Below are 138,756 nucleotides of genomic sequence, written 5' to 3' on the forward strand. Positions count from 1 at the left end.
ATCATTGTAAATTGTTAATGCTAAATTTTAATTTTAGAGACTACATGATATATATTTTACATTGTTCTTATTTTAAAAGATTTATCTCCTTTATCTAATTTGGATTATTATCTTATAAGTAATCATTCTCTCTTCCTCTCCCACCAATATCAAATGTTGTTATATCTCATATGTGTTGTAAGAGTTTGATTCTATATTTTAATTTAGAAAGTATTATATATATATATAGATATTACATTGTTCTATTTTTTAAAGATTCATCTCCATTATCTAATTTGGATTACCATCTTATAGTAAACATTCTCTCCTCTTCTCCTACCAATATCAAATGTTGTTATATCTCATATGTGTTGTAACTTGTAAGAGTTTGATTCTATATTTTAATGTAGAAAGTATTATATATATTTAACATTGGTTTCAATTTTTATTTTATTTATATAAAAAATATTTCTTTTATATTTCTTGCCTTTCTAATCTATTCATATTTATTTTTTAAATTTGCATAGTTAAATTTAAATTCACATATGTTGGTTTTAATAAAACAATCAACTTTATTTGAAAATTAGATGTTCCTATTCATTATTAAACGATCAATGTGTAACATATAAGCATTTTGTCTTGCAATCACAAGTTCCATTTCCATTGCTTAACTCCATGGTTAAACTATAATATATGTTGTCCTATTTGTAGGAATAACAGCATACTTATTTAATTTATTTAAAAGAGCAGATGATTAAACGAAATAAACATTTCTCCAAATTTTATAATTCAATCAGTGAGTGTACTTATTACTTTGAAAAACTTTTACATTGAAGTTCATAAAATCATATAAAAAAACTAAAATACTATATCACTTCAAATTTGGAAGGAAACACTTGGTATTCCTTTTTAAAAAAGTCAAGACACATATAAAAGTTTATTAATATTTAACTCACTTTAAAGACATTAAAGGTCATTTAACTCAAAAATAACTTCTATCCAATAATTTCATACATTACTCCCACAAATAAAAATATATATATATATATATATGTTCAAGATTGTATTTAAATATTACATAATTTTTTAGTTAGCTAAATTTATAGTCACATATATACAATATATATACATAAGAATTTATATTAATTATTAACACCGTAATTCGACCCATTATTTGCTTAACTCAATATTGGTTTCAAAGCCAACTAAAGAAAAACATAAACGATATTATTGATATTAGACCAAAACATGGACATACAAACATAATCACTTACACGGAATATATTTTTTTAAAATAACTTATTATTGCAATATCAACGTATGAAGGGTTTACATAAGCAGTTAATTAGAAAATCTATAATACAATAAATGTATTGGAAACAATATCAGTCAATGATAAGATTGGATCCTCAAAAGCAAGAAACAACATCTTCATAATTCATAAAAAGTAAACGCCACAATTATACACATCTAAACGAAATGGTATAAACATATAGTGTATAAATAAAAGTGACGGCAAAGCCCGTATATACCTAATTAAAACGAAATAATACAAAAGAGAAAACGAAAAAGACCAAAAAAAACAAGAAAGTGCCAACTACACCACAATCCACGCGTTGCGTGGGGAAGCACCTAGTTATGAAAATTTTAGAGTTTATTAGAAATGTCCCCTAATATCTCGAACCTTCAAGAGTTGTGAAATTTTAGTATTTTTGGAATTAAATTGAAGGGTTTGAAATTGATCTAGATTTTATCCTGAATTGTGAGTTTCTAAGATTTTATCAAGATTTCTATAGATTTTATCAAGAATAGTTTCTATCATTTGGTGAATGGTTATGTGGTCATTAGAAGATATTAATTAAGCCCTAAGCTAAGGTTGCATATGATTTTAGGTATATTGTAAAGAAAATGCGTCTTTCTCGACCCCGACAATCTGTGTGATACTTTTTTGACATGTATAGTTTAGTGTCAAATTTTATCCAAATGTTAAAAATTTGAAATTACATACCCCAACTCTCTATTTTGTACGTAATTCTGAGTCGTTGTCAACAACGTTATTGCATCACTCGTTGGTCCGCTTTCTATAGTGAGAGAGCTTACCATTAAAGAAACTCAAAAGGGGACCTCAAGTGAGTCGTCCCATGCTTCAGCACTTCCATTAGAAGCATCTTCTACATCTTCTTCCATTGATAGCCTAATATATTCTCTATGAGCAAAACGATCCCACTCCGTCCATGTTGGATTTGCCCGCTCCTTAGTATATCCAGTTATAAACCATATCACAATGAATAACTCTATAAGTATATATAGGCTAACTAGATTTTATTTGATATATATAGCGTGATACCTGGCGGATGAGGAAGGGATCGCGAGTTTCAAACGCCATAAACTTGTTGAGGTTGAAAAGTATGTTGAACACATTTCCAGAGAGCTTAGAACCCTTCAAGTCATTCAGACAAATGTACCCTTCGTCCTCTGGTTTGACCATGTCGAATAATTGGCACAAAATATCCTCAAACAGCACCGCCTCTTGCGCCATGCACTCCATTCTATGCAGCTGTTCCTCGTAAAAGAATTGCAGCTCGTTCCGCGTCAAAACTCCATTTGCATCCAAATCTATGCACCTGAACCTATATCACCAAACATTAATATAACAAAAACAGAGCTCTTACCAAGTAACACCTACACAAAGACATGTCTATATAGATATGAATACATTCTTACCAATACTCAAGACTAGGCTCTGATGACTTGTCTTCTTCGGCCAATATGAAGTAAACAAAATCCTCATATCCCATTTTTCCTTCGGTTTTACTAGTAAACTTCCTGGGTACCTATATAAAGTACACAGTGACAATGACATTCCAACGGCTAGTAAATAAAAAAAAAAACTAAAAAAAAAAAATATGGAAGACATGCAATGCAAATGCAGAGTAGCTAACCTGAGAGAAGATTCGGTCGACAATTCTGTAGGTGAGTGCATGGTTACTATATCGGATGAGATTCTCTTTGTCGATCAAGAAATCATGGTCTGTATCCAGCTCCCAGAACTTGCAGTATATGACATAGAAATGTTCATACGAGAAGTACCTGATGAACGGTAGCGAGAGTCAGATTAGAAGCCGTTTAATTTCAATATTACTACTGATTATATTTGAGCCACCTACCTCAAAACCTTATTGATGTCCTCTTCTTCATCGGCATGCTGCATTGCATCAACTAGATTTCCTCGCTTAAGCTCTCTCAAGGTAAGATGCCCATTCCCACTTCTGTTTATGTAGTAATATATTCTGTATATTACAGTTTCAGCTGTTGCCAAAATGTTTTCACAAACATTACAAGGAATCATATATTCAGATAGTCATTACTTTTTCAAATATACTTGGCAAAGGAATAAAAACGAACTAAAAAGAAATTAGATAACGTCATAGTGTTGGACTAACCATATCTATCTTGAAACTCAGGTGTGCCTTGTAAGAATTCAAGACCAGGGTGTGTTGCTAATAGTTCTTGGAGCACAGGCTTGAAATCATCCTGTCATAAAATTCATCTCAAGAAGTTAATACATTTCAATTAAGAAAAGTTTCTACATACAAAAGAAGGATAATGTGACCAAAATAGAAAAAGTGACAATTTTACTGCAGCTCAGAAAACCCACCTGGACAAGGTACTTGTGATCTGGTTGCTTCAGTATTGTAAATATCTGACTTGTTATCTCCTTTGTCAACATATTTCCCTTAACCCAATAATCAATGAAGGCTTCTCTATAAAGAAGTTGGTAAAAAACCACATGTGATGAGCAGTCCACAAGCCAAAACATAACCAAAATCAATGGTTTTGATATATTATGATCTACTGGACTTACAGACTTTCTTATCAACTTGGTTTTAATAATCAAACATTGTAGCTAGGCATAGAATTCTGCAAACCTTTTCACAAAACCAGTGTTATTGGTATCAACTTTCTTGAAAATGGAGGTGGAAAAAAATGATGGGACCTTGCAGACCTCAGTAGTGACTAATTTAAATTCTGAGAAACGAAAGAACGACACTGTTAGAGTCAGGAGATATTAGATATGTAGATATCTAAAAGAGAAACTAACCTTGGATTTGCAAACCGTCCTCATGGCCATAAAAAAGACTATTGATCTTAGCTATACACTGCTCTTTCAGATCATTTGGTGGTGGGCGACCATCTTCAAAGTAAAACTATACATTTGCATACACAATAGAAAAACTTTAGCACAAAATAATACAGAGAACAGACTTTATGATAATAAATTCAAAGGTGGTCCAAATGTAGACCTGAGGAATGAGCTCTTTGACATGATCAGAAACAACTTTGAGAGGAGAGCTAAGATTAGAAAGACCAGTCCTTTGTCTAGTGATCCGAGGCGAACCAGTTGAGTTCCTTGGAGAAAGAGGAGGCCTGTTACGTGCCGGAAACATTGAAGCCAATGGACTATTAGACCCTGAATTCGAGCCCAAAGAGCCTCCTCCACACATAACATTCAAAGCCACTCCTGCCTTTGCATCATTTACCAAAGATGTAACCTGTAATCATCATACAAATGTTCCTTAGTTCCATATCCAATAACAAAAATATTATCCTAGTAGTTTATACTAGTGTCGTGTCGTTATGTCACCATCCGGATTCAAAACTCGCATACAGAAAAATCACATATCAAGGGCCTGTCACTATTCAAATTCAAAACTACATTTTCCAAAAACATATATTTTAGTTACAAATGATTTGTACTAGTGCTGTCGTCGTGTCACCACCATCCAGATTCAAAACCAGCAAATGAAAAAGTCACATGAAAATCATATTATCCAAGAAAAAGAAAAAAAAAAAAAAAAAAAAAAAGTCAGAAAGAAACATTTATTTACCAAGCGATTGGTTTCAGGAAGGGCAAGCCATTGATCAAAGAGCTTCTTAACAAAATCTTGATTAGATTTCATTGACACTGGTGATGTCTCAGGTAACTGCAACAGCTCTATATCAAGCGTTATAGACTCCATCGTTTTGATCTTTCTTCCTTCAAATTGTGTGTGATCAAAATTTCTCAAATACTATTTATCCAAAGAAAATGGCTTTGATTGAAGAAAGTGAGATAGTATTTATTATACATGTGTATAATAAATATAAGGAAATATTATGATACAATTGAGAATGAAAAAAGAAAAAGAAAGAAAAAGTATAATAGATCCGTGCGATGCTGGAGGAGGATTAGCTCCGAAACTTGCAGAAATTTAAGGGTTGATGGAGAGAGAAGAGAAGAGGGTAACACACTCATTTAATTAACTTTTTTTTCTTCAGTCAAAAAGTCAAAACTATAATTAGTAAAATGTTGGAAAAAAAATACTAACCAACAAATAAGTAAATAACTTTCCTAAAAATTTTAGTATTGTACTTTTGACTTAGTAATTAACATTATTAGTGTGAGCTACTACTAATTAACGTTTTGGCACGTTGAGTAAGAAGTACACATCAGAAACTTCTAACATTTGCAATTTAAAATTTCCAGTGGCTTAGTCTTGTTCGCAATCAATCATTCGAGTTTCATTATATATAATGGGAATGTATTGTTCTGCTTCCAGTCCAAATAATTTCGATAATGGCTCTCTCCTTTGCGTTTTGTCCCTCTTTTCAGATTTTATTTCCTAATTATTCCTAACGATTGTGTATTTGTACTAATTATTTCGAAAATGGCTCTCTGCCGACACTAATTATTTCACGTATTCTGTTCCTAATTAAGGTTTTTTTTTTTTTTTTTTATCTTGAACTTTCAAATTTTCCAAATTGTATATTCTTTAAAATACCTCCATAAAAATAGATAAGTTGCAAAGATTGTCACAACCAGGGCTATCAATAAAGAGACGTAAAAGATGATGAACAAATGAAACAAAAGAAGTCAAGTCCCTAACAGTGGAACCAAATGACCTAGACTTTCTCCAGATCTACATGACTCCTTGATTCGAGACTATGTTTCCCAAAAAACAATTACTCCTTGGTAAAAACAAAAAACTACACTTGCTTAGTTGCTTAAATAACATCAAGTCCGAAGAAACAAAACATACTAACACAATGAAATTATATATAGATGTGTCTCAGCCAACCATTAATCTAGTTATAATAATTTAAGTTGGGATATATCGGATCCATATAACAACCTTAATATACATTTCACATTAACTGTCAAACAGATAAGAAAAGATCAAACGAAAATAGAACCAGCTGATTTAGCAATCAAATTTAGAACAAACAAATCTTAGATAACATTAGACAACGCCACAAATAACAAGAAACTTTAAACTTGTTCCTTCACTCTAAAACCTGTTCTCCTTGCAGTCGCTTCTCAGTCTTTTTCTTGTTTTCTCATTCATCAAGTTAGTCAAAACGAAACTACAACTACGCGGGCGCTTCACTCCACAACCCCAGCCCCAGCCCCAGCCCCATTCTCATCTGTCTCTCCATCATAGCTACTTTTGCTCTTTCCCACAAACTTTCCATGCACTTCTTCAGACTTTGGTGTTTCCTTTGTGGACTTTCTTATATGGTCTTTGCTACTGCTATTTGGTGTCCTCGGGATATTGTTTGCTTTGGGTTCTTCCTTGTAAACGCCTACACTGTGACGATGTCGAGCACAATGCTTCCCCTTCACCTCCTGATATGATGAGTTAACTGTGTCGCTGCAGCTCTTTCTGCGGTTAAGGTTTGGTGACTTGGGCCGAGTCAGAGGAAACTGCAAAACAAAAACGATCATAGAAAAGTTTTTCTTTTATATTGTGAGGATGAAGTTCATCTAAGTTCATATATCCATGTATCGCAAAGATGAAGAGGATGACACGAAGTGATGGCCAGGAATCAAAGCTTACGTACACTCACTGAGGTCGTATAACCAAAATCCAATATCTGAATATGGAAATTGTTTTAACTAACGTTACCATGCATAATGTATGCTTTAGGACAAACTGCCAAAATCACAATCAAACAAAGCTAAAGTGACTGTAAAGTGAAACTAAATGTTGGTGAGGAGGATAACACCATCTTACCCGATCACAAGAAAAGGAAACTGAATGTTCATTCTTGGACAATCAATAAAATGATATAAAGCGGAGGCGACGAAAAAGAAAGTGAAGGCAGCGCGGTTTTGCTCCATACCTTTTTCAATGGCTGTTTCGGTGGAGGACCCTCTTGGTAGAAACTTGGTACAGGATTAGCTTTGTAAGCCATGTTCTTCCTGAGTTGCTTAGTGACTGCTTCTTGCTCTTCCTAAATAAAATACATATATTCAATTATTCTGGAGATTGCTCAAGAATGAAAGATATACATTATATTGAATCTACCGTGTAGGATTATATCGTTTCAAGAATTGTTATTCATAATGAAAATGCACAACATTTTCTGTTGTCATATAACTAACATGGAAACTATCTAAAAAAAGATTCCTAGCTACATTATCTACTGACCAATGCACGTGTGTATGCTTGAGGATATTAATAACGATTACCTTGAGCCTTTTCTCGTTCTCTCTTTTCTCTGCCTCAAGTGCTTTCTGTTTCTCCTCTAATTTCTGGTAAAACTGAAACAATAATATGCTGACACTTTAGCAGAGTAACACAAACATAGAAAAGGAAACAATACGTGTGAGATCTCTAAGCTTCCTAAAAAAACTTTTCCTTATTGTTACAAATGAAATTTACCTCTCTCCGTCTCTCCAGCCTCGCTGTGCTAGTAAATGTTGGAGCAACTCCAACTGTAATCTTGGGTTTAAAACTTCTTATGGATGTAGCAGATCTATATATGGCTAAGGATCATAAAAATCTTGTATTGGTTAGATATTAATAATAATAACAAAAGTTTCCTTTTACGTTAAACTTCTTCATATAAAGGATACGAGGAAGCAACAGAAAAACTATCTTCATCATCATGATGGTGCTTCTTGTGATCTGTTGTCCTCCTAGCTGGTAGAGGAGAATTTAGCTGAACATATAAAAAAAAAAAAAAAAAAAAAAAGGAGGAAAATTATATAAGTTTCAGTTCTTAGACACTTCACAATGCAAGAAAACGAACACGTTATACAACACCTTTCGCGGTTGTTTTACCTGCGAAACTCTCGATGCTGAAGAAGAGTTGTGGCTAGCACCATTGCCTAACGAATGATTATCGAATCCTGCTCTTCTAGGCTTTTCAGCCGACAGAGAAAACGGCTTTGGAACAGTCGTTTTCGTGGTAGCACGAGTTTTAGCTGAAGATGAGTTTAGTTTCTTCTTATGGTCATCATCAGGTGTATCAGTCATCCTTCCTTGCCTAGAATGAACATCATCATCACCTTCAACCAGGTTCTGGTCTGTGCATTCCTTCACCTCCGCAGCTTCGATTGTCGTCGACGGACTTTGGACTTTATAATCATCAGAAGATCCGGTTGAGCTAGCTGTCAAACTATTTGTCTTCTTATCCATGTGTTTGTCTACAGGTTCTCTCCCCATTACACACTACACCAACAAAATTTGTATACATATATAAATGCTCAGTTCCTTCTACATATATATATATATATATATATACCCACCAAAAAAAATTCGTCTTTAATTGCAGATTTAAAAAAACTATCATGAAACATCAAAAGGGAGAATCTACCGAAACAATCTATGAATAAAAATGTTGCATTTAAGACATCAACTACGGATATAAAATTGAATTTTATCAGAATCAACCAAACAAGAACAAGAACAAAGATATGTCTGCAAGAGAAACAGGCGAAACCTAATTTATTTTAATCGAGCAAGCACAGATCGAAAAATTGGACAACGTTGTACAGATCGAACCCACATTTGTCTGAGATTTCGTGAAAATAAAAGAGATAGGAAGATTCCGAATTTCTTACGATTTCTAGCTCCGGTTCTTCCTCAAATACATTCTCTCTCTCTCTCTCTCTGTCTTCCGCTCAGGGCAAAATGCAATAATCCCCTCTTTTCACTTCTATCTCTCCCGAGAGATTTATTTTTGTTTTTCCTTTCTTTTTTTTTGGGGTCAACATCGATTTACTTTACTGACGTTATACAAATACGTTACGTTTTTTTCGACGAATAGAATGTCAAATATGCTCGCCTTTTTATTGGGCGTGTCGCTTTATTTAGCTTCTTTTGACTTTTTTTTTTTGATAAGAAGGAAGAAGAAAAACTAAACATTGTGAAAATGATATGAAATCACTAAGGAGTGTATCCACCTTAATATCTATCTATACATTTTTGGAGTACAAATTTGTGTCCTTCTTTTTGTCATCCGGGTCGGGTTTTTTTACTGCTTTTAAACCGATTCAAAAAATCGGATCTTTCCTTTACTTATCACACGGGTCGGATTTTTATAAACATTTAATCCGCTTTTGAAAATCGGATCTTCCCTAAAAATATAACTAATTACAGTTTGCAACATCCCTAAAATATCGAGAGTACACAAACAATTTGGTAAGTAGTTATACGTATATTAATCAGAATCGATCCGTATATTCCTAATTATTGGGTTACATAAATCAAATCCTAATTAAACAAAATCGCATGGATATTCTCTAAACAAAATCGTATAGATCTATCTTAACATTTTTGGAGTTCAAATTTGTACCACTTTTTTCCTTTACTCGGGTCGGGTTTTTTTTTTAAAAAATCTAACATGATTACACTAATCGGATCCTCTCTAAACATTCTCCATGGATCGGGTCAAAATCAGAATGTATAACCCAAATTATATTTCCGGATCTTTCTTAATCTTCTCTTTTGATACCATATTCTTTTTTTGTAAAACAATGCAATGAAAAATTCACATTAAATGAGAACTTTAAACTCGGCCTACAAATAAGGAAAACTGTTAATAGTAATCTTTGGTTTTTAATGGGGTTTTAATCTCGGGAGCTCTCTACTCTCCAACAAAAATTCCCAAATGCTCCTCTTCTATAACTTAATTTATTTTTGATTTAAAACAATTCCAAAAAAAAGGTGAGTACCTTTAGACCCTCAATAGTTAGAGATTATTACTGACCCAACCAACCAAAATAGATATAACACTCAAACCTTTTATACTCGGGTCAAACTTTTTTTTTTTTAACTTTAAAAATCCTTAAAATCAATTTTTCTTTTCTTCGTTTGATCCTAATTAAAGAAACCCAACATCTCAATTCATCTTTTTTTTCTTGTACGAGTGCAGATAGAGACAACTTGTAATGGTGGAAACAACATTATGCAATTGAAATCGATTTTTTTTATTTTTGACTTTGTGTAGAATTTGATTAAAAGAAGGGAGATTGTGTGAAAATTTTGATTGAAATTAGGGAATTTATGTATAGAATTGGTGTCAAATTTGTTCATCAGGTTTCCGAATTGATTAGAAGTGCTAATAATCTAATCAATTTTGTTTGAAGGTTTGTGGAAGAAAGGGTGAAAAGTCGAATCAAACCCAGTATATTCCTCTAGAACCAGAGAAAATCATAGAGGATGGAGATGGAGAAGAAGAAGAAGACAGTGGCGGCGAAAGTTTATTCTGATAAAGTTATTGAGCCAACATCTTTAAAACGTGAACAACTAAGTAGTTATAAAATTCAAAAACAAAAGGTACAACTTGGTACAAATTGGTATAGCTTGATCTAGGAACACCATGCTCCAGTAACGACTAACGACCGTGATTGCATAACTCCAATCACTTTAGAAATGTTTCACTCGAGTTCAAACCTTTAAGACGTGAGTAATATTTTCATGTTAATTTGATTTTCATAGTCATAAACATGTTGAACAGTTGTACCAGTTTGTACAAGTTGTACAAACTAGTGAGGAATTGAATCTTAAAATCTGGGATTGAATATTAAACCTAAATTTTAGGAATCCTTATATTTACAACAAATCTTGTCTCTCTTTAATAGGGAATGATTTTGTTTGTCAAAACAAAAAAAAATAGGGAATGACTTTAAAAAAAAAAAAAATTGAAATTTCAAAACTCTGAATAACGTGGGGGAGGGGAGGTCAAACCGCACATGGTCAAATTGTGCCATCATAAAATCCACGTGGCGCCGCAAAGTAAGTACAATTGCCAGGTGGCGCCGCAAAAACAAACATAGTTATTCCAAGTTTTTAAGTTGTACTACCTTATACATAGTTGTACTTTTTAAGATTTTTGTGTATAATCAGTTATACTTGTATTTAAACTAAACTTTTTTAGTTGGACCAAAGATTTTACTTATTTGTATAACATTCTCAATGTGTTCATGCAAAAATATGTGTCAAAACTTTATTTTTGTGTGTTTTGCAATGTAATTGAGTTAACAATAAGAAAATCATCTTAAAACTATAAGATCTTTCTTGGACACAAATGAATTTAGTGATGACTTTTTTCATTTTATAATGTTACTTTAGAAGATGTGTCACACAAATTTAAGTTTATAAAGTGAATATGAAGATTTTTAATATTGTCTAACAAAATTTTAATTTATAAAGCACATATAATTTTTTAAAATTGGTGGTAGTTGTACTGTTAGGTTGTACCAAGTTTTACTACAAACGGAATAAGAGTAAAGACATACATAATTGTACCATTATAAAACCAAGTTGTAGAAAATCATAAAGTACAAATACATTGAAAATTTCACTAATCTTTTGTCTTATGTTGGCTTCCTCATTCGCTCTGAAACCAGCTATCCAAATTTCTCCATAGCTTTTATTTATGATTTCGGAAGGTTGGTCATTGTGTTGTCCTAAAAAATTAGTAATAAAACTATATTAGTACACAATAAAATACCAGTTCTACTTTTAGGAATATCAGTTGTACCAGTTATACTAATTTTTTTGTTATAAATGTTATACCAATTATGATAGTTATACTCAGTTTTCTAGTTATACTATGATTGCAACCCAATGGATTTTCGAACCAAAAAAGCTAATCTACATATGTTTTACTACGATTCAGCCACTATAGTCCATTCATATTTCTTAATTGACCCATAATAGTTGGTTATCAACCCAATATCCATTAATTATCAACACAAAATTCAAATCTAATTGAAATCTCTAAATTTAAATACAATAACCCATAATCGATTGAATACTCTATAGATTTAAGAGAGTTTAAGCTGAAAGTAGTAGAAAAGATAAAGAAATCTGATTCGGAAATTAAAGCTTGAGCTTCATCAATGGTGGAAAATGGATGAACCCGAGAATGGAGAAGAAGAAGCGATAGAACAGATCTGATTTTTTTTTTTAATTATTATTAATCAATTTAATTAAAAACTGGTTCAATGTATTGGTTTGAATCGGTTTGGTAAGGGCAAGTTTGGAGATTACAATTTTCATTAAGAGTATGAGAGTAGAGGAGATTAATAGAGAGTACTGAGAATTTTTGTTGGAGAGTAGAGAGCTTTCCAGATTTTAACCCTTTTTAATGTGCCTTTTATAAATAAGGGAAGATATGAATTCAAGATTTGCAGGGTATTCAATCGGAATCTACAAAACCATATAACAATTATATCTTTTCTGAACTATAAATCCGGTTATGGTATGGTTTATATAAATAAGGAAGAAAAAAATGACGATTTAGTGCTAATATAATGGCATAATGCCACTAAATCAAAATAATATCTATCTATTCTCTATTGAATATTCATAAAATTGCTAAAATACAGTAATATAAATTAATTAGTACACCTACACCACACTTTAATGGAATATTCTTTATCTACATACTAAATATTCAATTCGATATCACATCAAATTCTATCATCACCAAAAAAATCTATAAATAACATGTGAATAGAGAGACCCAAAATGCCCAATGGTAAGATTTGTGTACACTAATTATACTGGCATCTACAATGGTAATATACATATAGATTATTATTTTTGCTATACTATAAACTAAATAATTTTGTTTCTTTTCTGTAGATGTGCTTGGCCAAATCATTAAGTTAATAATAGGAGATGCAAATGCTAAAGTTCAACAACAATCCAACAAGCTTTAATATTAAGAGATTAAAAGTGAGTTTGATAGACTGTATTTTTTTTTTGAACAAATTGGCGCTTTAATAAACTTTAATACTTTTTGGTATAGTGATGAGAGATATAGATTGTCGTGTACCTTGTGGGAGATATTTATTGAATAGATCTTTGATATTTTCATGTTGCTAACGGAATTATGAATAAATTTTGTATAAATTCTATTTCTTTTATTTATTTTATTTTAACATTTACTACCTATTGTCTTCTTCGTTTTTTTAGTCAGTTTTTCTCAGTAATAAAATCGAATATATATACAGCATATACATATAGAAAGTTTAAACTATCATAAAACGAAGTTATCTGATTTAACGGGTTAATATCATAAAGCACTGGTTAAATTGTCATTATTTATTTTGTTAATACCATCAATATTTACAATAAATTTAACTAACATAATTTGGGTAATGAGTTGTATTATGTCTTACAAATATAAATATATTTACATATTTATTATGTATTTTACTCATACATTATTTTAGTAAATCTAAATTTTATTATACTAAAAATACACATATAGTACTTATAGTTCTTTCAAAGAACAAAGAAATCAATCATTTTATAACACAAAATCATAAAATTTATAAATAAAAAGTAAAAAGATATTTGTCCCGTGGTGTACTACGGGGTAAATCCTAGTTTTAGAAGATTTTGGGTATTCTTAAATTCACTGTTATTTAATCAATGATTTTAAAATGTCTCTTTGAAATCTTGTGTTATTGAATTTAGAATTTATAGAAATCATCTTAAATCATTCACAATCTCTTGTTATTGAATCAATAATTTGTAAATCCCACTACAAATACACTGTTATTCAAAATATCACAACTTTTTTAAAAATGAGATTCTAAGTGATTTTGGGAGACTTTTTAAAACATTTTTAGTTGAAATACATGAGTAACAAAATCACACCTTTAAAGGTGAAACTTTGAAGGATTTCAAAAACCAAAAAAAAAAAATTCTGAAACCAATTGCAGAAACTTCCTTCATCTCTACAACTTACGTTCTCCTATACTCTCTCTTTCTTTCTCCTTTAAAGGTGAAAGCTTGGCCTGAGAAGATGAGTGATTATGATATTGAGATCGTTGTTGATGTTAGATATCGACAATATAGATAATACGAATCTTAATGGGAGTAAATCGGATCTGGTCCTTTTATTTAACGTAGAATTCGATAGAATGGTTTACAGAAAATGACAATCAAGGAGCTAAACGCAGTTAATACGAAAATAATTGATCTTCTTTCTCTAATTGCCCAAAAACTGGATCCCAGCTCTGACAATGACATCTGGTATATATAGTGGGCCAGTGACCTAGGTCTTCTTCTGTCTCTCTGCAAAATGATAATTTTGCCCCTGCGGCCAGATGGGCCAGATGCAAGACTTCAGACCCAAAACTGCCTAAGACCTTCTGTTTGGGCTTCTGTAAATGTTGGGGGCAAAGCCCATATCCAACAATGGTCCCCTCCCAGTCCGATGTGCGATGGCTTGCTTGAGCCCGTCGGATCCAACTATGCGTCTACAGGTCCGCCTTGCGGTAAGAACAGAAGATTTCAGGAGTTCTGCCACCTTCCAGATGGTTCCGGGATGAATAGTGTGTTGCACTCGTTTTTCAAGATATCCGGGAGATTCTGGGATGAATAGTGCGTTGTGCACGTTTTTCGAGGTACCCGGGAGATTCTGGGATGAATAGTGCATTGTGCACGTTTTTCGAGGTCCGTTGGGCTTTAAATGGGAGTTTTGCGTGTTCGGCACGTTTCCCAATGCGCGGGAAGTAGAGATGGCTTCAAAACTAGGGTTTTCACCTTGGTCAACGAACTGGTCCCCTATATATATGTTTCCTTGACCTAGTTTTTACTTCTAACCTCCTTCTTCTCTCAAAAAGGTAAATTTCTTCTCTCTTTCCCTTATCTCTTCCCCTTAGATTTTTTTTTTTGATTTTGGCTTGTAAGGGCCATGGTTTCTCACTGCCGACCACGCCACGCCGTGCTGCCGTCTTGCCGCCAACCACGCCATGCCGCGCTGCCGTCTCACCGTCTCGCCGCCGCCTGAACCGGCCAGTTTGTTCCGCCGCTGCCACGTTCTTTCCGTCGGGTGAATTCGTGCCGTACTGCCGGATCTGGCCAGGACCGTGAGGCGTCCCGGCGTTGCCTTTTCTCGCCGCCAACCATGCCATGCCGCGCTGCTGTCTCGCCATCTCGCCGCCGCCTAAGCCGGCCAGTTTGTTCTGCCGGTGCCACCTTCTTTCCGCCCCACTGCCGGATCTGGCCGGGACCGTGAGGTGTCCCGGCCTTGCCTTCCCTACTGATCTGCTCTATGCCGCCGCTTCTCCATTCCAGGCCGAGTTCTATGTCGTATCACCGTGACTGCCTGATTCGGCCGAGATCCGGCCGAACTGAACTGGTGCTTGCTGGAACAGCGGAGTGCTTGCTGGGCAGGGCGCGTGCGTGCTGGTACGTTGTGGTGATGCGGGGTCACGAGACCTTCTTTAGCAAGTGGAGTGCGAGTTCTAATACGGGAACATGTTGACGACATGGCGAGATCGAGACTCCTGGTGGCGAGCTTGTTTGTGTTTCCGCGAGATATGCGTAGTTATGATTCCACCAAATGGCGAGATGGAAGTTGCACGGGGCGAGATGGTGAGTGTGGGGAAGAGTTTGGCGAGGTCGCGTGTGCAAGACCGAGCGAGATCGTGTGTGAGCGAGATCGCGTATACGAGACTTGGCGAGGTGGATCGTTCTTTGCGGTGTGGTAGCGGACGATGATCTCTGGCGAGATCAAGACTTTGCGTACGAGACTTATGACGAGATCAGGGGCTTGCGTAGGAGACTATGGCGTGCTTGACTTGGCGAGATCGAGGTCATGCTTTGAGAATTGGCGTGTTTCCAAGGTTGAGGTGATGAACTCAGAGCTCGGTGAGATCAAAATTCTTAGCAGCAAAGTGGTTGTGTTGTCGAGATCGTAAGGCGTTCGGCGTAGTTGCAGATCTCGCAAGCCAGTACGGTGTAGCTCTTGATGTTGGTGTCGATACGGAACTATGCTAGCATGACGTACTCGGGGCTTGATCCAGCGCACTCAAGGACCTTGAGATAGTGGCGAGGTTGACGGTGTTCCTGCGATATACGCGTATTGGAGATGTGTTAGCGAGATGCGAAATCAAGATGGCGCGCTCGTCAATGTATTCGCGGGATGCTGCAAGATTGGAGAATTGCGCAAACTGTTGCGAAAGAGTTGTCGTGATGGGTTCCGTACGGTGGTGTATTTGAGCCGTCGTCCTCACTGTCGTGAGATTGAGAGTGGGTGTTGTAGGAATTCCGCGGGATGGCACAGGACAGTACGCAATATGGTGCACGGTACACCGTACGTTGGAATATGTAATTCAGGTGTGATTGATCTGTCTTGAATAATGTTGCATTTTTGACGTTGTTTATCGCTTCAATACTGACCGGTTGCTTGGTTGACTTTGCAAGGTCTCGCGCAATGACTTCGGGAGATGATGTCTTCAGTGATGTTCCGGACGAGTTTGGAGATGACCAGTATCGTGCATTAGAGAGAAGTCTCGACAATACTGGAGCGGGTCATTCTTTCTGGTGGAATCCGTCGGAGGGAGGAGGCATCTTGACAGATCTCACTGAAGAGGATGTCCGGGACCTTGAAATCATGTTCCCTACAGGTGCTGACGACCTTAGCCTTTTCCACATCCTTCAAGTCAGCGTCACGGGAAGGTGCTCGAGGACGAAGAACAAACTGACCCGGAGTGTGCCCCCAGGTCTCTGGTCGCTGGCTTAGCTGTAGGGAATGGAGTTCCGAGACGTCGCAAAGATCGTATGGGAGACGAGGAATGCATCCCTCGCGATGTAGGGAGGACCCTATGCGATGACAAATCCATAGCCCGTATGTTTGACGACTACGACATGCCACACAATCTGCAGCTTGCGCTGCCTAGTATCAACGAACGTTCGTGGGACTGCCCAGCAGGTCACCTCTGTGTCTACGTGGATTTTTTTTACCGAGTGCGGGATTTGGTTCCCGATTCCGGAAACTGCTAAGACGTTGCTCGGGCTTGCTGATGTCTGTGCTGAGGGCACTGCTTCAAGAAATGTAGCTGGAGCGGCAGGCAACAAGCTGAAGTCGATGCTTGGTTGATCAATGCTCTCTACAGGTATTACTCGACGAAGATCAGGGTCTGATGTAGAAGCGAGAGTCGCGAGTGCATCGGCCAGAGCATTGTCGCTTCGTGGAATCTTGACGAGCTCAAAAAACTCGAACTTTTGGGACAAGTCACGAACAACTTTGAGGTAGGCATCCATGCGCGCATGTCTTGTTGCATAATCTCCACTGAACTGGTGTGTTACCAGCTGGGAATCATAGTAGGCTTGGATATTCTTGACTCCGATTTCGTGTGCGAGATGCAATCCAGCGATTAGTGCTTTATACTCAGCGTCGTTGTTAGAAGCAGAGAAAGAAAGGCGGAATGACTGCTCCAAGATTTCACCTGTTGGCGATGTTAGGCGTACGCCTGCTCCTGAGCCCATCTTTGATGAAGCGCCGTCTACGTGAAGTGACCATATCTCGGGTGGAGGGGTGTCAGCTTCGAGTTTGGGAGAGAGTTCAACGAGAAAATATGCGAGAACTTGTGACTTAGCGCAGGTGCGGTTCTTGTACTCAATGTCGTATTCGCTTAACTCTACTGCCCACTTCGCCAGGCGACCTGATTGACTTGGGCTGTGAAGGATTGTGCGCAAAGGCTGATTCATAAGGAACTTCAACAGTGTGGGATTGGAAGTAGGGGCGAAGCTTGCAAGCTGAGATTACGACCGCGTAGGCGAACTTCTCAAGAGTCGGATATCGGAGTTCAGCCCCATCGAGAGTCTTGCTTACATAGAAGATAGGATGTTGCTCTCCTCAATCTTCTCTGACGAGTACGCCATTTACAGCCGAACAAGAGATGGCGATGTAGAGATACAAAGTTTCTCCTTGCTCAGGTTTGGCTAGGACTGGCGGAGATGATAGGTAGTCTTTGAGTTGCTTGAATGCCAGTTCGCACTTCTCATCCCACTCAAAACGTTTATTTCCACGAAGGAGCTGGTAAAATGGCAAGCACTTGTCCGTTGAGCGAGAGATGAAGTGATTCAGTGTGGCAATGCGCCCAGTAAGTTGCTGTACTTCGCGTGTGTTCCTTGGAGATGGGAGGTTGATGATTGTCAAGATCTGCTTCTGATTTGCTTCTATACCGCGCTTCGTAACAAGGTATCCCAAGAATTTGCCGGAAATAACGCCAAACGTGCACTTTGCCGGGTTCAGTTTCATGATGTACTTGTTGAGTATCTCGAAACACTGCTTTAGGTGTGCGACATGATCTGCGGCCTGAGCTGACTTGACGAGCCTATCATCAATGTATACTTCCATTGTTCTTCCAAGTTGACTTGCGAACATGCGGTTCACTAGTCGTTGATAAGTTGCTCCCGCGTTTTTTAACCCAAAGGGCATGACCCTGTAACAGAAAGTGCCTTGTTCGGTAATAAACGCAGTCTTCTCATGGTCATCCTTATGCATCATTCTCTGGTTGTAGCCCGAGACCGCATCCATGAAAGATAACAATTCGTTTCCAGCTGTGGCTTCGATGAGCTGATCAATGCGCGGAAGAGAAAAACTTTTCGGACAAGCTTTGTTGAGATCTGTGAAGTCGACGCACACTCTCCACGTACCATTCTTCTTTTTAACCACGACCGGGTTACTCAGCCAATCTGGATAGCGAACTTCAGTGATTGATCACGCATCGAGTAGCTTCTGTACCTCGTCATTTACCGCGGTTGTGCGTTCTGCACCGAGCTTTCAACGCTTTTGCTTGACGAGCTTGTAAGTTGGATCGACTTTGAGCTCGTGGCTGGTGATGCTAGGGTTGATTCCAGTCATATGGTCTATCGTCCAAGCGAATGTGGTTGCATTTTTGCGCAAAAATTAAACGAGCTCATCTCTCAGAGCGATTGGTAGCTCGGCGCCAATTCCGATGCAACGCTTGGGATTGGACAAATCGATGTTGACTTGGACAACGGACTCTATCTGAGGCGGTGTTGTGGGTCTCGCGGTGGAGATGATTCAGCAATAAGAAAGCCCTTGCATTCCGCATCCTTTTCTCAATGATGAAACAAGTCCGTGCCATCAAAGGGTCTCCGTGCAGCGTGTAGATACCATACGCGTTTGGAAACTTGACGCACTGGTGGTAAGTTGAAGAAACAGTGCGCATCTTGTGAAGCCACGATGTTCCTAGAATGACATTGTAGACGATGGGTTTGTCCACAATTGCGAAGCTGAAGCATTGCATCGTGCCTCCAACGTAGATTGGAAGTGTGATGGTTCCAAGAGTCATTATAGTGTCTCCATCGAATCCCGTCAGAGGCTGTGTTTCATGTGTCGTATTACGCATATCAATCTCCATCTCGATCAGTATATCCTTGAATATCACGTTGACCGAGCTCTCGGTGTCAATAAGGATTCTTGTTACTGAGCTTTCTCCAATCACCATTTCTATGACAAGTGGATCGTTGTTTGGACTTACGTTGCGCGCGTCCTCTTCAGTAAACGTAATAGGATCGGAGGATGTTTTCAACATGTTGCTGTGGGAGGGCAGGTTGCACTTTGTTTCTGTTTCGCGGCAGTGAGCTTGGATCGACCTAACAGAGTCGCGACATGTTGACAAGCCGCCCATGATCATGTTGATCCTTCGGCGAGGAGCTGGTGGTTCATCGTGCTCTTCCGCGTCGTGATTTCGTTTGGGGGGAGGGGGTAAGCGAGCGATTTCTCGTACTCGGTCATTTTGTGCTGCAGCTTCCTCTTCACGATGTCTGTCATGCTGCTGCTCGTCTCCCAGGCAGTACTGGTTATCTTTGTGTGTGTTAACTTTTCTCCGCTCTCGTTCCACATCGACGTCACCTCTCTTGTACTTATTCAAAAGCAGCATTTGAAGTGTTTTGCACTCTTCGGTTTAGTGTCCATTGAATATGTGGAATTCACAATATGGGCGCTTGCCTTTGAAGCCTGGATTGTCGGACTCGCAATAGTATTTGTTCCAAGGCTTACTTTGCTGCTGTTCTTTTCCATCGATAGCGAACATCGTCGCTTTCCTTCCTTTCTCGCCACGGGCGTAGTCTCGGTTGTAATGCTGGTGTGGCTCATAGTACTCGTCTACAGCTTTGCCTTTCGAGCTCAGAACTTTTTCAGGCACTTTTTCAGGCACTTTTTCCACCACATTCGGTTGATCGGGGTTCTTTTTGTCCTTTTCCTCATTGACTTGGATGTATCGGTTTGAACGTGAAAGCACCTTGCCTAAACTTGTGACAGGCAGGATTGTGAGGTCGTCTTTGAATTTGGTGCCACGGGCGAGCGCATTTCTAAACGCTCTGATTGCAGACTCATCACTTATAGCGAGTTGGGATACGACACCTTTAAACCTGTCCATGAAAGTTCATAATGATTCGTTAGGCTTCTGATACATTCTCCACAAGTCAGCACTTGACGCAGGTGTGCGCATGAAGAAGTGGTGATGTTGAAGGAATGCGCTTGTTAATGCTTCGTATCCATCGATCGAGTTGGCCTCGAGTCTGGAGAACCAATTGAGCGCCTCACCGGAAAGACTCTCGACAAACAATTGACAGCTTCCCGCGTCTTCTTCCTCAGGTGAGAAATACGACCGACTGATGTGGATAGACATTGATTTCAGAAAGACGGTGGGGTCTCCCTTTCCGTCGTATAGAGTTGGCCTGTTCTTGCTGTTGTCTGGATTGTGCCTGACTCTAACTCCTGAGACTCTTGTAGTGAATGGTGAGCGTCTTGCTTCCGCCAGCACAGTTTCTAGCTCTGGAGCTGCACTTGTTGCCCGGTGCATCTGAGTCGTAATCGTCTTCAGCTAAGCTTGCATCTGCTGAAGTTCTTGCCGTAGTGCGCGATTTTCAGCATTCTTGGAATAGTTTGGCCCAGCACGTTGATCTGCGAGCATCTGGTTGGTCTGGAAATGTACCCTTGGCTGCTCCCCATTAGGTCCAACGATGATAGCCGAGAGACGGGGCCTTCCATTGGCGTTGTGCTCAACTCGCGGTATGTTAGCGGCGTTGTGGTCAGCTCGCGGGGCGTTGTGGTCAGTTCGTGGAGCATTGTGGTCAGCTCGCGGAGCATTGTGGTCAGCTCGTGGAGCGGTGTTGTCAGCTCGCGGAGTGTTGTGCTCAGCTCGCGGAGTAGGTGGTGCCAATGCGTCTTCATTCTGTTTGTGTCGAGGCTCAGATTGTCGCCTATGATGACTTGCATGGTCACTTCGCCCTTGAGACTCTATCTACGCCACTTGACCGCTCATCCGATCCAGGGTTCTTCGTACCGCTTCGTCGAGCGATGCTTGATTGATGGTTGAAACACACTTTGTTAGTGGAATGGATTGATGGATGTATGCAATGGTGAGATATGAAATGAATGGATGGCAGAGTGTTTCAATTCCCCTTATGCAATTGTAGTACAAGAGGTGTCAATCCAATCTGAGGGTTGTGAACAATCAAGATGTGTATATGAGCCTAAATTAAGCCAAATATGCAAAGGATGTTTGTCACTAACAATCCTATTAATGAAATGTAAAGAGCAGAAAGTAAAACTACTAGAACTAGAGGCTGAATGTAAATAGAACAGAATGATTATCACTAAAATGAAGCTAGAACATAAATAGAAACTATACTAATGAACTAATGCAAGACAATAATGAACAGGAAAATAAGTAAATGCAACAGTAATGCAAATTGAATGAGACTAGAGATAAGACAGGACAACTACAAATCATAAACAAGAGTTCTGGGGATGAACTCGAGCAAGCACTCGATCGAGTGTAGATCGAGTGCAGGGTCGAGCTAGATAAATCCGTGAAACAGAGCAATGTAAGAAAAACAGAGCAACACAAGAACGAATCAAACAACAATCAAACAGCAAGATTAAGACTTAAAAATCAATAAACAAGGAAGGCCTTGAGGAGAGATTCATGGGCTGGACTAATGAATGAGGTCATCTAACTTGGTCAACAAATCTCAAGCAAACTTTGAGCTAATCTCTAGACATATAAATCTAAGACAAGTTTAATCCACTCTCATGGCAAAAAACAATCAAACCTATGCATCTCTAGACTTGTTCTCACATAGTAAAGAGTCTACACAAGCAGGCATTAAGCAATACATCTAATACCAAACAAGACCTCTAATCTCTTAGCAAGCCTAATGGTAAGCTCTAGATCTAGCCTTATCTATGCTCCTTAAACATTGGTGTGATGCTAAGATGCTTGAAATCAAACCCTAACCTCTCAGTTCAGGATTAGCATTAAAAACATCTAGCCTAGAAGAGATTCTACCACAATCAAGCTTGACCAAAGCAAACAAACCTCAAACACAGCCCAGCCTAACCCATCCTCAAGATCCGAAGCTACTACTCACAAGAACACATGATGAACATCAAAGTCATAAACCCAAAAAATACTGAAACATGCATCAAATGAAAGATAAAACAAAGATCTATAACATTCAAGAAGGAATCAAACACGAATTCTTAATATCTTGAAAGTTATGAAACCAACAAAATCCAAGAATCTTATGTTTTCTCTCTTAAAAGAGTACAAGATCTAAGGAAAATAAAAGTGCAAAAAGAATAATTCCCAAAAGGGTAAAAACTAGGTTTCTGACTATTCTAAAAAGCTGGACTCTTTGGTGGCTGCAGGTACAAGGCTTTATATAGGAGAGGAGGTGGAAGCCCTATAAATGCTAAAAGACAAAATAGTCAACGGCTCGGTCAACTCGACCCTGTACTCGGTCGAGTGGCTGGTCGAGTTGGCTTTTCTTCTGCTTCCTCCACTCGGTCGAGTCCTCCTCTGCACACGGTCGAGTGTCTGGTCGAGTGTGGGGTCGAGTTGGACTCTGGACCTTGGTTCTTCAGCCTTAACTCTCTTGCTTTTCCTTCATGATTGCCTCACTTCTCCTCAGCATTGCTTCCATGCTCCTTAAGCTCCAAAATCACCTGATTATGGATGAAAAGATGCAAATGCAATGCAACTAAACTCTAATGCATGATTAGTCCTAAAGCTATGCAATAATGGTAAAAATGGATAGCAAAAGATGCAAAAGATGTGAATAAACTAAGGGAAAACATGGTAAAATATATGAACATCAACACCCCCAAACTTAGTCTTTGCTTGCCCTCAAGCAAATAAACAAGACATAAGAAGGTAGGTGAGGTTTGAAAGTGGGATCTCAGCTCCTAAAACTTGCAAATAGACCATCTAGAATCAATGTCCAAGTTACTAGTACTATGATGCAAGTTGAATGAGCTGTACTTAAAGATTTTAGACAAGCATATCACAACCTTTACTGATTTGAGCCTTAGATATCCTTTAACATTCATTAATCAAGAACATGAATCAATTCTATGCAATGCTTAAACTCATTTGGCTTGGAGATAAAGGTTTAATGACAATGATGGTCTCTTTTTAGAGTGGGGCTTATTAATATAGAGGTTCTCTCATAAAATGGATTGAGCTTTAGAAGAATGCTAAAGGTAAGAACACTTAGACACATACAAGAACAAAACCTTGTCTACCCAAAGACACCCAAAGTGTTTATCCTATCAATCTAAACCCAAATGATCCTAGTGCTACCCTTTAACTTCTTCTTTTCTCTTTCACCCTTTTCTCTTTTGGTTTTAAAGTCTTAGGAGAGGTTTCTTATTTGATCTTTCTAGTGGGATGGGGGATTCTTACTTATTGCTATGGTTCTCTTTTCTTCTTATTCTTAAGACATACAAGCTTTTTGCTAGACTTTTCTTTTCTTTAACTAGAACCATCGTCAACAATTTTTACTTCCCATCCTTTCACTAGACTTTGCTTAAACACATTCTCCTCTTACAGACTCTACCCTTTTTCTTTCTCTTTTGCCTCTTTTCTTTTCAAAACAGCCAAGTCCCAAACCCAACAAGTGAACCACCTAGTCCTATCTAGTTTGAAAAATGCAAACTAGAACTACACAAGGTTTTACTCTTGTCAGTTCAAACCTAACACTTTCTACCAAGCTCAACCCCAAAATAGGCCTCACACACACAAGAATAAACATGGCTTGAAAGAAGGGTTGGTTAAGGGGTAGGGGAACTGATTCTTAATGAGGAAATCAGCTACTTGGATCAACAAGAGTGGTAAAAAGGAGAAAGATGATCCAAATATGTATATGGTATCCATGAGTTTAAAGCAATGCACACATTGATAATTGAAATTCAATATTAGGTTCTTATAGATAGGAAATGGTGTCAAATCACAACATGCTTCAATTTAGACCAAATGCAATGCAGGAATTCAAGGCTTGGTTCAATCTTATGCTTCTAGCTACTCGACTAGCGTCAAAGTACTATTAACTTGGGCATTGATCCTAGTCTAGTGAATAAGCAAGCTAACAAGGAAATACTCATCATAGGTCCCTAAGGCAAATATTATACAATCCTAAATGAAACATGCTAAACAAGATCCTAATATGCAATGCAAACTACAAGAACACTCTTTTTTTTTATAAAGATTTTTGCAAAAAATTTTCAAATTTTTAGAGTTTTTATATGCCTTAGATGCTATGCAAATGCTAATATGAGGATGCTAAAAATTTGAAATAAGAACACAAAACACAATGTCAAATGCTATCTCAAACCCTCCCCCAAACTTAAATCACACAGTCCTCCTCAAAGGGCTTGATGGTGTAGGTGAAAAATTCTCACTCTTCAACTCAGCAATCTCCTTCTTTAAGCCCTTGATAGACTTAGCCATGTTGGTCACCTTCTTCTTCAGCTTATCAAACCTCTTCCCATGCCACTTGCTCCACTTTTGCAAAAGTGTCAACCTCTTGCTATTCTCCCTAACTCCTCTACTATCCCTTGGGTTGGGCTCATAATCCTCAAAGTAGAATTGCTCCTCCCCATCAGCCATTTGTGCATTCCCAGCTTCTTCAACTCTAGGTTGAACTATCCCATCAAACAAGTGCTTCTCAGCTGGCCAAAAGTCAATGTTGGCTCCTTCTTGAATGTTGGTGAGCTCTTGGTTGGGCAAGATGAGTTGCTTCTTTCCAACTGTTGGGAGCTCAAAGTTGAAGATATGATTCCCTTGATGCATCTCCTTGGCTAGGATGAGAGTAGAGGTGAGGTACCTTGAGTCAATCCATCTTGGTGAGACCCTTTCTCCTCTAAGTGGGACCTTGGCAGCTTGTAGAATTGGAGTAATGATGCCTCCAATGGTTAGTGCTCCTCTTGAGCATTTGTTCTCCAACTTGCCTACCCAACTTCTCAAGTATACCATGTGGTCTATGAGCACCATTGCAAGTTCAGTCTCCACAATGCTCCCAAGGATAATGGTTCCATCTCTTGCCTTGAGGATGATCCCATTTAGAGCCATGTCAGTCATCTTAAGCTCTCCCTCATTGATATTCCCAGTTTCCTTCATTGCAAAGAAGGTGTTGGCAAGAGCTTTGTGGAAGTATCTTAGGACTGGGCTCCTCATCCTTGAACACTTGGAATTGGAGGATGAGTAGAGTTTGTTGTCCCCAATGGTTTCCCAAACTGAATAGAGCTCCTCTCTTGGTATCATCAAGCTTCTATTACTCCCAACTTCAAAACCAAACACATTGGCTATCTTCTTCATTGAAAGCTCATGCTTCTTCCCTTTGATTGTGAAGGAAATGTGACCAGCTCCAACCTCAGCATCCTTCCTTGCATATGTATGCAGCTTGACAGTGGCTAGAAACTCACAACTTTCCTCTTTGTAGCCCTTCATGCAAAGCCCCATGAACTTGGTTAAGTTACTCTTCTCAAAAAGAAACTCCACATCTTCATCAATGGCAAGCTTCTCCATGGTTTCCTTGTGAGGATATCTAGTCCCCAAGAACTCCATTCTCATGAAGGCTTCATACAGCTGCCTCTTTGTCAATCCACAAGATTCTGCTTCTCCATCATCCTCTAGCTCTTCTACCTCATCTTCTTCCTCACTTTCACTTTCAATCTCCTCTTGTTCAACCTCAACTGCTGGCCTCTTCCTTTTGGCCTTGTGTCTCCTCATGAACTCATTAAGAGTTGGCTCCCTTTCTTCCTCACTTTCAGTCCTCTCAGGAACTTCCTCAACTGAATCACTCCTTGGATACGGCATCTGGCTCGATCGGTCAGCTCGACCAACACTCGGTCGAGTGCTAGCTCGAGTGGTGCGTCGAGTGGTTCTCTTAGATTTTCCTCTTGATTCAAGGCCATCATCACGACGTTCCATGGAGGTTGCAGCCGCTTGTTGAGATTTCCTGGTCATTCTTGAAGACATTTTTGAACAGAACTGAAGGGAATAAACTCAAAGCTCAAAGTTAATAGGTTAGTGACCCAAAAACTTGAAAGAACTAAGCTTGAGCAAAAGATGAACTTTGAGAGAGATTTTAAAACTTGAATTTAGTTGTTTTGAGCAAATGAGAGAGTGTGAGAGGCATAGGATCGTGCAAGTCCTATTTAAAGAAGCTAAGGGGACAAGGGGACAAGGGTGGAGCGTCCATACCATTCAAATTTGAAATGGGAATCTTTGACCTGCTTTTTGCTACCACTCGACCCCACACTTGACTGTACACGGTCGAGCTCATTGACCAAATTTTGAAAATTCAGAATTTTCTTCTTGTTCTTCCCTCCACTCGATCATTCTAGAGAAATGAGGATCAAATGGGCCTTGCTTCTTTGCCAACTCGGTCGAGTACCTCTCTTGGGCTGGTCGAGTGGGCTTGCGTTTCTCCTTCTCCAAGTCCAAATCTCTCCTTACATATCTACACTTTTGTTTAAAGGCCTGTTCAACACAAATATAAAAGAAAACACATCAAAACTACAAGGAAATTAAACCATATTTACAAAGGATACCTTAGGGACTTCCTCCCTAGTGAGCTTGTTTAAAGTCACTAAGCTTGACTTTGGTTTCCTTCTTAGACTTGGTCTAGATACCAAGGAGGTGATGAAATCCTCCTTGGAACCTCTTGATCACTGTGAAGTTGATCCTTGATCACCTCACCCTTAACATACAAACCATACGTCTTCTTGATTTTGAGCCTTGGTCTTGCTTTCCTCAAAGACCTCTTGTTTAGCTTGACTTGGAGATCCTCAACCATGTCAGTCAACTCTTGAACTGACCTCTTAAGCTTTTCCACAGAATCTTCTTGAAGAGAGGGCTCAGCTTTTGAAGTAGCCTTGTCACTTAAACCTTCTTGACCACCTTTGTCCTCTATAGTAAATGGTTGATCATCAATGGTAGGAAGGTTGGTTGGGTTATAGATGTTGAACTTCATAGCTATACCCTCAGCAATGTTCAAGGTCACAAGACCTTCATTGACATCAATGACTGCTCCAACAATGGCTAAGAATGGCCTTCCAAGAATGATAGGATCTTCAGGCTCCTTGTCCATCTCTAGAACCACAAAATCAGTGTGAACCCTTGCTCTCCCTATCTACACTGGAATGTTCTCCAACTTGCCAACCACATCTCTATTTGACCCATCAGCTAGGCATACATGAAGGTTGGTGGACTTGAAATCAGTGTGCCCAAGCTTTTGTGCTATGGAGTATGGCATCACACTGATTGATGCTCCCAAGTCACATAGGCATTGCTTGTAGTGGAGATAGCTAAGTGTGCAAGGCAGATAGAATGGCCCTGGATCCTTAAGCTTAATTGGGATGATCACTCCTCCAAGGTCCTTAAGTTCCTTCTTATCTTGAGCTTGAGCCTTCTTCTTTGACAAATCAAACAAAAAATCTCTATAGAGAGGATATGGTTCATACTGTTCCAAAGCAGGTCCTCTCTCCTCTTCTTGGTAAGCAATGATGATCTCTTGTATGGCCATCACTTCCTCTTGTTTCTCAACCACAACTTCTTCCTTCAAAGCTTTCTCATCCTTTTGTTGCTTAGCCAACATCTCCTTTTTCTCAATTATTTCCCTTAATTCCTTGATCCTCTGTGCTTTGAAACGTCCTAGGAATGGTAGAGGTGGTTTGTAAGCAGGAGGAATGTACTTAGCAGGTTTAACAGCTCCTAATCCTTCAGCTCGATCGACCACTCGATCAGGCACTCGGTCGAGTGCTGGCTCGAGTACCTGGTCGAGTGCAATGGCGGATTCAGATTTCTCTGCACAAACTTCACTCAAAGCTTCAATAACTGACCGGTCCTCTCCATCTTGAACATCACTGTCCTCAGTGACTTCCTCATCAGAGATATGGATGGCTTTTGCAGTGAACTCCCTTGGATTTCGAACAGCTTTTCCAGGGAGTTGGTTTGGTTTAGGAGCAGAAGTAGAGGCAATGTTGCTCTCCATATACTTCATTCTAGAATTGAGACCTTCAAACTTCATGTTCAGGTCATTATACTGGGATGTGAGCCTTTGATTCAACTCAGCAAACTGTTTGGCTTCCTCAATCTTTCCTTGTGTTTGCCCAATCAACAACTGTTGCATCATAGCTCTTAACTCTCGTTCTTGGCCTTGGTTAGTCTGAAACCCTGGTGGGGGACACAACTGAGGCTGAAACACTTGATGTTGTTGTTTGGGGACATAGTTTTGTTGTTGTTGAGGCTGTTGAGGTGGATACACTTGGTCTTGTGGATTGGCCACATTGGTGCTTCTATAGGAGAGGTTGTTGTTCTTGAACCCTCCTTGGTTGTAGCCTTTGAATCCACCTTGGTTTTGCACATAACAGAGCTCAACATACTCATTCTCCCCTTCTTGAACTTGAACCTCTTCTTCACCAATGAAGTGAATGGACTTTTGTTGGCTAAGGAGGATCTTATCAAGCTTCTCATTGACCATCTTCAAATCCTTCTTGTATTTGTCCTCTTGGTCAGTGGAGGTGGACCTTATGGTTCTGTCATAGTCCTCATTATAGTTGCCATCTGACTGAGCAAGGTTCTCAACTAATTCTCATCCTTCTTCCACATTCTTGTTGAGGAAGTTGCCATTAGAGGATGTGTTAAGAAGCATCCTGATCTTGGGAAGCACTCCTCTATACAATATGCTAAGTAGTGACTCATTGCTGAAGCCATGGTGAGGACACTGAGTCTTAAATCCTTTGAACCTCTCCCAAGCTTCACAAAAGCTCTCATTGTTTCTTTGAGCAAACCCAGAAATTTCATTCCTCAATCTAGCAGTCCTTGCATTTGAGAAGAATTTTGCCAAGAAAGCCTTCTTGCAAGCATCCCATGTGGTTATTGCTCCAGTAGGAAGAGTCTTCTCCCAAAGGTGAGCCTTATCTCCAAGTGAAAATGGGAAGAGCCTCAACTTGAATCCATCCTCACTCACTCCATTAATCTTGGTAAGACCATAGATTCTATCAAATTCATCAAGGTGGTCTAGAGGATCCTCCATTGGCAATCCATGGAACTTGTTGGCTTGAATCATGGAGATCAATCCACTCTTGATCTCAAAGTTGTTGTTTGGCACTGTGGGAGGCACAATACCAGCTCTCTGGTTATGTGTGTTGGGTGCATCTCCAGCACCAATGTTCCTTGGTCTTGGAACTGGATCTTGTTGCTCCATTATGATTGAAACTGCTAGCTGTTGTGGAACTACTCTTCTTCTCTGATTTCCCAAACCCTTTTGCAGTCTGTGGATGTTGTCAATAGGCCTTTGATGATTGTCTTTCCCCTTGGACCTTGTGTGCATCAACAGACTGAGATACTGACTCGAACAGGTGCACGGTCGAGCGCAGGCTCGAGTGAGTGGTTGAGTCGACTGGGAACTGGTGTCTAAATCGATATGCTGTCTGACTCGATCAAGTGCTCGATCACTACTCGGTCGAGTGGTGCTCGAGTGGGTGGTCGAGTGGTACCTGAAACTCAAGACAGCCAAGCAAAAGAAGATTCGAGTTCAGCAACTTCACAAGTGTATAAACAAACGTAATCTTAGACTAATAATGATCCTAAATGTCACAAAACACTCTCAAATGGGCAACGGCACCAAATTGAAACACACTTTGTTAGTGGTATTGATTGATGGATGTATGCAATGGTGAGATATGAAATGAATGGATGGCAGGGTGTTTCAATTCCCCTTATGCAATTGTAGTACAAGAGGTGTCAATCCAATCTTAGGGTTGTGAACAATCAAGATGTGTATATGAGCCTAAGTTAAGCCAAATATGCAAAGGATGTTTGTCACTAACAATCCTATTAATGAAATGTAAAGAGCAGAAAGTAAAACTACTAGAACTAGATGCTGAATGTAAATGGAACAGAATGATTATCACTAAAATGAAGCTAGAACAGAAATAGAAACTATACTAATGAACTAATGCAAGACAATAATAAACAGGAAAATAAATAAATGCAACAGTAATGCAAATAGAATGAGACTAGAGATAAGACAGGACAATTACAAATCATAAACAAGAGTTCTGGGGATGAACTCGAGCAAGCACTCAATCGAGTGTAGATCGAGTGCAGGGTCGAGCTGGATAAATCCGTGAAACAGAGCAATGCAAGAAAAACAGAGCAACACAAGAACGAATCAAACAACAATCAAACAGCAAGATTAAGACTTAAAAATCAATAAACAAGGAAGGCCTTGAGGAGGGATTCATGGGCTGGACTAATGAATGAGGTCATCTAACTTGGTCAACAAATCTCAAGCAAACTTTGAGCTAATCTCTAGACATATAAATCTAAGACAAGTTTAATCCACTCTCATGGCAAGAAACAATCAAACCTATGCATCTCTAGACTTGTTCTCATGATGTAGTAACTTTCAGTATCAATTATTATCAATCCACAATTTGCATTAACCAACACACCAAGAATACACAAAGATGCTTAATCTATTCTTAATCAAGGAAAAGTTCTTTTATCACAATCTTAGCTAACAAAATGACTCAAACAAATGAAAACAAGACAAATGCAAACTCAAGGCAATAGAACACAACTAGCGACAATACTGAAAATCAAGAATTAACAAGAGAACCTTGGGCAAGGTAATTGACTTGGGAGATAGCTAATCAATCCTAGATGTCTAAGTAACAATCAAGAACAATCCTATGGCTAGAACACTTATGCAAATCAATTCATTTCCATGATAGAGATCCTATGCTAATCAAGTGATAATCAACAATTTCCAAAGGTAATCACAAGACAAACATGCATTAAGAACAAGTTCAAATACCACTAAGAACCTTAATCATCAATTTCCATTGGCTAGGAATGCAAAGCTCTTGAGAAGATTGGTTCAGGAATTTCATCAAACACCTTGTGAGCATGGAAATCCTAAAGTCTAGATTTAAGCTTGATCAAGGCTATCTAGCAATATTATCACAAATCAAGATAGGAAATGCATAAAATAAGCCCTAGACATCAAAGATCAACCATCTATCTCCCAAATCTACCAAGCCCAAAGTTCTTAAAAGATCTACTCACTAATCATCATGATCACACAAAGGAAAGAGGTTTGTCTTTGTGAAATCATAACAAAAGCTTGTAGATTAAGAGATTTGAAAGACAAACTGATATTAAAACTGGAAAATCCACCAAAGATTAACCAAAACCAAGTATGGAAAAGCTTAAGAACCTAAGAGGCTGCTAAACAAGAGATAATAGATAAGATAAGAGATAAGTCTCCACAATTAGGGTTTGAGTATTTATAGGAAAACATAAACTAAACCGGAACAAACCGGATTAAAATTAAACAATTTAGAGAAAACCGGAATAAACCGGGTTTTGGTCTCAAAGTGGCGCACGATCGACCACTTGATCGACCATTTGGTCGATTGGTCCTCCGTCGTGATCGACCATTTGGTCGATCGGTTGGTCGATCGCTCAAGTCTCCGAAGTCTCGCACCTTGAAGTCCGAAGTCCAGCTTGCGTCACGATCGACCATTTGGTCGATTGCTTGGTCGATTGGCCAAATCTCCAAAGTCTCGGCTCGCGTCACGATCGACCAAATGGTCGATTGCTCTGGTCGATCATTTTGTCCTGTGCCCAGTCCGAGAAGTCTGAGAGTGTTTTGATCGACCAAATGGTCGATTGGCTCCTCGATTGCTTGAAGTCCGCGAATCTGTCAATATGTTGATCGACCATTTGGTCGATCGGCTGGTCGATTGTTCGGCTTCCTTGTCCTCATTTCATTTCCTTGCAAATCCTTGACTTATTTGGCTCCAAAGCTTGCTTTCCTTGCATATCTCCACTCCAACACCTGAAATACCATACTTGATGCAAAATGCAGCCTAAACAACCTAAATGCTCATGAATATGCACAAAATAATGAGGATATAAGCTTTAAAAACTCATAAAAACACAAGATATCAACTTCCCCAAACTTATATTTTGCTAGTCCTCTAGCAAAAACCAAGTGAAAAACAAGGGAGAGAGGTTTAAAGATGGGACTCAGAGCCACAAGGCATGAGACAAAGGATTCAAACCAAAGTCCTTAGATGTAGTTCAATGGTGCTAAGATCAATCAAAGTCCTTACAAATATTTTTCTATGCTTAACACAATGCATCACTCTAGTTCATCTTCTATCTATTGGCAAAGACTTGCAAACCTATTGAACATCTCTTTCACATTCATTAAAGTGTTTGGTGTGATCTTGCAAATGGAAAATAAATCAAGCTCAATTGGTTTAAGGGAAAGGCTGTTTATAAAGTGGTTGGATATTGGTATTTTTGGGTGGTTAACTCTCAAACAAAGAGGAATGCTAAACAGTCATGAAATCTATCTAGGACCAAGAATAATTTGGGCATAGAAAGCTTAGCTCTTGATGTTCTACCCACCTAAAAGCTTTTCTACCCCTTATTCTCATCTTTCTTATCTTCCTTTTAAACCCAGAAACTCAACCTTATTCAACTCAACCCCTTTTTCTTCTTTACTTATGGTCTTATACCTTTATTTTTATTGAATCTCTAAGGCTGTTCTTGCTTTAAACACTAGCTCATTTTCTTTCTTATTCATTTTTTTGCTATACTCCCAATCTTGTTTGATTTTTCTTTACTCTTTTCATTTTGATTCTAGGAGACTATAACAATACTTTCTATCCTTTTTCTTTGAGACTTAGAGCTTATAATTAACTTAACCTTAGAGATTTTTCTTTTCTTTTGACCAAGTAAACCTTTATTTCCCTTCTTGTTCTTTCTTGTTCCCAAACTTGAACCCAAATCAACATTCTAACCACCTATTTCTTTCAAAACCAGTCCTATTAGCTAGCTATAAAGATTCCAAGCCTAGCTAAAACAAGAGCCAGTTCTTTGTCATTCTCAATACTCTCAAGATTTCACAACCTATAGCATTATCAAGAAGAGGCCTCACTCAACAAATCAATACAACGCTTGAAAGAAAAGGCTGGGGTTCAAAGGTGTGGCAAGAGATTGGGTTAAACAAAATAGAGTGGCAAATAGAGATAGTTAACCCAAATGAAAATTCCATGAGCAAGCATTCATAGTCCATATGCAAGATAATTTAAAGATCAAATTAAAGTCCAAATAATATTGAGATGTAACAATTATCAAGCAAGCTTTACACTAGATGAAAATGCTTTCAAGTGACACAATGCTTTTAAGCCTAGATTCTTCATTTTTTCCCAATGATTAAACAAGCACCAATGAACTATAAATGAGGGCTTTGGGTTCAATCCTAAAACTCAACCTTTACAAGGCAATTTCATCATCATCCCCAAATGCAAATGCATACTAAATGCTTCTAGACTCAATCCTAAACACAAGAATGAATATGCAAAGCTAAATGCATTTTTCTGGTTTTTTAAAATTTTCAATTTTTTTTTTTGATTTTTCTCAAAACATAGCTATTAACAAATGCATGACACAATGCATGACACTAAGGATGAAAATCAAAACAAAACACAATGTGAGATAGTTAGTCCCTCCCCCAAACTTAAATCACACCGTCTCGGTGTGAGAAAAGCTGAGAAAAAGACTAACGGTAGACAAATAATAATTAAGACTCAAATGGTATAAACAATGGGGAAGTGTGGTACCTCAAATGGAGACTAGGGAGTGTTGTTTCCTCTCTTGCGCCTAGACTTGCTGCGTTTCTGGATTGGCACTTGCAAGGAGAGACGTGGAGGATCAATAGGCATGGGAGCACTAGCGGAACACTCTCCTAAGGATTGGCGTGCAGGCTCTTGAGCATCCTCGTCCATGGCATCATCATCATCACCAGATTCCGCTTGCTCACCATCATTTGCACCATCAGAACTATCCTGCGGCTGCTCCATTTCATCATCGGATGAGACATATCCAGCAGGTTGCAGCTTCTTCACCTTCCTAAACAGCTTTCCCATAGCATAGGCTTGCCATTTGTTGATCTTCTGCTGGACCTTAATGAGCTTCGAAAGCATCTTCTCTGTCTTGGTCTTGGGCACAAAATCAAACTGAGGCAACTCATATCTACCAAGGTGGTACGGATCATGCTGTGAGGGTGGAGGAGGTGGCGAGTCCTCTTCAATCTCGGCTGGCTCTTCTTGTGATGCGGCAATCTCATCATCAAGCGGCACAAAGAGAACATCATAGTGGTAGTTAAGGGCAGACAGCCTCTCTGAAAGAAGCATACACTCCTTTGCAGTCCCGTTTTGATCAATGAACTTGTGGATAAAGCTAGCGGGGTCTGCGGTAAGTCTCAGGAACTTGGAGCTCACCAAGTGATGGTAGTCAAGTTAGGCTCGCCGAGTACATGGCTCAAACTTGGAGAGATCAACTCCCGCTTTGTTGAAGAGAGGAGTTAGCACACCACCAATATAAGTGTCCTTGGTCTTCCCTTTGATGATGTTCTTTGCGTAGGAGGCCAAGTAGTGAGCAAAAATGCAACCATAGTTTACATTGTTCCCCAAATCATCGTTAACTTCTTCTCCTTCATTATTGTCATCAATACTCTCGACAAGGATGTCTTTTAGCCCTTGGAAGATGAAGCATAACTCCAACTTGGTTGCTGCTCCAACCACTCCTCTACCAAAGAGAGTGTGCCCAATAGTCTTGATTGCATAGCGAACTACGGGATGACGGACATGTGTGATCTTGGCCTTGTGGCTAACAAACTTTCCCCTCGCCAATGTGTTCCAAAGATGATCAATCCCATTGAAGTTAGGGAAACACAAGTCACTGTTGTTCTCAAAACCATAAGCTTTGCAAAGGTTGGGAATGAAGATCTTGTACCCCAGTCTGCGCACCTTGAATGAGATTGTTCCTTCACTAGCGATGGGGACCCTAGGATTCTTGAACTGGTAATTCATGGTGCATAAGAAATCGATTGTAGGATCTGGATAAGTTGGATAATCCATCCTTGCAATCTTTTGAAGACCCATCTTGGTGAAGAACTCATCAAATGTATCAAGAAGACCCATCCTTGCAAGCAAAGCTCTATCGACAAACTTGGTGGGAACAACATTCATTTTGCTGATTCTCTGAAGAGTTTTTATCTCACTCGATGTCCAAGGAGCTGCAGGTGGTTCAACTGGTGTTTCGGTAGTCATCTTCTTCTTGGAACGATCTTTAGGACCAGCCATTGTACCTATAATCACATTCAAAACCAAATGAGTGACAAGAGAAAAATTCATAAGATTTTTGCAAGTGCATGATTCGAATTTGCCTCAACTCATACTAATGTGATACAATGCTGGTAAAGCCAGCTCAATAACCAAAACAAAAGCAATAAACCACACCTCAAACACAAACACATCAAACGCTCAATGTTCCCCAAATAGTCAAAATTCTCATTTTTGCTAAAATCCTAGACTTGTCAAATTTCAAAGGGAATTGAACCAATTATCAAACAAAACTCTTAAGCAACAACAAAGCAAGCCAAAGAGATTAAAAGCCCCAAATTCTAACAAGCTTTAGCAATTTTCGTCACTTTTCCCAATCAAGAACCCTAAACCACTAAAATTCAAAAAATTTCACCAAACTATGCAAAACAAGCTCTAATAATCAACACCTAAAGTTCTCTAAGTCTGAAACAAGCTTTATATTGTCCTATTAGCAAGTAAACCCAGCTACACAAGAAATTTTCAGAATTTGACAAACCTTGGTGAATTCGAAATTATTGAGTAATAGAGGTGTTACCTTGCTTGCTTGAGAAATAGAGTGATGAAGAAGGATTCTAGGGAAAAATGCAAGTGAATAGAACTTTGAATCAGTGAATTCGAGCAAGAAACAAGAGAGCTGTGTGTGTGAATGAGGGAACAAGTGTTTACGGTCGCACAAGAGAGAACAAAGAGGAAGAAGGGTCGAGGGTTTGGTCGATTGTCTCATTGAATAAGCCTCAAATCGAATTTGACCAGTTTAGGGCGGTTTGGAAGCTAAACCAAGGGGAATCTCGGTTCAATATAAGTAATACAAAGTCAGAATTTTGACTTACCTTGACTTACCTGGTTGGAAGACATTTGATCGACCAAACAATCGACCATTTGGTCGATCGTTTGCTTTGTTTGATCGACCAAAGTCTCGATCGCTTCCTCACTCTAGACAGCTTCGGTGTTGGCTGCGTGATATTGATCGACCTCACGATCGACCATTTGGTCGATCAAATATTTTGACAATCGACCAAATGACACTCCTTGTGCAATCGAGCAATCCTCGATCATTTGCCCAGGCAGGACAGGCTCCGGATGAGACGATCGACCACACAATCGACAAATGGTCAATCGTTCTTCTTGTTTGATCGACCATTTGGTCGATTGGTCCCTCGATCGTACAGCCAACTCCTCACCATTTGAACTTGCACTTAGCTGATCTTAACATCACGACTTCCTGAAAACTTTAAGCAACCAAAGAGCACACGCCAAACCAAAAATACTAATTCAAACTGAAGAAAAAGGAAATATTTACAAGGATACCATGGGAATGCCTCCCAAGTGCGCTTGTTTTACGTCACTAAGCTTGACGTTACCGCGCCTTTTAGGCGACTTGGGGTTCCGAGAGAGAAACCGTGGTTCCTTCCTTGATGAAATCATTGGCCAAGTAGGGCTTCAACCTCTGTCCATTCACAACAAACTCATTACCGGACTTGTTTAAAAACACAAAGGCTCCATAAGGTCGAACTTCCTTGATCTTGAACGGTCCTGGCCAACAAGACTTGAGCTTTCCTGGGAATAGCCTCAACCGAGAATTGAACAGCAAGACCAGGTCTCCTTCTTTGAACACCCTTGGGAGAATCCTCTTGTCATGGAATGCTTTTGTCCTCTCCTTGTAGATCTTTGAACTCTCATAAGCATCAAGGTGAATTTCTTCTAACTCATTCAGCTGCACCAAGCGTTTCTCAACAGCATTCTTGATATCAAAGTTAAGAAGTTTGACTGCCCACATTGCCTTATATTCTAGTTCAACTAGCAAATGACAAGACTTTCCATAGAGAAGGTTGAAAGGAGTTGTTCCAATTGGTGTCTTGTAGGCAGTTCTATATGCCCATAGAGCATCATCCAGCTTCTTTGACCAATCCTTCCTTGTGATATCAACTGTTTTCTCAAGAATTGATTTGATTTCTCTGTTTGAAATCTCAACCTGACCACTAGTTTGGGGATGGTAAGGTGTAGCAACCTTATGCTTCACTCCATGCTTCTTGAGAAGACTCTCAAAGACCTTGTTGATAAAGTGTTTCCCTCCATCACTAATGACCACTCTTGGAATACCAAACCTTGGAAAGATGATTGTCTTGAACAACTTCAACACAACCTTTGCATCATTGGTAGGACTAGCTATGGCTTCAACCCATTTAGAGACATAATCAACAGCCATAAGTATGTAATTGTTACCATAGGAAGAAGGGAATGGTCCCATGAAGTCAATACCCCATACATCAAACACTTCAACCTCTAAAATAGGAGTTTGTGGCATTTCATTTCTCCTGCTGATATTGCCTCTTCTTTGACATGAATCACACTTTGAGATGATCTCTTGAGTGTCTTTGAACATTGTAGGTCACCACAAACCAGCTTGAAGAATCTTTGTGACTGTCTTGAATGTAGCAAAGTGACCTCCATAGGCTGCTCCATGACATAGTTCTACTAATCCTTCTATATCCTCCTTGGCAACACATCTTCTATAAATCTTGTCTTTACAAAGAGTGTAGAGGTATGGTGCATCCCAATAGTAGTTGTTGATGTCCTTGAAGAACTTTTTCCTATCATACCCAACCAAATTTGGTGGCTCAATTCCACAAGCAAGGTAGTTAACATAATCAGCATACCAAGGACCATTCTCTTCCATCCTCATGACCTCTCCAAGATTTTTCCAAGTCTCATGGCTCTTGTCAAGGAGTTGAATTGCCATTATATGTTCTTCAGGAAGTGCATCATTGATTGGAATCTCATTGTCAATCTTTAGTCTTGATAGATGATCAGCTACTCCATTTTCAATGCCCTTCTTGTCTTTAATCTCTAAATCAAACTCTTGAAGTAGCAATATCCATGTACACAGCCTTGGTTTAGCATCCTTCTTTGCTAAGAGATATTTCAATGCTGCATGATCAGTGTGAACCACCACTTTTGAATCCACCAAGTATTGCCTAAACTTCTCAAATGCAAAGACAATAGCTAAGAGCTCTTTTTCTGTTGTAGCATACTTGACTTGAGCTTCATCCAAGGTTCTACTTGCATAGTATATAACATGAAGCTTCTTATCTTTTCTTTGACCAAGCACTGCTCCAACTGCATAGTCACTAGCATCACACATGATTTCAAATGGCAAATTCCAATCTGGGGCTTGAATTATTGGAGCACTAATCAACTCTTCCTTTATCTTCTTGAAAGCTTGAAGACACTCCTCATTAAACTCAAAGAAGCTTCCACCATCTTTAGAAGGCTTGTGAGAGTCAAGAATCTTTTCATATCCTTCACTATCCTCCTTTAGTAACCCAAACTCTCCTTACTTAACTGTCAAAGTGCTTTGGAGCTCATCTTCTATGCCCAATTCCTCCAATAGCTCATCAGCTAAAGCTTCCATCTTCTCAATGTAGAACACTTGACCACCAATTGTAGGTTTTCTCATCACTTGGTTGATGTCAAAAGTCAAAGCTTCCTTTCCCAAATTCAACTGTATCTTCCCACCTTTCACATCAATCATTGTTCCAGCAGTTCTTAGAAATGGTCTCCCCAAGATGAGTGGATCCTTTGGTTCTTCATCCATTTCAAGAACAACAAAGTCGGTTGGTATCTCAAAATGACCAATCATCACCGGGAGATCTTCAAGCACTCCAACCGGGGTTCTAATTGATCTATCAGCAAGGACAAGGGTGATCATACACTTCTTGTAGTGTGTGAAACCCAATCTCTTTGCAACCGAGAGAGGCATCAAACTCACACTAGACCCCAAATCACATAAGCAATGGCCAAAAGATAAAGATCCTAGAGTGCAAGGGAGGGTGAAGCTACCAGGATCTTCAAGCTTCTTTGCCACCACTTTGTTTTGAATGATAGCACTACATTCATGAGTCAAGATAACCATTCCTTGGAGAGCTTTCTTCTTCTCCAAAACTGCATCCTTGAGGAACTTGCTGTAAGAGGGGTTCAACAAGAATGCATCGATGATAGGCATTGTGATAGCAACATCCTTCATTTGTGCATCAAACATGGCTCTATACTTGTCCACTTGTTGCTTCTTGAACCGTCTAGGAAATGGCAGCCTTGGTTCATAAGGTGGAGGCACAAACAGAGTTTCTTTAGCTACACCTTTACTTTTCTTGGAAATTTCATCAATGGTCTTGTCTTGCTTAGGCTCCTCAACCACTTTACTCTTCCCTTTGTCAACCACAACTCCTTCAGCTTCTTTATCTTTACCCATATCCTTCAATATCAGCTCATTTTCATCATCAATCTCAACCACTACCTCCCCTCCTTTAGGCTCAATGTCCCTATTGAGCTCATTAGTTGGTAGCTGCTTACCACTTCTCAACATGATGGCGTTTACAAACTCCTTTGGGTTTGGTTCGGGTTTTCCCGGTAATGAACCCATTTGTCTTGTAGAGGAGGAGGAAGCTTTTCCTTGGACTTGTGTTTGCAACCTCTCAAACTTAGCATTCAACTCACCATAGACATTGTCAACATTATGGTGTATGGCCTTCATTTGTGTAGCAAGTTCAATAGCTCCTCTCCCTTGTCCTTCTAGGAGTTGTCTAAGTAGAGCATTTGTGTCATCTACTTGACCTTGAGGATGTGGTGCATTCATTTGTTGTTGAGGTTGGGAATAGCTTTGAGGTTTGGCTTGGTAATTCCCTTGAGGCTTTGGTTGATAATTGGGTTGAGAAGGAAAACCAGGTGGTTTTCATGGTGGATAAGACTGATCTTGTGGGTTCTCCACATTGGTGCTGCGGTAAGAGAGGTTAGGATGGTTGCGGTAATTGGGATTGAACTTGTTATACCCTTGTCCACCCACATAGTTTACCTCTTCTTGTCCCTCAACACAAGCTTCCATTCCCTCTTGATATCCTTGATAAACATCACTTTCGGTAACAAAATGGACTGGCTTTTGTGTGGCAAGAATCATCTTATCCATCTTGTCATTCAATGCTTTTATCTCCTTGCGGTGATGCTCATTCATATCAGAGTGATCTCGTGGAGTTCTGTCATAATCCTCCCCATAGTTACCATCACTTTGAGCAAGATTCTCCACCAAAGTCATACCAACATCAACATCTTGGCCAAGGAAGTTTCCATTACTTTCTGTGTCAATCAACATTCTTATCTTTGGTAGCACTCCTCTGTACAATGTGTTAAGAAGAGACTCCTTGGAGAAACCATGATGAAGGCATTGCATAGTATAACCCTTGAATCTCTCCCATGCTTCACAAAAACTCTCATTTCCCTATTGAGCAAAGCTTGATATCTCATTTCTCAACCTTGCTGTTCTTGTAGTTGAGAAGAACTTGGAGAGGAAGGCTCTCTTGCATTGATCCCACGAGGTAATGGATCCCACTGGTAGGTTCTTCTACCAAGTCCTAGCTCTATCTCCAAGAGAAAATGGAAAGAGGCGGAGTTTGAATGCATCTTCTGAGATTCCATTGATTTTCACTGTCCCACACATCATATAAAACTGATCCAAGTGATCAAGAGGGTCTTCCATAGGCAGACCATGGAATTTTGAGCTTTGCACCATGTTGATAAGGCTTGACTTGATTTCGTAGTTGTTATTCTCAACAGCTGGTGCTCTAATTCCTTGGCGGTTCCCATGAATGTTCGGTTGATCAAAGGCTCCAATGACTAGTGGTTGTCTTTGAGGATGGATAGGAGCTTGGTTTTCGTTGGGCTGATCATTTCCATTATGACCAGCGGCTGGAGGCGGATTGTTCTCCATGGCTTGGTGGGCTAAACGTTGGTTCTCTCTTTCAAGTCGGGGTACGTCGTCAACAGGCTGAAACAAGTTTGCTAAACCGTGGCTTCTCAAGTTCATACACCCTGAAAATCAAAGACAAACCACCAATGCAACCCAAGCAACAAACAGTGTAAAGTAAATGAATAGTCTCAAGCAAAGATGAAATCCTAATGGTCAATTAGAATGCAAACGGGCAACGGCGCCAAATTGATGTAGTAACTTTCAGTATCAATTATTATCAATCCACAATTTGCATTAACCAACACACCAAGAATACACAAAGATGCTTAATTTATTCTTAATCAAGGAAAAGTTCTTTTATCACAATCTTAGCTAACAAAATGACTCAAACAAATGAAAACAAGACAATGCAAACTCAAGGCAATAGAACACAACTAGCAACAATACTGAAAATCAAGAATTAACAAGAGAACCTTGGGCAAGGTAATTGACTTGGGAGATAGCTAATCAATCCTAGATGTCTAAGTAATAATCAAGAACAATCCTATGGCTAGAACACTTATGCAAATCAATTCATTTCCATGACAGAGATCCTATGCTAATCAAGTGATAATCAACAATTTCCAAAGGTAATCACAAGACAAACATGCATTAAGAACAAGTTCAAATACCACTAAGCACCATAATCATCAATTTCCATTGGCTAGGAATGCAAAGCTCTTGAAAATATTGGTTCAGGAATTTCATCAAACACCTTGTGGGCATGGAAATCCTAAAATCTAGATTTAAGCTTGATCAAGGCTATCTAGCAATATTATCACAAATCAAGATAGGAAATGCATAAAATAAGCCCTAGACATCAAAGATCAACCATCTATCTCCCTAATCTACCAAGCCCAAAGTTCTTAAAAGATCTACTCACTAATCATCATGATCACACAAAGGAAAGAGGTTTGTCTTTGTGAAATCATAACAAAAGCTTGTAGATTAAGAGATTTGAAAGACAAACTGATATTAAAACTGGAAAATCCACCAAAGATTCAACAAAACCAAGTATGGAAAAGTTTAAGAACCTAAGAGGCTGCTAAACAAGAGATAATAGATAAGATAAGAGATAAGTCTCCACAATTAGGGTTTGAGTATTTATAGGAAAACATAAACTAAACCGGAATAAACCGAATTAAAATTAAACAATTTAGAGAAAACCGGAATAAACCGGGTTTTGGTCTCAAAATGGCGCACGATCGACCACTTGATCGACCATTTGGTCGATTGGTCCTCCGTCGTGATCGACCATTTGGTCGATCGGTTGGTCGATCGCTCAAGTCTCCGAAGTCTCGCACCTTGAAGTCTGAAGTCCAGCTTGCGTCACGATTGACCATTTGGTCGATTGCTTGGTCGATTGGCCAAATCTCTGAAGTCTCGGCTCGTGTCACGATCGACGAAATGGTCGATTGCTCTGGTCGATCGTTTTGTCATGTGCCCAGTCCGAGAAGTCTGAGAGTGTTTTGATTGACCAAATGGTCGATTGGCTCCTCGATTGCTTGAAGTCCGCGAATCTGTCAATGTGTTGATCGACCATTTGGTCGATCGGCTGGTCGATTGTTCGGCTTCCTTGTCCTCATTTCATTTCCTTGCAAATCCTTGACTTATTTGGCTCCAAAACTTGCTTTCCTTGCATATCTCCACTCCAACACCTGAAATACCAGACTTGATGCAAAATGCAGCCTAAACAACCTAAATGCTCATGAATATGCACACAATAATGAGGAAATAAGCTTTAAAAACTCATAAAAACACAAGATATCATCTCACATAGTAAAGAGTCTACACAAGCAGGCATTAAGCAATACATCTCATACCAAACAAGACCTCTAATCTCTTAGCAAGCCTAATGGTAAGCTCTAGATCTAGCCTTATCTATGCTCCTTAAACATTGGTGTGATGCTAAGATGCTTGAAATCAAACTCTAACCTCTCAGTTCAGGATTAGCATTAAGAACATCTAGCCTAGAAGAGATTCTACCACAATCAAGTTTGACCAAAGCAAACAAACCTCAAACACAGCCCAGCCTAACCCATCCTCAAGATCCTAAGCTACTACTCACAAGAACACATGATGAACATCAAAGTTATAAACCCAGAAAATACTGAAACTTGCATCAAATGAAAGATAAAACAAAGATATATAACATTCAAGAAGGAATCAAACACGAATTCTTAATATCTTGAAAGTTATGAAACCAACAAAATCCAAGAATCTTATGTTTTCTCTCTTAAAAGAGTACAAGATCTAAGGAAAATAAAAGTGCAAAAAGAATAATTCCCAAAAGGGTAAAAACTAGGTTTCTGACTATTCTAGAAAGCTGGACTCTTTGGTGGCTGCAGGTACAAGGCATTATATAGGAGAGGAGGTGGAAGCCCTAAAAATGCTAAAAGACAAAATAGTCAACGGCTCGGTCAACTCGACCCTGTGCTCGGTCGAGTGGCTGGTCGAGTTGGCTTTTCTTCTGCTTCCTCCACTCGGTTGAGTCCTCCTCTGCACAAGGTCGAGTGTCTGGTCGAGTGTGGGGTCGAGTTGGACTTTGGACCTTGGTTCTTCAGCCTTAACTCTCTTGCTTTCCCTTCATGATTGCCTCACTTCTCCTCAGCATTGCTTCCATGCTCCTTAAGCTCCAAAATCACCTGACTATGCATGAAAACATGCAAATGCAATGCAACTAAACTCTAATGCATGATTAGTCCTAAAGCTATGCAATAATGGTAAAAATGGATAGCAAAAGATGCAAAAGATGGGAATAAACTAAGGGAAATCATGGTAAAATATATGAACATCAATGGTCACGTATCTGGATGCTCGACGGGGTTGAATGTCGCGCATAGTGCCCATAGCTTCGCGGTTGTTTGGAGCGTCGCCAACAGCTACACGATCAGGAAGGATAACTCCATTGGTTAAGCCATTTGTCAGAGCGACGCGCGTAGCGCCTACGGATTCGCGGTCGGTTGGATTGACTCCAGTGGTTTCCCGAACAGGGGACGTAGTGCCTACGGCTACGCCATTGGTTGGAGCGACGCGCGTAGCGCCTACGGCTGCGCGGTCAGTGAGTGTTGCGTCCTCGCCCATAACTGCTTTGGTCTTGTTGACGCCTTGGAGCTGGTTCGTCCTCGCACGGGTGCGCCCCCATACGGTGCGCCTGGGAGACACGTCGTGGGCTGCGGATGAGTCAGCGCCTTCATTGTTGGAGAGATCGGTGTGAGACATGCTTCTGGGTTTCCGAAAACGCCTTGTCTTGAAATTCTTTTCGTCAAAATGAAAGGATTCCGTTCAGCCCCACGGTGGGCGCCAAATTGTTGATGTTAGATATCGACAATATAGATAATACGAATCTTAATGGGATTAAATCGGATCTGGTCCTTTTATTTTACGTAGAATTCGATAGAAGGGTTTACAGAAAATGACAATCAAGGAGCTAAGCGCAGTTAATATGAAAATAATTGCTCCTCTCTCTAATTGCCCAAAAAGTGGATCCCCAGCTCTGACAATGACATCTGGTATATATAGTGGGCCAGTGACCTAGCGCTTCTTCTATCTCTCTGCAAAATGACGATTTTGCCCCTGCGGCCAGATGGGCCAGATCCAAGACTTCAGGCCCAAAACTTCCTAAGACCTTCTGTTTGGGCTTCTGTAAATATTGGGGGCAAAGCCCATATCCAACAATCGTGAGGAATGTTGGTAATATACAGCTTCAAAAGGAGATCCCATATTCCATCAATATTGATGTTGCTAAGGTCACACTTTTTATTCTTTTCAAAAATTCAATTTTAAGTTACTTTAGTGAGAATTGGTGTAATAGTACTAGAGAAGCTCCATTGAAATGATGTCAATCGTGTCTTGACAATGATGCCAACTTTTTGATTGGATTAATCGATTGATGAGATGCTTGGATCATTTTGATATATATACATATATATTTGATGATGGCACCAGAATGGATATATATGAGATGTTATAAAGTTCAGCACATGTATGAATATGTGTCGTGTGTTGTTTGTAAGTAAGCATGATAGATGTTATAAAATTCTCTAAAGTCATTAAGCTCTAATGTTGATCGGTACAATATGTACGTCTCCATCCCTTATTGTGGGTTTTTTCCAGGTTGTGAAGAAAATATGTGTTCATGTTATTTTTTTTTTCTCCAAAGTATCCTAAAATTACCTAAAATTCAATAACCAAATTTCACCAAATCACAAGTAATAAAGTTTCAAAATTTTTAGAAATCTCTAACAAATAATCAAATCTCCTAAAATTACACTTAAATCTCCTTAAATCTCTCAAAATTCTAAAATATTAAAATCCCACCAAATCTCCTAAAATATCAAGTTCAACACACTCCCCTAATAGTTATGCACAAACTCTTTAGATGAGAGTTTTTAATTCTTATACTATCTGGATACGACCAGTATATATTTGAAAATTGACATTTTAAGCTAATTAACTTTATATATATATATATATATATATATATATTTATTTAAGTTTTTAAAATTATACATGCAAGAAAATTTTATAATAATCTGTTTAACATTAGAATAAAATTGATATGATATTCTTAATTCTTTAATTGTGTAATTTGTAAAATTGTTCAATTTTTATCTATTCACTAGAATTAGGACCCGCGGTACACTGCAGAGCAAACTATTTATAACTAAAACATTTAAATTATAAGTTGTATTTGTTGGTTAAATATGTTATAATTATATAATAATTATTAATTTTATGGTTTAAACCATATAATACTGCAATATAATTTATTTTTTACATAATATTTATTTAATCAATTTAATTAGATATGTTTATTCTCTGATACCGATATTTAACAAAATATTGAAATGATATTTTACTCGTATAACACCGAATTAATGATATTTGAAATTTATATAAAGAAAAATACTTGGGTTCATCTCTAAGGTGAACCCCTTTGTCCAATTTCTCCTTTTCAATCTTTCTATACATTATTTCATTTAAAAAGTAAATCAAAATTAAATTAAAAAATAAAATGAATTAAGGAACTAAATTATGTATACTTTTTATTAAGAAAAGTTAAATATTGGTGTGGTCTAGACTTTACAATTAGAACAAAATTATGTGTCGGTTTGGATTTACAAATAAAGTGATTAAGGTTTAGATTTTACAATTAAAACAAAATTATATGTCGGTTTGGTTTACAAATGAAGTGGTTATGGTTTAGATTTTATAATTAAAAAGAAATTATATGTTGGTTTGGGTTTACAAATGAGATGGTTAGGGTTTAGATTTTACAATTACAACAAAATTATATGTCGGTTTGAGTTTACAAATGAGATGGTTAGGGTTTAGATTTTACAATTAGAACAAAATTATATGTCGGTTTGGGTTTAGAAATGAAATGGTTAGGGTTACAATTAGAATGAAATTATATATTGGATTTTATAATAATGTATACAAATTTTGTTTCTTTAATTTATAAAGAGGTGAATAAATAGATTCTTAAATGTATTATGACATATCAAATTCTCATTGGTTAAAATAAGGAGAAATGAACATAGAGGTTCGACAAAACCCGTCCCGCTATTATAACCTCATCTCGAGATATTTTAACTTGCATTATATCATCTTAATTTTTAATATTTATTGTTTTTTATTATAAATATTAGATTGAGTTGTATGTTATTTATTAAGATTGTAACCATTTACATCTTATAAGATTGATGCTTCTTATAAAGTTTTAATATTTATAATAATTAGAATTCTTAAAACGGTTGAGTATTTCTCTTATTTGAAGTTTCGTAAAAGTTCAAATATATTATTAATCTTTTATATCTTAGCTATAATTAATTTTGAAATTTTTGGTAAATAATATTAATGTCAATGCATTGAATGTTAATTGTTTCCAAAATGAATTTTTTGTCAAAAGTTGCTGCAAAAATATTAGTATAGATATGTTTTCATCCTACTACATTAATTGGCAAGTACAAATACAAAACTAACCTTAAAATGTGGAAAAATTACATTAAATTTCTATTAAAAAAACTTAATTAAAATTAATTAATTAAATAAATATAATTAATTAAAACGAAAATTGGGGACACATCAAATATAATAAATTGTAGAAAAGTAAAAAAAAAAATCTATTAGAATCAAAACTAATTCGTACTTAAAAAAAAATTAACAACTAAGTTTTGAAAAATCTAATCGAATAAAATGTACAACTACAAATTTTGTCAAAAACAATTTCAGATTAAATTTTTTTATCAAAAATAAAAATATATAACAGTTCCATTTAACAACTTAGATTTTTAAAATTAATAAATAAAAAATAAAAAATATAGATATAGTATCTTATCTATTTTAAAAAATTATATTTATCTTTTAGCGACTGTTTTTTACGAAAATAAAACTAAGTTGAGATTTAAATATATTCAATGCTTAATTTTTTTAAAAAAAATATACAGATAATTTTAATCACAAACTATTATAAATAACATAATAACAAAATAAATTATTACAAATTTTCATCAAAAAAAGTTCAGTCTGCGGTTTTCTGTAGGTTAGTACCTAGTTGTAATATATTTTAACAAGCATTTTCTATAGTATTTTTTATTATTAATTCTCTATAGTATTTTCTCATCTAGATACGAAGATTACTTTCAAGAAAATCGAGAACAGCACTTCACAAAGCCCCAATAACGATACACTTGTAGTTACTCTCGGGTAGCCAATTGTGAGGTGTCGAAAATCCTAATCGACATAGGAAATTCGGTGAAATTCATATTTGATAAAGAAATCGGATATCTAGGACCCCCTTCCCCTTGATAACCTTTATGAGTGCCACCTCGATGTCGCTCGGTACAATAAAATTACATGTGCTCGGAGCCGATGTTCCAAAGATGGTAGAGTTTACCGTCTTGGACAAATCCGCAACTTACAATATAATCTTAGGAACGGCTTGGATTTACCAGATGAAAGCGTTCCTATCAACATACCACCAATGGGATATTAATACAATATACTTTGTTGAGCAATTTTGGTTTTTTCTTTAGAGTTTGTTTTCTAGTTCATTTGTAAAGGACATTTGGACATTTCTTTAGGAGCTCACAAGTTCGATTTTACTAAGAACCCATAGCAAAAGAACCCTAATCTTCGAAGTCATTTACAAATGAAAACTCGACCCTTTTTTTTAATTAAATTGTAAGTTAAATATATATGATTTAAGAGAATTTGTTAGAAATCTCCTTTTTGAAATATCATTTTCAAATATGTCCTTTTTGAGATATTATTTTCAAAAATACTCCTTTTTGAAACATTTATATTGTTGAAAATGCCCATGATTGAATGTGTTTTTTTTTTATGGTTTGAATAATATATATAAAAAGTTGTATTGTCAAATAGATCAATATGGAGTGAAACCTTACTTTTATATATTTGATTTCTGCAAAATCGTAACAATTTCTCCTCCTGTGAAACTTAAAATATTATTAATTACTGAAATTTACCTATAATGATCCAAATTTGGCCAAAAATAATTGATTTAACATTTGTCATTACTTTTGTTTTTTTTTTTGTGTCTCTCAGTTGTTCTTATTTATAAAAGCAGTTTTGTGTCTCTAGTGTGTGTTTTTACTATAACTTATAACATTCATTGCCGAGAAAGAGTATATTGGCTATTAGACCATCTCCAATGTAAATCTTTTTTTTTTCTCTAATATAGAGTAACTCTAAAATAGTGCATGGTTTTTCTCCAATGTACTGCTCTATATTTGACTCGATAATAGAGTTAGTATAAAAAATAGAATTGAGAATAGAGTTACTCTAAATATAGAGCAATCTCATTATTTTCTCTATTTAAAAGTAAGATATAGAGTTGGGTTGGAGCAAAAATTGCTCTATAATAAAATTGTACTTCTAAAATATAATGGGGTTGAAGATGTCCTTATATTCATATAACTTTCTTGTAAAAGATAAATTCATAAAGGAGTACAAACTAAAGAAACGTTTTGTCTCTTCTTTTTGTATATATGTGTCCTCTAGTTGCAGGTTTTCGTCAGTGGGAGGATGGAGTTGCTGAATTTTTATCATTCGTTTGTTGAACTGCTTCTTGACCATGGCTACGTTCCTCATAGTTGACCATGAATTTGTATCACACGTTTGGTCATTTGGCTAGACTTGCGTGAAAATACGTACGATGTTATCGATCAATAACAATTGGAAATATTTATGTATTAACGACGACATCAAGTTACTAGACGCTTGAACCTAGGTCTCCATACTTTGTTCCGATCTTCCGTTCTTCCTTCGTCCTCGAATTGAATCCACAAAGGAAACCAAAAGAGCCATCATATGACTAACCAGGATCTTTCATATTATTCAGTGTTCAATGAAGTTTAGGGTGGAGAGACTTTCTTACTTGTCCGCATTTTTAAAACAGATTGAAAGTTGTGTTTTAATTAATAGATAAACTCACTACAGAATCGTTTCACCATGTCAAATCAAAAACCATTAAATTACTGGGTCTTCTCCTTATCTAAGACGACGCATTCCACAGGTTTAGAAAATAACTTTTTTTCACCTTTTTTTTAGAATTGTTCTTCGTCTGTATATATATATATATATAAGCCACAGGTAAATGAACGAGTATATCTTAAATATCATATTGTTTATAGTACTTAAGGTCAATGAGATTACTTGCAGCTTACTCATCAGAAAGCAACGTGCAAATAAAATGTGCTCATCACTCTCTGAGACCATCAAATATAAAGAACAAAGTTTCAAGCTTTCAGCTAGACAAAACAAAAAGTGACCTTTTTTTTTCTTTCCCTTTTTCTTCTTTTCATATATGTTTTTCAGATTAACGCTAGTCAACAAGAAGAGATTAATCAACAGAATCCACCAAATATAATCAAAAGCTGCTATACAAGGTCCAATCAAGGGAGAACATCTCCTAAAGAATCAAGTGCTGTAGAACTCAAGCTATCTTCATTGTGGCTGGAGTGTTATGCTTCTTTGCTGCCTTAATCTCGAGCGCAGGTGGAACTGGCGGTGGAGGTTTATTCATTCCAATCATGACTATGAAAAAAACTTCAAGTTTCTCTGGTATAATTAAGAATTAGATGTTAAATTTTATTGATAATGTTTAAATTTTAAAGGTAACCTGCACACGGTTTTTAGAATTTATTTGGTGGCTTTTTCTAAAACTATATTTAATTTTACACACTCTATTATATACTCTTTGTGTTTCAATTAATATACTATAAGATTTTTTAGGCTTTTTTATTTCTTCCATTTTATAAGATACTAGAATGTTCCACCGTTGGTGACGTGAGATAGCAGTTCGAGTAAATTGATAATACCAAAACAAATTCTTTTTTTTTTTCAAACAACTTGCTTTTCATTCAAATCAAAGAGAAACAAGTACAAAGCAAAGGGACAAGAGTTCCAAATTTTAAAACATTACAATAGAAGACATTCCCCAATGCCACAAAGTGAAAGATAAGAGATCGATTTTAATTCTAAGAGAGCTGTGAACCAAAGGCTTGGAAGCCCACTAGCACATGTGAGATCATGGTGAATCGAGAGGTCATCTTTGAGAACTTCGAAGGATGAAGGTTTGGTCACGGTCATAAGACATTGTGACGTTGATAAAAAGATCAATGCTTTGGTTCTCACCGGAATGAGAGGTACTACCCAAGGTAGCAAGACACCAAGAATCTGGATGACTATGGTGTTGTAGTCGCTGAAGGGTTGCTTTGATTCCCAAAGCATAAAGGTTGGATCTCTTCGATAAAACACAATATAAGCTAATTGGTATGGGATCCGGTAGATGAGAATGGTTGTAAACCGATGCTTGACATCATCAAATGGACAGCTTGAATGATAACCAACATTGAACATATCCAGTTCAAGATGATTACCACTTTGGCTAGATCGAATCAATACACTTAGACCATAAATCTGGAGGCTTAAAAACTCAAACCGCAAGTCTCTAATATCGACTAAAACCAGGGTTCTGACATGATATATGAATAACCAGAGCAACAATGGTGATACCTTTCTTCCATGGAGTCTTCGGCCATTGAGAAGAGGAGATCGACACAGACTTCAACTTTGGCAGGGTATAGACGGTTGAAAACTGGACAAGGATTTTGTCGTTTCATAACTTTTGTAGGGCTTTATGGACTTGGGCCTGGTGATAGTAAATGGGCCAACATGTGAAACTAAGTCCACTAGGGAAAACCCTAGTTTCACAAGCAGATGCCAAGGGAAGGATTGGATGCCACGGGTGACCGGATTTTGTAGAGTGATTTGCAGTGAGAACATCTCCGGTGGGTGATATATCGGCGGTAAGGGACGGTAGCCTTGATTTGATTCGAGATTGGAGGCTAAGTCCACTGGGGAAAATCCTAGTTTCACAACCATTTGCCAAGTTGAATATTGAGTGTGATGGCTTCCCGAGATTGACGCAGAGATTTGTGGTGCATAGAGCATCTCTGGTGCATGAAAGATCAGCGGGAACTGACGATGGCTGTATATTGAATCAAATCTGGAAACTAGGTCCACTGGGGAAAACCCTAGTTTCTCAAACACTTGCCATGATGGGGAAAGAATGAGGCGGCTGCCCGAGTTTTGCAGAGAGATTTGCTGAGCAAGGAGCATCTCTGGTGAGTGAGAGATCGGCGGGAGCAGGTCGTAGTTTGGTTTGGAGGCAAAATTTAGGAGAGATCGAAAAGGGTTATAAAAGAGGAGACAAAGGGGGAAAAACTTGCAAACAAGACAAATAAAAGAAGTGAAACTAAGATGAATAAGAGATGAGACGGTGAGATCCCGACACCGGCGAGCAACAGCACCGCCGACGCCGGAGAGTTTGGTTGGAAGAGGTTCCTTGATAATCGTGTCTGGGAGCGTTTATTAGGGCATCTCCAACCCACCTCTATATTTGCTTTTTAACTCTATTTTAGAGTAAAATCTACTCCAATCCATCTCTATTTCTACCTCTATAATAGAGATCTCTATTTTTTCCTCTATATATAGAGGAACTCTATTTTTTCCTCTATAATAGAGTTGAACTTTTTTATTTACAAAATAGTCCTTGAACTTTTAACACTTTTATAATTATGATCAAAATAAATAAATTATATATTTAATGGTCCTTAAACTTTTAACGCTTTTATTATTTTATATGATGCAATGTATTTCTTTTAATAAATGTGATATTTAAATAATATTTATGAATGTTAATAATTTAAATAATATCATAATTTTATGAAAGTTTCACAAATACTAAAATAAATGGGTTAGTTTGCAACTTTTATAAGTAAAAGGAATTAATAATAAAATAAACAAAGAATCTCTACGAAATATTATTTTTTAGAGGAAAAAATAGAAATATCCATTGGAACAAAAGTCAGCTCTATTATAGAGTTCCTCTATTTTAGAGGTAAAAATAGGGAAAACCATTGGAGATGGTCTTAGTCAATAGTCAACCCTCCTCTTAAGTTACTATATAATACCAAAACAAATTCTTATGCCAAGACAATCCTCAAAAGTGTATATATTTAAAATGGTCAAGAGCACTGATTATCGATCACACTAATATCATAGGATTTTCATATTGAAGTCACGGCTAAACATACTAATAACGTTTAACATTTACGTTACAATGTTATGGAACTAAATTCATAAATTTTGTAATCAAATTTAGCATTTGGAATTTTTGTGTTATTGAAAAATAGAAAAATAAACTGAGAAAGATTAGTTGTATCGTGCCAATACATTTGTAATTAAAAATGCCCTGGTTAATTGAAAGATAGAAAACAGAATTCGATCAACAACGATTTATGTTTTTTTCAATCTATTTATCAATGTTTGTTGTAAGTTTGTGTTTAATTAGCCTATTTTATCCAACAATTAGGTTGATGAGCTTCTACTCTTTATATCCTTTTGGGATTGAATGAATGGTAACAATTATGTTTGTACAAAAAAAAATCTATGACCAACCAAATCAAGGTTGAGAAATTATAAAAAAAAAAAAAATTTGACATAATTACAGAAATAATAGAAAATTATAAGCACGGAAATATATGAATCTCAAATAATTCAAAGATGAAAAAATAAATTAAGTAAAACAATCTAAACATACTACAATAAAATTTAAAATGCAGTATTAGAAAAAGAAGACGCGTATATTAATCTCAATATTTTTTTTTGTCATAATCACAAATCCATCCTATTAAATAATAATTTTTACACATGTCAAAATCTCAGATTGATAACTTGACACGTGTCAAAATCTTGTCAATGGCTAACTATATTATTTAAAACATATTTTTGTTTTTTTTGTCGTAATATGAAATATGTTCTATTAAATATGAATTTTTACACATATCAAAATATCAAGCTGATAACTTGACATGTGTCAAAATTTTGTTAATGGCTAACTAATATTATTTAAAACATATTATTTGTTTTTCTTTATCGAAATCTCAAATTCCTCCTCCTATAAAATATTAATTTTTGCACATGTCAAAATATCATATTGGTAACTTGACACGTCTCAAAATCTTGTTAGTGATTAACTTCAAAATCTAATTTTATATAATAAGATATTTTCAAGTTTCTATACATTTTTATATTAATTTAATAATTGTTGAGCATTTAAATTCTGCAGTATTTTTTTATTGGTTAAACTTAAATTTGGTTAAATGGTACAATATTTGTAGTTTCTTAAGCTTTGTGTTTTTAACTAAAAGATCTTATAAAATGAAACAGAGAGAGTATAACGTTTATGTTAACAACTAATTTTGAAGATTCAAACTTTTTATAATAAGATTTTACAATCGGCATGCTTGATAGATATGGTTAAATTATCTTCTATATATTAAAAGAACGTTTTTAGTGCTTATGTCGCAAGTTCACTTGTATAAATAAGTTCATATTCGAATGGCCCAACTGAGTTTGTCTTCTACTTGACTGACTTATCACGTGGTATAAATATGAGTCTTAAGCACATAGTATCCGATGATGGGTGTTTTCTACAACGACCTCAACTGCCCTGCATATCATACAATACAACTCAAACTAAATAATAGTGATCACTCACGTAAATGTGCCACAGAACTTCGACTTTTCTAAATATATGAAGAGGATCATATATATCTTGTTGATTTCTTATAACCGTGGAAGCATTTGCATTGAACTCATAGTCCCAAATTTCTATGGATTTTAATTCATTTCCTTCTCTTTTTTTTTTCAATGGAAGGTAAGCGTTTCTTAGGCCAATACTTGATATGGGTGATATTGCTATTGGGGCAGCTGCATGAATGCAAAAGCTGCATTGAGAAAGAAAGAAAAGCTTTGTTGGAGCTAAAGAAATATTGGATGTCAATTACGCAAGAATCGGACTTGGACTACGTTTTCCCTACTTGGAATAATGACACAAAGAGCGATTGTTGCCAGTGGGAGGGCATTATATGCAATCGTACAAGCAGACGGCTAACCAAGCTTTCCATTCGTGCTACGAATTTAAAAGAGAATTGTCTCCTAAATCTTTCTTTACTTCATCCCTTTGAAGAGGTTCGAAGTCTGGAAAGATTGGCAGGGCTCAATGGCTTCATTGATAATATTGGAGGTATATTGGGGTTTCACAGTCTAGACTACCGTTTTGGTCTCTGTTTGGAAACAACCTTTTCTAAAGATTTGAAACTACTTTAGTTACATTTTCCCCTGCATCAAAAGGTTATAGTACCTTCATCCAAAGCATTGATTTATTATATGTGGCTGATGTCGTCTTACACAAAATTACATCCAACAGTCAATCTTGATTTCTTCCAAATTCCATAAGTTCTACTCTCTTGATTCCATTCAGTTAAAAAATATATATGATATTTATATATTGAAGTGATTAGGGTGGACTAGTTACTTTTTCTATACTCGCTTGCACGTTTTTCGTTTGCAGGTTATAAAAGCTTAAGGAGATTAAGGAACCTGGAGATTCTGGATCTCTCTTACAATAGATTCAACAACAACATATTTCCCTTTCTTAATGCTGCTACATCACTTACAAGTCTTTCCCTTCAGGACAACTTTATGGAAGGCCCTTTCCCTTTTGAAGGTATGTTATTTGTAACCTACTTATTAATGATGTATGTTTGGTTATGTCATTTGGTTTTTATATGGCTACAATTTGCTATCTCTTCTTTTAGTTGTAATCATTCTTATATTTTTTTGGACTATATCTTTCAGAAATAAAAGACTTGACAAACTTGAAACTGTTGAATCTTAGTAAGAACAAACTAAACGGCACCATGCTAGGTACCATCTACGTCAATAACCACTATCCATCTATAGATTTAATTTCATAATACGTTTATTCATGTCGTCATATACATAATAATTATAGTTGTCTTGCTATGTGTCCCTTTGTCTTGCGGCAGGGTTGAATCATCTAAAAATGCTAAAAGCTTTGGATCTAAGTTACAACTTTTTTGCTAGCATAATGGAATTGCAAGGCAAGCTTTATTTTTAATCTTTTCTCTTCATGCATAAGAAATTTCTCTAGACTAGAGTTAATCAAGACAAAAACAATTACTTCTATTATTCACAATATCTTGTTGTTTTCCAAACTATTTTTTATGCAGTAGTTTGTGAAATGAAGAATATGCAAGAGCTCACTCTCCGTGGAAATTATTAGGCCATCTTTATCGGTACAACTTATTAGGTGTTTTTAGCCTAAAAATATGTTTAATAAATTGAACAGTGGTCTTAGAACAGATTTTTAGTTCTTGAATTAGAACAGTTTTAAGCTTAGTTCTTTGTTTACGTGGCTTCACGGGAATGGTTGAGATTTTTTTGCAATGGAGATAATTTTTATTTCTCTTCCTCTTCGAGAAAGAGAGAAAACGGCGAAAGCTTCGACCCGCTTTGCAGAACCGAGTCAACCCGACCAGACTTTGTTTCGGTCCCTCTCGTTTGATCGATCGGCCGGTGCCTGATTGCGTTTTGACTCCCGAAATCTCCGGCCAAAGTTCAATCTAGGTTTGTCATTTCATATTCCTAGTTACAATTCTGTTATCTCATAAAAAGATCCTCTCTTTTTCATTTCTGGGGTTGTGTGTTGCGATCCGATGTCCATCACCGTGACCTCGATTACGCACATAAGATCTTTAATCAGATGCCTCAACGAAATTGCTTCTCTTGGAATACTATAATCAGAGGTTTCAGTGAGAGCGATGAAGAAGACAAAGCTGTAATCGCAATCGCATTGTTCTGCTTGATGATGAGCGATGAGTTCGTTGAACCGAACCGGTTCACGTTTCCTTCTGTGCTTAAGGCTTGTGCGAAAACAGGGAAGATTCAACAAGGTAAGCAGATTCATGGGTTGGCTTTGAAGCTTGGGTTGAGCTGTGATGAGTTCGTGATGAGTAATCTCGTTAGAATGTATGTGATAAGTGCTTTGATGAAAGATGCTTGTGTGTTGTTTTACAAGAACATTATAGAGAAAGATATGGTGGTGATGGTTGATAGAAGAAAGAGAGATGGTGAGGTTGTGTTATGGAATGTTACTGAGCTATTGAGTGTTTTTGTAAAATGAGGCGGGCTGGAGTTCAGCCTAGTGATGTTGCATACATCAATCTCTTGACTGCTTGTAGCCATGCTGGGTTAATAGAAGAAGGAAGGAAGTATTTTAGTGAAATGGTGAGTGTGGATGGGTTAGAGCCTAGGATTGAGCACTACGGGTGTATGGTTGATCTATTGGGTCGTTCTGGTCTTCTTGATGAGGCTGAGGAGTTCATACTTAATATGCCTATAAAACCAGATGATGTGATATGGAAAGCACTTTTGGGTGCTTGCAGAATGCACGGAAATGTCGAGATGGGCAAGCGTGTTGTAGACATTGTGATGGATATGGTTCCTCATGACAGTGGAGCTTATGTGGCCCTCTCAAACATGTATGCTTCTCAAGGAAAATGGTCAGAGGTTTCGGAGATGAGGCTCAGAATGAAGGAGATGGATATAAGAAAAGATCCCGGGTGTAGTTGGATCGACATTGATGGCGTGCTTCATGAGTTTCTTGTGGAAGATGATTCTCACCCGAGAGTCAAAGACCAATCACCACACAGGTTTTGTTAAACTTGGAGGAAGAGGATAAAGAAAACGCACTTCATCACGCACTTGATAACATCATTTCATAACTAAGTTAATGTTTAACTAATTGAATTTCATACGGATTGAATTTCGTTGTGAGGATAATTGTTGCATTTGGTCCCTCATCGCCTCACACCCGATTAAAGATTCATAGATCAAAAACATGAACATGACACATGATGACACAAGAGAATTTGATCACCGAGTTCCCGGCCTCTAACTGGTACGTCTCGGGTGGGAACCGTCGCCCACAACTTCCACTATATGAAGAGGTTACACACACCACTAACTTGTGATGTTCTTTGGTTTACAGATTTTGGCACACAAGAGGATACAAGAACAAGAACACAACAAAGAAAAGAGAAAGCTTCTTGAAGAAGAACCCTCTTTTCTTCTCTCTCTAGAACTCTCTTTGATGTCTTGTCTCTCACCTACCTCCACTTTCTTGATCGATGAAACACACTTATACATGTATGCATATGGGCCAAATCATTTTCAGAATCTTCTTCTCCTTTCCTTAATGCCAATTTCGTCTGGCCCATTAAGGCCCATTTGTTTTGTGTTTGTCAAACCCAACAACAATCTCCACCTTTTGACAAAACACAAACTCCCTCGACGACATCGACCTCTGAAACCAACCTCTTCCACTTCCACTGTTCGTGAAGCCAAACTTCAGAGAACCTCCTCCGGCGAACTCTGGCCATCTCCGCCACCTTATCCGGTGAGCAACTCTTCTCCACCAGCAACCAGTTTTCTTTTCTTTTTTTTCACCCAGCTCTCTCATTCTCGACATGGAGAAGATGGAGCTTCTTACTTCCCCATGGTATAGCAGAATTGGAGGCTAATTCCGGTCATCCCTGCATGTTTTCCGGCGAAGCAAAACTTCAGCCTCCACCTGTCTTACGATGGCTCACAATTTCGGTGGATCAAGAGACATATCTCCATATCTCAATTTCGTCTCTTGGTTCGATGAACCATGAATCAACACCATTTTCGCCGGCAATCTCCTTCGGCTGCGATCTCCACCAGCGGAGCTCTCCTCATGCCTCTTCTCTGAGCTGTTCCGTTTTCACTGGCGAATCACGCCATCGCCGTCACCGTCCAGCTCAGGTACCCTCTAATCTCTTCCTTCCTCGTTGTGTTGTCAGCAACAATTAGAGATTAGATTCTTCTAATTTCCAGAGATTTTGAAACTCAATTTCAAAACTCAAAAGTTATTTCAGGCCAAGTGTTTCATCTTTTCTCCGTTGAAACTTTCCGGTGAGTCCAACCAGAAATTCCTCTGCAAATCTCAGGTACATCTAATCTCTCTCTTGTCTCTACTTGTGACTCTTAGAGATTAGGATCTTCTTACAACTTCCAGAAATTTTGAAACTTAAATTTCCACTTCGAAACCAATTTCAGGTTCTCCGACAAGTTTCACAGCTTCTCTAACGAGCTCCACCATGCTTACTCATCTGATACTCAGGTAAGCTGTTTCTGTTGCCCGTAGCAGCTCCATCTCAATTTCTGGATTTTACCTGAGGAAACCTTAATCCTCCTTTTATGTTTTTGTTTCTCCATGGAAGTGACTCTACCTGAACAATTGCTTATGCCTGAACCCTTTAATAGGCAGCTCCACCTGAAACCAATTACTCTCCATCATGGCTCCACAACCTTTTCCAGGTAACTCCTTCACAGCCCTGTCTCTTCCGATTTCCAGAGACTCATGAAACTCTAACTTCAGTTTCATGTCTACTCTCACAGCAGCTCTACTGTTGAACATCCCATGTTCTTCTTCCTCCTTGATGACTTCAGGTAATCTCCTAACCATGAATCATCTTCCTCTCTCTAGCTGCTGAAGTGTTTCCCCTTTGAGCCACCAAAATCTTTACTTGGATTTCCTGAATTTTCATCACAGAAACTCCACTTGGAATCAGTCTCCAACTCTCGACAACTGATTCTCCAGTCTCCACAAGTAACCAAACTCCTCTTATCATCGGTCACCCTTTCTTGGCTCATAATTTCAAATTCAAGAACTAACAATGAAGAACTAAATTGTTGTTCCTTGAACCTTAACCAACAGCTCCACCTGGAATCTAAGTCTCTTCACAGTAATTCCAGATGCTCCCTTAACCCTCCTAATCTCCTTTTATCGACATAGTTTTATTTTTAATTTCCCAAAGCTGACTTGTTCCTCTGTTCTTCTTCCTGTCAGCGTATAATGTCGATTGGGGTTACCTGGAGCTGTATCTTCCTTCAGGTGACATTGAGGATATCATAGCAGGCTTGTTTCTCTTCCTCACACTTCTGCATTTTCCTTCCTTTGCAGCAACTCCGACGATCTGTTTCGTCCTTTTTTCTGTTCCAATGACTCCAGGTAAACAATTGTACCTTGAATCATTTTCTTTTGTCTCTGGATTTTTTTTTTAATTCTGTAAGACACCATGAAATCTTAACTTGGTTTCTTCTTTCTTCAAAACAGCTCCACCTACAATCAGAGTCTACACCTTGCGACTTCTGATTACTCACAGGTACCTTTTCTTTTCTACATTCCCTTGGATTTCTTGGAACCGTGACTTGCCGTGGAACCTTGTTTTGATTTCCTTTATGTCACATGTGCCCTGATCTTAGATTCAACCCCTTAGTAAACCACTTTCCAGAAACTTGAATCATACTTGCCTCAGCCCTTGAAACAATCCATGATTCCAACACCTTTCTGTTTAAACTCTTATGACTTGGACATCTCTTTGTACCGCTGTTAAGCCTAACAGAACCCGCCATCAAGCTACATCTTGCTAGATAGACTTTCGACACAAACCCTGATCCAAACATCTTGTTTAAACTGAACCTTGCTGACAAGTAAACTTCTTGTTGAATCAACTGCAGAAAATAACTCTTTAAGTCACTCATGCTTCATTTCCTTGAAACAGTCTTTGACTTACTCTTCACCTGTTTGAGCACCTTAGATTTGAGCATCACTTTGTACCGCTGTTGTTACCAACAGAACACGCCGCCTAACTCCACCTAGCTAGGAAGACTTTCGACACAAATTTCTTTGCTCATCCTTTGCTCAAACTATTCTGCATCAGTGCACACTCACATATTCAGAACCATTGCTGCCTCCTTTGAAACTGTCTTACACTCATTACCAGCTTAACCATTGCTGCCTCCTTTGAAACTGTCTTACACTCATTACCAGCTTACAGCCTTTGCCATACTTCCTTGCTGTAACCACCACATTTAGCAAAACTGAGATTGAGCTTACTGCCTTTGTTTCAACAACCACAACCCTGAGTCCATCTTGTACCGCGATCATCATCACTGATGGAACCCACCTCCAAACTGATCCCATTTGGAGGACTTTCGATACAACCTTCATTCAGCTCTTGTGCTTAAATATCCTCTTTAACTAGCAGGTTTTTCACCACTAGGAAACTCAATATCAATCTCTTATCAATCTTCTAAACCAGAACACCAGAGACTTCCCGTTTACAGCAACATCCTGTCACACCACACTTGTGACAACCCTTTTATCGCTGTAAAACACCATTCCACACAATACTTTTCCTTAGTATTTGGGAATCCACTAAAACATCAATGCCTGCTTCACAACCAGCCCTCAATTCTCTTCTTTTGATGCCAAAAGAAAACAAGTATAACCTTTCCTTCTGTCAATGCATGGCTGCATTGACCTCCATTAAACCTGAGACTAAAACCCTTCATCCAACACTTCTCAAACCTTACTGAATTCTTTCTGAGTTATCGACCTTCTTTGCCTCAAGCAGTTTCTAGCTTCATAGTCATCTGCTCTGAACTTTTTCCTTGAATCTTCAACATCCTTCTTGAACACCAAACTTACTGACTTTCAACAACCCGACAAGCAAGATACAATCTGATTCACAGCAAAAAATCTTGACTTTTCCATTGTTGAAATCAGTCTACCTCCTTGTGTTCTTCCAAGCTAAAGATTCCTTCAACTTAAGCAGACTTGAGTATCCTGAAACTTCAGTAAGGAACATCACAAATACCTTGTGATGGCAGCGCCGATTTGAGCCTTTTGGATGATTATTCGATTCCTCTTTCCACAGCCTTGAGTTAGTCACCTTAACCCATGCTTTCTTAAACTTGAATCGAACTTACTGCAGAGAACTTCCACCTTAAACCAACTCACCGCTGATTTAGTCTTCACAGATCAAGAACGCCTTCAAGATCTTGTGTCTTCTGCACTAGTCTCCAACCTTCTTCCTTTTTTATGCTGGCATACTTGGACTTGAACCATAACCATAACTCTCCCTTGTTTCAACTCTTTTGTGTCGTGTCATTAGAGGATTTCCTTATCTCCAAACCTGAGATCTCTGCTACAGACTCAACCTTCACCTGAGAATCTGTTATCCTCCAAACAAGATGACTTCAACCTTTAACTGTCATCTTCCTCCTTTAGATCTTATGAATCAGAGAGCCTGTGCTTTGATACCACTTGTGAGGATAATTGTTGCATTTGGTCCCTCATCGCCTCACACCCGATTAAAGATTCATAGATCAAAAACATGAACATGACACATGATGACACAAGAGAATTTGATCACCGAGTTCCCGGCCTCTAACTGGTACGTCTCGGGTGGGAACCGTCTCCCACAACTTCCACTATATGAAGAGGTTGCACACACCACTAACTTGTGATGTTCTTTGGTTTACAGATTTTGGCACACAAGAGGATACAAGAACAAGAACACAACAAAGAAAAGAGAAAGCTTCTTGAAGAAGAACCCTCTTTTCTTCTCTCTCTAGAACTCTCTTTGATGTCTTGTCTCTCACCTACCTCCACTTTCTTGATCGATGAAACACACTTATACATGTATGCATATGGGCCAAATCATTTTCAGAATCTTCTTCTCCTTTCCTTAATGCCAATTTCGTCTGGCCCATTAAGGCCCATTTGTTTTGTGTTTGTCAAACCCAACAACATTTGTAACCCATAAATATTATGATAATGTTTAACTAAGTTTATGTTATCAAACACTCTAGGAGATCATTGTGCACCACAATTGTAGAAACAGTTACATATGTACCGATCAGAGCCTGGTGGCTTCACAACACAATTTCAAAATACAATAATTTTTATAATTTATAAGTTTAAGAATATGATTAAGAATATTATATAATTGTAATAAGTTTAATTCTAATATTATATACCAAATTTATAGATTTTATAATTGTAATATGTTTAAAAATATTATATTATTAAATCTTAAAATCTTAAACATGTTCTCCCTATAACTAACTTTTTAGCAAAAGATCTTAACTACTGATCTTAGATTATTTTCCTAATTTATTTAATCTAAGAACACAAAAAACTCTTGTGCCTATAAAGATGCCCTTATGTGGGTCAGCTTCCTCTTTGTTTTGGTAGACTAAACAAGCTACAAGTTCCTGATTTCTCATCCAACCAGTTAAGTGGAAATCTACCATCTAGTTTCAACAGCCTTGAGTCACTCGAATATCTATCATTATTAGATAACAACTTCACAGGCGTATTCTCTTTCGATCCACTCGCCAACCTCACAAAGCTTAAGGTGTTCAAACTTTCATCAACATCAGAAATTAAGACAGAGAGTAATTTGGTGCCAAAATTTCAACTGAGTGTTGTTGTACTACGAGTTTGCAGCTTGGAGAAAATCCCTTCCTTTATCTTGTACCAGAAGAACTTGCGTCTAATTGATCTATCGATGAACAGATTATCAGGAAACGTTCCTACCTGGCTATTGGCGAATAATCCGACACTTGAAGTATTACAGTTGCAGAACAATTTATTCACTATCTTTCAGATGCCTACAATAATAGTGCATAATTTGCAGTTCTTGGATTTTTCAGTGAATGATATTAGTGGACCGTTCCCTGATAATATTGGTCATGCGCTCCCAAATCTGGTACGAATGAACGGCTCAAATAATGGGTGTCAAGGACATATACCATCGTCTATGGGTGAGATGGTAAACCTTACATTTCTGGATCTATCTTATAATAACTTCTCTGGGAATCTCCCTAGAAGCTTTGTCACGGGGTGTTTTTCACTTGAACACCTCAAAGGCTCAAACTCTCTCACAACAAATTTAGTGGCCATTTTCTTCCTAGAGGAACAAGCTTTACTTCACTAGAAGAGTTGAGAATTGATAGCAACTTATTTACAGGGAAGATCGGAGTTGGTTTGCTTAGCTCCAACACTACATTATCAGTTCTTGACATGTCCAACAATTTTTTCACGGGTGATATTCCCGGTTGGATGTCTAACTTATCTCGTCTCACTATCTTATCGATATCAAACAATTTCTTACAAGGTACAATACCAACATCTTTGATGTCCATTGGCTTTCTTTCACTTATTGACCTATCTGGAAACATACTATCTGGATCTTTACCGTCACATGTTGGTGGGGAGTTTGGGATAAAATTGTTTCTACACGACAACAACCTCACAGGACCTATTCCTAACACGTTGTTGGAACATGTCCAAATACTTGATCTACGGAACAATAAACTTTCTGGGAGTATTCCACAATTTATCAATACCGAGAGCATATATATTCTTTTGTTGAGGGGAAACAATTTAACAGGATCAATCTCAAGACAGCTGTGTGATTTGAGCAAAATCAGACTTTTAGATCTTTCAGATAACAAGCTCATTGGCATCATACCTTCATGCTTATATAATCTATCATTTGGACGAGAAGATACAAATTTCAATATAGGTGCAGCCATATGGAAGATTACTCCGTTCAAATTTTACGAGTCTACATTTGTGGTAGAGGAATTCGAGGTAATATCCTCTAGTTTTCAAGGCATTGCAATTAAATTTGCAACTAAGCGAAGGTATGATACTTATTTTGGAGCAACTGAGTTCACCAATAACGTACTTGATTATATGTATGGAATGGATCTGTCAAGCAATGAATTACATGGGCCTATCCCAGCAGAGCTTGGAGATCTCACAAAACTACGAGTCATGAATTTATCTCGTAACTTATTGTCGAGTTCCATACCATCCAGCTTCTCCAATCTCAAGGATATTGAGAGCCTTGACCTTCCGCATAACAGGTTACAAGGAATAATTCCTCACCAACTAACCAGTCTTTCTTCTCTTGTTGTCTTGGATGTGTCTTATAATAATTTATCTGGAATCATTCCCCAAGGAAGTGCAATTTAATACCTTTAGCGAGAACAACTACCTGGGCAATCCTCTTCTTTGTGGACCACCGACCAAAAGAAGTTGTGAGGTTAAAAAGAGCTCAAAGGAATCTGAAAATGAAGGAAAAGAAGAAGATGATGAAGCCCCATTTGACATGTTGGCATTCTATTTTAGTACTGTTTCAACTTATTTAACCACACTGATAGGCGTTCCACATTGTCGACGCTTCCATCGCCTCAGCCAAAACTATGCTGGCTTAAAGTCATTTCACCTCGTTTTTTTTCTTTCACAATTGTGTTTCAATAAGTATATGTGCTTTGGATTTACCTTACATAGTTATTACTAAGAGTATCAACTATAGAGGTACCGAGTTGAAGTGTTGATACCATCGTTATGCATCTTTATGAAAAATTTATGTTTGTATATAAAGTTAACTTATGTAATGTATTAGCGAGCTTGATTAGATGAGCATGCTTGGGATCATGAGCACTGGGTGTAGCGAGAGCTGAAATAAAATTCAATAATCTAGGTACAACTAAGTATGGAAAATACCTTAAAATACTAGTAAACTAAGTTGTTTTTCAAAAATACCATCGCCTAGGTTTTTTTTTCCATAAATACCACTACAAATTTTTAGGATTTAGGATTTAGTTTATTGTGGAGGTCCATCTGCTAGTTTATAATTATGATATGACTTCCTCTTAGTTGGACATGTCGTAGAAGACTAGAAGTGTACATAATTAGTTATGCTTTATTGTTCGATCTCAGTTGCTATATTATTAAGCATCGTATTTGTTCATTGTTTTAAATTAAAAACATACTTTGATTGACTGCATATTATTGAACATAATGTTGCATATGCTACGCGTTAACTGCTACACTGTTTTTAGTGCTTTGATTTGGTAAATCGTTGGTTTGAGGTTGTTTAGCGATCGTTAGTTTGAGTTATGATGCCTAGTGCTTCATTGTCACATGATTTTTATATATTGATTTATGATCGAGGTTTATAAACCGTATGATTTATATATATGATTATGAATAACTTCTTTAGATCTATAAGTGCTTTCGTAATAGCCATAGCAATCAAATACATTATTCGTTCTTTTGTTATACTTGGCTAAAAGTTTCTTATTGTTTTGAAACGAAGGATTTTATTATATAAAGTTGGGTTTTGAAAATTAGTCAATAACAAGATTTTGACATGTGTCAATTTATCAATCTCAGATTTTTGACATGTGTAAAAGTTAATATTTAATAAGAGAACTATGATTACAACAAAAATAAATTATTTTGTTTTAAAAATATTAATAATGTAAAAAGATAATTATCAGAAATTACAGATTTTATAAAAAAAATACAAAGGTTTTTTAAACAATAATAAGAAGATTATATATATATATATATATATCATAAAATTCGAAATTATAATATTATTTACTTATTTTAATTTTAAATTATTAATTTTACAAAAAAGGATTAAGGATATTATACAGTTAATTATTAATTCTAAAATTTTGTAAATACTCACTTTTATATAAAGATATATCGTCTCATAATTAAATAATTTATTTAAAAACACTGCTTTCAATTTTATTTAATTATAATTTTTTTTAATGGGAAGTTAATTTTTTTTATTCTTTTAAACCAAAATTTTCTCCTACTTTCTCTTTTTTCAGATGGGAAATGGTAAGATTAATATGTTAACCCAAGAAAAATATTAATAAATGCATCTTCTTTTCCTAATACTGTATTTTAAAATTTATTATAGTATTTTTAGATTATTTTATTTAATTTATATTTTCATCTTTGAATTATTTAAGATTCATATATTACCGTGTTTATAATATTATATTGTTTCTTTAATTATGTCAAATTATTTGTTTTAATTTCTCAACCTTGATTGGTTGGTCATAAAGCCTTTCTTATTTTGCAAACATAATTGTTACTATTATTCATTCAATCCCAAAAGGAGATAATGAGTAGAAGCTCATCAACCTAATGGATGGATAAAATAGGCTAATCAAACACAAGCTTACAACAAATATAGATAGATAGATTGTTGTTGATAGATCCATATGAGCTCAAAGACTGTGACATCCTGATTTGCGGAAAAGGTATAAAAGAATTGATTTAGCCACATATGTCACCAAAATGCACTTATTTTTTTGGTCAAGGATCCTGAGAGAATTTTATGATTGGTGACCTTCCTGGAAGTGATTGTCGGAACTATGCGAGTGAGGACAAAACACAAGAAAAGATCATTTGTAGATTTGTAGGGTCGGTAAACAAGTTTTTAAAGTCTCTCCCACATAACAAACCGGCCATCAAATATGGGTGGGTCCATGGGCCGGGAAAGATATAGGGCCCACTTAGGAAGGCGGGCCTATGGACTGAGAGTGGACATGGGCTCACTAAGCAAGATGGTGGTTGAGGCGTTACAGAGACAAAGCTACATCATGGTGTGTCAAAGACACTTCCACGAATACATTGGGAAATTTAACATTAGTTACTATCAAAAGATTTTGTGACGTCAAAATTTTTTTTTTTTACTTTCATTAGTTGTTGGAGCAAGCCATTTTGAGATAGCAAAAAAATGTGAACATATTCTCTCTACACAGGAGGAGGGCAGAGCCAAGGTTCTTTCTATAGTGGAGAAGGTTGCACACAAGGTTATCTTCCCTAGGGAGGAAGGTGGAGGAGGTTGGACTTAATGTTATCTCTCCAAGGGAGGAAGGCAGAGCCAACGTTTTCTCTATGGTGGAGGAAGTAAGACGCAAGGTTCTCTCTATAAGGGATGAGGGCGGAGCCGAGGTTTTCTCCATGGTGGTCATACATTATTGTGATGGTACATAATTGATTAGTATATTATGTAATATATTTTTTTATTCAAAATATGTTTTGAGCCAACAATTTTTGTAATTAAAAAACTATGAAGAAGTGAAACTAAAATAGTTGACTTAATGTGTTCATATAGACATTTTCTAGGTGGTGATAAAGAATAAATTTGTAACATAGAATATAGTTAGGTTTCAAAAAGTAAACTTTTAATAGTACACATACATAAAATATTTGTAAATGGATATAAATACGTGTATTATAACAAAAATAAAATTTATAAATAACGTACAACACATTTTAATATATTTTTTGTTAAATTTAATTTAATTTATAAAACTTTAAACCCGCACATCGGGCGGGTCCTCATCTAGTTCAATATAAAGGATCAAGCAAACTATCATTAGTCGAAGATGTTTCCGTTACAGAATTTCGATGACGTCTCTCCATAGAGATAAGTATTCTTTTATATATTTACTAGGTAGTAACCCGTGCTATAGCACGGGCAAAATATTTTATTATTTTAAATATCTAATTTAAGTTTGGTTTTAATTTGGATTATTACACATATATACTATATAACTTAGAGGAACGGGAAACACGTCCCTGTCCCGTTTTATCATGTCCCGTTCCATCTCCTATCTTCCCATATCTATCATAATTTTTTGTCTTATTGTAACGCTCCGATCATCACCTTAGTGGGCCCACTCATGTCCATTCCCGATCCATAGGCCCACCTTGCTTAGTGGGCCCACATCCATTCCTGGCAAGTGGGCCCATCCATATCCGACAGTGGATTTGTTACGTCCAGGAGGTTTTAAAGATTTATTTACCATCCCTACAAATCGCCACATGATCTTTCAATGTGTTTTGTCTCCATTCGCACAGTTCCGACAATCACTTTCCGGATGGTCACTCATCCTGAAACTACTCCAGCTCAAACATGCTTAACTCTAGAGTTTTTTCAGGACCTTTGACCGAAAAGAAAACTGCACTTTGGTGACATAGGTGACCAAATAAATTTTTTTAAACCTCTCCGCAAACCGGGATGTCACAATTATGATCGTTCTCTTTTACATAATTACTTGGTAGACAATATTTTTAATAGAGATTGGGTAAGAAATTTAGATGGAGAACCCATATTCTTCTTGAATATATATATATTTTTTATAGAATTAGTTTTTACTATCCAAAAAAATACAATTTTAACAAACTATCTAACAGTTTTAAAAAATACTAAAATATTGAAGTTACCCGTTCCAAAGTGGAGAATTACTTCACGAAATATATAAAGTCTCCATTTGAATATTTTCAACCAAAATTTCAAAATATCCATCTCATATTAGTTCTTTATATGTCATATAGTGAATTTTTTTAAGAAAATTGTTTAAGTGCAATCTTTTCTATTATACGAATTACCCATTTCCATTGCATATCCATTATTTCTCATTGTAATACCTTAAATTCCCCAGACTTAATCATAATTTCATTTACATAATACATCAAATTTTTTAGTTTTATATGTTTTTTGTTTAATGGCACACAAAAAAAAAGGTTTTTCTTATTTTTTTGCTCTTTAGTCGTGGAGTTTAAAAAAAAAAGGTTTTTCTTTATTAGGTGATTACAATAATGATTTCTCATGAAATGTAATTTATTGCATATTGTCTTTCAACAAAGACAGTGATGATGAATCAAAAAGTTTTTAATCATGGACTGATGATTGTGGAAAAATAAGAGACTTATTTGTCATTTTTTTTTGGTCATCAGATATAACCAAAAATAGTTTGAGAATCGAAAGTAACCCAGAACAATAATAAAGACCAACAACATTATTCATCAACATGCACTTGATCATGAAGCCAAGATGGCCCACCAAGTGCTAAATCGTAATAAAATCTACCATTTCTCGTGACACTATTTGCGATAACAATCGTCACTTTATTCGCCGGTAAGAAATTGGGATAGCAGAGTTCTCCATTGAATATTTTTTTATTTAGTTAGTTGAAATTATCCAAATTTATAATTTTCAAAAAGATAATTGTTTTCAAAATTAGCAAAATTTTCAAAGTGCCTATTCCAAAGTGGTTAATTACCTGTCACATAGTCAATCCTTTCCTAAATTAGTGAAAACTTGACAATTGAATTTATTTATCTATATTTTCTGATTTGTACTTTTATCTAAAATTTATGTCTCTCTTTTTCTAAAAAAATTGATCAAAATATTGTTTTTCATTATTCGTATTACCCGTTTCAGTTTACTTATACTATTTCAGTATTTGTGCTTAATTAGTAAATTAAATTACTTAAAAACACTGATAATACATATATTTAGTCAAATAATTAACATTTTTAGGTTGTAAAACTTTAATTGTCTAATATTAATATTTTCCATAAAAATTAGGTTGCCATTCTTTTTAGGTGTTTTGTTAATATTTTGGTGTATATGTAGAATTCTCCAACCCGTACCGAAAATAAATATGATCATCATCTTCACCAGCTGGAAAATATACATTTTTTGCAATCCATCCATAATAATCAAGCACAAACCGTGTTTGTTAAAAATGTTAAAGTAATTTTGTTACGTGGTGTTAAATCTTGTCCCGTCACATCGCTTTCCTTCCCGTCCTGATCCATCCTGTTAGATATTTTATGTCCCATAATCATTTCTTTTTAAATAATTACTCATATAATAAATTATGACTAAAAAATTAGACAAAATACACGTATTCTCCATTTGAATGTTTAATATATATAGTTACAATTCCATTTGGGCTGAAATTTTTGTTTTTAAATATGTTTTAGAAGAATTTTATTTTAAATTGTGAAAATTTTCTACACCAGTATCCCTACTTAATTACATTTCCATAATTTTCGTTTTGTTTTAGTTACAAAAATATTTAATATATGGCAAAATGTAATCCATACATTTAAGCATAATAAATCACGTTATATGAGAAATAATTGTATCAATTAATACTTGCATAATCATTAATGTACTTTCCAGTTTCCATGATATTAATAGCATATTTTCTAATCCAACTTTTGATTCAATTTTAGTTAAAATTGTATATTATTTTTTTAATATCATTAGATACAGTTTCTTGTAAAATACAGTTTCTTGGTGAGAAATTCTGCTTGGCTCTCATCTTCCATCTCATTAGATACAGTTTCTTGTAAAATAAAATCAGCACAATAAACTTTCATAATACTGTACTTAACTTTTTTGTGTTTACTATCCCCACATGTCTTCGTTATCAATATCACCATCTCTTTCTTATAACTTTTTTGTGTGTCAACAACATCAAACTCATGCAATAACTCCTTCTCATCCTCATTTACACCAGGATCAAGTTCTAGTTCTACAACACCATATTCCCTGTCAGGCTTAGCTTTGGCCTCTCCGTGAACATCAATCTCACCTTCTTCTACTTCAGACTCCACCCCACCATCGTCATCAGCCTTTCAACCACATTTACACTGGTGTAGAAAATTTATTTTATACAAAAACCTAGAAACAATAAATCATGTAACAGCTTCCAGCTTTCATATTCTATTTGAAACTAAGAAAACCAAGCTGAATTAGGTTTGATAACATATGCTGGTACTACTCCGCTTTTGAAGAGAAGAAGAGCCTTTGAGCACATAATCACCTTTGTACGTATAACACAAACATTATTCTCATTATTGGTCGAATGTTGTATACGTTTCGGTTGGTTGGTTTGAGTTTTGGGAAGTCTATTGAGGAGGTTGGAGTTCCATTGGTTCTTTATTCTGTTGTCTGTTCAGCCTGGAAGCCTCCCCAGCTATCAATGACCATCTGCATTAATTAATTATCATGTCAGGTAACAAATAATTTTACTACAAAAAGAAAACTTCTATGTGGTTTGGTGAAATACTGTTTCGAAATAGATTATGGAGACGGATTATGAGTTCTTTCTCAGATGAGGTGCTGCCGCGCTTTATCCCTGTCTCAAATAGTTCTTCCACCGAAGTCTACAACTTTTGTTAAACTCTTGAGCCCTGTTATGTTTGCAGAAGACTATTACTGTACGTCGAAGATGTACCATGTACACATAAAGATGGATAAATAGAGAGATTCGTACCAGCTTGGTTTGGGAGAGTGCTCCACTTGCCTTCACCATGAGTGGTTATGTATTCTCTTAGGATCTTGTCTTCATGATCAGTCCAAGCTCCTCTGTTTAACTCCGCTCTCTTCAGAGTATTAGTTGCTCTCTTTCTCATTCTCTCATGGTTGTGATGGCTACAAATTGTCTTTAGTTTAGTGTTGTGAACAGAAACTGTTTTTGTGTTTAGCTGAGTAATTTTTATAGGGGAGTTGTTGCAATGTCCGTACGGCAATCGCTTTACAACTAATCTCTGCAAATTTATTCGCAATCCATCAGTGTAACAAACCAAACCAAACCTACAAAATTAATTAATCAAAACTTGCAACTTAGATTAGCCAAAACGTAAGAATCATCTTTTCTTGCTTTATATATCTCTGTTTTTCAAATCCAAAATTACTTAAGGATGCATAAATCTTTCTATCAGTTTTATGACTGTAGGTATCATAATGTAAAAATGTTGACCAAACGTTTTCTCATCAAATCCGATACTAATGAATGAAACATTTTAACTGATTACCAAACCTATCGACATGTATAAGAAATCAGTTTGCTGCAAATTGAGAGGAGAAAGACAAAATCTAAATAGCATGTGTCAATTAACTTAGCACAAACTTACGATCAAAGATAAACTAAGCGATTTGCAGAAAAAAAAAATTGAGATAGAATCAAGATCAAAGAACTAATTTTGCCCTAAACAATGAGTGGAAGTCAAAAGAGATCTTATATCTCTATCATTGAACGAAATAAAAAGAAGCAATTAGGGAGAGAGAGAGAGAGATAAGGGACGATACCAGAACGGCTGCGTTCGCCATGTTTATGTCTCTCCTCTATGGCTCTATCGGTTCGCCTGCGTTCTCCATGTTCTCTTCTCTTTCGAAAAGAAAAAAAAAAAAAAACAAACACAATAAAGAGAAAAGAAGATCCGCGTGTTTTAACCGGGTAGGTTTACTAATACAACCTTTTAAAAAAAAATATGGATAGAGTGATGAACGGTTATGATTAAAAGAATCTCAAAATCTATGGCCAAAAGTTTTAAATTGTTAATTAATGAAAAAGATCCGACCCGGGAGATGGATCCGCGCGTTTATCCGGATGAAGAGATGAGTAAAAAGATAATTTTACCCTTTTTCCAAATGAATAAAATAGTCTTGAAACCAATGGCATTGTATTGTAAATTCTTACAAAACTAAGGTTTTTTTCAGGCAACGTTTTTCTTTTAATAGTAGGGATATATTTTATAGATTAGCAAATAAATAAGCATGATATGCTTTATTAGCTAATGTTTTATAAAAGATCTATATTCATTGATAAATGATTAAAACATATATATATATATATATCATGCTTATATATAGATAAATGATTTTATAAACGTTTTAAACAGAAAATATATATATATATATAGATATATTCATTTAACGTTTTAAAAAAGAAATTAAGTATAAAGAAATGATGCTTAATATTTATATAAGTTTATAATGTTGTGAATTACTTTATTCGTTTAATCACAAATTTAAATCTAATCAAAATTAGATATATATAATCATGATTAAATATTTTAAATCATGTCATCCAATCTTGTTTGGTGAATAAATTGAAAATTTAGTAACAAATTACTAAATAATGTTTATTAATTATATTTTCTTGGCATCATTTCTATTAGAAGGTTTAAGTCCAAGTATATTAATTATATTTTCTTGGCATCACTTCTATGAGAAGATTTAAGTCCAAGTATATGATCATAAAAAATTCTCATATTTTTAGAATAATCTAAAGAAAGTAAATGATTAAAATTCTATAAAAGAATACAAATCAACTTAATTCCAGTTATTATTAAGATTATATATTACAAAATAATATCATTAATAAAAAGATGTTAGAAAATATATAATCTATTTTTTTCACAAAATATTGTTGTCATGTAAGACACAAAATACTGAAAAATATATTTTTTTTAAAAAATATTAGTATTTGTGTTTGTGTAAAAATTATGAGATGTTGATGTGAATCACACCCTATTGACTTGTTTTACTCTTTAAAGTGAATATAACTTTATGTTATAAAATAAAAAAGCCACACCATTGATGAGAAAGTTGTTATAAAAGTGGTTATGAATGTGGATGTGATATCTATAAAAAGTCCGTCAACGTCGACTAGTTTCTCCACTAGAAGTGAATAATAAGTACTAGAGGTACTTATCTCATATATGTATATATGATGATGAAAGAAGCAAGTGTGAGATAATTTCCACTATTCTGCTACAATATTAAGAAGTGAAAAAGTATTGAAAGCTCTTGAAGAGTATATATACTATTGTATATGGGAACACAATTTGATATTAATGTGTTATAGTCTCCCAAGTCTCAAAGTTAAAAAGGTCAAAGATATAATAGACGACCCAATTTGAGAATATTATTGATTACAGAGTGGGATTCGAATTGAGATTGATAGACATGAAGTGTCATCATCTCGAGGGGGAGAATCAAGGAATCCCACATACAGAGGTGATGAAACAGATATAAGATTATGTTCACACTAAAATGAGTTTAATCACTTATATGAAAGAGCAAATTTTGAGGATTTGAAAAGTATTAATGTTGAGACAATAAGGAAGGAAAAATACTTTGAAATCATAAGTATTTTACCCAAGACGATAAAAGTATTTTAGAGATTACATGCATTATCTAGAAGATAAAATGTTTTGTGAAAATCTCACTGTTTGGCATGAGCGGTTAAGCCATTCTGGTTAAGTAGTGATGCGAAAGAATAATCAGAAATTTCTGAAAAGATTCATTAGAGAACCTAAAGAGTTTTTCTAGTGATTTCTTATGTGTGCTGCTTTACAAAGCAAGCCGATTATATATGGCTTTCACCGACCCCAAGAATTTGGATAGTGTCAATTTTCTGGTATGTATACAAAGAGATATTGTGGACTGATCATCCACCATATATTCGAGTTTGCAAGAGTATTTGGTTAATTGACAATGGTGGTGAAACCAGGCTATGTGATTGACAAAAATGACTCTATATGTCAATAAGTTCGCATCTGGCCAATGAATTATTGTAACATCCGTGAACCAAAATCCCGGTTTGGGAGTTGCATCGGTCGATGCAGATGTTGCATCGGTCGATGCAAAGTCAAGTTCCTGCGTTTTTGACTTAAGGCTAAACGCTGCGTTCTGGGTGAAGGAAAACCCTTAACACGATTTTTGTCTCATTCGTGGTGTTGTGGCCGTTTTTGAGATAGAACGAAAAGAGAGAAAAAAGTTCTTGAGAAGTTTTGGAGATTTTGGGTGATTGGTGGCATTTCTTGGTGAGATCTGAAGCTTAGAACGTTGTAGGAGCTTCCTAGGAGCGTTTTCTTCTTGTGTTTTGGTTCAGATTCATCTTGGCAAAGGTAAGTGCAGGACCATGGCTTATCTAAGCTAGAGAACTCTCTAATTTGCTTGTTGTGTGTTTTAGACTTGTTAGATTGTTGTTCTGGACGTTAGGAAGCTTTCTTGTGGCTTGGGATCGAGTTTCATAGCAACGAATCCAACCCTCCTAGAAAGCCTCTAGATCCTTCCTAGCTCCAAATCTCACAAGAACAGCTAAGAAAACTCACAAATCTCTCTCAAAACCGAATTCTCCTTCTTCTCTTTATTTCTTTGTCAAAAACGGCCAAAAGGGAAGGGAAAGGTCGAGTTCTCCTTTTAAAACTCGAGTTTAGGGTTTCCCTAAACCAACCACACAAACCGGACGATTAAAATCGAACCAATCGAACCGTCTACAACCAGTGTCGATCGACACCTCCTGTGGTGTCGATCGACACCCTCACCAAACTACCAAAAAAATGGTTTGCGGGTGTTACAATTCTCCCCCACCAATCTAGATTCGTCCTCGAATCCCGAACGACCATCAGCCAAGGACTCCCGTGCAACCGTCTCCACGGCCCGCCTTTCTCCGACCGATTTACAAAAGGTCACCTCTAGGCGATAGACTCACGCTCCAGGCGTCATTTGCTCTCGACTTTTTGGACTTTCCTTTACTCATAGGGCTAAACCTTGAGTTTTTATTGGCTCCTCATCAGGCCGAAGCCTGCATGCCATAATATTGGCTCCTCATCGGGCCTAAGCTCGCATGCCGTAATATATATAAGGAAAATCCAAAACACGTCTCTCGGGTTGCCACCCTACAGCGCGCCCCCGGATCGTCATCCGAAGTCGATATACCAACCATACTACCAAGCCACAAAGTCTCTGAATATGGCAGTACTAGGAGAACCTAAGTCCTCCAAGTGCCGCGAGCAAACAATTCTGAACACGTCTGAGTCCTATCCCTATCCAGCTTTCCTTCCCGTGGCTCGCGTAAAACATCTCAATGTCCTACCAACCACATATCCCCTCACTGGAATACCTCATGACCACACAAGGATCATATACATGCCACAAGGGCCGCCACAAAGGCCAAACAAATATCCTAAACAGGACCGCCACCAAGGCCAAACAAATGTCCTAAACAGGACCGCCACCAAGGCCACTCGTCCCGAAGGACCGTCACAAAGACCATCTGTCCCAAAGGACCGCCTAAACAGGCACTCTGGCTAAACAGCCCGCCACAAAGGCCACACAATTGGCTAAACAGCCCGCCACAAAGGCCACACAATGGCTAAACAGCCTGCCACAAAGGCCACACAATGGCTAAACAGCCCGCCACAAAGGCCACACACGGCTAAACAGCCCGCCAAAAAGGCCACACAAGCCCCTCCAAGGCTCGCCACTGTTAAAATGGACAAATTCTAACTCCCGTAAAACTTTCCATATTTAGCACTTTCCATTTTTGGAAACTTCTATTTCAGGAATCTTTCCTCCAAAAACCCCGCCTCACGGAAACTTTGTACCCTGAGCACCACCTCATCTTGTTATTGAGTCGCACAACCAACCACCCCAAGCGACCGAGTAAACAAGAGAGATGGGCTGGAATACTCAATTCCCGCTCCAGCCACGGATTACAAATGGGACCAAGCTAGACAGGTTCAAGTCCCGGCTTGCTTCTCATACCACTTCTTAAACCTTGCCTTCATCTTTGCCTCAGGCTCCCAAGTCTGCTCCTCAACACCATCACAGTCCCACAGGACTCTCATCAAAGGAATCTTCTTCTTCCGAAGTTCCTTGATCCTTCTCTCGAGAACCCTCACTGGTCTCGCCTCCAATGTCATGTTAGGCTGAAGATCCTCAGGAATCTTAGCCAACACCTGCTCTCCCTCACGGAGACACTTCCACAACATAGAAATGTGGAACACCTTGTGGAACGCACGCATAACTTCAGGCAACTCCAGCCTATATGCTACTGGTCCCACCCGCTCAATTACTCTGAACGGACCCATGTACCTCAGTCTCAACTTAGTCTCTGACAATGACCTATTCGGACCCCGCAACATGGCCATCTTGAGGTACACTCTATCTCCTACCTGAAACTCAAGATCTCTCCTCCTCCTATCATCATAACTCCTCTGCCTATCCTGAGCCTCCTTCATGTTCAGCTTGAGAACCCGAATCTTCTCCGAGGTCTCCTGAACAAAACTAGCACCAAACATGCTCCTCTCCCCCACCTGAGTCCAGCATAACGGTGTACGACATGGTCTCCCATACAAAGCCTCATAAGGAGCCATCTTAATACTCACCTGATAATTGTTGTTGTAAGCAAACTCTACCAGGTTCAGATGATCTGCCCAATGGCCACCCCAATCTAACACACACATCCTCAGCAAATCCTCCAGCGTCTGGATCGTTCTCTCAGACTGTCCATCTATCTGGGGATGATAAGTTGTACTCATATGCACCTTAGTGCCCATCTCTGCCTGAAATGCCTTCCAGAACACTGAAGTGAACTTAGAATCCCTGTCAGACACAATACTCGCTTGCACCCCATGCAATCTGACTATCTCTCTCACATACTTCTTAGTCAAGACCGCTGCTCCATCAGTCTTCTTAATGGCCAGAAAATGTGCTGACTTAGTCAACTGGTCCACAATGACCCAAATAGAATCAAAGGTTCGTGACACTGGCAATCCTACCACAAAATCCATAGTAATCATATCCCACTTCCACTCAGGAATGGGTAGACTCTTCAGTAAACCGCCAGGAACCTGATGCTCAGCCTTCACTAGCTGACACACATCGCACCTCGAGACCCAACTAGCTACATCCTTCTTCATCCCGACACAGTGATAGTACCTCTTGAGATCACGGTACATCTTAGTCGCTCCTGGATGAATAGAAAACCTGCTCGCATGAGCCTCTCTCAGGATCTCCTGTCTCAACACCTCATCCTCTGGCACACAAACCCGATCGTGCACCAAGATTGTCCCATTATCTGAGACCTGATACTCTGAATCCACATCCTTTATGCATTCACCAGCCCCAAATCTTTCTCCTGAGCCAACCGCACCCTACTCAGAAGATCTGCTCTATCAACTGCTTCCAAACCCAACGGTTTCTATGAAACAGCACACAAGCTCAAAGCACTGATCTCTCCTACCAGAGACTCCATCTCCTGCTCCTGAGCCGAAGCTACCCTCTTCTGACTCAGAGCATCTACAACCGTGTTAGCCTTACCAGGGTGATAGGCTATCTCCAAATCATAATCCGCCACAAGCTCCATCCACCGCCTCTGTCTCAAATTCAGCTCAGGCTGAGTGAATATATACTTAAGGCTGTTATGATCTGTAAACACCTATACCTTTGCACCATAAAGATATGATCTCCAAATCTTCAGGGCAAAAACTACAGCAGCCATCTCCAAATCATGAGTAAGATAGTTGCCCTCATGCTTCCGCAACTGCCGCGAAGCATAGGCACCATCTCTAGCCATCTGCACTACCATGTACAGAAGACTAAGCAAGCAATTTCTATTATAACACAGAAAACATAAACTCACCGTGGAATCACACAGTCGGCTCGAAGAGAATGTTCTAAGACTCCATGCCACACACAATTGACTAACTCACATAATCAATCAAGACATGCAATCCTAAACATCACAACAGAAACCTAGTGAACCCAAACCTAGAACCGTAAGGGCTCTGATACCAAAATGAAAGGACCGACCTTTTTTAAAAAAAATAATAAATAATAAATAATAGATAATAGAAATATAATAATAATAAATAAACTACAACTAGTGGTACCATACCCACTAGCCACCTAACCACAATCACAATCATCAGCGGAATAACCAATCTCAATATCCAATAAATATCCAATATTATAACCAATAAATATAACATCAACAATATCTGATACTAAGATTTTGTGTCTCCTAGCAGGTTCAATTAACCTTATGCGTTGTAATACTCAAGGTGTCAATCCAGTTGGGAAGGTTCACTATCACTCAAGATGCAATCAAGAAATCACAAGTTAAGCCAATTCAAAAGAGTGTTTTTCTAACAATCCTAGAGTGATCAAAATGCAAAACCGAAATGAGTCATAGAACTAGAAACGAGAATGCATGAGAAGAAGCAAAAATGAATAAAAACATAAACGAGTCTAAGCATGAACTAAAAAGCAAGAAACAAAACTGTTCCAGGAATGTAATAAAGAAAGAAGTCCTAAGGATGGGGTAATTGATGTCGGTGGAGTATCCTAGTCTACAGAGTGTTTAACATACCACAAGCAAACTATCCCTAAACAATGAACATCACAACCTAGCTAATCCAATCTCTTGGCAAAAGCTACTCAGACTCAACCACTTCCATACCTAGCTCTCGCTAGAGGATCATGGTCGAGCAGGCATTACAAACAAGTTCATTCATGTCAACAAACATCCTAGACAACTAATCTCTTAGGCTAGGAACGTAAGTCTCTGGCACTAGTTGGTCAGACATTTCATCAAACACCTTTTGGGTGTGGAAATGTCTCAAACCTAGTCCCAATTGATCAGAGAAAAACTAGTATTTCTTGCTCTAGTCCAGAAGGGAATCATGCAATCAACGCTTAAACACTCTACATCCTAAGATCCTCCACCTAATATATCCCATCCTCAAGAACTAACACACTACTCAGATCCGAAAATCATAGTCAAGGATGCAAACCCAGAAAACATTGAAACAAGCATTCTTAGATAGATTAAAATGTGAAGAACAACTTTGTAGAAGAAATCAAATCAAAATACTGAATAAGTTCAAAGGTATCTGGATTACAAGATCGGAATACGTATTTGGTGGCTAGGTCAACCTTAGAAAACAAAACAAGATAAAAACTAAGATGGCCAAAACAAGACTTAACAAAATGTATATATAGTAAAAACGCGTGAATCCCTAAAACTTAAAACGACAAGATAGAGCGTCGGTTTGGGAGTCTCTTGAAGCATGTCAGACGGAGCGTCTTCCTGGCATACGCGATTTTGTCCGTGTGCGTCCAGTGGCTCGATTGGTGTGAGTAGGAGTGGCTCGAGTGGTGTGAATAGGAGTGGCTCGAGTGGTGTGAGTAGGAGTGGCTCGAGTGGTGTGAGTGAAAATGGCTCGAGCATGGTCGGTGAAAGTGGCTCGAGCTGGGTGTATACGACTCCACTAAAACGATGATAACTCTTGAACCACACCTCCGATTGGCTTGAAATAAACGGCATTAGAAAGATGACTCCATTCTCTACAACTTTGATGAAGACGTCAAAAGCTGAATCCCTAGACCGGTGGCTCTAGTGATGGCTCGATTGAGGCGGTTGAGGATGGCTCGATTGTGGAAGTTGAGGATGGCTCGATTGATGAGGTTGAGGATGGCTCGATTAATGCAGCTGAGAGTGGCTCGATTGCGGAGGTTGAGAGTGGCTTGATTGCGGAGGTTGAGCATGGCTCGATTGCAGAAGTTGAGCATGGCTCGATTGCGGAGGTTGAGCGTGGCTCGATCCTCTGCGCTTCCAATGTCTCCTAGACACCTGAAATACTCCGAAATGCACAATGTATGCAAGGATGATGCAAAAACTTTCTAAACATGCAAAGTGTACGAAATAGGTTCTAAAATGATGCAAAACGACTAGTTGTCCTAGCTAAATGCATGACAAATACAGGCTAAGGAGATGCAAAATATAGATATATCAATATCCAATAATCAAATAACAGGAAACATAGAACCAGCAACCTAGCAATGTTCTAATGATCCAACTCTAGCAACCTAGCAATGCCAGACAACATCAAACCGAGTCCCTAGAACATCCTCCTCTTCATTGCCTTGATTCCACGATCACACTTTGCCTTTACCTGCACCACAAACACATATTGAGATGCATGAGTATTTGATAAACACTCAGTGAGGCAATCCTCTCATCTACTGGGCTATACACACAAGAAACAGTGATTCCAAGTTCTAAACAATCAACAAAACAAAGCACACAAACGTGGAAAACGAACATCGACTCGCTGGAAGGGAGGTGTCGACCGACACCAGCCAAGTGTCGATCGACACTGGCTCTTGGTGTCGACCGACACTACCCCACAGTGTCAATCGATGCTTGCTTCACTGGTGTCGACCGACACTCCCTCTGTAACCGCGATCCGCTCGAAGCTGAGAGTTGAATCTCGCTCCCAAACTCCACCAAATCGTCCAATACTCGAAACCCAAGCCTTATACATCCGTAGGAACCTGTAGCAACCAATCCCAGCAAGAAAAACACACAAACAAGCAACAAACAAGCAAGAACAAGGGATCAAAGGCTTAGATAAGCCATGGTCATCCACTCACCTCTTTGCAGGAAGATTCAAACCAATAGCAACGAATCCAACCCTCCTAGCAAGCCTCTAGATCCTTCCTAGCTCCAAATCTCACAAGAACAGCTAAGAAAACTCACAAATCTCTCTCAAAACCAAAGTCTCCTTCTTCTCTCTATTTCTTTGTCAAAAACGGCCAAAAGGGAAGAGAAAGGTCGAGTTCTCCTTATAAAACTCGAGTTTAGGGTTTCCCTAAACCAACCACACAAACCGGACGATTAAAATCGAACCAATCGAACCGTCTACAACCAGTGTCGATCGATACCTCCTGTGGTGTCGATCGACACCCTCACCAAACTACCAAAAAAATGGTTTGCGGGTGTTACACGAGAACCTTGGATTCCTGATCAACACCCTCTCCCAGTGAATGGTAGGGATAGGTTATTGCATCAAAATTTAATGGTTAATAAGTTAATCAATCCGATCACTAAAGAGTTGCACTTGCCTCTCCTTCAGAAATTTATGGATCCGACAAATATTCAGATTATTCGGAGTTTGGCTATAAACAAGTCTTTTAAGCTAGATCGGTTGGTACGACACTATACAAGATCCAGGAAATATTCGATAAAAATCGGGTTATGGGTTGGCAAGGAAATGGTGAAAGAGGTAAAATGTGGCTCAATATGTACAATTTTAAGAGCTCATGCATGCAAACTTCACGTTGCACCTAAAAAATAAACATTTCTTTTGGCAAATTTCATGTGGTACTCTTCTAGTGAGGGATTGCTTAGCTCATCGAGGTGTTCAGTGTGACACCTGGTGTAAAAGATGTGAACCTGTGATTGAGACACTTAAACATGCCCTCTTTGAGTGTCCACGTTCGCGTCAAATTTGGGAGTTGTCTCCGATTCAGGTTATACCAGGGTGTTTTTCCTATAAGCCCATGTATTCGAATTTGGATTTCATCTATTGAAGAGGGTCACCTCAATCAGGAGAACAAGATAATCATCAATAGTTACCCTGGATCTTATGATCGATATAGATAGATAAGTATAAAAGAAAAACTTCAAGGCATGCAGCTTGTGCCATATGATATTATTAATCAGGATGTAAGTGAAAAAATATTATGGGAGGAGGCGCATTCTCGGCCAGAGGATTCCTCGGGTTCCTCAGGTCCTTCGGGTTCTTTGGTCCCTTTGGTAATCCAGGGTCAGGTATCCTGTTTTCAAATAGATGGCTCCTCCAAAGCATCTGACTCCAATTCAAGTTTGGGATGGTGGTGTTATAACGGCAATGTCTTAAACGTCTGACTCCAATTCAAGCTTTACTTTTTGGAACTAGATGTCTTAGACGAATTTCTTCCCCTCTCCATTCAGAATTTGAAGCCATGATTTGGTCCATGGAGTGTATCCTTGCTGGAGGAGTTGTTTGTCAGAACTTTGAGACGGATTGTGCAAAACTAGTCGCGATGATTTAAGTCCATGAAGACTGGCCGGCGTTTTCTAATCTTCTAGATGACATCCACCTGCTCCGGGTTTCCTTTCCACTCTTTTCCCTGTCTAAAGATTTCACGCTCGTCAAATCTAAAGGTGGATTGTCTTGCTCGGTCGTCCAGATCGTTATTCTCAACAATTTCTTTTGTAAACACCTTTCCTCCGGTTTGGGCTACAAATCTTGGAGTCATATTCTAATTAATGTTTGGTTGAAAATAAAAAAAGAACTAGGACTGCGCAAATTATCTTAGAGAAAAACAAGAAACACAGTATTAAAACAACGTGTGACATAAGGCGAAAACACTAAGAATGACATGTATATTCTAGCGGAAACTAAAACTGGATAACACCGAAAAAACTTGTGGAATTTCTCCCAATATAAAAATGACCCATGAATGAACATTGAGACCACAAATAAACATGTTTAAGAATTCTACCAAAAAAAAATATGTTCAAGAATGCGGTGAAGGAAAAGTCCGGCCCATTGAAGTCATTATATTTCCTACACAAAAATATAGAGTAATTCATCAAAATACAAAGTTTACGTTTTTTTCCAAAAATATCATTACTAATTTATTTTTCTAAAATATCAAAAAAAAAAATCATTCTTCCAAAAATATCACTCAAATTTTAATTTTACAAAAGTACCACAAACAAAAAAAAAAATTTAAAGCGTGTATAACTTTTTTTGGGGGGGGGGAGTTTACGGTATAGTTTAAGGGGGTAAGATTTGGTATTTAGCATTTAGGGTTTAACTTTTAATTTTGAAAGTTTAGTTTTAGGTTATTTTATTTTTATTTAACTTTTGGTGACATCTATGAGAGAAAAACATTGTACAGAGTAAAATATAATTCGAATTTCCAAAATACCAAAAATGCCACTCTTAAAACTAAAGTAATGAGAGTTGCCACTTTTAGTTTTCCCTCTTTAGAAATGCAATTTTTTAATTTTCTGTCATATGATTAAAAGACGTTTCTACACTTATATTAAAGAAAATGATGATTTGAGAAAGAAAAAAAATTCGAACAAGTGGCGTAAATTTTGCGGCACAAAACACACACGTGCTGAACCTCTGGCGGACCATATCCAACGCTCAGTCATGTTTAGTCCATCTCTAATTTGTCCATCGACCTCTAAAGTGGATCAGATTTGCTTGGTTAGACTCTACTTGTCCACCTCCAGGTCTGATGACGCATGTACCGATTTTATTGTGCCTCCAGTGGACCAGATTTAACGCCCGAATGGTTTTTGTCCACCATATTTATGTCCTTCGCTCTCTTTAGTAGACAAAATATCTGCTTGGTTGACAACACTTGTCCATCCCAATTATGTCATTCGCTCTCTTAATGGACCATATCCGTTTGGTTGACGGTACTTGTCCATCAATAACATGAAACCATTTTCTCTACCCTGCAGGCATGCTGCCACAAACCAATCTTATTATGCCTCTGGTGGACCAGCCGAACAGGTTAGTGGACCATTCCTTCGGTCTCTTTAGTGGATCAGATCTACTTGATTGACAACATTTGTCCGTCAATATCTTAAAACTTGGTCCATCTTTGCATGTGACACACAAATAGAATCGTACGACCGACTAGCAGATGAAACAAATTATTCACCTATGCAAGCTGTCATTCCAGACCAAGCGAGGTGAATATTATAGAACACTATGGAGGTTTGCAGCACCGCCATACAGAGCGACTGAGATGTAAGAAATTGAGTATGGAGGTTCACAGCACCACCGTAGAGAGCGACTGAGATGGAAGAAGATGAGCATGGAGGATCGCAGCAACGCTGTGTATAGTAACTAAGATGGAAGAAGATGGGAAGTGTAACATCTACGAACCAAAAATAGGGATTTTGGGGATGGGTGTCCATCGACACCAGGGTAGCGTCGATCGACACCAGCAATTTCTGGTTCAACCAGATTGTTTTAATTGGCGATTTTGGTTTGGTTTGGTTTATTTGGGTTGTCCAAACCGGGTATATAAGCAGAGAAGCGACAAAGTGAGGGTTTTAGAGTGTTTTGGTCGCCGTTGAGAGAAGAAAAAGAGAGAAAGGAGAGAACTTGTGAGTTGAGAGGTTTTTGGCTTGTTCTTGGTGGTTTTTGGTGAGATTTGTTCCTGTGTAGTGGAGATCTAGAGCTAAGGACGAAGGAGGAGCTTCCTAAGGTGTTGGATTCATCATCTTTTGGTCAGAATCTTCCTGCAAAGAGGTGAGTGCATGACCATGGCTGATCTAAGCCTGAGATCTCTATGTTTTGCTTGTTTGGTGTTGTTTTGGTGTTTTTCTTGTTGGTTGTGATTGCTTTAGGGTTTCTAATGGTTCATGTGACTTTTGGGTGAGTTCTGGATGGATTGGAGATGGATTGGATTGGAGATTCGATGATCGGCTTCGAGCAGAACGCGTCTGCGGAGTCGGTGTCGATCGACACCAGGTTGGTGTCGGTCGACACTATGTTGGGTTCAGTGTCAATCGACACCACTCTGGTGTCGGTCGACACCAACTTGTCTGTTGCGTGGTTTCCTGGTTTGTTGCGTTTGTTTGTTGTTTGTTAAACATTGGAATCTCAGTTGCTTGTGTATATAGCATAGTAGATGGGAGGATTGCCTCACTAAGTATTTGTGATGATACTTACATATCTCAATTGTTGTTTGTGGTGTGCAGGTTTGTGGCGTGGAATCATGGCGATGAGTAGGAGGATGATCTAGGGTCTCGTTTGTGTATTGGTGGTCTTTGTAATATTGTTTATGTTGGAACCTTTGATAGAGTTGTGTTAGGTTGTTGGATAGAATGGTTAAGAATGTTTATTGTATTGATGTTATGTTGGTTTTGTATTATTGGTATGTTTCCGCTGTGCGTAATGGTTATTGCTGATTTAGTGATGAGTTGTGGTTTGGGTTGGTTTAATTAAGTAGTATGAATTGCTTAATTGTATATTGTATTTATTATTATTAAAAAAACGGGTCGGGTTGTTTCAGGAAGTCTTGAGATAGAATAAGATCTGAGATTTTACAAAAAAAAAAAAGAGATCTAAGAAAAAAGGTTTGCATTTCAACTCCGAGAAAAAAAACCAAAAGAAATTAATTAGTTTTAGGTTAAAAAAGAGAAGGATATAATGGTCTTTTAGATATAGAGTTGTGGCAAGTGGGAAAAGGTTTTAGGAGAAATGACATTAGAAAAAACCGGACAATACTTGGGTTCACCCCTAGGGGTGAACCTCTTTATTCACCTCCTTATAAAATAAGGAAACAAAATTTGTATACATCAGTGTAAAATAAAATAAAAACCAACCATTTTTTAATCAAGTAAACCGATTTATAATTTCGTTCTAATTGTAAAATCTAAACCCTAACCACCTCATTTGTAAACCCAAACCGATATATAATTTCTTGTAATTGTAAAATCTAAACCCTAACCACTTCATTTGTAAAACCAAAACGATATATAATTTTGTTCTAATTATAAAATTTAAACTCTAACCACCTCATTTGTAAACCTAAATCGACATATAATTTTGTACTAATTGTAAATCTAAACCCTAATCACCTCATTTGTAAATCCAAACCGATATATAATTTCGTTTTAATTGTAAAATCTAAATCCTAATCACCTCATTTGTAAACTCAAACTGACATATAAATCCGTTCTAGTTGTATAATATAAACCCTAATTCTCATTTATAAACGCGAACCGATATATAACCTCATTTAACTGTAAAATCTAAACCAAGTCAATATTTAACTTTACCCAACCGCCACGAGTTTTGTAAACTCGGCCAATAAATCAGATATGTGAAGAAAACTCAAAGTTTTGTTAGATTTATGATGAAAGTCGATTATTTATGATTAGATCTGAAGATGTTATATAAAGTATAGTGTAAATCGAACAAAAAAATGATAAGAAGGGAAAAAATTAAACTGGTTTGTGTTTTAGGGTTGTGGGTGCGTAGTCAAAGGAAAAAGATGAAGGGAAATTACCGATTTTATCATTTGATAAAGTGAATTGATTAGAAACAAACTAATGAGAATCGAGCCTGAGACATATTACTCTGTTATAAAGACTAAAACCATTGCACAACCGGAGTTACTTGAGATTTAACTCATGAAACAATATATATACTTTTCCAGTTTAACTTTACTCAACCGCCGCGAGTTTAGTAAACTCGGCCAATAAATCGGATATGTGAAGAAAACTCAAAGTTTTGTTAGATTTATGATGAAAATCGGTTATTTATGATTAGATCTGAAGATGTTATATAAAGTATAGTGTAATCGAACAAAAAATGATAAGAAGGGAAAAAATAAACTGGTTTGTGTTTTAGGGTTGTGGGTGCGTAGTCAAAGGAAAAAGATGAAGGGAAATTACCGATTTTATCTTTTGATAAAGTGAGTTGATTAGAAACAAACTGATGGGAATCGAGCCTGAGACATATTACTCTGCTATAAAGACTAAAACCACTGCACCACTAGAGTTACTTGAGATTTAACTCATGAAATAATATATATACTTTTCTAAGTAGATATAAACCCTAAAATTAGTTCCTGATTAATTCCCGTATAATCTATGACTAATTGATTAATCGCTAGGCCAACATCGACTGTCCGACTAGCGCCTAACGATTTCTAAAATAATATACAAAATTTGTATTATTTTCTAATTTAATTTTGATTTATTTTTTAAATAAAATATTAGATAAAAATTCTGATTGGTTGAGAGAGAGAGATGAGGGGTGAACCTAAGCAGTTCTCAAAAAAAAATTTGGGTATTGTATATGGCAGAACTAATAATTTTTCCAAAAAAAATTGGGTATTGTATATGGTATTTTAGTTCATTTTTTTAGGTATAAAAAAATTCGACTCGATTCTAGAATTTATGATTAGGATCCATTCTAATATGTTTAGGTAAGTTAAGATATTTTTGGGAAAATTATTAGGTATAAAAAATTAAAATATAATTCGAATTTCCAAAATACCAAAAATGCCACTTTTAAAACTAAAGTAATGAGAGTTGCCACTTTTAGTTTTCCCTCTTTAGAAATGCAATTTTCTAATTTTCTGTCAAATGATTAAAAGACGTTTCTACACTTATATTAAAGAAAATGATGATTTGAGAAAGAAAAAAAATTCGAACAAGTGGCGTAAATTTTGCGGCACAAAACACACACGTGCTGAACCTCTGGCGGACCATATCCAACACTCAGTCATGTTTAGTCCATCTCTAATTTGTCCATCGACCTCTAAAGTGGATCAGATTTGTTTGGTTGGACTCTACTTGTCCACCTCCAGGTCTGATGACGCATGTACCGATTTTATTGTGCCTCCAGTGGACCAGATTTAACGCCCGAATGGTTTTTGTCCACCACATTTATGTCCTTTGCTCTCTTTAGTAGACAAAATATATGCTTGGTTGACAACACTTGTACATCCCAATTATGTCATTCGCTCTCTTAATGAACCATATCCGTTTGGTTGACGGTACTTGTCCATCAATAACATGAAACCATTTTCTCTACCCTACAGGCTTGCTGCCACAAACCAATCTTATTATGCCTCTGGTGGACCAGCCGAACAGGTTAGTGGACCATATTTTTTCCTTCGGTCTCTTTAGTGGATCAGATCTACTCGGTTGACAACATTTGTCCGTCAATATCTTAAAACTTGGTCCATCTTTGCATGTGACACACAAATAGAATCGTACGACCAACTAGCAGATGAAACAAATTATTCACCTATGCAAGCTGTCATTCCCGACCAAGCGAGGTGAATATTATAGAACACTATGGAGGTTCGCAGCGCCGCCGTACAGAGCGACTGAGATGTAAGAAATTGAGTATGGAGGTTCGCAGCACCACCGTAGAGAGCGACTGAGATGGAAGAAGATGAGCATGGAGGATAGCAGCAACGCTGTGTATAGTAACTGAGATGGAAGAAGATGGGAAGTGTAACATCTGCGAACCAAAAATAGGGATTTTGGGAATGGGTGTCCATCGACACCAGGGTAGTGTCGATCGACACCAGCAATTTCTGGTTCGACCAGATTGTTTTAATTGGCGATTTTGGTTTGGTTTGGTTTATTTGGGTTGTCCAAACCGGGTATATAAGCGGAGAAGCAACAAAGTGAGGGTTTTAGAGTGTTTTGGTCGCCGTTGAGAGAAGAAAAAGAGAGAAAGGAGAGAACTTGTGAGTTGAGAGGTTTTTGACTTATTCTTGGTGGTTTTTGGTGAGATTTGTTCCTGTGTAGTGGAGATCTAGAGCTAAGGACGAAGGAGGAGCTTCCTAAGGTGTTGGATTCATCATCTTTTGGTCATAATCCTCCTACAAAGAGGTGAGTGCATGACCATGGCTGATCTAAGCCTGAGATCTCTATGTTTTGCTTGTTTGGTGTTGTTTTGGTGTTTTTCTTGTTGGTTGTGATTGCTTTAGGGTCTCTAATGGTTCATGTGACTTTTGGGTGAGTTCTGGATGGATTGGAGATGGATTGGATTGGAGATTCAACGATCGGCTTCGAGCAGAACGCGTCTGCGGAGTCGGTGTCGATCGACACCAGGTTAGTGTCGGTCGACACTATTTTGGGTTCAGTGTCGATCGACACCACTCTGGTGTCGGTCGACACCAACTTGTCTGTTGCTTGGTTTCCTGGTTTGTTGCGTTTGTTTGTTGTTTGTTTAACATTGGAATCTCAGTTGCTTGTGTATATAGCATAGTAGATGGGAGGATTGCCTCACTAAGTATTTGTGATGATACTTAGGCATCTCAATTGTTGTTTGTGGTGTGCAGGTTTGTGGCGTGGAATCATGGCGATGAGGAGGAGGATGATCTAGGGTCTCGTTTGTGTGTATGGTGGTCTTTGTAAAATTGTTTATGTTGGAACTTTGGATAGAGTTGTGTTAGGTTGTTGGATAGAATGGTTAAGAATGTTTATTGTATTGATGTTATGTTGGTTTTGTATTATTGGTATGTTTCCGCTGTGCGTAATGGTTATTGCTGATTTAGTGATGAGTTGTGGTTTGGGTTGGTTTAATTAAGTAGTATGAAATGCTTAATTGTATATTGTATTTATTATTATTAAAAAACGGGTCGGGTTGTTTCAGGAAGTCTTGAGATAGAATAAGATCTGAGATTTTACAAAAAAAAAAAAGAGATCTAAGAAAAAAGGTTTGCATTTCAACTCCGAGAAAAAAAAAACCAAAATTAATTAGTTTTAGGTTAAAAAAGAGAAGGATATAATGGTCTTTTAGATATAGAGTTGTGGCAAGTGGGAAAAGGTTTTAGAAGAAATGACATTAGAAAAAACCGGACAATACTTGGGTTCACCCCTAGGGGTGAACCTCTTTATTCACCTCCTTATAAAATAAGGAAACAAAATTTGTATACATCATTGTAAAATAAAATAAAAAACCCAAACCATTTTTTAATGAAATAAACCGATTTATAATTTCGTTCTAATTGTAAAATCTAAACCCTAACCACCTCATTTGTAAACCCAAACCGATATATAATTTCTTGTAATTGTAAAATCTAAACCCTAACCACCTCATTTGTAAACCCAAAACGATAAATAATTTTGTTCTAATTGTAAAATTTAAACTCTAACCACCTCATTTGTAAACCTAAATCGACATATAATTTTGTACTAATTGTAAATCTAAACCCTAATCACCTCTTTTGTAAATCCAAACCGATATATAATTTCGTTTTAATTGTAAAATCTAAATCCTAATCACCTCATTTGTAAACCCAAACCGACATATAAATTCGTTCTAGTTGTATAATCTAAACCCTAATTCTCATTTATAAACGCGAACCGATATATAACCTCATTTAACTGTAAAGTCTAAACCAAGTCAATATTTAACTTTACCCAACCGCCGCGAGTTTAGTAAACTCGGCCAATAAATCAGATATGTGAAGAAAACTCAAAGTTTTGTTAGATTTATGATGAAAGTCGATTATTTATGATTAGATCTGAAGATGTTATATAAAGTATAGTGTAAATCGAACAAAAAAATGATAAGAAGGGGAAAAATTAAACTGGTTTGTGTTTTAGGGTTGTGGGTGCGTAGTCAAAGGAAAAAGATGAAGGGAAATTACCGATTTTATCATTTGATAAAGTGAATTGATTAGAAAGAAACTGATGAGAATCGAGCCTGAGACATATTACTCTGTTATAAAGACTAAAACCATTGCACCACCGGAGTTACTTGAGATTTAACTCATGAAATAATATATATACTTTTTCAGTTTAACTTTACCCAACCGCCGCGAGTTTAGTAAACTCGGCCAATAAATCGGATATGTGAAGAAAACTCAAAGTTTTGTTTGATTTATGATGAAAATCGGTTATTTATGATTAGATCTGAAGATGTTATATAAAGTATAGTGTAAATCGAACAAAAAATGATAAGAAGGGAAAAAATTAAACTGGTTTGTGTTTTAGGGTTGTGGGTGCGTAGTCAAAGGAAAAAGATGAAGGGAAATTACCGATTTTATCCTTTGATAAAGTGAGTTGATTAGAAACAAACTGATGGGAATTGAGCCTGAGACATATTACTCTGCTATAAAGACTAAAACCACTGCACCACTGGAGTTACTTGATATTTAACTCATGAAATAATATATATACTTTTCTAAGTAAATATAAACCCTAAAATTAGTTCCTGATTAATTCCCGTGTAATCTATGACTAATTGATTAATCGCTAGGCCAACATCGACCGTCCGACTAGCGCCTAACGATTTCTAAAATTAGTTCCTGATTAGAAACAAACTGATGAGAATCGAGCCAGAGACATATTACTCTGTTATAAAGACTAAAACCATTGCACCACCGGAGTTACTTGAGATTTAACTCATGAAATAATATATATACTTTTTCAGTTTAACTTTACCCAACCGCCGCGAGTTTAGTAAACTCGGCCAATAAATCGGATATGTGAAGAAAACTCAAAGTTTTGTTTGATTTATGATGAAAATCGGTTATTTATGATTAGATCTGAAGATGTTATATAAAGTATAGTGTAAATCGAACAAAAAATGATAAGAAGGGAAAAAAATAAACTGGTTTGTGTTTTAGGGTTGTGGGTGCGTAGTCAAAGGAAAAAGATGAAGGGAAATTACCGATTTTATCCTTTGATAAAGTGAGTTGATTAGAAACAAACTGATGGGAATTGAGCTTGAGACATATTACTTTGCTATAAAGACTAAAACCATTGCACCACTGGAGTTACTTGATATTTAACTCATGAAATAATATATATACTTTTTTAAGTAGATATAAACCCTAAAATTAGTTCCTGATTAATTCTCGTGTAATCTATGACTAATTGATTAATCGCTAGACCAACATCGACCGTCCGACTAGTGCCTAACGATTTCTAAAATAATATACAAAATTTGTATTATTTTCTAATTTAATTTTGAAATATTTTTTAAATAAAATATTAAATAAAAATTCTAATTGGTTGAGAGAGAAATGAGGGTGAACCTAAGTAGTTCTCAAAAAAAATTGGATATTGTATATGGGAGAACTAATAATTTTCCCAAAAATATCTTAACTTACCTAAACATATTAGAATGGATCCTAATCATAAATTCTAGAATCGAGTCGATTTTTTTTATACCTAAAAAAAATGAAATAAAATACCATATACAATACCCAATTTTTTTTTGGGAAACTGATCTATAAAGTATAGCCAAATTTCCAGACCTAGCTAGATAGATTCTTGAGAGCAGAAGTAAAATCCGGCCCAATGAAGTCAGTCTATCTCCAAACACAATAATAAGAATTAGGGGCGCAGTCTTCATTAATCTCAAGAGATCGGGGAACTCAAAAGGTTAAAAAGACTAAACATCTCTTGGCCGCAACCAATGATGCCTACCGTTAATCCAAAGTAGTTGGTTGGGGTTAAAAGCTTCTTCTTCTCTTCTCATGTCTTAAAAGAAGCTCATTTTCAACATTGGTGGTGACAGCTAAGGGGCAAAGGGAGTATAATAATAAAATTACGCAAGCAAATAAGTTGAAATTTAGTGTCTTTCCTCTAAAATAAGTCGCGAACAAAAAGCATCACTCGGATCTGTCTAAGTCGTCGCCATGGGAGTCCCGGCGTTTTACAGATGGCTCGCCGACCGATACCCCAAGTCAATTAGCGACGTCGTTGAGGAAGAACCTACCGATGGAGGTGGTGACCTAATCCCTGTTGATATCACCAGACCTAACCCGAACGGCTTCGAATTTGATAATTTGTATCTCGACATGAATGGTATCATTCATCCTTGTTTCCACCCTGAAGGAAAGGTATGTATTCTATATAGCTTTGCTCCAGGGTTTGAGCTGATTGTATAGGTCTGAGTACAAGTAGTAGATATTGGATTTGTTTGTTTTTATATTGAGAAAATGAAAATCATTGAGTTTAGCAGATTGGTGGAGAAGATTATTCTTTCATGATTTAGTACCAGTCAGTTATGGGAGAGGGATAAGGGTACTAGTTGCTGCTTTTCGTAGATTTTGCTTACCAAAAAAATGTCAATGGAAGCAATGGCCAACATTGGTGATACTAGATTTAGGGGATTGGAGTTTGAGTTTATCGTATTAGGCAAGGCAGTCACAAGTAAACATGTATTTGTTTTCTTGTATGCGAAATGAAATCACTAAGTTTGGTATTTTCGTGAGAAGATGATTATTGTCTGTGTTAATAGTTTAGCCAGTTTATTGGGGAACGGAGGAGTATTTGCTTACCGAAAGTTAATAGAATCAATGGCCAACTTGGTGATACTAGATTTTGGGATCTAAAGTTCATTTCCGAAACTGACTTCGATGTTTTATTTGGGAAATTGGATGCAAATGGATGGCTGTGTTTATTTTGTTCATGTATCACGTATGTGAGTCTAGAGTTAGTTTTTTTTTTTCTTTTTCTAAAAGGTTTTGACTAGAGAAAAAAGAGACAGCGATGTTATTAGTTTATCATTAGAGTTGAGGAGATATTGTTATCCAGGGGAGTGAGTTTGCGTAGTAATATGTCTTATGGTGATACTTGAGTTCCCTGAAGATTTTACTAGCTAATCCTATTTTGATTACGATGCAGCCTGCACCAGCCACGTACGATGATGTATTTAAATCGATGTTTGAGTACATTGACCATCTTTTTACCTTAATACGTCCGAGGAAGATTCTTTATTTGGCTATAGGTGATCTTGTGCTTTCTCCTTCTCCCCTGTCTGTTTTGCTTTATGAGATTGGATCTGATTATATATGATGTTGCAGATGGTGTTGCACCCAGAGCAAAGATGAATCAGCAGCGTTCTCGACGTTTCAGGGCTGCAAAGGATGCTGCAGAGGCTGTATGTTCTCTTTCTATTTCTATTTTACATTTACTTTTGGCTTTGCATGGTTGTCACTGTTGCTTACACTATATCTGGTTTCATAGGAAGCTGAGGAAGATAGATTGAGAAAAGAATTTGAGACTGAGGGCCAAATCTTGTCTGCTAAAGAAAAAGCAGAAACCGCCGATTCAAATGTCATTACTCCTGGGACCCCTTTTATGGCTATACTCTCAGTAGCTCTTCAGTATTACATCCAATCTAGGTTGAACCGTAACCCTGGCTGGAGATATGTTAAGGTGTGATACTGTTCATCTAACTTAGCTGATATTTCCGAACTGTGCAAGACTTGTTGCATTCTTCCAGTTTCTGTTTAGTTAGCGTTGCCCCTTTACATATGGTTTTCAAGGTAATTTGTCTTCCTAAGACTTTGTGGATTATTATTTGAAGGTAATACTTTCTGATTCAAATGTTCCGGGCGAAGGAGAACACAAGATAATGTCATACATTCGTCTCCAACGTAATCTTCCTGGTTTTGATCCAAATACACGGCATTGTCTATACGGTCTGGTTAGTGTTACCCACAATGTGGTTGTTTTACTTCCTATTTGCTTGATAAGGCGTTGGTGCTTCTTCCAACAAATTGCATATTGCTTCTTGATAAAAACTGTATATTGTTATGCAGGATGCAGATTTGATAATGCTCTCTCTAGCCACACATGAAGTTCACTTTTCAATCTTAAGAGAGGTAGCTTGTTTTCCACCCATATGCTCTATATTTTCTGTAATATTCAGTCTGTCAAATTATGAGTCATCTTACTCATTCCAGGTTATCACTTACCCTGGCCAACAAGAGAAATGCTTTGTGTGTGGACAAACTGGTCACTTTGCGGCAGATTGCCCTGGAAAATCAGGTAGCACAAATGCAGCATCTGATATTCCAATCCACAAGAAAAAATACCAGGTTTAAGTAGTTTTCTTTATCTTCTTCAAAAGATGTTGCTGCAGTTGAACAACATGCCATTCTTGTTTTCTTTGGGAGCTTTCTCATATCTTTCTGATATAATATTGTTTTTATAGTTCCTGAACATTTGGGTGTTGCGAGAATATCTGCAATATGAATTGGCAATTCCAGATCCTCCTTTTGTGATCAATTTTGAGAGAATTATAGACGACTTTGTATTCCTTTGCTTTTTTGTTGGCAATGACTTCCTTCCTCATATGCCTACATTGGAAATTCGAGAGGTATGTACATGATGAAAGCTTTTCATTGCTTTATTACCTGTTATACATAATATGATGGTAGTGTAGATTGTAAAATATAGTAAAAGCCCTGTGGAGAATCAATATCCTGTTTCATTCTCTATAATACCATTGTGGAAATGATAATAATAATAATAAAAAGAGTATGTTACTCGATTGGTTTAATCTTTATACTCCGTTTCTTTGTTACTTCAGGGAGCTATAAACTTGCTGATGCATGTTTACAGAAAGGAGTTTTCAGTTATGGGAGGCTATTTAACAGATTCTGGTGAGGTAAGTTATTCGTTGTTTTTATCTTCTCCCACATTTCATTCTCGCTTCACATTGCTATTTTGTATGAGCTGTGTAAAGTTTTACATTAAATTGCGTTGCTTCTATTTTGTCTGGCTATATGATTGCCAATGAAATCCTGAACTGCATTATATCCATGGAGTTCGTTTTATACATTAACCCATTGACAATTTTCCTTTCTTCTGTTTTGAATAGGTATTACTAGATAGGGTAGAGCATTTCATTCAAGCTGTTGCTGTTAATGAAGATAAAATATTTCAGAAAAGAACACGGATAAAACAGGTATTTGTGACCTATACTCTATTTCCCCTTACACAAATAAAAAAACTTTGGAGGCTTTAGGGAAGGAGGGTGCTCATACCCTTTATAGGCACTACCTGAAAGCTCGCTTTTGAGTGAATGATACTCCTTATAAGGCAATAACTAGTTCCACTTGTAATCAATGGGTTTGTTTTATGTATCATATTCTTCCAATATGTTCAGTCTGCATAAGTTATGGCTAATAGTTTGCTGATTTTGGTATCAGTCAATGGAGAACAATGAAGAAATGAAACAACGATCAAGAAGAGATCCATCTGAGGTACCACCTGAACCGATAGACGATAAGGTAAAATAGTGTAGTGCATATGTTTATATTGACACGGAAAATTGTATAGGAGCTACAACTATAGTTTCTCTTTTATTTTGGGTAGATTAAGCTAGGAGAACCAGGCTACAAGGAGAGGTATTATGCAGAGAAATTTTGTACGACCAATCCAGAGGAAACTGAGCAAATTAAACAAGACATGGTGAGTTTTACGTCAATTATGTTGAAAGTTTCCTACTGTGCAGATAACACTGGATATCTGCAAAGTTCTTTCTAACTTTTAGGGAGGCTTATAGCGTGAAATGAACTACTTTCTTCAAATGACTCCTGAGACAGTCTGGATGAACATAAACTTATAATTAAGTCTGATAACCTGTTTAACTTGTAGGTACTAAAATATGTTGAAGGTTTGTGCTGGGTTTGCCGGTACTACTACCAAGGTGTATGCTCTTGGCAATGGTCAGTCTGACTTTTACAAAAAGTTTACAAATAGAGATGTCATGTTATTCCCATGAGAGCCATGTATTCTAACAATTACTAGAATATCTTATTTTATAATAGACTGATGGGTCTCTTCTCGAGAAAGACCTTGATATAGGTGTCAGTTGCTGAGATATATTAAGTTGCAAAATTGAAAGCAAATTTGAAATGCAAGTCTTTGATTGCTAACCCTTTCTTCTAATTGTTTCAGGTTTTACCCATACCATTATGCTCCATTTGCTTCAGATCTTAAGAATCTATCTGATTTGGAGATCACATTTTTCATTGGAGAGCCCTTTAAACCTTTTGACCAGTTAATGGGGACACTGCCGGCTGCAAGGTTCTTTCCTTTTGTGGAACCTTTAATATAAATATTTGGGCACCTGTGGTGATGTAAATAGTGTTTCTTGGTTGCCGCAGTTCAAATGCTCTGCCTGGAGAATACCGGAAGTTGATGACTGATCCCTCATCCCCGATCCTGAAATTTTACCCTGCCGGTAATTGTTGATGCTGAATATATATTTATTGTTGTTTTCCTATATATTTATGATGGGTAGTGGACACTCATAAGCTCTTATTCTGTTAATAGATTTTGAGATTGACATGAATGGAAAGCGCTTCGCCTGGCAGGTTCGTGCTTTTCTGTGTTCAGGGAATAAAGTGATAGTGTTATCATACTGAGACTGTATATCCTGTTCTTCAGCTATTGATGTTGTGTGTTTTGAACTTGATGTGATCCAGGGTATTGCAAAACTTCCTTTCATTGAGGAGAAATTATTGTTAACTGCTACAAGGAAGCTTGAAGAAACGCTAACGGTTTGAACTGAAGCTTTATCAAAATATATTTGCATATTGTTTGGTCAAAACTTCATTCTTTTTGAAAGATGATTCTTGAACCTTCAGAATGGTTTTTTTGTTAGTTATAAAGTAGGTTTACAGCTTAGATTGCTCTAGCCATCAACTTTGATGGCAGTGTCTGTGTTGACTAGAATGATTGATTAGTATGGATCCATCTGGCAGGTGGAAGAACGGCAACGCAACAGCGTGATGCTTGACTTGTTATACGTACACCCCGCTCATCCACTGGGCCAACGGATTCTGCAGTACTACCATTTCTACCAGCACATGCCTCCACATGAATGTCTTCCATGGATGATTGACCCGAATTCTAGGTTTTCTGTGATTGGCTAAATTGATAATTAACAAGATGTGTATAATCTGGTTATCAAGCTTCTTAATCCTCAATTCTTTTGTATTTGTTGCAGCCAAGGAATGAACGGTTTTCTCTGGATTAGTGAAAGGAATGGTTTCCAAACTAGAGTGGATTCCCCTGTCAATGGTTTGCCATGGATTGAGCAGAACCGAGCCTTGTGCGTTTCTTGTGCTTCACACTTTAGTGTCGTATGAAATGAATGAAGTCTTGCTTTACTCATTTAGATTTTCCTCTAAATTTTTCCAGAAACGTTACGTACCTGTGTCCTGCCAAACACTCTCATATCTCAGAACCACCAAGAGGAGCGATCATTCCGGACAAGGTATGGTTCCACATAGGAGTTCGTCGTGAACAGTAGTCCTGTCTGCATTAAAAGAAATAGAAACTTAAGTTTTCTTATTAGCGTTTAGGAGAATCTGTTTGATTGCATCTCAAATGTCAATGTCTTCTTGCCAGTCTATTTTATCTGCGAAATATTCGTTGCAAAAACAATATTCATTATGGAAGTTCAATTTGCAGATCTTGACGTCAGCAGATATAAAGCCATTTCCCCCTTTATGGCATGAAGACAATAGCAACCGACGCCGACAAGCCCGAGATAGGTAAGGAGATTATACTACAGACTGATATTTTGAAGATCACAGTGTGAAGTAGGTTAAAGGAACCATATGATATATCTACTGTGCAGGCCTCAAGTGGCTGGAGCTATAGCCGGACCTTCGCTGGGAGAAGCAGCTCATCGTCTGATCAAAAACACCCTTAACATGAAATCCTCTACTGGTTCGGCTTCAGGATTAATTGACCCAAATGGATACTACCGTAATGTACCGGGTAATCATTATTATGGTGGAGTCAATAGACCAAGAGCACCGGGTCCCTCTTCTCACAGGAGAGCTTATGATGATGACTCGAGCTATTACTACTATGGAAAGTATAACAATAGCTCACAGGGAACGTTTAGCAACGGTCCAAGATATCCTGGTCCATCAAATGGATCACAAGACTATAACCGAAACTACAACTCCAAGGTAGTAGTAGAGCAGCAAAACCGTGGTGGACTTAGAGCTGGAATGTCTGGTTTATCGATAGAAGATAACGGAAGCAGAAGCAAACAGTTGTATTCAAGTTATACAGAAGCTGCTAATGCAAATTTGAACCCGTTACCCTCACCACCCACCCAATGGATCGGTACACAGCCAGGAGGTAATTTCGTCGGTGGATACTACAGGGAAGGAGTTGGGTATGGTGAAACAAATGGAAAGCCGGTAAAGAAAGTAATTTATCAGGCCAAGACACAACCAAGTCATCGAGGCGCAAACATATGAGATTGTTAGTTGAGGCGCTAGGGAGGTTTCTGTACAGGTGAGTCCCTTTCTTTTGCTGCAATGGCCTTTTGTATGGTAACAACGTCCCCGCTTCATCTTCTGCCATGAATTATATCTTAAATTTCTGGCTAAAGCTAAAGGCAAATGTACAATGTACCTTTGGACATTTCTTTTGTTATATATATATTTATTACAGTAAACTTGTTTAGAGTCTTTAGACAGCTTTTGGCAATTGGTTATTCAACTTTCGTTGTTCCTTCTACAGCATTTGTCTATTGGTTTCCTTAACCTATTTCGGTTTGCTTATTGATTCGTGTTCTTCATCATCTTTACATGATAGGCAACCCAACTAACCAACATAAATCCGAGTTTGAAGATCCGAGCCCTGGACTAACATTGGTAGATTAAGGACCAGGCTCTCCAGTAGAAATGATGGTAGTGTCATATTGATGAGAATAATGAGAATAATGGTGTATTGAAACATAAGTAAAATTGGTGACAAGCTGTAATGACATGAAATTTGAGAAAATATATATATATATATATATAATCATTGGATGAAATAGCCGCTCAAAAAAAGCATAAAGAAGAGTAAAAGAGAGCCAAAGATTAAACCAGTCTTCTGACCACCAGTAAGAGCATTGCCACCAAGTCCATATTGCTGATTCTGAGCAAAACCAGCAATCTCAACCATTTTGCTCTCAAAGAAACTCTGGGCAGCTCCACACGTTGGACATCTCCAATCTTCAGGCAACTTATCAAACTGAAAACCCGGTGGGATCGGGTACGACGGGTCACCCGCTGATTCATCGTACTTGTACCCACATGATCTACACTCGTAGATGCCAGTGTTTAGAACAGCAAACTTCTCCTCCATCCTTCGTTTCTCTATGGTGTCTTCGACTTCTTTGGTCTCTGTTTCTTGGGTTTGGTCGGAAGAAGGAAGAGGCGTCGCGGCATCGTCTCTGGAAACGGCTAAGTAACGAGGGTGATGGTGAGTTGGATAAGAGATGGTGATGAAGATGTGATGGTGTAGTTTCTTGCCATATCTGAGAAACGGCGTCGGTTTTATGAGAGAAGAATGGAAATGGGAATGAGATTGGGAGAGAGGGCAGAAGGAGAAGGTAGCACTCGCCATTGGTTCCTTTTTACTTCTTATAATTTTTTGGGTTTGTTCATTGTTAGAGATGATGAAAATGTCGAAAGATGGATCCCATTGGAGAGGGAGAAAGGCTAGCATATGCTGCGCCCCCCGGATAAGATTTTTGAAGAGTATTGTGACAACCACGTGGCCTTCTTTCAATCCATCTTATTTCTTTACTTACCCCCAAAATGTCCCTCAGCCTTTTCCATTTCCATTTCCCCCCTAAATCTCACTGTAGCATTACTAAAGTAAAACATACATGTCAATTAAGACTAAAAATCTTCAAATTCCTTCTCAAGAGTTTTATTTAGATTTTTTTCGTGATCTTCACTACTTAGCTAGACTCATCAAGAATATAAACGTCCATACCAGGGAAATTTATCTCCTCGTAATCAATCTTGGGTCATCCATGCCTTTAACTTGGCAAGTTTTTTCCGCAGAATACTTATTACCTTTTTTTATTAACAAACTAAAAAACGCAAAAAAAATTCTAAAAGGTATGAAAATACTTCAAACCAAAAAAACAATCAACAAAGAAATTGTGATTTCGCACCAAGAATGGATTACCAATAACAGGCAAAAAAATGTAGAGATTGGAAAACTTTTTGAAGCCTGAATTAACAGAAGACGTAAAAAGTGTTAGGTCTACAAATTAAAAATGCAAAGCTAGCAGTTCGGCTCAAGCAGAGAGTTCAGAAATGCAACCTACTACTTCTGTTACTCATCTTTTAGAAGTGTCAGCCATCATACCTAAACAAACTCTACATAAGCATAACTAGCTAAACCGAACATTAAGACAAAGTGAAGCCTGTCAGGGGAGACCCACAGGTGGTATCTCTCTATTACATTTTAGATCTGCCGTTTTTGCCTTGTCTTGATTCTCCTTCAAGCTCTTTGCGATCCATATAGCGGTTTCTCTGGGAGACACCTTACCTGGGCCAAAAGGCTTAAGCAACACGTTGAGTTCATCATATCTCCCTTCTTGTAACAATCTGGCACTAAACTCGAGCAACCCCTCCAAAGCATCAGCTCGTTGACGATACGACGATGGGTCAAATCGACATCTTCTTGTGTTAGATGATGTGGTCTGGCTTGATGCACCCGCAGTTGCATTCTGATCAGATGATGATGACCCGTCGCTTATGTATTCTAACATGTTGTGTTGGATACCCTGCCACCTTGTGATATTATCAGATCCTGATTTACACGTTTCAACTGTGCATTTGTCTTTTGTTATAGAGCGGTCTGAGACAGATGAGCTTTTGGACGATGTTTTCCAGAAGATGTCCTGTTCATATGGAGCTAACGGAAAAATACCAATCTTATCAACTTGTGGCTCATTAATGGAATATTCTGGAGACTTCACTTTCTGCAAGATCCCAACTGTTGGATTGTATGCTGCAGCTTCTTGGGTTGTAGCCCTTTTCGTGAATGGTAGAGAAGTCCGGCGAGACAAAGAAACTAACTTGCTGGTAGTACCGCCTGAAACTGGATGCTGAACACCAAGCAAAAGGCAATCATGATCATCAGTGTCTAAGGTATTAATTCTACAAGACGAGGCTTTTTGGTATTTAGAAATCTGAGACATGTAGAGAAACAAAAACAACACAGGATTGTCTGGTAATGGTATTGGCAGCCATGTAATAGCATCTGTGAAGTTTATAAAGATCATTCAGTCCGCAATAATTTTCTTTCAATGGAACTCTGTACTGTTTTTTTTGGCAACTGATTCTAAGATAACAAAAAGGAGTGAGTATTACCAAGTGTTCGAATCTCCTTCCTGTTTCCATGGTTCTTCTGGATGCCGCTGAAGTTTTTGCAAGAGGATACTTCGAGACATTATATGCACTTGAAGAAACTTGCTTATATATCACTGTTCCTTTACTGCTGCTCTCAATTGATAAATCTGAAACCCTGCGACTTATACATTTGATAGAAGATACAGTGTCTTCTTCAGCTTCCGGATTCAAAGCTCTATCATTCAAGAGAGAACTATGTCGTCTCTCCCCAAAGGCCGGACAAGTGACAGCGGGTTCAGAAAAATGAGCTTTCTTCATAATCCCCTTAGAATTTGGCAACTGAGGCGGTAATGTTTTGCGTCTCAGGTTATTGAGCCTGAGCTTGACATCTAGAACGTAAGGTTGAAGATGTGGATGTCTAAGTAAATCTGAGGCCTGTGAAAATTTTATACTTCGCATAGTTAACAAAACAACATTGGCTATTAAGTTTATATGAACAAGCTAGGTAAGGTACTTATACATACAGATGGCCTAACTTCTGGGTTTTTTCGCAGCATGCTTTTGACAAGACCTCGGCTGAAATGAAGGTTCAGAACAATAAATAGAACCCCCCAAGATATATATGAAGGTAAAAGCAAAACAAAACAAAAAACTTACAATGAACCAGAATATTTTGCGGGGAGCGGAGATACAATTGTCTTGTTTATCTTATTAATCAGTGCTTGCATATCCTAACCAAGATGTTTTGGTAAGCATTATAATGAAAGGTGGTATTAAAGATGGATATGTTTCTATCACACAGCAACTTACAAATGCTTTAAATGCCGGCTTAAGATAAGCCATCTCATATATACAGCATCCTGCAGTAAGAAATTTATGTGTCCATAAGTAAATCATCCTAGGATACATATTTGGCAACATATGCAATACGTTTGTTAAGATAAAATTGTTAGTTTTTAGAATTCTTTTCTTTGTTTATCACATCAGAAACTGAATCAAAGAACCAACTAGGGATTAGAACGAGAGAATCGCTTACTGTATCAAGCTATCACAATCAGTTAATACCCCACACAATCTATCTGCTTTTCGTATTTATAAAGAGACCCTAATGTAGTATTTATAAAGAGACTTCATCAGAACTCTCGTCAGTCTTCCTAATAATTTATGAAGACTTCTTAATTAGAAACCTCATGAAAATTGAAAAATAAACAGCAGTAATCTTTTCCAGGCTTATGACAGAAGCTTTAGTAATACAAGCACAAATAGATAGATTACGGCTTCCTTATGTAGCAAATAAGTGAACTTAAAAATACACTGCTATATACAAAAAAAAACGCACCTAAAGACCAAATGTCAGATTTAGAACCATAAGGTATATCAGCTAGAAGCTCAGGGCACATATAGCTGGGAGTCCCGACAACCTGACATTTTATAGGTTAGAAGTGATGTAAAGGAAACACTGTGGCAGATATGCACATGATAGAGTAATTATAGAACTCACGGAGGAAGTGAGATTATCGGATGTTAGAATCTTGGCTAACCCAAAATCACCTGTAACAGCACTAATCAGGTTGATATTCTATATTTTATGAAGATGGGACGACAAGAAAATTCAAAGAGAAGCTCACCAAGGCGTATATCTTTCTCCTTGGTCAAGAATATGTTAAAACACTGGACAAAAGTGCAAAATATTAGCATCTAGAAAGTCTCAGCTTTAAGCTTTGGATTGTGTAGAACTGCAGATAGCAATATGAGATTGATACCTTGACATCACGATGAAGAATATGGTTCGTGTGTAAGTACTCAAGGGCCATCAGAAGCTGAACAAGCCACTTGCACAGTGTCTAGAAAGCACAAAATAGGATTATAGGACGACAATTATATCTAATAAATGTTCATGAGAAGCATCTAGAAAAGAAAAGCGCACCTCTTCCTGAAAATGCACGCCATTGGCTTTCTTGATGGCTTCTGCCCTGTAGCATAAGAAGAAAGTGAGGCTGCGTCACAATCTCTATAGTGAACACAAGGTAGGTGAATCTACATATAAAAAGCTGAAAACCCCAGAAACATTAAAAACAAAAAACTAACATGTCCCCTCCTTCACAATAACCTATGACGATGCACACATAGCAAGCCTAAGAGAAAGAATACAAAAGCTTTATCAGCTCAAAAGGTGTGGAATGATATAAACTTTTGTATTAAGTCAGGAGGTCTATCTTACCTTTTCCACCCAAGAATCTTTGTATTCCACAACAAATGGATGACGCATTTTGGAGATGAGCTCCATCTACTCAAAGTAGGGGAAACCAAGATCACACCATATGAAAAGGATTATCATACATAGAGCACTAGAAGATTCAAACAGGATTGCCAACCTCTTGATGTGCAGATCGTCTGGTCCTTTGAGTTTGCCGGGCAAGACGGATCTTTTTCAATACATATCTAATGAAACCAACACACGATATCAGATAAAAAAAAAAAGAAAAAAGTTCAAACTTTCTTCAGCCAAAAATCAGAGGCAGCAATAAGATAGAGTTCCTCACTTTTTCTTCTCATGCTTATGTCTCACTAGAAGAGCTGACCCGAAAGATCCTTTTCCTATTTGCTCAAGAATCTCATACTGTTCCATATCTAGTTTTTGTTACTGTCTTACCTTTAACCTAGTAGAGAGGTGAAGCAAATAGTAGTGTGATGTTTCATGAAGACATTAAAATGATGCTGAAGAAAACCCAACAAATGTAAACCCAAAGTCAAGTAAACACATACTCTGGTAAGTAAAGTATATAAATCTCATTAAGCAAATGAAAGAAGGAGAGAACTTATCTATGAGGCATCAGCTATGACTTTAAGTTACATTAGAAGAGAAATTAACTTAAAGGCTAAAAAATCTAAGACCATTGATCAACTACGTCTTAATGATGAATCAGCAAACAAGTGTGTGATATATGAATCTTGAAACTAGCTCTACAGCTCAATTTACAAAGAAAACAAAAGAGAAGCAAGCAGACATTATATGAAGTTATGAACCCTAAAGAGGAAATTACAGAGAAGATAATGTACGAAAAGAGAGAGATACTGACCTCAAGAGAGAACAGGGTAAGAGCGATCTGATGGGGAGAGACAGAGGATTTGGGCCCAATGAGGCAAGAGTTTAGAAGAGGAACAAGTACGGAAGACAAGCTTCGAGAGTGATTTGTAGGGACGAAGAATTTATATGACTAATTTGGTAGACAGAGTGGAAAAGTGTGGGGAAGAAAACTTAGTTCCATTAATGGTGGCTTTTCTGTGACATCATTATTAGATATTTCCTTTTTTATTAATATAAAAAGTTTATTTACAAAATACTGTAGATAGTAAATTGCCCAGAAAAAAAAAATTGGAAAATTGGAAATGAAGGAAGTTTTTCCAAACTTTTGTCTTTTTTTTGTTTCACAAGAGTGTCTTTTATTGATTAAAACCTAATAAACAGGCCAACATTACAAGCCAAAAGAAACAAGTCTACAAGCCCAACAAACCCTTAGACTAAGAAAACTAAAACGCTCTAGGACACATCTCTCTAACGTGGAGGCTTGCCTCACGAACTTTATCGACACATGTGCAACTCGTCATCACCATCTTGTTTACGCTGGAAAAGGAGAGATCCAGACAGAATGTTATGATAAACATATGAAGAACTTAATGATTCTCAAATCAGAACCTGAATCTCCTCTGATTCCTACTGAGGATGCACGATTCAGTTCTTTTTTGATTGAATCTTCTCAATGATACCATAAAATCAGATTTTTTATTAATATCAGATCTTCTTGCACTTTTTTGAACTTCTAAGTCTTAATTGATTCCCTAGATCTTGAGATTTCTTCTGACTAGAAGTTGAAGTCGAAGCTCCATACTCCTTCGGCAAAGCACAACTCTTAGAGACTTTCTAAATTCGAAATAGAGCGTCCCAGAATCCTTCGCCATAACAAACCAACCCAAACGATTCAACAAGCATCGGCAGTGAGAAAGACAAACAATTGCTCTAATTTCATCAAAATCAGACCAAAGACACCAAATTAAACTTCAATCCGCATCTAAAAAGTTGATCTTTAAAATGAAAAAACCAAAAAGCTCAAAGATCAAATTAAAACCCTTTAGAAGAAAGGAGGATTGAAGAATTACAAATCTAGATCAAAGGAATGAAAAAGAGAAATCAAAGTCAAGCAAACCCGAAGCAGATTAGAATCGAACGAGATCAAAAAGTAAAACTAAAGCTGGAAAAATTCCAGGAACAAAGCTAGCAAGAACCGCCTCGAGAAGAGCGAAACCACTGCTAGAGAAAGCTAGCCACCATCGGAAAACCATAAGCCGGACATCGTTGCATAGAAAGCCAACTATGCCGGAGTCAAAAGCCGGACATTGCTGCATAGAAAGCCAACTATGCCGGAGTCAAAAGTCGGACATCATTGCATAGAAAGCCAACACATGCCGGAGCCAAAATCCGATCACCATGACTAAGGAAGCCATCGCCGGAATATAAGATCACACGAGAACTTTCTCTCTCTGAAAGATTGAGAGAGCAAAGAGAGAGAAAGTTGTGATTCTTCAAACTTTTTTGCCAAACTTTTGTCTATATACACTTTTTTTTTTAAGATTGTCAATTGTGACAAAAATACTCCTACTAATATATATATAGTGAAGTTTTTAGGAGTTTAAACCAAAAAACAAAAAGAAAACTCATGTTAGTATACAATTGTGTAAAAGAAATTTGAAAAAAAATGTTTTGGGTGTCCAAAATCAGTTTGTAAATTGATGATTTATGGTCTAAATTGTTCAGAAAAGACTTTCTATGATTTTTTCAAGTTCTGAAACTTTAGATTATTCATTCTACATTTTGTACATGTTCTACGAAGTTTAGACGGAAATTTTTTTCTAAAAACTTCAGAACCTGAATTTTGTATGTTCTACAAAAATATGTATTTTACATTTTTCTTCATTCTACATCAATTCAGAATATATTTTTCACGTTTTACCCTGTATACTAAAAGAAGTAGAAGATATATCATAGAAATTTTAGAAATTATAATCGGTAAAACTTAGAATACCATAGAAATAGAAAGAAAATAAATTAAATAAGGAAAGTTAATATTTTTTGAATAATCTTAATTTATGATTACGGTTTTGTATTTATTGTTTAGATATGTTCTAATATATTTTAAAATGTGTATTCTTAATAATTTAGAAGAAAGACAAATACAGAATAAATTTACATTCGACATGACTTAACCTAACATGATCGGTTGTTTTCCCTCTCTTCCACCTTCCACAAAATTTTCGTTTACTGATTATGATGCAAATCTGTGTTACTTGTAGTATATGGAGATTGGATGCCAACAAGGAGTGGAGATTTATTAATGATGAAGAAAAACGTGCGAGATTACTGACTTTGCAACCCATTACGTCTCTTGAAGAGTTGAAGGTGATTTTACGACTTGGTAAAAGGAGAGAAACAAAAAAAAGTTTTGATGGTTGTAGAAGTCTCTCAATCAATTAGAGTTTTAGGTTTCCTATTTTATTATCTTATTTTCGGAAATAAACACACTTTCAAAATATATTTATATTTTTCTTATTTTGATTTTTTAAAAATGAGGGTAAAACTGGGTAAAAAAACATATTAAAACCTATATGACCAAACCTACAAAAATAAAGTGTAGATGGACAAAAGTTTGGAAAAAGATCCTTTATTTCCAATTTTCCCAAAAAAGTTAGATAGTAAATTTTAAATACACTGACGAGTTATATATTGTAGGACGAGTTATGTTATATATATGATGGGATGATTTTAAATCAATAATAACAATATAATTGAAATATTATTAATTTGATACTTCAATACATGATAAACTTAACAACACCAATGTATGTCAAACTTAATTAATATTTTGTTAAACAAATATAGTTTTACGGTTGTAACATCCGCGAACCGGATTATGCGGTTTTGGTAGGAGTGTCGATCGACACCCTTGTGGCATCGATCAACACTACTATTTCTAGGTTCGTCGGGTTTGTTTTAATTCGCGATTTTTGGTTTGGTTGGTTTGGTTTAGTTAACTAAACCGAGTATATAAGTGGAGAAGCGAAAAATTAAGGGTTTTAGGGTGTCTGGTCGCCGTTTTCAGAGATAGAGAGAGAGGAGAGAGCCTATTGTGGTCTGAAGGAGATTAAAGGAGAACGAGCAGAAACGTTAGGGTTTGGGAGGAAACAGTTTTGGCATATCAAATCGTTCTCAAAGGTAATGAAATTTGGTAGGTTTATTCCCAAGTCTTTCATCGTCATTCTCCTTTTTACAGAAGTAGTTTTGGATTTAAACTCGATGAGTTATTGGCAGTTTCGTGAGTCATGTTTTCTCATACGCGAGTTGGAACCATCGGGGATTGTAATTGAGATCGTGGTCTCGTCTGGTTCCTGCTCGTGCTGAAATTTTGTGGGAAGCTTCGTGACGTCTATGGATAGCTTTTCACCGGAGAGATTTGTTAGTTAACGGTTGGTTTTCATTTTAGGGTTTCGTCTTTGAGACTGTTCTTTTCTGATGTTTTTGTCCAGTTTTGCTATAAGTCGTTTTTGGTTGTGTGGCTTGTTGTAGGGCGTTTCTGGGCTGTTTCAGACGTTAGGAGGGTCTCAACTGGTTGTATTGGTTGTTATAATCAGTTGATAAGGTGAGTGCATGACCATGGCTTATCTAAGCCTGAGAATCCTTTGTTTGCTTGATTTGTTGTGTTTTGTGGTGTTGTTCTTGCTTGTGGTGGTTGTGTTATGGTTATTATAGGTTCCTGAGGCTTTTGGGAGAGTTTGGGACAGATTGTAGGCGGATTGGAACGGAGGTTCGTCGTTCGGATTCGTGCAGTTCGCATCTGCGAAGGGAGTGTCGATCAACACCAGTTAGGTGTCGGTCGACACCATGTTTGGACAGTGTCGATCGACACCTCCCTGGTGTCGGTCGACGCCAAGTTGCTTGTTTCGTGATTTTCCTGGTTTGTTTGTGTTTGGTTGTCAGTTGTTAAGCATTGGTTTCTCAGTTGCTTGTGTGTATAGCCCAGTAGATGGGAGGATTGCCTCACTAAGTATTTGTGATAATACTTATGCATCTCAATTGTTGTTTGTGGTGTGCAGGTTTGTGTTGTGGAATCATGGCGATGAGGAGGAGGATGATCTAGGGTCTCGTTTGTGTGTTATTGGATTGTTGGATATGTTGTTGGAACCTTGGATATAGATATGCTAGGTTGATGGATAGAATGCTTAGGATTGATATTGTATTGATTTTGTAATGGTTTTGTATGGTTGGTATGTTTCCGCTGTGTGTACTGGTTGTTATTGGTTTAATGAGAAGTCGTGGTATGGGTTGGTTTAATTTAGTAGTATAGGCTGCATAATCGTTTATATTGTATTTAATTATTAAAAAAAAGGGTCGGATTGTTTCAACTGTATATAATAATTTTTAAAATTATATAACCCTTGATCTCTCTTGAGGTCAGTAACTCATGATAAACAAATATAGTTTTACGGTATATATTACTATTTTTGTCTTGTGTGTTTTGTTTTCTAATTTTAATTTTAATTTATATATATATAACATGTTACATGAAATATTGTTGTATTTTGATTGGCTAATTAAGAGGGGTGAATAAGAGAGTGAACCAAAGAATATTTTGTTTAATTTATCAGTAACATTTTTTTTTTTTAAAGTTTATCAATAACATGAACACATTGGTTATCAGTTTGGTCTAATAATACACCTTACCAATTGCCAAACCGGTTTTTCTCTTTTTTTTTTCTAAAAAACCAAAAAAAAAAAAAAAAAAAAAAAACTCCCTCAAATGTTTTTACAATCAATCTCACGCATTCGCCCTTATAAAAAACCCTAGCGACCTGAAGAAAGAAAAAGAAAAGAAAACAAAACCCTAGCCATCAGTCATCATTACACCATTTCCTGCATTGAGCAATTTGACCATGGTGGCTACTTCTACGTTTCTGAAATTAACTCCGCTTCAATGGAACCCATCTTTTTCATACAAGCAACATCGACATCATCATCCTAATGTTCATTTCTACTCCAAACCACAAAGCAGATCAAATCTTGTTCGTCTCCAAATCGCCGTCAAATACAAACAACCAACGTGTTTTGATGCAGATGTGAGATCTGAATCGAATCATGCTCAATTATGGAAGAATTCACTTTACAAAATCGAGATTCAGATCAAGAAAACGTTAGATTCTCTGAAAAAACCTGCTATAGCTGCGGTATTTATGCTCGGTCTACTTTTGTTATGTGATAATAATTGGGCCTTGGCTGCGTCTGGTGGTAGAATTGGCGGTAGCGCCTTCTCGTCTAGGTCTCAGAGTTCTGAGAGCTCTTCTTCCTCTTCTACAACGTTTTCTAAGTCGTCATCGTCATCAGGTTCGAGCTACTCGTCGCCATCGTCATCAGGTTCGAGCTACTCGTCGCCATCGTCATCAGGTTCGAGCTACTCGTCGCCATCGTCATCAGCTTCGAGCTACTCGTCGCCATCGTCATCAGCTTCGAGCTACTCGTCGCCATCGTCATCAGCTTCGAGCTACTCGTCTACACGCTCGGAAAACTCCTGTTACTTGGAACCAAACTTATGGGTATCGGCTCCAAGCTCCATGGACTCAGCTCCGAGCTCCACGGAATCGGCTTCGAGATCCGAGGTCTCGGATTCGCCTGAAATATTGGTTGGGAGCTTGGCTCTTGTTACGACAGTTATAGCAGCGGTTGTAGCCATTACTTGGGTCGGTAATATCATTTCAGACAAGTCACAGAATAACATTCTAACCAATCCTAAGACAACTAGCGTCCTTAGACTACAGGTGATCTCTCTCTTTAATTTTGAAACCTTAATTCGATAATATTCTCTTAGCTACTCTGCTCACAAGGACTATATATTGTCATACCTGTAGGTTTGACTGGTACGTTAGATGAATTACTAGAATAGTCAAATAATAGCAGAAACACTTGAGCTGAATAAAGTTTTCTCATTGTATTCATAAGACACTTCCAAAAAAAAAAAAAAAAACTAGGAAAAAGTAGAAGACAAAGTGTTTTGTAAACCTTCAAAATGCATGACCAAATCATTTAGCTATACAGCTTCATTGGATTATGCTTCGGTTGCACTTATATCTGTGTCAGGTGGGGCTGCTGGGCTCAGCGAGGACCTTACAACAAGATTTCAATAGCCTTGCTGAAACTGCAGATACATCCACACCGGAGGGTCTAAGCTATGTTTTAACCGGTATAACATATTCCTTGATATATATATATATATATATATATATACTTAAATCTTTTTTTTACCCTATCATATGTGAAAAATGTTAAATGACCTTTTTCTTTTGTGGTTAGAATGAAGACGTTATTTGGTGAAAAAAAATGTTAATTTGACTTTAATGATGTAAATTGCTAAAATAAGTTGCAGGTGTTAATGAAAACTACAGTGACCTGTATAAAAACTACATATCATTTCTAGCCTACTTGATTTTTCTGTGTATTACGTACAGAGGCAACATTGGCTTTGTTGAGGCACCCGGACTATTGCATCTCTTGTTATTCATCAGTAAGTCCAGAGCTTCTCTCTGATCATGAACGAGTTGCAACATTGATCATATTCTAGCCCGGTTTCATCACCTGGTCTAGTAATTATATGGTAGCAGAACCTAACCACTCTTTGATCTATATCATGTACTATCAGGTGGATGTGAAGCAGTGTATGGAAGAAGGAGAGAAGCAATTTAATCAACTCTCCGTTGAAGAACGGGCAAAATTCGACGAGGAAACGCTTGTTAACGTGAATAGCATAAAGATACGAAGCTCAAAGATTCATAGAGCTAGCGGTTTGAACAATGAATATATTGTGGTAAACTTATACAAAAACTCCAAAGTCTAGTGGGACAGGGTAGCAAGACAGTTATAAACCTCGTCAAAAAGGCGAAAGCAGTTACATAATTTGCAAAACACACTCGCTCCAAAGTAACATTAGGTTATTGTGCTTTTATGTGTTTGATAATTCTTTAACAGGAATTGTGTTGTTCATGATCAGGTAACCATATTGGTCGCTACAGAGGGTACACTTAAACTGGAGACAATAAAGGGAAGTGGAGATTTGAAGGAAGCCTTACATAAACTCGGGTCGATACCGAGTAACAAAATATTGGTAAGAGAATCATACTTGTATCCGTAACTTGCTTAATCATGAGTATGGTTTAGTCTTGTAGATTAAAGATGTAAAACAAAATGCTGCAGGCAGTAGAAGTACTTTGGACACCACAGAACGACAAGGACGTTTTGTCTGAAAGAGAACTACTTGAAGATTACCCACTTTTACGGCCTTTCTAAATCCGAATCGGTTTAGTATCATCAGCAAACCGTGCGATATATCTAGAGCTTAATTGGGTTTGATTCTTTGATTCCTTATTATTCACGGCCAAAACCGGTTTAAAATTTGATTAAACCAACATTTATTTACTTAATACCGGATTTTGTTCAATTCAGTTAATAAACCGGATTGGTTTGATCCTAGTATTGATGTGAATGGAATTTGAATTTTGAAGTTTAAATCAGTTTATTTTTTCTAGTAATGCAATTTCAAGAGGAGAAAAACTAGATTGACCCAAATTAAGAGTTTAATTACTAAACTAACTCATCAAATGTGAGGGATAGATGAGTTATTTTTTTGCCTAAAATACTCTTTTTTATTTTATTAGAAAAAAAATAAAGTCAAATTTAATCTCCCAGAATTTTTTTAAGAAAATCTAAATATTTTCAAAAGTCAGCTGGACTAGTTGTGACAAATTTATTTGTGTATGACAGATTTGTTTTTGTACAACCAATTTATTTTTGTATGACAGACTTTTTATGACAGACTTATTTTGGACGACAGATTTTTTTTAACTACAGTTATGACATATTTATAATTGATGACAGATTTATTTTTCACGACAGACTTATTTATAAAGACATCACAGATTTTCACAATATATGACAGATTTGCAAAATGTCTGGCAGATTTATTTTCCACCTTTATTTCAGATTTATTTTCTTGATTAAAAGTCTTTCATGATAGATTTTTCTACAAAAAAAAAAATAATTACTAGGTTGACCTCTATTGATAACAGATTTGTTTTAAGTTACGACTTAATTTAACTAAAAATTTGTCGTTTGATAACAAATTTATAGCACTTTTTAAAAATTGCTAAAATGACCTAGGTGAATACTATATGTTATGGCAGTTTTTTTTTACGCTATGACAGTTTTTTATTTGCTTCCAAAAATCTTGTATTTGATAACAGATTTATTAGATGTAAAATGTAAATATAGTGACAACAGCTTTTTTTAAGTTATATATTTTCTGTCATATTTTTATTAATTATATTTTTTATAAATCATATTATGAATCATATTTTTAAACTCATATATTTAAAGCATATTTTATACATTTTAATTTTTCTAAATCATATTTAAAAAATTAACATCATATTTTAAAATCATATTAAAAAAATTAACATCATATTTTAAAATCATATTTTAAAATCATATTAAAAAGTATGATTAATGAAAAAAATAAAATGATTAAAAATACGATGTTTATTGTTTTAATATAATTTTTAAAAATAAAATATGATTTCAAATATAATGTATAAAAATAAAATTCAAAAAATTGTTTATTAAAATATTATGTATAAAGATATGATTTAAAAATATGAAGTTTAAGATATATAGTTTAGATAAGTCGTCTCGTCTCTCTCTCACCTTTGTTCGTCTCTTCTGCGTCAAACATTTCCACCATTTTCATAAATCTTATTTTAATACTTTTATATACATTATTTTTTAGTTATAATTTCATACATTATATTTTAAATAAAACTTATCTAAACTATATATCTTAAACTTCATATTTTTAAATCATATATTTTTTTTTTTTTTTTTTTTTTTTGACAACAAGAAAACAAGATTGGCTCAGTGGAACCAATGTGAAGGAACATTGTTAACAAAAGTGGCTAGATACGGAACTGTGCGAACGTGACGCGCCAAATTATCCGCTTTGCCATTCATGGAACGCGGGACATAGATTAGGGAAAAGGAAGTAAACTCCGCTTTGTCTGCCTCGATGTCCTCCAAATAAGATGTAAAGGCTGGCCACTCAGAAGGCGAAGACACCATCTTCACTAAGTCAGAGCAGTCGGTAAGAAAAACGACAGATTGGTTGTCCACCCCGATCATACAACGCATAGCCCAGATAAGGGCTTCTACCTCGGCATGAAGAGGGGTGAGGCTACGCCGAAGGTTGGCTGCTCCCATGGTAGGGGGATCCCCCCATGGCGATGTGCAAAACCATCCTCTGCCCGCATAACTATCCGTTGCTTTCCAAGAGCCATCTACATAACAAAGAAAGCTCGCCGAAGTTGTAGGGACGCGTAACCCCCGGCTTCCTCGAGGAACCCTCTCTACTGTAATATCCGTTGATAAATCCATATCCTCTGCCTGAGCCAAAGCCCAAGCTTTGGCTTCATCCTCCGCTAACCGCAAAATTGCCATAGGGTTGGAATCCAAATTATTAAAAAATTTATCATTACGCGCTTTCCAGATGTACCACAATATCCATGGAAAAGATTCCTGAGATGGTACATTTGAAAACCGCCAAAAAAGAAAATCCATGTTTGTAAATACTGATTCCGATGGGAATACCTCCATAGCTGCCGGGAACTGGGACAGAACCCAAACCTGCCTTGCCGGTGGGCATTCAAAAAGGGCATGATTAATAGTTTCTTCCTGAAAACCACAAAGAGCGCACGCAGAATCACAACTCATACCACGTTTCCGTAGATTAGTTGTAACTGCTACGCAACCCGAAAGAACTTGCCACATAAAGTGCCGCAGCTTGGGAGGACACCGTATTTTCCACACAAAAGCTTGAAGAGGGACTATGTCTGGTCCAAAGACTTGCTGTCCGTCTAGAGCCGGCCGTTGTGAACGAAGGTTATGGTATCCCGATTTAACCGTATATTTACCAGTCTTTGTGAAATGCCATCCCAACAAATCCGGTTTATCCGGTTGGCGCAATGGTAAGGCAGAGATAATAGCAACATCTTCCGGTACAAAGGTAGCTGTAAGTTGAGCCATATCCTAGGAATTAGAATTCCTGTCAATAAGATTTGAAACACGGAGCAGAGGATCAGAAGGCGATCCTGTGCTCACTGCTGGTCTCGGGGATTGAGCAGGGATCCAGGGGTCATTCCAAACAGAAATGGAAGCACCAGATCCTACTCGTTTAATAAGTCCTTTATTTACCAGAGAGCGAACAGAAACTATACTCCGCCATCCATAAGATGGCGAGTAAGATTTAATGGGATCCAAAGGATCAGAATGCCGATAGTATCGTCCTTTAAAAACCCGTGCAAAAAGTGAGTCCGGCACCGTGATTAGGCGCCAGAGCTGCTTTGCCAGCAGAGCGGTGTTATAATCATCTAAGCATCGGAAACCTAAACCTCCTGCATCTTTACCATGACATAGTTTATCCCACGCCATCCAGTGTAGACCACGAGATTGGCCAGAGGAACTCCACCAAAAATTAGAAATTGCACTAGTCAACTTCCTTGTAACCGTCTTAGGTAAACGGAAACAAGACATTACAAAGGTGGGAACAGCTGTAGCAACAGACTTGATCATCACCTCCTTTCCCCCTTTTGATAAAAGCCGAGCCGGCCACCCACCTGCTCGTGCTTGCAACTTATCCTGAACAAAGGAAAAAATCTTTGCCTTAGCCCCACCCAGACTTTCGGGAATCCCTAAATACGACCCCATACCCCCCAAGTTTGTGATTCCCAAAACACCTTTTAGGTCCTCCCTAAGGTCCGAGTCCACCGTATGTCCGAACTGGACTGAAGATTTTTGAAAATTAATTTGTTGACCAGATACCCGCTCATACTTCTTAAGGATATCCAACACTACTTCACATTGTTCCTTTGAGGCCCGACAGAAAAAAAATGCTGTCATCCGCAAATAAGAAGTTTAATTCCAGTGAGAAGTTTCAGACGTTCTGCTTTCCGAAAATGTGCAATAAGTACCTCCGTGCAAAGAATAAAAAGGTAAGGTGATAGTGGGTCCCCCTGACGTAAACCACGACACGGGACAATTGATCCATATGCCTGACCATTAAGTAGAACCTTATATTGAACCGATGTCACACAACACATAATCCAAGATATCCACCTCTCGCAAAAACCGAACTGCCTGAGCAGATGTTCAACAAGGGACCACTCTACCCTATCATAGGCCTTACTCATATCCGTTTTTATAGCCATAAACTTCCCCTTGCAAGAGGGATTGGTCCGTAACCCGTGAAACATCTCCTGAGCAATCAAAATATTATCTGAAATTAACCGACCCTCGACAAAAGCCGATTGAGTCTCCGACACCAGAGATGGTAAAATAGTGCGAAGTCGCTGACATAAAACCTTTGATATTATTTTATAACCAACATTGCAAAGGCTGATGGGCCTCAGCTCCGTCATCCGCGTTGGTTTATCTACTTTTGGGATAAGACAAATATTTGTTATATTTAGCCTCTTATCAAACTCTCCATCCCGGAAAAAGGAATTAACCAAAAGTACTAAATCTGCTTTAACCGTGACCCATGCTTTTTGGTAAAAAAGGGCAGTCATCCCATCCGGACCCGGTGCTTTATCTGGATGCATCATGAATAACGCTTGTTTAATCTCTTGTTCTGTAACCTCTCGAGTTAAAAATTCATTTGTCTCCAAAGAAACCGCCGGTTGAACCTCATCTAACATTTCCTCAAAATCTGAAGGATCCGAGGATGTAAAAAGATCCTGAAAATACGAAACCGCAATATGTTGGAAATCATATCTTTATACATAATATTATTATAAACAATTTTTTGAATATTATTTTTATACATTATATTTAAAATCATATTTTATTTTTAAAAATTATATTAAAATAATAAACATTGTATTTTTTAATCATTTTATTTTTTTCATTAATCATACTTTTTAACCAAAATATTAAATGCTATATTGTATTTTCGAAAAAAAAAATAAATAAATAAATAACATTTTTTTGGGTTTTTCGTCTATTTTTTAATCATTTTATATTTTTCATTAATCATATTTTTAAATCAAAATATTAAATGCTATATTGTTACCTAAAAATTAAAAAACTAAAAAAGAAAAAAATTATGTGTTTTTAATCTTTTTATCTAAAAATTGTGTCATTCTACTTATTGGATAGATTGGAGTATTAATCTAGCAATTAATTGCCAAATTTGTAGCCTTGGGCGTTCAGCGAGAACCGAGAAAACCGAACCGAAATAACCGAGATTTTTGGTTTTCGGCGTCGGATCTGAGAGGAAGGTGGAACCGATCGGCAGAATTATTTAGGGATTTCAGTTATCGATTCGGTTCGGTTTGGCAAGCTATTACCGAACGGTTTTTCGGTTCTCTACCAATCATCACCTATTGTCGATGATCTACCATGGATAAGCTAAAGAAACCAGGATGAGTTGCAGATCCACCATAGATGAGTTGTAGAAAGACGATAGAATAAAAATAAAATAAAAAAAAATAAAACACTAGGGTTGAAAGTATTTTAGGCTTTTTGGGCTTCTGTAATAAAATTATGTTTATCTGGATAATTTCTATGGCTAGGCCCATATATTATTAAAGCCCACAATCTATTTAATAAAATAATAAAACCTTAGCTTTCTTGTGTTTTTTTTCACTTCTTCCCGCAGTCGTTATCTCCTTCCACCTCTCACAAATCTGAAAATCAAAAGTGAGAGAACAAAACTATGATATATAAAATAATTTTGAATATTTTAAGTTATTAATTATTATTTTACTATATTTATTACTAAGAAACACCTTAGCTTGGTTCTACCAATAATCAACAAAATTTTCTTTTTCTCTTAACAAAATTTCTTCTTCCCTTTTTATTATTAAAAATTGCTTTAAGAAACAATTAAGAAACACACTAATGAGGATAGTCTTACAACCATAGAACCCCCTGGAAACAGATAGCATGAAGATCACGACTCCTACTTAAAGGTAAAGCCAACACGATTTAAAGCTCAAAATACAAGAAAGATTACTCCTAATCCGGTTTGATTAAAGGCCTTCGGTTATATTTCATCTCCCCCAATCAAATCACATATATGATATATGGTCAATACTCAATACTTTCTAGCTAATTAATGCCGTATCATTTATTTTTTCTGGTGACAAATTAATGTCGTATCATAGAGAGGGGATTTAGACTCTATTTCAGTTTTAGAATCTGCTAATTAAAATCGAGATAAAAACGCAACTGTTAATTAAATTACCTAATAAAAAGTCCGCAAACGTTTCAAGACGACAACTAATACCAATGCTTGTTTCTTCCCATATAAATCAATACAATAAAAGTAGAAGTGTTTCTCTCCAGAGCATGACACCTCAGCCTCAACTTTGAACCATGTGTTGACACCTCAGTAAAAATCTCTAACCTATTAAATTATAACAATTAATACAGATCAGTTTTTTTAATCTTAGATGGACACATAATATTCTTCTCTTCATTGTTAAAATCGATCGTTCTTAATCTTAGGTGGATACATAATAGTCTTCTTCTTCTTCTTTCTGTCGATAGATTTGAGTACTTAACCTCAGAACAAAATCATGGAACATCTCGATAACAACTTTTTTTTTTAACGCGATTTGGAATTCTTCTCAAGTTGGAGCGTAATATTCATCTTTCTGATGGGAATCGATTCGGCTCGTGAGAGATCATTGGTCACGGACAATAGCGAGCTCAAAGAGCCTTGTGAAGCAGATGTTGGAACCTGATCCCACTAAGCGTTCGACTCCTCAGCAAGTATTTGGTAATGAAATGATTTTAACTCATTTTTTTCGTATTCAACTTGTTTTTTCTTCTGTTGGGTTTGAAGTTGAGAAACAGAATGATAAGCTCCAAATGTTCTTTTTGCTAGAAGAATCTTGTTAAGTTGTTTGGATTTAATTGGTTATGTCAACAGAGTGTTTTGCATTTTGAAAATTTCTTGTTTGGTATCAGTTGAGCTTCAATTGTATTATAGTATAAGATTCGAACTATCAAGTTTTATGGCATTCTGTTTGACTATCAAGTTTGATGAATTCCATTGTTGTTTTGTTTTACAGATATGAATGTACAATGAAATGTTGCAGATCTTTCGTTATACATACGGAAACCGGTCATGTTATTGAATGAGTATGTTTAAGCCAACACTCACTCTCTCTCTTCAAATCAGTGTATCCTTTTGCAGGAAGAGCAACGGGTTATAGAAACCAAAATAAGGATAAGGCATAAGGAAATGCAGGCTGATGAAGAGAAAATGCAGAAACGTCTGGAATCATGTTCCTCTAGCACAAGCGCAATGACTGGCGAAATGGAATATGGTTCAGCTTCATGTCGGTTTATTTGCCCTGCCAGAACGTATCAGGAACAAATGGTGTCACAAAGGCAGTTTTGATAGACTTTGTTTTTAAATTAGAGAAAGAAGAGATACCATCATTGTTTTGGACCATGCACCTAAAAGGGTATGTATCATCTCATCTGATACCATTTTTTCTATTCATTGGATATATCTATTTATTTAGTCGACATTCATGGCCTGATTTTTATTAGTAGTTTACCTTTCAATTTCTATTGTTGTGTTTGCGTGAAATTAAAGATATCAGTATTACCGTATTACTATATCAGAACCATATACTGATGAGATTAATCTTAGAGTTGTTCCCTTTCGGTTGTATTTCTTATGCTTAGCTTTGCCACCCAAAATCCTTAGTTGAGTATCTTCCTAATTATGCTCATGTGATGATGCGTTAATAAATGAAATTAAGCAACCATAACAAATGAATCCAACCCCATTAATCAGAATTTTAGAAGGCATATAGGACCGATAAGCCCACTGAATTTTTCTTTTTCCTATCCAAGTCTGTCAGATGTTTGGAGCGCTGGATTTAACAAAGAAAAGAAGGCATCAATCAAAAATGTCGTTTACAAAGAAGTATTCGATAATCTCCAATACAAAGACGCATGTATTAATTCCCCAAACCAAAGAACAACACAAAAATAATAATTTACCCATTAAATTTCTACAGTACTAACAAAAATTAAACAAAAATAAAATGCAGGTGAAGATTACAAAGAAACAGAAGAAAATTAAGTCAGGAAAAATAACATCTCAGCTATTCCAAACAACTATTTTCCCATTTAAAATCTCATTTCTTGACCGTAATGTTATATAAAAAACCCTTCTTTTAAATACAAATATGTATTTTACAATACATACACAATGTGATTTAGCTGTTCTACCAATAATAAAAAGCATAATCAATATAAACCATCAAACTTGATTTCATTTAAATAAACCAAACATCTAGCAATAATAATGGTCCACCAATGCATCCTAATATAAGAAAAAACAAAATTCATCAAGTCTAAGATTTCACAAAAATAATTTTTTTAACACCACCAAAAATTAATAACAAAAAGTTAAAAACAAAAATATTACAAATGAACATTGTTAAAATCAATATTAACAATGATTTTTAATTTGTTGATCAAAAAAGTAAAAACAATGATTTTTAATTACAAACAACATAACAAAAATTAACCATAAAATAATTTAAAACAACAAACAATCCCGCGGCGTAGCGCGGGTACTATCCTAGTATAACTAAAGGAGGTTAGTATTGTTCATCATTCAGAAACATACTCGAGAAAGAGTCATTTGTACCAATATTATATTTCAATCTTCCTATTTCCTTCATCATGGCTATCAAAAACGTGATTTTGTTGTAGCGGTTGTATGCATTGTGGTTTCCGTAAATGCTCAGCTACCATTTCCATTCCAACCGGGTCCTCGTATATCAGGATTTCCTGATATAACAAAATGTTGGTCAACATTGATGGATATTCCTGGATGCATTACTGAGATTTCTTAATCGATAATCACTAGAAAGTTTGGTAGCATAGGTCCAGTTTGCTGCAAAGCATTTTTGGAAGTTGAATCCAATTGCATCCCAAAAATTCCGGTTAATCTATTTTTCCCTCCTATGTTGAAGGAACAATACTCAAGAATTGCTGGCGCAGTTCCTCCTACCACAAAGTAGAATTTTAAAATAGTTATGCTTTAAACCATTTGTTCGTTTTAGTTTTAGTTGATCAATAAAGTTGGATTTTATGATATTGTATGCAATGTAACGATATTTTAGTCACTCTTCAAGACTACAAAATCATACTCTACTAAGAGGGGAGCAGTCAATATTTTTTACTCTTTTTCCCCTAATGTTGTATGCTCGAGACAGCTACACAAAATCTAATACCACATGAGATCCGTTTCATTCCATACCAGTGGCGGATCTAGCCAAACTTTCTACCAGGTGCAAAAACTATAAAAGAGTTACAGAGGAAGGGTTTGAACCCATGAATGACCTCACAAATCAACTGGTGCATTCTTACCATTAAGCTACTTTTACCTTATAAATTTACAAACAAATTAAATAATTTATACTTTTCATATTGTGCACATGCACCATCTTTGGTCAAGGTGGATCCGCCCCTGTTCCATACAATAAGCAAAGATTGTTTATCAATATCAAAAACATGGACCAGCTATATCTATAAAGTTAGTTTTTTTCTCTTCGTACTGCCACCTAAATATTCACCTAAGCACATTTTTTTTACTTTAAAATAAATTTACAATACTTATTTAGTGCATACAGTATTTATGTTACTTATAATTAATAGAAAGTTTAAATAAAAAATAATAATAAATGAAATATAAAAATAAGAAAAAACAATATTGGAAATTTTTTTTATTGGTAATAATATAATTCAACTTTTCTTTTAAACTGATCGTAGTTTTAATTTTTTTTTTATGTGTTGATAAATTGATTTTTCGGTAATGTGGTTTAAATCCCAGGCGGCAGCGCAAGAGAAGTTTAAACTCAGCGTTGATGCATACAAGTCTCTATTGACTTTACACATAGACATTGATGCACCATCTTAGCATTAGTTGATAAGGGTGCTTTTGAAAATACTTCCAGAGTGTTTGATTAGGTTAATCCAATCGATGATTGGTATCATTGTATTGAAGAGATTATATATGAGTAGCTGTACAAGATAACCGTTGGGGGCTATTAACTAAGCTTCCTAATATACACAAAATAATATATGTATTCCTATTCTAATACCCTCCTGCAGTCGAAACGTGATTAGGATGAACATTGAGACTGGATTTGAAATCACGGAACAAAGATGTAGGGAGACCTTTGGTGAAGATGTCTGCATATTGATGGGAGGATGGGACATGAAAGACACGAACCTGGCCCATGGCAACACGTTCACGGACAAACAAGATATCCAACTCGATATGCTTGGTGCGTTGATGCTGTACTGGATTGGTGGAGAGATAAACGGCGCTTATATTATCACAGTACACAAGTGTCGTAGTATTGAGAGGGTAATGAAGTTCAAGGAGAAGGTTACATATCCATATTGTTTCAGCCACAACATTGGAAACACCGTGATACTCGGCCTCAGCACTAGAGCGAGATACAGTGCGCTGGCGTTTGGAGGACCAGGAGATGAGGTTGTCACCAAGAAAGACGGCAAAGCCAGAGGTGGAACGGCGTGTATTAGGGCAGCCAGCCCAGTCCGCGTCGGTATAGGCAGTGAGTGTTGTTGTTTTGGATCGGGTGATGTGTAAACCTTCAGAGATGGTTCCTTTGAGATAGCAGAGGATACGTTTCATGGCGGTGAAGTGAGGCTCACGAGGGTCATGCATATAGAGAGAGATTTGTTGGACCGCATAAGAGGCCTGGTGAAAGTGAGATATTGGAGAGCGCCGACAAGACTACGGTAAAGTGACGGGTCAACAACCAGGGGGCCGACATCAACATGGAGTTTGGCGGAGGTGTCAACCGGAGTCGTGACTGGTTTACAGTAAGGATAATGTCATCTACGTATAAGAGAAGATAGGCAAGGTCAGTGCCGTTGCAGTACACGAATAGAGAAACATCACTCTTGCTGTTCTTGAAACCAATTTTGATAGCATATTGAGCAAATCGGTGAAAACATGTCATTGGTGATTGTTTGAGACCGCATAAGGACTTCTTTAGAAGACACACATGGTCCAGTTTGTCGGGATCAACGAAGCCTGGCGGATGGTGCATGTAAACGGTTTCCTCAAGGTCGCCTTGGAGGAATGCGTTCTTAACATCGAGTTGGTGGAGAGGCCAGTCACGGGCAACGGCAAGGTATAGAACAGTTTAAATTGTCGTTGGTTTAATAACGGGACTGAATGTCTCCTCACAATCGACCCCCACTTGTTGCGATTTGCCGTTTGCGACCAACTGAGCTTTGTACCGAGACAAGGTGCCATATGCATTAAATTTATGACTAAACAACCACATAGAGTGCACAATGTTAGTATTCACAGGATGAGGAACAAGATCCCATGTACCGGCAGATTTTTGTGCCGTGTATTCAGTTGAAATTGCCCCATTCCAATTAGGATCACGAGCCGCTTGAATATGAGAACGGCGAAGAGGAGAAATATGACTAGTATGAAGAGAGAGAATGCGTTTAGGTTTAGTAATACCACTTTGACTCCTTGTGCGGATGCGAGGAGGGGCTGGAGGAGGAGCAGGTTGTTGAACGGTTGAGGGTGGTGGCGTCGGAGGCACCGGTGGTGACGGAGGCACGTACCAATGGAGAAGGAGACACCGGTGGAGACGGAGACACCAGAGGAGAAGGAGGTGTCGGTGGTACAAGAGGTGATAGTGGTGATGGAGGCACCAGAGGTGAAAGAGGCGCTGTAGGAGGAGATGGTGGAGCTTCAGGCAGCGGTGGAGAAGTAGAGAGAGGTAGAGGTAGAGAAGGCATATAAGGAAGTGATGGAGTAGGAGGTTGTACACTGGTTTCCGACGGGGAAGACGAGAACTAGAAGGATGTTTCATCGAAGACGACGTGACGAGAAATGATATACGGTGAGTAGAAAGATCGAGACACCTATGTCGACGGTGATTAGTGGGATACCCAAGGAAAACACATCGTGAGGAACGAGGAGAGAGCTTGTTCTGAGTAGTAGGAAGAAGGTTGGGATAACACAAGCACCCAAAGACTCTAAGATGGTCGTAAGAGGCAGGTTTGTTGAAGAGGCGAGTGAAAGGTATCTCATTTGCAATCGTTGTCGAGGGAAGGAGATTAAAGATAATGGCAGCCATGTATAATGCTTCAACCCAGTAAGTGTTAGGCATTTGAGCTTGAAAAAGAAGAGCACGAACAAGATTGTTAAGAGCACGGAGAGTGCGTTCAGTGATAACACTCTAATTTACATGTTTTTAGCATCCTTTTTTGTCCATATTTTGCATTGTTCATACCTCTAACTTAGCATTTTTAGGTCATTTACTGTAAGAATGAAGTTTTAGAGCATTTAGGGTGTTGCATTTCTGCATTTGCATATATTGGATGAACACAGGTGCTAAAGAGCCAAAAATGGGGAAAAACAAGGACAATTCGAGCATGTACCCAAAGGAGCCATCGAGCTACAAGAACAAGTCCGAACCCCAACACGATCGAAGAGGATCCAAGAGCGCGAGGAGCAACCCAAAGATCCACCCGAGGAGTTACCCGACTTCACCCTCGTGTACCCCATCGAGTAGACCATCGGGCAGGTTTGGGAAGCTAGGTCAAATGGGTTTCCATATATAAACCCCAGCACGCCGCAGACCCTCAAACCAGAGAGCGAGAGCTTCTGTGAGAGAACTGAGCGACTCAATATATTTTCTTGTTTTTGTACTTTTATTTTGTAGTTTTTCTTAGATCTTTATCCCATACTCTTTTCTACTCTACTCTATCTCTTTAATAATGTCATTTTCTTTTATTTCTATGGCTTTGTCATTCGTTTCTATGTCCGAGTAGTGTAGCAAAGTTTCTAGGGACGGGATAGATGATTAGGTGTTCTTGATCGGTCAGGATGTTTTAGTTGATTGTTATGTTTGATATATTTCCTTCTAGGTTGATGTTCTTAATGCTGTCAACAGACCGAAAGGTTGAGATTCGATCTAGGGCGTTTACAATACTACAGGCCGAAAGGAGTAGATAAAATGATTAATTAGGTCAATGCTAGAGGTATACTTAACTTTGGGTGACAAAATCAGATAAGTCTAAGTTTACTGACAAAAATGAATTGTTCTTAATGCCCGCTTGTTCATATTGCTAGTGCGACAGTGTGGTAGTATGTTCAAGGTTGATTGTTGCTAGTGCGAAAGTGTGGTGACAAGGTTTTAGAGGTTCATTGTCTAGGAAATAATTGCTTGAGGCATGTAAGGCATCTGTACTGGTCTAGAACACTTAGGATTCTATTACCCCCATCCTTAGGAACTTTCGTATTTCATTTCTTGCATTTTCCTTACTTACTCGACCACTTACCCGATCAGGTACACGATAACCTGCATCGAGTAATACCTCGAGCTGTTCATATTTTACTTGCATACTCGATCACCCCACTCGATCCTGTACTCGATTGCTTGCATCGAGTGCTTAGGTCGTGTGGTTTACTTGTTTATATTCTTTACTTTGTTTATATTAGGACTGTTAGAACCAAACCCCATTATTACTTGGCTTGACTTGCTTGATTCTGATTGCATCCTATCTGCTAGCATAACAACCATTTGGATTGATAACCCTTTGTACTACAACTACATAGGGAATTGATACCCTGGGTGAAAACCTGTCTATCAATTTGGCGTCGCTGCCATTTGGTTGTTTTAATTTTGCTACGTTTAGGATTCAGGACTTGCTAGATCAAGTTCGTTTGTTTATATTTGTTTCGGATACTGACTTGTTTGCTTTCGCTTTTGTTTGTTTTGAATCTCAGGTACAACCCGAGCACCCACCCGACCCGTCAATCGATCACCTGGATCGAGTTGATCCTCGTGTACACACTCGTATACTTACCTGTGCATGCAAGCACGATTCAAGGGTAGCCAGAACCTGAGTCCTTTCATCGACAACATCGACAAACCTCGGCTACTCAGACAACAACAAGCTCAACTGGAACCAGCAATCATTGAGGAGACGATGAATAATTAGAATGGTCCACCAGCTCCTCAAGCAAGGACCAACATAGGAGCAGGAGATGCTCCGACTACTCACACTCAGAGGAATGGCATTGTGCCACCAGCTGTGTAGAACAACAATTTTGAGATCAAGAGTAGTCTCATCCAGATGATACAGAGCAACAAGTTTCATGGACTGCCACTGGAGGACCCATTGGATCATCTGGATGAATTTGATAGGCTCTATAGCCTAACAAAGATAAACGGAGTCAGTGAAGATGGATTCAAGCTCAGGCTTTTCCCATTCTCTTTGGGAGATAAAGCACACATCTGGGAGAAATCGCTCCCTAAGGAGTCCATCAACACTTGGGAAGCGTGTAAGAAGGCATTTCTAGCCAAATTCTTCTCAAACTCCAGAATCGCAAGGCTACGAAATGAAATTTCCAGCTTTGTACAAAAGAACAACGAAACGTTCAATGAAGCTTGGGAACGTTTCAAGGGGTACACTACTCGATGTCCACATCACGGTTTCAGTAATGCTTCATTGCTGAACACACTATACAGAGGAGTGGTACCCAAGATACGGATGTTGCTGGACACCGCAAGTAATGGTAATTTCCTCAGCAAGGATGTTGATGAAGGTTGGGACCTAGTTGAGAACTTGGCTCAATCTGATGGCAACTACAATAAGGAATATGATCGCTCTGTGCGATCTACAGGAGAGGAAGATGCCAAGTATAAGAGGGACATGAAAGCCCTCAATGACAAGCTCGATCAGCTCCTGAACCAGCAGAAGCATGTACATGCTATATCAGAGGAAGAGCAGTTTCAACAACAAGATGGGGAGACTATGCAGCTAGAGGATGTTAACTATATCAACAACCAAGGAGGTTATAACAGAGGGTACAACAACTTCAAGCCGAATCCGAATATGTCTTATTGGAACCTGAATGTTGCGAATCCTCAGGACCAAACCTACCCATCTGCAGTTCAAGGGAACCAGACCCAACAGAAGCCTTTTTTCCAGTACAACCAAGGCTATGCACCTAAGCCACAATACCAAGGGACCTACAACCACCCACCTGGGTTCCAACAACACCAAGGTCCACCAAACTAGTAACAAGAAGCCGAGTTAAGAGGTCTTATTCAGCAAATGATTCAGCAACAGGCTACAGCTTCTATGGACATCGCAAAATGGTTCGCAGAAATGAGCAACAAGATCGACTCCGGATACAATGACCTCAATGCCAAGTACGAGTCCCTCAACACAAAGGTTCGATACTTGGAAGGCCACCACAACAACCAACCCGCACCAAAGATCAATCAACTGCCAGGTAAAGCTGTTCAAAACCCCAAGGATTATGCGACTGCTCAAGCCATTTTCCTGGATGATGACTATGAGGATTAACTCACTGGGGACAGTGATGATCAAGATGGGGAGGATGTGGAAAACCAAATGAAAAATGAGGCCAAATACTATATATCCGAGTATGAACCCGAGCCTTCACCCGAAGAGATTGATCAAGTTGATGATCGAGCACTGGTTCAAGAATCACAAACTGAAGAACAGCCCGAAGTGGAACCCGATGACCTACACGATGGTGTTGATCGGATGATGCATCGAGTAGATGTTGAGAAGGGAGATCAGCCTCAAACATCTGCACTGATAGGAGGAGAGTTGGAGGAAAGGTTCAACACTTGACATCCAGTTGGAGGCGCTTGCAGAGCGAATGGCTAAGCGCAAAGCTCCACCACCTAAGCTTTTGCCCCACACGAACTTCAGCAGGAAGCAGCTAGATTGGAGGATGAGGTTAAGGAAGCTGTCAAGGAGATCGAATTTGAGATTCTGAGAAGTGGAGTTTGCTTGGATCCTGAGGTGAGAATTGAGGAAAAACTTGAAGATCCTGGCTCTTTCACATTGCCGTGTTCGATGAGACTTCGGATCTTCAAGAGCTGTTTGTGTGATCTTGGAACTTCGGTCAGCATAATTCCACTTTCAGTTGCTAACAAGTTGGGATTCTCTGATTTCAAACCAAGTAAGCTGTATTTGGTTCTAGCTGATAGGATGGTGAGACATCCGATTGGCATTCTAGAGAATCTGCCTCTAAGGATTGGGAGACTGGAAGTGCCTACCGACTTCATGATCCTGGATATGGATAAGGAACCAGATGATCCACTTATTCTAGGAAGACCATTTTTGGCAACAGTTGGTGCTGTGATTGAAGTAAAACAAGGCAAGATCAAGATAAAGCATGGTGAGCACTTCAAGATGGAGTTTGATGTGAAGAAAGGGGTTAAGAGGCCAACCATAGATGGTCAAGCTTTTTCCACTAGGACTAAACAAAGGAAAATGCTACATCTTGAAGAGGTCAAAACCACATTTGCCATGGAACCTGGACAAAATCTGGTAGATCTTTCGAACCAGCCTACTGTAGTGGAGAGGATTCCAGAACCTCTTCCACATGGATCCCATGCTTAAGGAGCATGAAGAGTCAAGCTTAGTGACTCTAAACAAGCTCACTTGGGAGGAAGTCCCAAAGGTATCTTTTAGTTTATTTGCTTTATTTACTTTTATTTAATTTTTCTCTTTTTGCAATTTCAAAAAAAAAAAAATGGAAAATTGGAAAGAGGGAATTGGTAAACCCGAGGGTCAACCCGACACCGTACTCGACGCGCCTGATCGTGTCTCTGCTCGGGTAGCGAGTGGAGTCCGAATTCCACAAGCCAAGCCCACTCTCGGTGAAGCCCACCAACCAAACCCTAGCCTATTTAAGGGTTTCGACTTTCTCTCCCCAAGCATCACCGATAAGTTTCTCTCAACCCTAGAGTTTTTGTATTCTATAGTTTCTATTATCTCTCAACCTCAAGTCTTACTCGATTTTCCTTGAGACTAACCCTACTAACGTCAAGACTTAGCTTTTTCTTCTCAAGGAATCAACATGGAGCCAACCTCTAGAACCTACCAAAAGAAGGGAAGAAGATCCACCTCCGCCGCTGCTACAACCAGAGGAGACGCCGCCGAAGTTCGACAATCTCAAAGGAGAGGAAACGTTCCACATTCCCAACCGTTGGGTGAATGTTTAGCCTCCCCTACCCGATGCACAACTCGATCCACCACCTGACCTGATGCTCGAGTAACCGATCGAGTAGGCCCCGAGTTCGCTCATCAAGTCCAATGGCGAGTGCTATCCGCCGTTCTCCTCGATGTAGGGACCTGTCTACGTCCGAAAAGACACTTACCGACCCTATGGAGGTCGATTCTGATGCTGGAGGGGAAGACCAAGGTGAGATCCAAACCTCTCGATCGAGGAGTAGAGCCACAATTGCAAGGGGGAAGAGACCGGCTTCGGAGAAGGCTGAGAAGGTGGTTGAGAGAGCAGTTGAGGAAGAAGATCAACACGCTGAGGAGGAGGAAAGAGAAAGAGAAGAGGAGCATAGAGAGAGAACCCGCCAAGCCTCGCGGAGGCTAAAGCAAAAGGAAGTAGACACTCCGGCGACACTATTCAAAGTCTTCCGGAAGATGAGCTTTGTTGGTACCTGATACACTCACCATGAGACCATGAAGCAATTGGGCATCGCTAGAGATGTTGAATTTCTGTTTGATATGTGCCACCTGGGCAATTTGACGCGATCCCACCTAGAAGCATATGAGGAGGAGACGGTCCACTTCCTTTCGACCCTGAAGCTGCACTATTTTAAGGAGCACCCGACCCTACTACCCGATGGGGGGATTGGGTTCATCATCTTCTCCGTTTGGAACACGGAGTACTGGCTCACTTTCAAGGAGATGGAGACGCTGTATGGCTTCAAGGCTGGTAGTGGGGAAGGTATGGAGGTCAGCAAGGAAGAGATGAGGTCCCTATGGCTGACAATAGGAGACAAGCACCCCTACAAGTCCACGAGCTCCAAATATGCTCAAATAAGGAGCCCTGTTTTGAGGTATTTTCACAAGTCCCTAACATGCACTCTTTTTGCTAGAAAAGTGACTGGGAATGAGAACGACCATGAGCTTTAGTTGTTAGATGTTGCATTGTGTGGAGTTTTGGATAGTGCTAGGGATGGAACACCGCTAGTAGGAGACATAGCTAATACTAGTATGTTGTTCGTGCTACTCGATCAATTCGTGTACTTGAAATCTTGGGCCGTGAAAAGAAGAGAAGGAGGCGGAGAGATCTCTATTGGGGGACTAGTCACACCAATCCTAGTGGCATCCGATGCACCCATCGAGCACCCAATTGGGTGATTATGCTGGACTTTTTCCTCCACCGTACCAGATGCCATTCACGATGCCGTACACGATGCACCCTGCGAGTTGATACACCAGTGATCATTCTGGACCCCTTCTGCCATTTCATCCTACTACCCGATGCCCTACCCGATGAACTACGCGATCCCACCCTCGATCACCACCTCGGATGCTGGTCCGAGTAAGTCGTCCGTGCACATTACTGAGCTCTCTGACGAGCAAACACCGGCACCTGCTGAAGCCGGAGACGACCCTGGCTATACGTTGGCAAGTATGGAGGCTGCTGCAACCTCCTTCTTCACCAACCCATGAGGTACCACATTCATCCAAACTTTGTAAATAACATTGCATTTAGTTTCCCTTGCTTTTGGGCGATGATTCGATTCTTCTGGAGTGAGTCTCGTAGGTGGACGTATCGATTCTTGGATTCTTTTTCCAACTTTTATTTACACAGGGACTGTGTAATTTAAGTTTGGGGGAGGGTCCTAGAATGTATTTAACATTGTGTTTTATTTTCTTATTTTTATTATTTCAAATTTTTGCATTCTAGTTTTATTCATTTGAGTCTGCATCTATGTGCATTAAAAAACCCAAAAAAATTGAAAAAAAAGAAAAAAAAAAAGAAAAGTGTTCATGTAGTTGCATTTACATATTAGGATTGAGTCTAGTTTGTTTCATATAGGATCGTTACATATGCATCTTAGGGGACAATGATTAAAACCACCTTGTTTAAAGATCAAACCTTAGGATTGAAGCTATAGCCCTTAGTCACAGTTCATTGTTGCTAGATCAGTCTTTGGAAAAAAATGAAAAATCTTTGCTTAAACCCTTTGTGTCGATTGAATGCTTCCTCTACTTGCTTGAACAATAGAACATCTCTAATTTATTGGATCTAATTTGAACTTTAATTATCTTGCTTATGGAACTTGAATACTTGCTCATGGTAACTCTAAACTCGGGTTAGCACTCCACATTTTTTCCAATCTTTTCGTTTAACCCGATTCAATTGTCCTACCCATGAACCCAAACCTTTCTTTCAAACCTTGTTGTGAATTGTTGAGTGAGGCCTCTTTCATTGTGCTATAGGTTGTGAAACCTTGAGAGTATTGAGAACGACAAAGAACTGCCTCTTGATTTAGCTAAGTTAGATTTGAACTAGCTAATAGATTCGGTTTTGAAAGATAGGTGGTTAGAATGTTTATTTGGGGGTTGGGTTGTGGAATAATAATTAAAAAAAAAAGGTCCCTAAGGTTAGAAGTATTTAGCTCTAAGTCTCTAAAAAAAAGAAGAGAAAAAGTTCTTGCTATAGTCTCCTAGAAAGAAAAAAAAAAGAGAGAGTAAGAGCTAGAAGTTTTAAAGTCTAAACCTTAGGGAGTAAAAAAAAAAGAGTTAAAATCAAGGTTGTGGGTAGTTTAATTCTAGGGGTTTAAATAAAAAAACAAAGGACGAATGTATGAGAAAAGGGTAGGTCACCAAGAGTTAAGCTTTGTATGCCCAAATTGTTCTCAGTCTTAGATAGTTTTCACGATTGTCTATCATTCCACTTTTTGAGAGAAAACCACCTAAAGAATTTGCTTGAAACTACCTTATCAAAAAGCCTTACCCTTGAAACCGATTGAGCTTGATTCACCTTCCATTTACAAGAATTCGCTAAACACTTAATTGAATGTGAAAGAGATGTTCCTTATCCTTAGTTGGAGGTTGAGCTAGATCGATGCATGGTAATAGGCATAGAAAAATATTTGTAAGTATAGCTTGCATCCTTCGGTTAGCATCTTGAGGAGAGAGCTTGTTCTGAGTAGTAGGAAGAATGTTGGGATAACACAAGCACCCAAAGACTCTAAGATCGTCGTAAGAGGCAGGTTTGATGAAGAGGCGAGTGAAAGGTATCTTATTTGCAATAATCGTCGAGGGAAGGAGATTAAAGAGATGAGCAGCCATGTGTAATGCTTCAACCCAGTAAGTGTTAGGCATTTGAGCTTGAAAAAGAAGAGCACGAACAAGATTGTTAAGAGTACAGAGAGTGCGTTCAGTGATAACACTCTAATTTACATGTTTTTAACATCCTTTTTTGTCCATATTTTGCATTGTTCATACCTCTAACTTAGCATTTTTAGGTCATTTACTGTAAGAATCAAGTTTTAGAGCATTTAGGGTGTTGCATTTCTGCATTTGCATATATTGGATGAAAACAGGTGCTAAAGAGCAAAAAATGGGGAAAAACAAGGACAATTCGAGCATGTACCTGAAGGACCATCGAGCTACAAGAACAAGTCCGAACCCCAACACGATCGAAGAGGATCCAAGAGCGCGAGGAGCAACCCGAAGATCCACCCGAGGAGTTACCCGACTTCACCCTCGTGTACCCCATCGAGTAGACCATCGGGCAGGTCTGGGAAGCTAGGTAAAATGGGTTTCCATATATAAATCCCCTCTTTCCCTAGCTTGCAGACGAGCACGCTGCAGACCCTCAAACCAGAGAGCGAGAGCTTCTGTGAGAGAACTGAGCGACTCAACATATTTTCTTGTTTTTGTACTTTTATTTTGTAGTTTTTCTTAGATCTTTATCCCATACTCTTTTCTACTCTACTCTATCTCTTTAATAATGTCATATTCGTTTATTTCTATGGCTTTGTGATTCGTTTCTATGTCCGAGTAGTGTAGCAAAGTTTCTAGGGACGGGATAGATGATTAGGTGTTCTTGATCGGTTAGGATGTTTTAGTTGATTGTTATGTTTGATAGATTTCCTTCTAGGTTGATGTTCTTAATGCTGTCAACAGACCGAAAGGTTGAGATTAGATCTAGGGCATTTACAATACTACAGGCCGAAAGGAGTAGATAAAATGCTTGATTAGGTCAATGCTAGAGGTATACTTAACTTTGAGTGACAAAATCAGATAAGTCTAAGTTTACTGACAAAAATGAATTGTTCTTAATGTCTGCTTGTTCATATTGCTAGTGCGACAGTGTGGTAGTATGTTCAAGGTTGATTGTTGCTAGTGTGAAAGTGTGGTGACAAGGTTTTAGAGGTTCATTGTCTAGGAAATAATTGCTTGAGGCATGTAAGGCATATGTACTGGTCTAGAACACTTAGGATTCGATTACCCCAATCCTTAGGAACTTTCGTATTTCATTTCTTGCATTTTCCTTACTTACTCGACCACTTACCCGATCAGGTACACGATAACCTGCATCGAGTAATACCTCGAGCTGTTCATATTTTACTTGCATACTCGATCACCCCACTCGATCTCTTACTCGATTGCTTGCATCGAGTGCTTAGGTCGTTTGGTTTACTTGTTTATATTCTTTACTTTGTTTATATTAGGACTGTTAGAACCAAACCCCATTATTACTTGGCTTGACTTGCTTGATTCTGATTGCATCCTATCTGCTAGCATAACAACCATTTGGATTGATAACCCTTTGTACTACAACTGCATAGGGAATTGATACCCTGAGTGAAAACCTGTCTATCATTCAGCACGACCATTTTGAACAGAAGTATAAGGACATGAAAAACGAGCATGCATGCCATGGGAGGAACTGAAATCCTGCATTTGACGATTGTTAAATTCACCACCATTATCACATTGAAAACTTTTGATAGGGACTTAAAATTGGGTTTGAACATAGTTGAAAAAATGTAAAAATTTTGCAAACACTTCACTCTTTTGACGAAGAGGATAAATCCAAACAAAATGCGAGAACTGGTCAAGAAAAATAACATAATATTTGATACCACTCACACTGGAAACAGGAGAAGTCCAAATATGAGAATGTATTATTTCAAAAGGCAAAGAAACAGAAGAAGAAGAGGTGTAAAAAGGTTATCGAATATGTTTTCCTAGCTGACAAGCATGACATAAACTAGAAATATCTGTTTGAGAGCAATCAAATAAACCAGACGAAGACAAAATGCGAAAAACGGAGTGACCGGGACGGCCTAAGCGACAATGCCAAGTGGAAGCAGAAGCGGTAGAGTTGATAGCATGAGGAGACGATGAGTGGGATGGAGATGAGACAGCGTAGAGAGGACCTTCACAATCACATTGGATGAGAGGGGTCCGAGTGCAAAGATCCTAAACAAGAAAACCATAAGGGTCAAATTCAACAGAACAAGAATTATCAACAGTAAATTGACGAACATAAATAATATTTTTAAAAATTTTAGGACAAAGAAGAAAATTCTTAAGGTGAAGAGGACGTGAAACAGAGGGAAAGAAAGTGCTACCAGAAGCAGTGACAAGAAGGAGATAATCATTGCCCACAGTAACACGGGGAAGAGAAGAAGAAGAAGAAGAGGAGAGAGTCGAGAGAGTACCTGGATGAGAGGTTACGTGAGCCGTCGCAGCAGAGTCGATGTACAACCTAGCATCCGCGGGGTCGGTAAGAGTCATGGTGTTGAACGCGCCGGCAAGAATCGTGGGTATCATGTCCATCGAAGGCGTGGAAGGAGAATGTTGAGTTGATGCAAGATACACAGAGCCATTCGGTGGAGGAGCTGAGCCGAGGATGCCAGAAGTAGGAGGAGATGACATAGGAAAGGTACGCGATGATTAGGGCGGTCGATGCGGATTAGATGATGGAGACCACGCAATTGAATAGGGCCATGTGGGCATGTTGGGCCATTAGGGAAACATGGGCCAGTTAGGAGCAGGCCATTGGTGCTGTTGAGGCCATGGCCATGTTGTCTGCTGAGAAGTCCAAGTTCCGTTGTTCCAATTGCCACCTCCACGACCTTTGTTGTTGACGTTACGACCACCACCACGGTTACCACGATTATTGCGACCACCACCGCGAGTGAGATGATGAGGATGCCGATCGGGAATCATATGGAAAGGGCGAGGTAGCAAGAAGAACCTGAGGAGAGGATGCGTTGTCGACATGTGACGGATCAGGACAACGAAGAATTTTGAGACGGTCTTCCTCATCTTTGAGCATGGATCTAGCATCATTGAAAGAGCAAGGAGGAGATCGATGTTTGATGACATTAATAATATTATCAAACTTAGAACTCAAGCCATAGAGAAGATGTCAAACAAGAGCACAATCAGGGAGGGGAGCATTCACGTTCGCAAGAAGGTCAGAGAGAGACTTCATCTTTTGGCAATAATCATGGACGAAGAGATCACCGATCTGAAGGTTGCGAAGCTCATTCTCAAGCTGAATAGCACAAGGCTCTTTTTTGTCACGAAACAGATTCTCGATGGTGGTCCATAGGTCACGGGCAGTGCACTTCGTCTTCAAGACAGTCTTGAGAAGAGATTCAGAAATTGTCCCGTAAATCCACATCTTGATGGTGCCATCGATTTGAGACTATTGAGTGTCAGTCGGTCCTGTAGAGACTGATGTGCCATCTAGATGACCAAGAACACTGAAACTATGGCAATGAGTTTCAAACAATTCATGCCATATGTCATAGTTTATCTGATGCATATCCAAAATAATGGAAACATGAGCATTGATCTGAGTGAGATTTAAATATAACGAAGAAGAAGAAGAAGAAGAAGAGAAAAAAAAGACTTTTTTTTTATTAAAGAGAAAGAAGGAGGGGCGGCTGGTTAGAGCACTAGCTCTGATACCATGTTTGGTTAGGTTAATCCAATCGATGATTAGAAAGGAGGGGCGGCTGGTTAGAGCACTAGCTCTTATACCATGTTTGGTTAGGTTAATCCAATCGATGATTGATATCATTGTATTGAGGAGATTATATATTAGTAGCTGTACAAGATAGCCGTTGGGGGCTATTAACTAAGTTTCCTAATATACACAGAAGAATATATGTATTCCTATTCTAATACAGAGTTCTACCAGTTATTTAGGTTTGATTTATGAGAATACCAGTTACGTGATTGCATAATCGCCAAGAATCATGTTAACCAATATATCTCTCTCATTATTTTCAAGATTTGACAACAAAAACAATATTATATGAGAAAGATTTATGTTCTTGCGCAGAAGTTTTTTTGCGTGTTTATTTATCTTTCATAATTATTAAAAAAGATAATTTATACATCAAAAATATTAATTATTGTAATTCAGTTAATTTAGTCATTATGTAGTTTTCACACACACAAAAATATGGTGTAGTTTTCAAAAAAAAATATATTTTAAAGAAAAAAGGAAAATAACAATGAAAAAGAAATGTAAATACTTTTAAAGAAAGGGAAATAAGAAAGGAAAAATGTAAATCCTGTCTTTCATATATATATGGCATGTTCTTTTGTTGATCGCTGGGCTAGCGACAAGGATTGTGCAAAACAACAATAGACGTAGGAACTATCAAAACAATACGACAACAAAGGACATTTTTTTTTGGAATTGAATTTAAATTAATTCAAACTCAAAGGACAGTTTTACAATCGCTGCGGACTGTTATAGAAATACATAAAGCTACTTGAGCAGATATTTATCCGATAAGAGCTAAGGTTGTCGTGTGGCAAACCAAAGGGGAAGTGTAACGCCCCGACCCTAAAATTCCTTACCAAATTAAACCTTGTCCTAACTTAGGGAAATTAATTTTTCACTTGTTCAGTCGCCAATATGCGCATTCGGTTAAGTAAAGCATGCCACAAATAGGCATAAACGTGAAATTCAAATTTCAAGATGAGGTTCTAGTAAAACGAAAGTCCTGCCAATAAGCTACTACATTGTTTTAAAATACAAGACCAGAAAAAAAAACTACCCAAAGCCATCATCCTCTCCCTTCATTTGCTTTTGTCACGCGCGCTAGTCAGCCACTTAGGTTTAGATCCTCACACCTTTCCTTTTCTGCATCCAAAAAGGAGGCGTAGGCAAATTAATTTTCTTAGTGGAGCGGTCATCTCGTCTTACTAGACTCACTTCAATAATCTCAAATCATACATAGGGTCTATTTCAATCAAGGCACGCAAGTCAAATAAACTCATAGAATAGTTGTCCAAATCGTTTAGACCAACCGTCGAATTATTGCAATAAAAACCATTAACCATGACAAGCAAGAAAACAAGACTAAACAAACCGCAGGTCAAGAGATCGACCATAGAACTTGGCCACAGTCACACACTCACATTTGGTTTTCGACCCTTGGTGCTAATTCTCGGCTATATCTCGTCCCACTCGTTCAATCCCTAATCTGATCCTGTGACACTACACAAACACATTGGTCATCGTTACCATCAGATGATAAACCGTTAATACTATCGATGTAATAGGTTGGAGGGTCACTTACCAATCTCTCTCTCGACTAAGACTCTCGGATTCTCGACCATGGCTCTTAGGAAACTCGGTCTATGCTCGATGGATCTCTCTCTCTCTAGCAGAGGCTAAAGGGTTTCTAATGCGGTGCTCTCTCAAGATCCTTAGGGTTGTCTATCTTTTTAGAGGGTCGATGTAGTGACCCTCACCCAGGGGTAAATTTTTGACGTGATTTCAAGTCTAAAAGACCGAGAAAAGAAGACAGCAAGAAAAGCTGAAAGTTTGATGAAGGGAAGTCCGAGAAAAGTTTAACGGACCAAGAATTGGCCGAGTCGTCCGAGACGTACCACCCGTACCGCCCGAGACGCATCGTCCGACAGTTGCCGAGAAATGCCGAGAGTACCGAGTACCCGAGAAAGCGTCGAGTACTCGAGGAAGTTACCGAGTGCTCGAGGAAGTTTTTGAGTACTCGAGGAAGTTGCCGAGTATCCGAGAAAGTGTCGAGTACCCGAAGGAAGTTGCCGATAGATGCCGATAGTTGCCGAGAGAGCTACCGAGGATTGACGACGGTCGATCGAGAATATTAAAAGTCTTCCCCACCTAAAATCGTTTAAGTCAAGGAAATTAGTGGGATTAATATTTTAATCATGAAGACTTAGTGGAGTTAGTGGGATGAATATTTTATTCATGAAGACTTAGTGGAGATTAGTGGAGGATTAAAGAATTCAAGGAAACTAAGTGGAAATCAAGGTGGCTAATCAAGATTCTTCCAAGTGTTGAGTGTTACTCTAATACACACTAATGAGGAGAGTGCATGTGACTCTCATTGGTTGCCTCCACCACCCATTCACTCTATAAATAAGCTCTCATTCCTCTCATTTTCTCACAAAGAAAGAAGGGGTAAGTTGAGAGAGTTTTGGAGAGAAAGAAGAAAAGAGTGAGTGTTGCGAGAGAAAGAAGAAGGTGTTGCGAGAGAAAGAAAACGGTGCAAGAGAAAACTATCGACCAACGACCATCAACGTTAGATCGATAAGGA

General features: G+C 37.7%; 9 protein-coding genes, 2 long non-coding RNA genes, 3 other non-coding genes and 5 pseudogenes across 20 annotated transcripts; 8 read left to right on the forward strand and 11 right to left on the reverse strand.

Moving 5' to 3' along the window:
- Positions 1 to 1,913: 1,913 nt before the first annotated feature.
- Positions 1,914 to 5,430, reverse strand: LOC109124401 (putative serine/threonine protein phosphatase 2A regulatory subunit B''delta). 2 transcript variants are annotated; one of them, XM_087450852.1, is made up of 11 exons: positions 4,869 to 5,430; positions 4,284 to 4,532; positions 4,082 to 4,187; positions 3,909 to 4,008; positions 3,638 to 3,743; positions 3,423 to 3,513; positions 3,147 to 3,288; positions 2,922 to 3,069; positions 2,704 to 2,813; positions 2,327 to 2,609; positions 1,914 to 2,232 (listed from the first exon to the last, which is right to left on the reverse strand). In XM_087450852.1, the coding sequence occupies exons 1-11, from the start codon at positions 4,998 to 5,000 to the stop codon at positions 2,092 to 2,094; spliced, it is 1,608 nt and encodes a 535-aa protein (XP_087306978.1). In that variant the 5' UTR covers positions 5,001 to 5,430; the 3' UTR covers positions 1,914 to 2,091. The 2 variants fall into 2 exon arrangements, with proteins under 2 accessions (XP_087306978.1, XP_087306979.1); XM_087450853.1 differs by having other exon boundaries at positions 2,327 to 2,603; positions 4,869 to 5,248.
- A 709-nt stretch (positions 5,431 to 6,139) lies between these two features.
- LOC104789453 (protein WVD2-like 2) lies at positions 6,140 to 9,091 on the reverse strand. 2 transcript variants are annotated; one of them, XM_087450856.1, is made up of 7 exons: positions 8,870 to 9,091; positions 8,088 to 8,477; positions 7,880 to 7,965; positions 7,686 to 7,779; positions 7,493 to 7,564; positions 7,144 to 7,254; positions 6,140 to 6,724 (listed from the first exon to the last, which is right to left on the reverse strand). In XM_087450856.1, the coding sequence occupies exons 2-7, from the start codon at positions 8,469 to 8,471 to the stop codon at positions 6,404 to 6,406; spliced, it is 1,068 nt and encodes a 355-aa protein (XP_087306982.1). In that variant the 5' UTR covers positions 8,472 to 8,477; positions 8,870 to 9,091; the 3' UTR covers positions 6,140 to 6,403. The 2 variants fall into 2 exon arrangements, with proteins under 2 accessions (XP_087306982.1, XP_087306983.1); XM_087450857.1 differs by having other exon boundaries at positions 8,749 to 8,960.
- Positions 9,092 to 16,880: 7,789 nt separating this feature from the next.
- On the reverse strand, positions 16,881 to 17,768 carry LOC147944429 (uncharacterized). The gene has a single exon (XM_087512583.1). It carries the CDS (start codon positions 17,766 to 17,768, stop codon positions 16,881 to 16,883), a length of 888 nt encoding a protein of 295 aa, XP_087368709.1.
- An 11,323-nt stretch (positions 17,769 to 29,091) lies between these two features.
- On the forward strand, positions 29,092 to 29,198 carry LOC147944430 (small nucleolar RNA R71). Its single transcript, XR_015558695.1, has one exon. It is a non-coding gene; the product is annotated as a small nucleolar RNA R71 (small nucleolar RNA).
- Positions 29,199 to 31,634: 2,436 nt separating this feature from the next.
- LOC109127990 (uncharacterized) lies at positions 31,635 to 36,976 on the reverse strand. The gene has a single exon (XM_087450858.1). The coding sequence runs from the start codon at positions 35,602 to 35,604 to the stop codon at positions 34,708 to 34,710; it is 897 nt and encodes a 298-aa protein (XP_087306984.1). The 5' UTR covers positions 35,605 to 36,976; the 3' UTR covers positions 31,635 to 34,707.
- A 1,886-nt stretch (positions 36,977 to 38,862) lies between these two features.
- On the reverse strand, positions 38,863 to 41,080 carry LOC147944431 (uncharacterized; annotated as a pseudogene).
- Positions 40,773 to 40,879, forward strand: LOC147944432 (small nucleolar RNA R71). The gene has a single exon (XR_015558630.1). It is a non-coding gene; the product is annotated as a small nucleolar RNA R71 (small nucleolar RNA).
- Positions 41,081 to 44,765: 3,685 nt separating the features above from the next.
- On the forward strand, positions 44,766 to 65,112 carry LOC109132885 (receptor-like protein 8; annotated as a pseudogene).
- Positions 56,514 to 57,534, forward strand: LOC147944433 (pentatricopeptide repeat-containing protein At5g48910 pseudogene; annotated as a pseudogene).
- Positions 59,232 to 59,840, forward strand: LOC147944434 (uncharacterized). The gene is made up of 4 exons (XR_015557543.1): positions 59,232 to 59,284; positions 59,388 to 59,444; positions 59,553 to 59,580; positions 59,685 to 59,840. It is a non-coding gene; the product is annotated as an uncharacterized LOC147944434 (long non-coding RNA).
- Positions 65,113 to 70,965: 5,853 nt separating the features above from the next.
- LOC147944435 (transcription factor TT2-like) lies at positions 70,966 to 71,814 on the reverse strand (annotated as a pseudogene). The gene is made up of 2 exons (XR_015557544.1): positions 71,384 to 71,814; positions 70,966 to 71,304 (listed from the first exon to the last, which is right to left on the reverse strand). The product of XR_015557544.1 is annotated as a transcription factor TT2-like (transcript).
- A 20,568-nt stretch (positions 71,815 to 92,382) lies between these two features.
- LOC104787318 (5'-3' exoribonuclease 4) lies at positions 92,383 to 99,523 on the forward strand. Its single transcript, XM_087450859.1, has 22 exons — positions 92,383 to 93,081; positions 93,869 to 93,971; positions 94,048 to 94,124; positions 94,211 to 94,402; positions 94,554 to 94,673; positions 94,789 to 94,851; positions 94,933 to 95,067; positions 95,184 to 95,348; positions 95,562 to 95,639; positions 95,853 to 95,939; positions 96,184 to 96,264; positions 96,350 to 96,445; positions 96,632 to 96,702; positions 96,935 to 97,063; positions 97,144 to 97,220; positions 97,313 to 97,353; positions 97,465 to 97,539; positions 97,744 to 97,895; positions 97,989 to 98,093; positions 98,183 to 98,258; positions 98,456 to 98,538; positions 98,625 to 99,523. The coding sequence occupies exons 1-22, from the start codon at positions 92,878 to 92,880 to the stop codon at positions 99,259 to 99,261; spliced, it is 2,847 nt and encodes a 948-aa protein (XP_087306985.1). The 5' UTR covers positions 92,383 to 92,877; the 3' UTR covers positions 99,262 to 99,523.
- A 194-nt stretch (positions 99,524 to 99,717) lies between these two features.
- LOC104787320 (uncharacterized) lies at positions 99,718 to 100,551 on the reverse strand. The gene has a single exon (XM_010512886.3). The coding sequence runs from the start codon at positions 100,499 to 100,501 to the stop codon at positions 99,812 to 99,814; it is 690 nt and encodes a 229-aa protein (XP_010511188.1). The 5' UTR covers positions 100,502 to 100,551; the 3' UTR covers positions 99,718 to 99,811.
- Positions 100,552 to 100,998: 447 nt separating this feature from the next.
- On the reverse strand, positions 100,999 to 106,779 carry LOC104787321 (serine/threonine-protein kinase Nek1-like). Of its 2 annotated transcripts, XM_010512887.3 has the most exons (15): positions 105,225 to 106,779; positions 104,688 to 104,804; positions 104,520 to 104,586; positions 104,366 to 104,431; positions 104,233 to 104,279; positions 104,072 to 104,117; positions 103,908 to 103,988; positions 103,773 to 103,815; positions 103,646 to 103,695; positions 103,484 to 103,565; positions 102,955 to 103,004; positions 102,802 to 102,875; positions 102,669 to 102,720; positions 102,166 to 102,579; positions 100,999 to 101,900 (listed from the first exon to the last, which is right to left on the reverse strand). In XM_010512887.3, the coding sequence occupies exons 2-15, from the start codon at positions 104,771 to 104,773 to the stop codon at positions 101,217 to 101,219; spliced, it is 1,842 nt and encodes a 613-aa protein (XP_010511189.1). In that variant the 5' UTR covers positions 104,774 to 104,804; positions 105,225 to 106,779; the 3' UTR covers positions 100,999 to 101,216. The 2 variants fall into 2 exon arrangements, with proteins under 2 accessions (XP_010511189.1, XP_087306987.1); XM_087450861.1 differs by lacking the exon at positions 104,233 to 104,279 and having other exon boundaries at positions 105,225 to 106,724.
- A 3,258-nt stretch (positions 106,780 to 110,037) lies between these two features.
- Positions 110,038 to 112,749, forward strand: LOC147944436 (FLUCTUATING-LIGHT-ACCLIMATION protein 1, chloroplastic-like). Its single transcript, XM_087450862.1, has 6 exons — positions 110,038 to 111,006; positions 111,326 to 111,428; positions 111,694 to 111,749; positions 111,885 to 112,049; positions 112,233 to 112,346; positions 112,436 to 112,749. Exons 1-6 carry the CDS (start codon positions 110,128 to 110,130, stop codon positions 112,526 to 112,528), a joined length of 1,410 nt encoding a protein of 469 aa, XP_087306988.1. The 5' UTR covers positions 110,038 to 110,127; the 3' UTR covers positions 112,529 to 112,749.
- A 1,399-nt stretch (positions 112,750 to 114,148) lies between these two features.
- LOC147944437 (uncharacterized) lies at positions 114,149 to 115,312 on the reverse strand. Its single transcript, XM_087512584.1, has one exon. The coding sequence runs from the start codon at positions 115,310 to 115,312 to the stop codon at positions 114,149 to 114,151; it is 1,164 nt and encodes a 387-aa protein (XP_087368710.1).
- A 3,430-nt stretch (positions 115,313 to 118,742) lies between these two features.
- On the forward strand, positions 118,743 to 119,870 carry LOC109132984 (uncharacterized). 2 transcript variants are annotated; one of them, XR_002037883.2, is made up of 2 exons: positions 118,743 to 119,069; positions 119,475 to 119,870. It is a non-coding gene; the product is annotated as an uncharacterized LOC109132984 (long non-coding RNA). The 2 variants fall into 2 exon arrangements; XR_015598022.1 differs by having other exon boundaries at positions 118,763 to 119,069; positions 119,365 to 119,870.
- A 6,848-nt stretch (positions 119,871 to 126,718) lies between these two features.
- LOC147944438 (small nucleolar RNA R71) lies at positions 126,719 to 126,825 on the reverse strand. The gene has a single exon (XR_015558712.1). It is a non-coding gene; the product is annotated as a small nucleolar RNA R71 (small nucleolar RNA).
- Positions 126,826 to 134,235: 7,410 nt separating this feature from the next.
- LOC147944439 (uncharacterized) lies at positions 134,236 to 136,238 on the reverse strand (annotated as a pseudogene). The gene is made up of 2 exons (XR_015598089.1): positions 134,866 to 136,238; positions 134,236 to 134,623 (listed from the first exon to the last, which is right to left on the reverse strand). The product of XR_015598089.1 is annotated as an uncharacterized LOC147944439 (transcript).
- Positions 136,239 to 138,756: the final 2,518 nt, after the last annotated feature.

The sequence above is a fragment of the Camelina sativa genome, chromosome 5, assembly GCF_030686135.1.
Source record: "Camelina sativa cultivar CO46 ecotype springtype chromosome 5, ASM3068613v1".
NCBI lineage: Eukaryota > Viridiplantae > Streptophyta > Magnoliopsida > Brassicales > Brassicaceae > Camelina > Camelina sativa.

Coding starts and splice junctions, on each gene's coding strand:
- LOC147944436 (XM_087450862.1), top strand. CDS start 110,128: ATGGTGGCTACTTCTACGTTTCTGAAATTAACTCCGCTTCAATGGAAC. Junction 111,007..111,325: donor CTAGCGTCCTTAGACTACAG/GTGATCTCTCTC, acceptor TATCTGTGTCAG/GTGGGGCTGCTGGGCTCAGC. Junction 111,750..111,884: donor GCATCTCTTGTTATTCATCA/GTAAGTCCAGAG, acceptor ATGTACTATCAG/GTGGATGTGAAGCAGTGTAT.
- LOC109124401 (XM_087450852.1), bottom strand. CDS start 5,000: ATGGAGTCTATAACGCTTGATATAGAGCTGTTGCAGTTACCTGAGACA. Junction 4,188..4,283: donor TCAAAGAGCTCATTCCTCAG/GTCTACATTTGG, acceptor GCAAATGTATAG/TTTTACTTTGAAGATGGTCG. Junction 3,744..3,908: donor AACACTGGTTTTGTGAAAAG/GTTTGCAGAATT, acceptor ACTTCTTTATAG/AGAAGCCTTCATTGATTATT.
- LOC104787318 (XM_087450859.1), top strand. CDS start 92,878: ATGGGAGTCCCGGCGTTTTACAGATGGCTCGCCGACCGATACCCCAAG. Junction 93,972..94,047: donor GATTCTTTATTTGGCTATAG/GTGATCTTGTGC, acceptor ATGATGTTGCAG/ATGGTGTTGCACCCAGAGCA. Junction 98,094..98,182: donor ATTGAGCAGAACCGAGCCTT/GTGCGTTTCTTG, acceptor AAATTTTTCCAG/AAACGTTACGTACCTGTGTC.
- LOC104787320 (XM_010512886.3), bottom strand. CDS start 100,501: ATGCTAGCCTTTCTCCCTCTCCAATGGGATCCATCTTTCGACATTTTC.
- LOC147944437 (XM_087512584.1), bottom strand. CDS start 115,312: ATGGCTCAACTTACAGCTACCTTTGTACCGGAAGATGTTGCTATTATC.
- LOC104789453 (XM_087450856.1), bottom strand. CDS start 8,471: ATGGGGAGAGAACCTGTAGACAAACACATGGATAAGAAGACAAATAGT. Junction 7,255..7,492: donor AGAACGAGAAAAGGCTCAAG/GTAATCGTTATT, acceptor TATTTTATTTAG/GAAGAGCAAGAAGCAGTCAC. Junction 6,725..7,143: donor CGAAACAGCCATTGAAAAAG/GTATGGAGCAAA, acceptor TTTGTTTTGCAG/TTTCCTCTGACTCGGCCCAA.
- LOC147944429 (XM_087512583.1), bottom strand. CDS start 17,768: ATGAATCAGCCTTTGCGCACAATCCTTCACAGCCCAAGTCAATCAGGT.
- LOC109127990 (XM_087450858.1), bottom strand. CDS start 35,604: ATGAATTTTTCTCTTGTCACTCATTTGGTTTTGAATGTGATTATAGGT.
- LOC104787321 (XM_010512887.3), bottom strand. CDS start 104,773: ATGGAACAGTATGAGATTCTTGAGCAAATAGGAAAAGGATCTTTCGGG. Junction 104,280..104,365: donor AAGATTCTTGGGTGGAAAAG/GTAAGATAGACC, acceptor TCTTTCTCTTAG/GCTTGCTATGTGTGCATCGT. Junction 102,876..102,954: donor AGCCGGCATTTAAAGCATTT/GTAAGTTGCTGT, acceptor CATCTTGGTTAG/GATATGCAAGCACTGATTAA.